Consider the following 144,179-nt stretch of genomic DNA (forward strand, 5'->3'; position numbering starts at 1 on the left):
TCACGCCTCAGACAAAATTGTTGAAATCTAATTGGTCAGATCTTGGTCACATGACGCCGTGAAAAAAACCGTATCATGCGAGTAAACTCCGTATTGGGCGAGTAATTTTATTTATCGTCGGGTTCGACTTGCAGCCGTGTCAAAAGGAAAGACATTTGACTAAGTTGTATGATATAGACCCCCCACATATCCAGTTAGAGGTCTTCGACGTGATAAATTCGTTACACAGTTAGTTAGTGACCTGATACGGAAAAATACATGGTGTGAAAAGAAAACCCGTATCGGGCGAGGCTTCGCCTCGCCCGATACGGGTTTTTTTTTCCACACCATGTATTTTTCCGTATCAGGTCACTAACTAACTGTGTAACTAATAATATCCAGAGAAAAAAACCCCCAAAAGAACAAAAAAGAAACAAAGCATATGAGCTGAAGGTATGTGGGATTTGAGAGAGAAAGAAAAAGAGGAAGAGAGAGAAGCTAAGAAAACAGAAGGTTCCATCGATTCCATTGGGCATCAAACTTTTTCTTTTTACCATTTTTATACGAAAATAAATTTTTGAGTTTCCTAAAAAAAATTCATTTGTGAAATTGCAGCACACACCATGTATTTTTCCGTATCAGGTCACTAACTGTGTAACTAATAGTACCAGAATGAATTATCAGAAATCATTGTCAAACTAACTAGATTGAAAAATGTACTATCAGAAACGTAACTCCCAGATAGACGAGCACATACAGCCATGATACAAGGAAAATTCACTTCTTTGATCTTGACTTTATTTTCAGACACATTTGATGTAGGAATGTGTGAAATAGGGAATCTACCCACACGGATGCGTATACCTGATACAAATTTATCTCTTAACAAAAGCCAGGAAGTAATTCATTGTTCCTTCAAACAGGTACTTGTTTTAAATTGATTTATACCACATGCAAATTTTAAAACTTGTATAAATCTGGTTTGCTGGAAGATTTAAACAATCATATAGCTTGCCTCTTCTCCGCTGCCATCCTTAACAAGGTCGTAATTGATCATCCCTCGTCTGATGCAATCAATCAGGTCAATTATTGTTCTGCCGTCGGAAAGGGTGGAATCATTAAAGCTGGAAAAGCTGCTCTTTTTGCCGCCTTCCTTCAGCTGAAAAACAAATTGACTGTGTCATTCTAATGTCACATAATATAAAAATTTTGAGGCAGACAATTGTCTGAAATATGAAAATACTAAAATGCTATGGCACATGATTTTTGCAGGATTTTAAGAATTCTGTGCAACAAGGCCTAAATTAAAATTTAGTGTCTTTCCAATTTTTTATGGACCCAGAAAATTTCCCTCTCCACCAGAGATTTGGCAGCTACTCCACTTCCTGTATTCCTTGCATGAACATTGCTTTTTTTATTTCCACAGTATAAAGCTTCTTCCTAATTTCTTTTTCTTGTATGAGTTGACTCAAGTCTAGATGTACACTAGATCATATATATGTACTTAAGGAAAAGTGATTTGCTCATTGAGTGTATTAAACATACTTTTTACCCAAAATACAAAAAATATATATTTTTCTTCCTATCTACCTATTGGTAAAATTGGTGTCAGAGTTGCTTGCGATGAGGAGTTTAACAGTATCATGATACACAGTTTAAGTGTAATCACCTCCCCTCTCCCCAAAGTTGAAAGATGGGTTTGTACAGTGAAATTCAAAGGGGCTGCATTGCATATACATGTATTTTAGAGGTCCCATACAGGGCTTTGGCACATTGTAGAGACCAATAGAATATACCACCAAGATGGCATTGTCACCTTTGCATTGGCCCATGCAATGATGGCTGCATCATTAATGAGAGAATCGCCTCCAGCCAGCTGTCGGAGAATGCTCAGCGTATAAGCCCTCATAAGCTGCCAAACAAGACCTGCAATGTTTGAACCATTTCCAAAGTTAGCAATGTTACACTTGCAGATTAGCTTTCAAAACAAATTTTTCATTAATTCAAGAAAGTCGTAGTGTAATATTTTATAAGTATAATAATAAAGTACTGTACATACCCAATGTCAGGGTGGTGTTGCCTTCGTTAATATCTGATCCGCTGATGCCAACCAAGGAAAATTTACATTCTTTTCCAAGTTCTACTACATAGTTACAATTTTCTACAAATGAAAAATAATTTTGTTATTCTGAATTCCTTTAATTCATAAAGAATATCACAACAGTATATGCATTTTAAAAAACACTCACTTTACAATATTTCATTAAAAAAAGCAAAGAAATGCATTTGTACCTATTTTCTCAAAGTTCATCCTTAATTTGTTGAACTTCTGGATAACTCTCTTCCAGTTCACGACCCCTGGCCTGACAATGTCATATAATTTGAAATAGACAAGACCGTCCTGTAGGTCAGAGTAAAGGTAATGTACATAGGGCTGGACTCCTAAACTGTTCATCCAGTTTCTGTATGCTGAAAAAAATCAAAGAACAGTCATATAAAACTTCCAATCAAAAATTCATTAGATGGTCAAATGAATTAATTTTTTTAGTGACATTGTATAGGAAAATGCTGAGTAATAAAATTACAATGAGGTTGGACTTTGATATCTCAAACATAGATTGTGAAGTACATTGATTTTCTAACTACTGTGAAGTGTGTGGGTACTTATTTTCACAGGATTCATATTCATTTTTAGCAGTATAGCAATGCAATAACCTTAATTCATAGTTGCGCAAAAATATATAAATCTCTATTTATCCATGATCGCACATAAAAGAAGTGCTAAATTATGATTGCATAAAATTATGCATAAAATCAGATTGCATCAAATCTAAATTATACATTGAAACAAGCATACACAGAGTATAACTACAGTGGAAATAATATCAATAATATCCGAGACATCATTGCGATAATCTTGTATGCCGAGTATAATCTCCAAAGGTATGAATGTCTTTGAGCAATGCATCCAAACTAAGACTTTCAGGAAGATATCTTACTTTTTTCCTCTCTGGTTTCTTCAACAACATCCATCTCCATATCCTCTGGTGGTTCAAGGGCAGGGTACTGGTTAAACAGGTTAGCCACAAAGGCCATGTTCAACTTGTAGTTACCACTAGTAACATCTTTAGGTGAGACGAAACTGCGACAGCCAATCTTGTCAGCTTCTTGTAACATTAACTCGGCTCTATTTTCCAAATCATGTTCCTAAAAAATACATGGGGCTTCTTTTTACTCTGGTTTAGTTCCTTCCTTCATTACAGTGTGAAATTTCTCTAACTTTATCTTTCAGCAAGTCCAGTTACAGGGTGTATTAAATGTATGATATAGATACATGCTGTAGTAATGAATCGGAAAATTGTGTTGTTTTGACACAGTCTAGCTACATTGCGTAAATGATACTGATACACATAGTTTGTGTGTTTTGATACTTACAGACATAGGGGGACCAGCCATAACGTTATTTTCTCTAGGTGCGATTTGCTCCAGTAAGTAACAGTAAGCTTCTGAATCCTGAAAAGACGGCAGGTTCAAATAAAAAACAATTACAAACTGTACAATGCAGAAGCACAGAGTAGTATCTCAATTTCTGTGATAACTCCTCACATCCTGCTGAAAAACAATTACTGTAATCGTAATACACTTCAAGTCATAGACAATGTTAATAACTCGTTTATTCGTTAGAAAAAAATATTAATTTTCTTTTGTAATTTAAAAGCATCATTTTGGAGTTTTGTTTACAAAGTTTCATATTATAATATCTTTTTTCTTAATGACGTAGAACGCAAATAAAAAATATATGATCATAGCTGTCGGCGCACAAACTTCATCTTCGTCCACTACATGACATTATTTACTTTCAGGATATCGCAGTTTTTATTTTCCTTTTTATGGCCTTCCTATTTTCAGTTCTTATGTCATTCCCTTCACAAATATCTTGTGCCATTTAAACACTAATGCCTCACTAAAATTCTGGTGATCTGATGTGCTTTCCATCTCGTGTTTCTTTGAGTGGGGGGTCAAACAATGGCCTACATAATATTTTCTCGTGCGCCAAGAATGGCGTTGGCATTGACGTCATATCGCGCAAATTTCATTACGGGTACGTTTATAAATTACATCACTTCTTTGCCGGTTATGACGTCCTGCAGTTATAAAACCAGTATATTACGCGAAAAAGTTAACCGATTCCATCGATATAAATTTGAATCCGATATATCTAATATGAAACTATTTGTTTTCATCTAAATCAGTGGTACAAAGAAAATATCTACTTATTTTTGTACGTGCTCCAACAATGCAGATATATAGCAACATCCCATTTATCTCTTTTATTACTTATTTCAAATTTTATATCTTTGTTTAGAATAAGTAAAAGTTTTCTCATGTAAAAAATCTTTTGGATCTGATACGTATTTCGAAAATTATTAACATTGTCTACGACTTTTTGGGACAACCCTCGTATATATAACTGTTTCCTTCAACTACTCTTGAGCATTACCTTAATGTCTTCTTGGAAATTCCTAATTCTGCGGTCAACTCCAGCATTTCTGAGGTGGTAGTTGACCCAGCGAATCAGGATCTGCTCTGGAGACAGTTTCTTCAGGTCCTCAGGGGATTCTCCCTCCTCTAGAAGGTTGATCAGACCAGGGTGGTTAGCCAAGTTGATATCACTCAACAGACCGATCTACAAATACAAGGAAAACTTCAGTTTGACATACACAAGCCCATGCATCTGTACTTCATGACTTTGAAGCGTAATCAAAGATGAAAATCGGTTTTCCGTTCATGTATTTGAGGTAGTAAACATAAACTGTCTAGGACAAGCACAACTAACTCCAAAAGGTTGACAGCTGTCCCTACTCCATTTATGAGGCGTGTCCTGATTTACTACATGTATCAATCACACTGATAATTTTCTTATAGGCCAATCCGAAAACATGAGTTATCTTTCCTTGATCCGGAACGTAGTACGCTTGCGTAACAGTAGGTTAAGACTTCCGGGTAGTATATTCGAGAAGCGTCATTATCAACAGTGCAGAAGGCCGCATATATATTGCTGTATAATTTTACAGCAATCACGCCAACAAATATGTTAACGTTAATAAAAGATCTCAATGCATAGGTTTACTTCATACACGTGAAAATAACCAACTTCGCCTGTAAAGATAATAGAAAATTAATGTTGTAAGTAGAGGAGGACACCCCCCCCCCCTCTCCGATAGGATGTTCTATCGTTAAACTGATGTAATTTCCTACGACGGGCCTGTCCCGAGACGCAGTAAGATTATTCTAACTAAACCCCCCTCCCCATTTTCCAGGATTTCACGTGTTTTATAACTGAAATTAGTATATATCATATATTGCATACATTTCCTCAGGATCTTTAGCCCGTGTTTTAATACAGTCAGATTTATAATAAAATATCAGAAGTTACTTGTTCAATATCAATGTAGTACATGTACATTCAGTGATGAAAGTTCTGCCACGATGTACGTCTAGGTATGTCGGACTGACACATCTGGATTCTGAAAATGTTCATCTCCTTCGATTGGTGAGTAAAATTTAACCCAGCCTGTAGGCCTACTTGTAAATGAAACAGAGGCCACTGACAGATTTCCAGCTGTCTGCCCACAAATTTTATACAGTTTCAAATACAAGTATAACCATAAAGAAATTCGTCGTCACAAACCATCTTTAAACTGACATTTAGACATGCAATGCTTTGAAAATAAAATAACGTATAATTGAACACCCTGAATTTATAGTCGGCAAGAGTATGTACCTGTAAATACAGCCATTTTGAGTTAAATATTTGGAGTTTTACTCAAATTATTTTGTAAATTTGTGGCTAAAGGGGGTGTCTAAATCTGTCATTGCAATTTCTTTTATGACACGATACGTGCCTATACATAATCAAGTAGATTTCAAGGGGGCTAAAACGAATAAAAGAGGGAAGATACAGAGATGTCAAAAGCATTGTATTAGGGGGGGGGGGGGGGGGGGGGGGGTAAACTTACCTATCCCCCAGAGAGTACATTTGAGAATACCCCCCCCCCTTCCGGATCACACAGGTCTTTGAAAAATAATTTATATCAGTCTAGCAATATTCAACAAAATTAATAAAAAATATTATTTAGTTACCTATTTTACTGCATTTTAAACATATCAGTTGATATTAACAATCCTAGCTTCATGCTGCAGTGTACAAAATGATTTGCACGTCCAGGTACTTTGGAGAAAGTTACCCAATGATTGCAATCTGGTTTATTTTTGAAAGAGTCGATTGGTGGTGGTGGAATAAATTTAGCCCTGATAAAACAATGAAAGCGTTGATTTCCTAATTTAATTGATTTTTTTATTTTGAAAAGAGGGGGGGGGGGGGGGGGGGGGGGGGGCATTTTACATGTATGCAAGATCTTCTCACCACAAACACTCGACGTTTTAAATATCTATAATAAAAAAAAAATTGCCTACAAAATAATTATGTCAGTCGTTATTGGAGACATATGTAAACAAATGAATGTCTGGGTGATTTCCAATTTAATTTTTAAAATCCCCCCTCCCCCCGAAAATCACTCCCGACTCGATTCTTCTTTTTTTTTCCATTAACATTTTCTTACTCTCTCGTACAAATGATTTCAACTGTTCTCGATTTTGAACAGCGCCCATACTAATATAACTATATATATAATATATGCGCAGTCTGACTGTGTTACTACCCGGAAGTTGTCGTATTCACACTAAATGTAAGAATACAAAGAGAGATAACTCACGTTTTCGGAAAGGCCTATAGTCCTAAACAACTTTAAAAGTGGATTGGATGCTTACCCTAATAACCTGCCATAGCAGACCAAGGACGAGATGAGGTTTGCACTTCTCTAGATCATCATCACCAATGTTGACGATGTTACAGCCAATAGACTGGGCAGACATCAGGGCCAAGTTGTGGTTTTCTGCTCTGCGATAAATGCTGAGGTTTGTTTTGTTGATGGCACGTTCATCAATGGTGTCTGGTACAGACTTGTTAATAAGTTTACTGTAACACAAAAAAATAAAAATAAAACCCGTATCTGGCTTTTTATATTTTTACATAACTTCACACAATATGACATGCAGTGTGTTTTCCACTATTATCTATCATTTACATTATGTCATTTATAATTCAAGGTGTAAATCTGAAATATGCTCCATAGAGCAATTTATTCATACCAATTTTATATACCAACGTTGTTTTTCATTATCAAAACATGGTGGTAATGCTTTGTTTTCTTTAATTCCCATTCAGTAATATTACCAACAAAAAAAAAACCCATAATGCTATATTCTAAATTTACCAAATGTTGCCGACCCAGATGTAATACAGAGTGACCCCAGCTTTTGTGAATCCTAACCCCGACCAATAGATTCAGACTCAGCTTACAGTTGTCTATGGATGAGTGTCAATAGCCTAATCAATTCCTAAACAGCTGATTGTACAAGTGTTGGGGTAACACATGGGCAGACACAGGGAAATACAATTTCTATTTTATAAGCACACTTGGTTGCCTGACCGTTGTGAAGTGCACTTGACAGTGTTACATAATCCACTGATGTATGATTATCTAGAGCCGAGACAACCGTAATTAGTCGGTATATGCTAATTTTTTGACATGTCTCTACTTAATCAGAAAATTGCAAACCATGCACCCTTTTTTCACTATAGATTGCACAGGTCATTAGCCATATAGATGTGCTTCTATGCTAAATGAAAAGACCATAAAACACAATGATTTTTGCACATCTTATACACTACATACTTGATGAAACCTGGAAAAACTGTACCAAAGAAACAGTGTATTTAATATTTCTTCAAATCAAATTTTAATAAATAGCATGCACTATAATGCACAGTTCAAAAAGAGTACAAATTGTTTTAAAAAATAAAATCCCTGAATTCATACATCTCAATTAGAACAAAAATCAATGCAATTCATTTTTCCTAGAGGGGCATATTCTGGAATTCAGTTGGCAAGGGCATCTAATTAGCAATGATTATTGGACAGCATTATACATCCTTACACAGTATAGATTGGGATAGATTTTTACTCTCATACAATGATTATTGGACAGCATTATACATCCTCACACAGTATAGATTGCGGGATAGATTTTTACTCTCATACAATGATTATTGGACAGCATTATACATCCTCACACAGTGTAGATTGGGATAGATTTTTACTCTCATACAATGATTATTGGACAGCATTATACAGCCTCACACAGTGTAGATTGGGATAGATTTTTGCTCTCATACAATGATTATTGGACAGCATTATACATCCTCACACAGTGTAGATTGGGATAGATTTTTACTCTCATACAATGATTATTGGACACCATTATACATCCTCACACAGTGTAGATTGGGATAGATTTTTACTCTTATACAATGATTATTGGACAGCATTATACATCCTCACACAGTGTAGATTGGGATAGATTTTTACTATCATACAATGATTATTGGACAGCGTTATACATCCTCACACCAGGGCTTGAAGCTAACTTTTTATGTCACCAGTCCAGCCGGACTGATACGGTATAATTTCAACCAGTCCGCAGAAAAATTTACCAGTCCAACAGAGTTTTCCAGAAATAATTAAACATATTTCGTTAATGTTATTAAAATGAAATTTAACTCGATATGCCTCGGACAATATTTCAATGTTCAATTAAATGTGGGATTTATATATTACGTCTTCATATATTTACAGATCGAAGCATGCCAAATGTGTAAATAAAATTTCATAAACTTTATATTTTCCAAAATGATGCTTTAGAAAATTAACCAGTCCCATCGGACTGACTAAAACAAATGTCAGTCAGTCCGCCAGACTTTTAACCAGTCACAGTCTGACAGGCATATGTTAATTTCGAGCCCTGCACACAGTATAGATTGGGATAGATTTTTACTCATACAATATTGCTGATAGGCCTCTATTCACTTCCTTTGTAATGATGTTGATATTAGCCATATTTAGAAGGCATGCTTCAAGTTGTAAAGAATTCTTATGGCCAAGGAAATTCTGGTGAATGTTGTCCATCTAACAATCATTGATACTCACCATGAGAGGATACCATCCTAAGTTGTTGTTTTTTTCTTAATCATTGATACTCACCACAAGAGGATACCGTCCTCACCATGAGAGGACACCATCCTGAGGTTTTTTTTAACAATCATTGATACTCACCATAAGAGGATACCGTCCTGAGTGTTCTTGTACAAGTCCTCACCCATTGATGACAGAGGGAGGTATTTGGCACAGTCTGGGTCATCAGCTAAAGCCCTGTCAACAAATAGAAGCAGGCATGAGAATTTTACATGACATATGTAGAAGGTTCTAGTGACAAAAATATAACTGCTTGCTATTTATTTCCACAGAACTAAAACTTACAAAACAAACTTAACAACAAAAGGAAAGGATGTAAAAATATGAAGCATTTTGATACATTTGAAACATAACAGTATCTATCAAGCAAAATTTTTTATGCTGTAGCAAATTGGAATTTTTTTTTTTTTTTTGGTCTCCGAGTTACTTGCACTCTGTATTGTAAACAAGTCTGACAAGAAATATTATTTGTAAAATTCTCTAATATCTACAATTTCTAGCCATTAGAAATACCAAACCTCATAAGCTTTACAAATCAATGAACATAAATTATAACAGTAATTTCTACATTGTCAGTCAAAATATGAATGCCTCTTTAATGCACTTACTATTTTATGTTCATTACAGGACAGTTAAAAGGCCAAATACTTCCTTAGGAATAAAATCATCAGTTCATTTCCATTAAAATGCATATATATCAACAAATGAATCACAGCTAACAAAATGAAGACATGTCACAGTTTAAGGGGGCATTACAAAAGTGTGTGGCCTGCGGGTGCTTATTCTACTAACTTTAAGGGGGCATTACAAAAGTGTGTGGCCTGAGGGTGTTTATTCTACTAACTTTAAAGGGGCATTACAAAAGTGTGTTGCCTGCGGGTGCGTATTCTACTAACTTTAATGGGGCATTACAAAAGTGTGTGGCCTGAGGGTGCGTATTCTAATAACTTTAATGGGGCATTACAAAAGTGTGTGGCTGAGGGTGCCTATTCTACTAACTTTAAGGGGGCATTACAAAAGTGTGTGGCCTGAGGGTGTTTATTCTACTAACTTTAATGGGGCATTACAAAAGTGTGTTGCCTGAGGGTGCCTATTCTACTAACTTTAAGGGGGCATTACAGAAGTGTGTTGCCTGAGGGTGTTTATTCTACTAACTTTAAGGGGGCATTACAAAAGTGTGTGGCCTGAGGGTGTTTATTCTACTAACTTTAAGGGGGCATTACAAAAGTGTGTGGCCTGAGGGTGTTTATTCTACTAACTTTAATGGGGCATTACAAAAGTGTGTTGCCTGAGGGTGTTTATTCTACTAACTTTAAAGGGGCATTACAGAAGTGTGTTGCCTGAGGGTGTTTATTCTACTAACTTTAAGGGGGCATTACAAAAGTGTGTGGCCTGAGGGCGCCTATTCTACTAACTTTAAGGGGGCATTACAAAAGTGTGTGGCCTGAGGGTGTTTATTCTACTAACTTTAATGGGGCATTACAAAAGTGTGTTGCCTGAGGGTGCCTATTCTACTAACTCTAAGGGGGCATTACAAAAGTGTATTGCCTGAGGATGTTTATTCTACTAACTTTGATTTGGGCATTGTTGTGAATTCAGTACAGTGAATTATCTTACTTATTCGTAAATGGTTTAATGATTTTATCTTTTATGTAAGCATGCTACAAAACACTATGATCATTTCCATCCAGCGAATTTCAAGACTTTAAGCCCTGCTTAGTATATAAGCACACCTCCATATTGGCTTGTAACAGTTGTCATCCCGTCTTCACAGAAACAGAGAACCTTGCTGAATGCTTTGTACAACCTGTAATTTCCAAACCTGATCGACATTTGAGTTTGAATGAAATGCATGAAATTTACTACATATGCTTTTAAGCAAAAGTAAATTGAAGCAGGAATAACACTGGTTCTTTTTTTTTTTTTTTTCATACATTCGTTTTTCAAAATATAACACATGATCGATCTCGATGTACTTTACGTGAGACATTTTACCTCAGTATATATACTTTATCAGTGTTATCCAGCTTTACATCTTCGTGCATTATGTATCTTGACACTGTTAAAGGAATTTGTTACGATTTACAAAAGTTAGACTATCTCTCGAGTTCATCCAACTTTACAGGCAACCCCAAAAACAATGACATTCACTTGTTAGTCCTTCGTAATATCACACAGTGAGAAAAAACAACTCCAAAGGTGCACTTCAACAATGAAAAAATTGACGGGATATTTCCAAGATAGCAAACTGGTTATTTGTCACACATGAACCCATATACATGTTGTAAAGCACAGCACACACTAGCACTCTGGTGTGCTACCTATTAATCCAATCAGCAAATGCTATTTCATCTTCCTTTTTGACACTATGTGTTGTACCCTCTACTGAAGCTTGTGATAGTCCCCCAAGAGATTCAACATTTTTCTTTGATCTGATCACAGTTTTCCAGTGAATACTTTGATCACTGCTCTTCAGGTCTGCATAGATCTGCAAAAAGTGGTTGCCGATTATTACACAATAGTCATGGCACCATACCTGTTGATCCAGTCCGCAAAGGCTTTTTGTTCCTCGTTTCGAACGGTGTGGGTGGTGCCCTCAACAGAAGCCTGTGAACTTCCTCCCATTGTCTCCACATCTTTACGAGTTTGTACTTGCTTTTTAAATGTTATCCCTATATCCATTTCCTCTCTCAAGTCGGCATACATCTGTTGTCATAGCAATACATCAAGAAATGTCATAATGTTACTGATGCAAAGAAGTCAAACAAACACAATGCAAACACGATGTCATGCAACAATGCACAAAACAAAAAAATTGCTGTAAAAAGATGTTTACACCATTTGTTTGGCCCTCTAAAATCAACTTCAATTTTTTTTTAAAACAGACTGATGAATTTTGATGAAGGGTGAATATACAATTTCTTATACATGTCATTTTTAGAAAATAATAAATATTTGGATTTTCCCAGAGTCATATTTTGATGAAAAAGTGCTCACATGTACATAATTATTTACAAAATAAAATTTGTCACAAATAACAATGTTTCACAGTCAAGATCTACACTGAGCACGATTGTCACAATTTCCTGTCATTTTACACAAAACACAAATTCTTATAAATAACGTTTCATTCTCAAAATTATAACAGTCTCATTGACAAGTCCAAACAAATCATAAACTTTATTTATAGTCAGATTACATAAAACGAAAACGGGTACAGATGTAGAATTAAAACTGACCAATTAATCAATTTATTTCCACCGCAAAAAGAAACACTGGTGGAGTATCGCCTATTTAAACACCTAATTCATACGGCCAAGCTGGCCCCTAGCACTCACAGTTACTCAGGTAAGGTCCATGTGGATACGATTATATGCTTGAATGATGGTGTATACGCTACCATAACTTTGAGAGATCAAGAATGCAAAAACAATGAACTATGTTTTACAGCACCCAAATTTTACTTCAAGAGATCGATAGTAAATTTGCTTGGCTATATACCAAAAAAAATGGGGATTGTGATTTCATTTCAAGAGATAAAGAACTTTGCAATATCGGAGTTCGAGCCATATATCAAGAATCTCTAGTCACGAACAATTTTGTGTTTTCTTTCAGCATGATAATCGTTCGTAAGGCTAGTTATGTCAGCAAAATAGTTATATAGTCTGAATTCTTTCTGGTCTGGGATTTTGAATAACACATTTTAGTGTAATTGTCAAAAGTGACTGTGTATGTATGTATCAATTTATTGTTACGATAAAAGGTGCAAGCTGTTATGTCAATAGCAATGTTCCTTTCCAGTTAAATGCGTTTAAAAAAATTCAAAATGTCTCGGAAAAATACATTTAAGTCAATTTAAAACCCTGTACAAAATGCATGTGATGACAGGAGATAACAAACACGTCTAATCTCTCAAGTTATCAAATCACCACAGACTGGCCTAGAGGGGTACATATACAGGACAGACCCACTACACTCTGAATGCAATCGTCATCAAGTAAAACAGAAGGCATTACAAAGTCCACAAGATGCATGTTTGTTTTTTCAGACATACAGATTACCTTTAAGTATATATAACAGACCTGTTTGAATTCCTCAATGTCGATTTTGTTATCCCTGACTTTTGTATCGTATTTGGCAATAAGATCCCGGACCTGATAGTTTGGGATTTTGATCCCACAGAGTTCCAGGGCATGTTGAAGTTCTGATACATCTATACTGCCACTGCCATCTTGGTCAATCTGCAAAATCAACAAAGAAATGTAAACTACAGAATTACAGCTCTGCCAATCTAGACTGTATCCATACATAAATATATATATAATCATTGTACTGTTCTGATAGTCAAACAATACTATAAGACACACGGTCAGACACTAAATTCATTTTCCTATGACTAGGATGTGGGTGTGGGTGTCTATATTGTTTCGGTCTGTGAATCTGTCACTTAATTAAGCTTTCCTCAGCTTTAAAACTTGAGTCATAACCTTTGAACTATACAAGGTAAAGTCTTCAAGCTTGGTGAACTGACTATGAAAGACTAGTGACATTTACCGTATTAATTTCAAATTTGCTACAGTTGGATATGGTCAAGCTCATTCTTGTCAATAATTGGCTACTACAATAAACAACGTGAGGAGAGAAGCGGATTGTAACCTTTATTTAGTGAAGATGGCCAAAAACATTTATCTCTTCATTTTATGTCCATTTGAAAAATTTTCACTCATATAAAGACATCTGCCTGACTGTCACAAGTTGTAGGTGAAGTACCACCACAGATTTTAACCTATGCTTAGTGCCTTGGGCCAGCTAAGCAGTGCAGCAGTGAGAGTTTTCTAACGTACGCCCATCGCGGCACAGGACCTCTGTTTTTAAGGTCATATCAGAAAGACTTGTGATTTTCACTTCTAAATGCTGAGCAATCACCAGCTATGTTAACTACTTGGCTAATTTGCATAACCATGGCAGAAACGGGACTCAAACTCATGACCTTCTGGTCATAAAGCAAACACTCTACCACTCAGCTACCAGGACCAGTGACCAATAACACAAGACTGTACATGTACAATATTTACCACTGCAAAATGTTATCCTTCCATAACATTACATAAATCAAGTTTCTAATGTATATATACTAGTAATACGACAATCACTTTCAAACATTAATTTGAATAATGTAGTTTGTACAGTGTCACAAATTACTATTTGTAAAATAAATTTTCCATGTCCATTCTTTTTCAATATTATAAAAATGATTGTGTCAATATAATGTCAGCTGGTATTATGTGTAAAAAATTTAATTTCTTGATTTTCCATCCTTCTGCTCTTCCAAGAAATAAATTACACTATACTCTTTATATAGGCTTATGTGCCAAAAAGAAATCGGACTCCTATTTTGGAATATTATTTTATGAAAATGGAGCTTTATTGTATTAATACATTCTCCTTGAAAATTGATTAAAATGTCAATATTTCTGATAGTTTTCTGACTAGAAATAATGGGCTTCATGTGTCAACCTAAACTACTTTCAGGTGCTTATTAATGAAAATTAACTTGCTAGAATTAGTTAGTACCTTAGAAGCTGTGCAAACACATATATGTAAACCATGTGTTGAATTTAATTCCTCTTGCTTCCAAGGTCACCTATGAAAGTCAAGGTCTCTGGAATTCCAAAACCTGTTGTGTACAAGCTACTGTAACACAACTAATTTCAATTAACCTTTCAGGAATGGTACTCTACATAAAGATTTTGAGTTCTATTGTTTATCAGGGAAATTCTAAAATTCTTCACGTGCAAGATTTATAAGTTCTTGGACCAATTTCCATCAAATTTTCAGGAATGACACTATCATAATTACAAGTATCTCAGTTTCTGTAGTCCCCCTCCCCAAGATCAATAAATATAAAATGTCAAGATCATTGTAAGGGGTACCGGGTAATTTTTAAATTCACTGTGTATTAATTTTTGTAGTACATTTTCTATTTAATTTCAAATTACACCTTCTGGGATGCTATATGGAACGACTAGGTGCCTTAATTTGTTTTGTATGATGTTTTATGTCCTATTTGAGAATTTTTCACTCCTGTTGAGACGTAACCAGCTTTATGTGTCACAGACTTCGATCTATACATGGTGCTTACAGCCAAGGTAGTGAGGGTTGTATATCATACAAATGCCCAACGTGACATGGGATCTCCATTTTTAAGGTCATATCTGAAAGACCCGAGACCTTCTCCTTGATGGCGGATGGCACAGTAGCTGCTGTGACCCTAGGGTACCTTACTGCTGTCAAGATTACATATAAAAGCTCAAGGTCACTGGACAGAAATTTTTGAAAATTTTTGTTTCACACACTATTTTACAAAAAGCCATAGTGTAAGAGATGTTCCACTATTCAGTTAGAATAAGGGCCAAATTATACTACATGTATTAGTAAAAACTTAATGCTTTAAACTTTTCAGAAAATTCACACAAACTTTACCAGGAAATCTCAAAACTATCTGAGCAAATTGAACATTTTAACAAAATGTTTCACAAATGGGAAATGTAAGCCCCAATACTCACACACAGCACATTTAGATTTACATACATCACGCTTTTTAAATCTTTAGAGCATACAAATACTTGTTGAAATTCATGGATTTACTTTATGATCACAGAGGTAACAATGATACTACAACGCCACTATATTGTGTCATGGATTACAAGGAAGTTTAGAGTTCAAAATATGGAAAATTCATCTTCAAATACAAGTAAACTTTGTTGGTCATTAAAACTCTTTCCTCCCAGGAAGCAAAACATAGTGTAGTGTTCTCAGAACACATGATTACAATATCTTGCATTATTCTGTTCCCAGGGTGTCAAATATTATTTCAAAAGACAAGGCCAAAATAAAATATTCCCCTCTGCATTCCTTTGAAACCAGTGAATCAGTTTATTTCTGTTATCAGCCTCCGAACACCTAGACACAGACGCCTGACTATGATCTGTCAGTGAGAGTGAAAAAAAATTACTTTTGAAAGGTGACTCAACACCCAGCCTCAGGATCACGAGAACTCCACTGATACCATGACTGATAATATACCATGTCATGGAAGTTTGTTCCAAATTATTTCAAAGAAAGGAAGAGGTGGATTTCGTTTGGCAGAATAAATGATCAAGTCATCAGACAACATGAATCAAATCCTCTTGATACAGAATGAGTGTGTTCATATTTCTAAAATCAAAATAACTTCAGAATGTGCTTACAAACCAGGGGGATTAATTAAACTCTCAGTTCAATATCCTCCACACAAGTCCTGTTTACAATGTAACAAGACACTTGTGATCATCTTGTGAATGAGTCAAATATTACGCAGAGAGAATCCTGGCCACATCTTCTCACCAACACACTCCCTGACCACAAAATCAAATTATTAAAGGTGAATAAAGGATCACAAAGATTATATTAGGAATAATCGCCACAGATGTACAATAAATGCCTTAAACAATTCTGTATACCATATGTTAATAGGCATAATACCAATTAGTAGACACCACAACTCATAAAGATAAAGAATCCCCCCTGGGGCATTAGACCTATGTGTTTATATGTTGATGACACCCAAAAAGGTTGATAAACATCTTTATGACTTTATGAGTAATAAAGGGGTGATATCAATGGCTGCTTATGGACGTCTGAGGCAATATCAAACCACTGGTATGCAGCCACAGCCTTGAAGAACATGTGGAAAAAATGAAACCAGTTTCTTGAACAAAGACCAAAAACTTTCCCTTGTGTATAGTAGGGGTTATATTGATTGCAATCATTTTGTTAAAAATAAATGGCCCCCGTCTGCTGCCTTGTCTCAAGCTAGTAATTCTTTGATGTTGGCTTTCTTAAGTTTCACCTGTGAATGTTGAATGATTGGTTACTGGACAACACTGAGGCTATTCTCTCTCTCTGTATTTACACAGCTAATTCTTCCATGAATAGAGAGATTAAGTGCAGAAGTCTTCCCCACTGTTGACAGTTTTGTAATAGATTGGGTTGGTCTGTTCCGCAAGGTAAATAAGTTTTCCCAAAAATAAACAACACCTACCCTGTCACAGCTTATGGTCCTTGTGAAAATATTTTCCTTTATTTGTATGTATTTTTCTCCTTGATTTTAATGTAAATATATCTAGTTGTAAGAAGATCAAATTTCTCATAAGGGCAGATAACTTCAATAAGGCAAGAACCCTAAAGATATGCATACATTGTTCAACGTTTTTACATACAGGTTGGATTCTGTAGACTGTAGCACATACATGTGACCTTGACAGCAACTATCTGTTTGACAGCAGAGACTTTGAAATAGACATTTCCGGAAATACTAGTATATTTTAAAATACTTCATTACCCAATCCATTCATACAACGCCGAGATACAGTCTCATGCTCAGTATATGCTTTGTATACCCAAATTAAAGATCATTCATTTATATACCTTAACATGAATACACAATATTCAACAGATAGCAGACATGACTTTTAAATCTGCAGATTCAGCTGTATTCACTCGTGTACAAGTGCTCTGGCACTTTAATGATTGAAATCAATAAGGATCTAGATCAGTTATCTGGAGTTGATACCTTATTTACAATGTTTATGTTGACACATTATCATATGTCCTCTGTTTTATCCCCAACAAACCTCACTTCACAAATTGGGGTTACACATGCAATCTTACATTGTGTGACCTACTTCTTGGTATAGTAGACAAATCAAAACCAGTTTGACAACTTTGAAATACCTTTAATAGCATCAGACTGTTAATGTGCCACAACACACCTTTACTTTACTAGCAAAAATATTTTAAAAGCTTGGAAGGATCATACAGCAAATGACCCTAATAGTTGTGTCTCTTTTTGACCTCATAAAGACGGGGACTTTTAAGGACTGATGGCAGCACCGAATTGCGTTTAATGTAATGCAAAAGGACTTATTTTACCTGTGGCTGTCGTGTTTATTCTGACATTTTTATAAGCTCTTTTACTTTAAGATCGCCTCCTCTGTGATATTTAAATGATATGCTGATCACACTTAAAATACATGAATGAGCAGGATTACAATCTTATAGTAGTTTAACTTTCGACATCACATATTATCATGGTATTTGGGTGTTTAAGGTGTACCAACACACACAATTGTAATGCATAAAGAATGTAGGTGGGGTTCAGAAGAGCGGATCAATAAATGAAGATAAGGTTTTTGTTTGTTTCTTTTTTTGTTTGTTTGAAAAATCAAATTTATCAAAAGGATTCCAGTAGTTAATATGTTCTGAGATAATCAATCACATTATCATATCCAACAAGTTATTCATCAAAACTTGCACACACCTACGTTAAGTGTCTAGGTACATGGATCAAATGCCATCTTCACCACATTCTTCCCCAAGTTTGTACAAATAAGAACTTTCTTACTCCTCCACACAGAATTAAAGATCTCCTGGACTACCGACTGTTTCAATCAGGGCTCTTTATACAAATAAAAGTCCACATTAAAATTTTGACAGTAGATTTCTGTGGGACTCTGTGGAAAAATTCCAATACAAACATCTAATATACAACGATAAGACTTATCATAACCTCCTAATTCAGAAATCAATAGCAGTGGATTATCATACATTAAAATGTTTATTTTCAATATCATGCACTTAGAAATGAGTAACTTCTTGATTTTGTGATCAAGCCTCTTTTCTTTCTTTGAACATCCAATTGTTTTTCTTCTCAGTAAGTTTTTATTCATTCGTAGCACCTAATATCAATTCTTCACTATAGTCCATGCATAATTCATGGCTGATTGTCAATTCAGTCTACAATGCATACAGTTCACTTGATGACCAAAGCTTACTCTGAACCACTAACAAAATAACAGGAAGTTTCACAACTGATGAGGAAAATCCAACAACATGAGAAGTACAACTAAGACACTTGACAATCTATCAAAGACAACTGACATATATAAGCGAATCTTCCCACTACAGTCTACTTAGTCCGAGCAGCGTCACCGGAAAACCACTGGCCCTACACTTTCCTGTATCCTGTCTTAGGGGTTCCGTTTATCTGCCTTCCTCTCAAACAATCAACTATAGTACCCAAAAACCCAAAACAGCTTGTTCTATTAATACACATCTGATAACATTTCAATACTTGGCATATCTAGACATGCTGATGTTCCTTTGATACACGTTCTACAAATTTACATTTAAAATTGTCGATAGAGTTAGTGCATGTTTATGATGGGTGTGTGTTTCCTTCCGATGAACCCACCTGAATAACCTATCACCTTCTAGCACATTCCTACCTGAATTTTATACTTTCCTAACCTAATCAAGATGTAAATCACATTTAGCGTCCACTCCTATACATAGGAATTTGCCACTTTTAAAATGACAAACTCAATAAACATACTACTCTTTAATGGTCCACAAAGCAAACTGACAAACCATCTGGAATACTGTGCTCTTCTCGCCCCAGTTTTCTGACAAGGTCTAGAGCTACCTGGTCTCCTAATGATGCTCGCTATCTCATGTCAATGTCTTTTACAACTAGGAGAACCTCGATTGCAGTCAGACTGTAATTTTTTCCTGAGTATGCACCAATGTTTACCTCTTAAGTAGCCATCGTCTGAGCAATTTATCAACACTTTATTTGATGAACTTATATTGATTTGTGAGGCTCATGTTTCAGTAAAGTATGAAATCTGTTTTTATTACTTGTTCAATATTCAAATGAGATTTCAGCTTGATTCATTAACATGTACTTGCCACTGATTTTATGACAGGATTGAAGTTTGTAACTTTTTGAGAGAGTTGTAACTATTTTGGGATAAACAATTTTCATCTGGCGTGAATAAAACAACCCTTGACTTGGTAAGAGGAAAATATAGGGAAAATTAAACAGAAATTATGCATGAATATTACGTCCATCCCAGCCAAGTGCACAATAACTAGACAACTGCACTGTTGCTGTTCCTGTTATTGAATAATACATTTTCATTTGTTTCTAAGACTTTTTCTTCCTTGTGAATAACAAAATATTTTCCTGATGTCTACGAAAAAACAGATACCGTACACTTCAAATTTTTCTTTACACAACTTTATTACATTTCACAGATCAGAAGATTAGCAGGTCATTTCCTTGTTGGACAAGTAAACTAAATGACAACAGTAAAAAGGAAAGGGGAAATTAATAAGGGAAATAGTGTTTATCTACTGAATTACAAAAGAAAATATTCAAAATTCATAATATAGTAACTTTAAATATTCAGTTCTAAAGTGTGTTCCCTACGACTTTAAATATGTGTTACATGTATACATGAAAACATGCTGTAAATAGTTATTTAAATATTCAGTTCTAAAGTGTGTTCCCTACGACTTTAAATATGTGTTACATGTATACATGAAAACATGCTGTAAATACAAACATAAGAATAAAATTGAGCACAATAAGTACATTAAATGTACTGCTTTATAGGCAGACCATCTGGAAAAACTAGTCACCATGTTCATTTGTATGGGTCACCTTTACACCTTGTTTCTGTCGTAAAATACATCAATCACTTCTGGCAGGTAAACTCATCTATACATCTGTACATAATCAGGCAATATCAATTACCTATCTTCAATAACGAAATTCTGTTGTTATGATATTTGATTACACATCTTTCATCAATGATTGAGCTAGAAATGTTTTCAAGTATTTTCTCATTGGTCATATCTATAGATAATGACTAGGTTAACTTTAATATTATGCCAAGTTGCATAATATTTCAGGGTTAACATATACACAGATATACCTTTAAAAGATCTTTACAAATTATTTGTTATGGAATATTATGTAACTTACAAAGTAGAGTTAACAGTTATCATGTTACTATAAACCTAAAAAAGTATTTGTATGACATCTCGCTTTATCAACCCCCAAGTTATAATCATTACATACACCATGCATTAGGTTTTGTCCCCCCCCCCCCCCCCCCCCCCCCCCCCCCCCCCCCCCCAATGTTTCTGTGTTTACAGGATTACAAACTGTCATAAATTAAAATAGACAACCTCCCAAAATTGGAACAAATACGATACCTTGTAGGCTGTATTGTGGAAATAAACCTATTGTATTTTTCAGTGGACATGGTGGGGCTTACTCAGAATCTAAACTTCATGTAGGGTAAACATTAGTTTTGCTGATCATTTTCCAAGTTTGTGTGTGACATCATGCACAAATGACAACAAAAAATATGGCTACCCCCTTTTACCGGCCTAGAGCATTGAAGGGGACTCCGAACGGTCACGGTCGCTCTCACTGAGATCGAGTGACAATCGGCCGCAATGAACTACAACTTACCGTACTAAAGGTTTCCATTAACTCACAGAGGTGATCATCTGTAATTGCTAAAGTCTGTCGGATAGACATCTTGAAAGTTTGAGGACTGTCCTGATCTGTGTTTAGGAGTAAGGGTGGGCCTGTACTGTCACGTGACTTCTGTACAAAACGGAAGTAGAAAAGTCAGGGAGGTCCTAAAAGGGGAAGAATAACTCTTCTGTACACTCAAAATATTTTTACCTTATGTGGAAATCCTTAGCTTATATTTTTCAAATTGTTTTCAAAAATCATATGTGGGGAAAAACAGTAATAATCTTAATATTTTATATTATTGACTGTTTTATCCTGATTGAAATACATTACCATATAAGGAAATATTCCCAGACAAAAATACGTTGAATGAATCACCTGACGGTAAAAGATCTGTTGTTAATTACGATTACCATTACAATATAAGCTATCAATTGTAGATACAAGAACTCACTCTATAGGGAGCATGCCTATGTCAACGCAATATTCCCTCAGGATCCGCCCCAACGTGAGATTAGGCTTAAATAAATTTTCCCAATAAAATTTGAAATTCATTGAGGTATTTTAAAAGCATGGTATTGCAGACGGACATGAAATTTAATGAAAGAAATAAAAGGGGGAGAAAGTCGTTGCATTGATAATACAAAATATGCTGCTTGTCTAGCTATAATCATTTAATTTCCGAACAGTATATGAGCAAGGAAACAAAAACCTTTATGCATAATCAACTTACCCTACACAGGGGAATGAGTGTGATGATGTACTCGCTCGTCTTTGTTTCTCATCTGTGGATGCTCAAGAGTTTTAACTTACGATGGCTGGATATGAATGACTCATCTCTCTCTCTCTCTCTCTCTCTCTCTCTCTCTCGTGCTGTTAATTTTTTCAAAACTGAATGGTCTGATGATCAACATTTTAGAAATCAAGTACTGGTGAGGAGTAGTGCGCTGTACAGTGTCACGCCATTTGAGTCGGAAGCTAATCTAGTCTGTCTTGAGGTATATTCGGTCCATTAAAGTTATTCAATTATATAATATTAATCTCTCTCTCTCTCTCTCTCTCTCTCTCTCTCTCTCTCTGAGATATTCATATGCCAAGATCATTTTGTGTCATGTGTCCTATGATAATGGACTGTGTTCACAAAAATTATTTCGAACTAAAATTAAAAAAAAAAAAAAAAAAAAAAAAAAAAAAAGATTGTGTGGGAGTATTTATAGTCAAGTTATACATGTATAATTGGGGCTTTGAAAGTAAAACTGGGAAACACATCTGCTTAGAGGAATTTAAATGCCCTCAAAAATATAGTTTTCACACTACACTACCGTGATTTGATAAGATTGTCAAGTGAATATCGCGGAAAATGTCATTTAATTTGATAATTCGTTTTAATAGAGTTAAGACTGATATCCCAAAGAGAATATATGCTTTTAAAAATAGTACAGGATATACGGAGGACGACGTTACTAAAAGTCATTGAACTCTCCCGACAAAACATCCTGGATCCGCCTGTGCATATGTTAAAATATGCTGATCCGAGGAAAGAGAAACAACTCGTTTTCTCTCCACGACTTGTTTCTCTCTCGCTTGCTGTGCGCCCACCAAATACATGTACCAAGATACTTTGTATTGCAACTGTTGGCTTGAGGAAGACACTGACCAGTGTGCGAAGAAGCTGGAGTACCCGGAGAAAATCCACATGTCCTAGTGGGCGTCTACCATACAAACAAGCACTGCTGAGTACGAGAATCGAACCCAGATCGCAAAGGTGACACAGGTGCTTGTGGACAGGACTTCCGGTACCCCCTTCTTTTATTTTTAAATGTTCAATTCAGAATATCTGCCCACCCTTTAGAAATTGAAACTGGTAGATATTCAAAACCATGTATTCCAAAAGAATGTCGTTTTTGTCAGTTTTGTAAAACTACTGTTGAAGATGAGTTACATTTTTTATATGACTGCTTCATGTATAAAGATATAAGAAAAAATATTACCCTTTGAACATCTACAATTCAGACGATGATATATCAAAGGAAAACCATTGTAAAGTACTATGCAATCCTGTCAATGTAGTTCATGGTAGAAGGTTTTGTGAATTTTTACATGAATGTTTTGAATTGCGCACCAAAAGTAGAGTGCTATAACTACATTTAATTTATGTAATATGCAATACTAAATTGCATACATAGTCTAATATCACAGGTACATATCAAATATATACTTGTATTTACATATATGTAAATGAACTGTTAGTAATTAGTTTATTGCCATTATATATCTCATATTGTGTAACATGATTGTATGCCAACATGCTTGGTGAATCAATAAATAATTGAATTCCTTGGGTATTTCGGACGTATTTTTGATAGAATATGTAACTTCAGAGTTTATCTATTTCAATGGAATACACAAATCTCGCATAGAAACCGTTTTTAAAAATGTCATATCACCGATCATAATATATGAACAAGGTGTGCAACTCAGCCAGCGACATGTTGAAAAAATCTACACCTCGCTGAGAAATCCTATCGAAAGAAGACCAATAATGCATATACCAACTGAAAAGAACGGTCATTCTAAATCTACTGATGATTCGTGGATTAAATTCATCGCTATTTGGTGCACAATAATTACTTCACACCGCTCAATTGAACGAATATGTAATAAATGCAACTCCGGTTTATTATAATTTTTTTTTTACCAAACTCAATGATGAACAAAAATTCATTTACATACTATGTTCTGAAGAGCTATCCATTCTAAATATAACTGGAAAATTTATTTTGAACAATATATGACACTGTATTTGTATATAACTCACAGGCACTCGATGTTTTAAATATCTATAATAAAAAAAATGTTGTTTTCCTGTAAACATAATATTGACAATATTGTCAATATTATGTTTACAGGAAGATTTTTATTATTATAGATATTTAAAACGTCGAGTGCCTGTGATATAACTATGTGTTATGTAATCACTTCTTTCTTTACTTGTATATGTATATGTACATTATTTGTATGTATTTTCATGCTGCCCCTTGAGGGCCCTTGATTGGAAATAAATATAGTTAGTTAGTTATATTATGATCGGTGATATGACATTTTTAAAAACGGTTTCTATGCGAGATTTGTGTATTCCATTGAAATATTATAGATAAACTCTGAAGTTACATATTTTATCAAAAATACGTCCGAAATACCCAAGGAATTGAACATTTAAAAATAAAAGAAGGGGGGTACCGGAAGTCCTGTCCACAAGCACCTGTGAAAGATGATAGACGATTATTCATGTTACTGCTATCTTCGTAAGCCTATAGGATTTACGACCCACTCCGAAATTGGGATCAGCAGATCGAACCCTTGGCTAGTGTAAAAAAAAAAAAAAAAAAAAAAAAAAATCATATTCCATTATCTCGTAATTACGAGAAAAGATCTCGAAATTACGAGAAAAATCTCGTAATTACAAGAAAATGTTCTCGTAATTACGAAAAAATATACGTGTATATATGTATATAAAACCGAGTTAACAACTTGTGGATAGTCTTGGAAGTTTGATTTGGTAAACGGGAAAATGTGTGATGTGAATATATATACATGTATATTATCGAAAGGTTATTTTGCCATTTTGGGACAATCTTTTAATGCTCAATTGATGGAAATAAAAAGATTACTATTTCCCTCTATGTTGCTTGGTCAGCAAATCGAAATGATCTTATAAATTCAAAGTGTGTGTGTGACGGTACATTTTGTAGTCTGGTGTCGCAGAATTGAAATTTTAAAGTTCCCACAGGAACGCTTTATACCTATAATTTTCGTTATGATTTACGTTCCAGCCCCGGTAAGTTTAGTTCTGGTCATAATCAAACTTTTAGAAACATACTAATAGGCATTTAAGTGATTTTTTTTAAAATTTGGGTTATTTATTCTTTCAGCCAAATGGTTTAATTACAATCATGAATTAGAAAATATTTTATTCATGGTACATTATGATACCATATCACACAATATATATGTATTTTATATTACATGGCTAGCAACACTTACATGTGCTTTAGTGTCAATAAAGAATTGAATATAAAAAGATGGCCGAATAACGTGATAACATTATTGCTGTGCCTTGAGACATAAGATGATAATTATAATAATCTTTGTTGAAGAGAGAAATCTATTTTTTCCTGATATTTACAAGCTCAACAAAAATGTTATCTATTTTTACAAATAAGGGCAAATTCACTTGATTGATGATTAATGAAGACAAAGCAGTAATTGTCAAATTGAGTGAATATTTAGTTAAAACTTTCAGAAAAAGAGGTGATGCAAAAATCATTATAGTTTATTATTCATATATTGGTATAGTACTGATATTGTCCATTTACTTACGTATACACCTGATTTGCAATTATATGTTCTGTATGTATACTCGTTTCCCCCATAAGCTACATCCACATGTAGTTTGCAATTGCAGTTCATGTAACCTGTAGTTAATGTAAACTTTTTTGAAATTTCCTTCTTAAAAAGCTGTCTTGCTGTTATGCCCCCTGGGCCTAAAATCGGAATAAACTTATCTTATCTTATCTTATCTATGAAAGGCTGTTGATGAGAAGTAAATCTTGTGGTGTAGTTTTTTGGAGACTTGTTGGAAGCCTTTAATCGTTTGCGGAACATTGGGTTATTTTTCAAACTAAAAACACGTGGTTTTAGAGGTAATGTAGGGTACAATATAGGGTTTTATTTAGAGAATATAGAATACAGGGTTTATATTAGAAATCAATTTCCCATCTTCAAACCTGGACAAGAAAAGGAACTATTCCCATCTTGCAGTCTTTTTCAACGATCTCAGGTTATCTATACACCGAATCCACTAATCGTAAAAAGCATACAAGAAACTGGGAAATACTAAAAAAAAAAAACAAGTTTGAAGTCAGTTGTAATGTATTATCCTTGCAGTAATTCATTCGGTCAATACTGAAAAATCACAAAATTCACCAAATTCTGTTAATTGTGAAATTATTTGTTTCTTGATCTTTGGATTTCGGAAAGGGTTTGAATAGTACAGAAAAGCATTCCTTCATATTTTACCTTTGGTCACTGAAATTGAGATACTAGAGTTATTCGACTTCGTCTTAATCATGTTAATTGTGTTGTATGATGTCTTTGTTGTTGTACAGGATATACTTGGTCGAGGCTATCTGGTACCGCTTACAGGGTGACGACCACGAGTTATCTCATCTTATGTAGGTACGAGTTATCCCTCGTGCCAATTTATAATTCACAATGATTCGTACGAATAATCGTCGTGTGTCAATTCTTTTATACTTATTTCTTGATAGACCAATATTAGGTAAAATAGGTCATGTTGGAGCTCCATTGTGGTTGGCAAACACATGTATATTTATTATCAATTACGTAGGAAACATGAATACTTTCAATCATATTCAAATCAATCGGTTCTAAAAATGAGAAGCACAACACTGTTGATTATTTAAAACTCAGATTTTCGACACAACCCGCGTCTAAATCAAGAGACATATATTACATAAGCAAGTATCAAAAAACCCTGACATATATTAATAATCTACATTGTTAACAAGAATGATACACTGTTGCAGTGAATTGAGAAAAATGGTAATTCTATGCATAAACATATATTTTTTTTTTAATGCATATTAGGTACCGTGTGTTATAATGGATGTATTAGCATCACACCCTCCCCAAAGTATTAGACTGATATTTCTAAATCATTGATGTACAAATTTCGGGCAGAATATTTTAAAATCTTGATACACCATTAGAACGTCGTAGTATTCATAATTTCACGGAATGTTGTGACAGCACATTGATATGAAATACGCTTAATTACAATTAACAATGTGTACACTTTAAATCAACTTGAAATGTTATTTTCCATAGAGGATATCAAGACTTTTACATATTTGTTGTTTGAAAACTGATACCAACTTATAAGGCAACCTCCCTGTAACAGGTACCAGATTATAAAGCACTCTCCCTCTTAACAGGTACCAGATTATAAAGCACTCTCCCTCTAACAGGTACCAGATTATAAAGCAACCTCCCTCTAACAGGTACCAACTAATAAAGCACTCTCCCTCTAACAGGTACCAACGTATAAGACACTCTCCCTCTAACAGGTACCAACTAATAAAGCACTCTCCCTCTAACAGGTACCAACTTATAAGGCAACCTCCCTGTAACAGGTACCAACTTATAAAGCACTCTCCCTCTATCAGGTACCAGATTATAAAGCACTCTCCCTCTAACAGGTACCAACTAATAAAGCACTCTCCCTCTAACAGGTACCAACTTATAAGGTAACCTCCCTCTAACAGGTACCAGATTATAAAGCACTCTCCCTCTAACAGGTACCAAATAATAAAGCACTCTCCCTCTAACAGGTACCAACTAATAAAGCACTCTCCCTCTAACAGGTACCAACTTATAAGGCAACCTCCCTGTAACAGGTACCAACTTATAAAGCACTCTCCCTCTAACAGGTACCGGATTATAAAGCACTCTCCCTCTAACAGGTACCAACTAATAAAGCACTCTCCCTCTAACAGGTACCAGATTATAAAGCACTCTCCCTCTAACAGGTACCAACTAATAAAGCACTCTCCCTCTAACAGTTACCAGATTATAAAGCACTCTCTCTAACAGGTACCAACTTATAAGACACTCTCCCTCTAACAGGTACCAACTAATAAAGCACTCTCCTTCTAACAGGTACCAACTTATAAGGCAACCTCCCTGTAACAGGTACCAACTTATAAAGCACTCTCCCTCTAACAGGTACCAGATTATAAAGCACTCTCCCTCTAACAGGTACCAACTAATAAAGCACTCTCCCTCTAACAGGTACCAACTTATAAGGCAACCTCCCTCTAACAGGTACCAGATTATAAAGCACTCTCCCTCTAACAGGTACCAACTTATAAGGCAACCTCCCTGTAACAGGTACCAACTTATAAAGCACTCTCCCTCTATCAGGTACCAGATTATAAAGCACTCTCCCTCTAACAGGTACCAACTAATAAAGCACTCTCCTTCTAACAGGTACCAACTTATAAGGCAACCTCCCTGTAACAGGTACCAACTTATAAAGCACTCTCCCTCTAACAGGTACCAGATTATAAAGCACTCTCCCTCTAACAGGTACCAACTAATAAAGCACTCTCCCTCTAACAGGTACCAACTTATAAGGCAACCTCCCTCTAACAGGTACCAGATTATAAAGCACTCTCCCTCTAACAGGTACCAACTTATAAGGCAACCTCCCTGTAACAGGTACCAACTAATAAAGCACTCTCCCTCTAACAGGTACCAACTTATAAGGCAACCTCCCTCAACAGGTACCAGATTATAAAGCACTCTCCCTCTAACAGGTACCAAATAATAAAGCACTCTCCCTCTAACAGGTACCAACTAATAAAGCACTCTCCCTCTAACAGGTACCAACTTATAAGGCAACCTCCCTGTAACAGGTACCAACTAATAAAGCACTCTCCCTCTAACAGGTACCGGATTATAAGGCAACCTCCCTCTAACAGGTACCAGATTATAAAGCACTCTCCCTCTAACAGGTGCCAACTAATAAAGCACTCTCCCTCTAACAGGTACCAACTTATAAGGCAACCTCCCTCTAACAGGTACCAGATTATAAAGCACTCTCCCTCTAACAGGTACCAACTAATAAAGCACTCTCCCTCTAACAGGTACCAGATTATAAAGCACTCTCTCTCTAACAGGTACCAACTTATAAAGCACTCTCCCTCTAACAGGTACCGGATTATAAAGCACTCTCCCTCTAACAGGTACCAGATTATAAAGCACTCTCTCTCTAACAGGTACCAACTTATATTACACTCTCCCTCTAACAGGTACCAACTAATAAAGCACTCTCCCTCTAACAGGTACCAACTTATAAGGCAACCTCCCTGTAACAGGTACCAACTTATAAAGCACTCTCCCTCTAACAGGTACCAGATTATAAAGCACTCTCCCTCTAACAGGTACCAACTAATAAAGCACTCTCCCTCTAACAGGTACCAACTTATAAGGCAACCTCCCTGTAACAGGTACCAACTTATAAAGCACTCTCCCTCTAACAGGTACCGGATTATAAAGCACTCTCCCTCTAACAGGTACCAACTAATAAAGCACTCTCCCTCTAACAGGTACCAACTTATAAGGCAACCTCCCTGTAACAGGTACCAACTTATAAAGCACTCTCCCTCTAACAGGTACCGGATTATAAAGCACTCTCCCTCTAACAGGTACCAACTAATAAAGCACTCTCCCTCTAACAGGTACCAACTTATAAGGCAACCTCCCTGTAACAGGTACCAACTTATAAAGCACTCTCCCTCTAACAGGTACATCTTATAAGGCAACCTCTCTCTAACAGGTACCAGATTATAAATGGAGGATATTTTATAATCTGGTACATGTTGGAGGAAGTGTGCTTTGTAAGTTGGTACCTGTTAGAGGGAAGGTACTTTATAGAATCTGGTACCTGTTAGAGGGAGGGTGCTTTATAATCTGGTATCTGTTAGAGGGAAGATGATTTATGATTTGATGATAAAGCATTTTATCTCAAAGAGGTACCAAGTTATACAGCACCCTAACTCTAACAGGAAGCAGTGTATGCTAGGACTAAAATAATTATAGCTTCTCCCAAAGTAGAACTTCTATTGTGCTTATCAAAAACAATCGTTGTCAATAGTACAGTGTACTTGGGATCAGCTGGACTTGTTACACTACAGAAATCATGGAACACACTGTTTCCATGTTGTACCTGTTTGGTTGTGAATCCCAGATGATGTTCAACAACTTGTTCAACACCTTGTTTGAAATGAAAAGACTTGTAAAGTTTACAAATTTATTATAGCACAAGTCAATATTGTTTTAGAGTAGCTGATAACAAGTAATAAGTTTTCCAATAAAAATAAATGAGTACAAGCAGAAAAGGTTACATAGGGTGTTTTTCTGATGCCATTTCTAGAATAAAGTGCACCGCCACGGCACATGATATGCCCGTCACATATTGTTAACAGTATAGATTGTACCCATTAAAACATTTTTTTATATCACCTTAATTAAATGTCACAGTGACCTTAAAGTAGGATGCGACACACCTTCTACCTAAGATGCATTAGTTGACCAATTTTGGTGATTCTAGGTCTAATAGTTTTCAAGTTATGAGTCGGACAAGTTTTTGCCATATATGGCCATATCTTCCTAATGAAAAGTCACAGTGACCTGGTTTTAATGTGCGACACACCTTCTACCCAAGATGTATCTACAGACAAAGTTTGATGATTCTAGGCCTTGTAGTATTTAAGTTACGGGTCGGACACGAAAAAGCTAACAGACGGACGGACAGACGGATATCTTCTTAATGAAAAGTCACAGTGACCTGGTTTTAATGTGTGACACACCTTCTACCCAAGATGTATCTACAGACAAAGTTTGATGATTCTAGGCCTTGTAGTATTTAAGTTACGGGTCGGACACGAAAAAGCTAACAGACGGACGGACATGAACGCCATACCATAATACGTCCCATCTTAAGACGGGCGTATAAAAAGGCTTTAAATAGTATCAGCCATCATCAGGTTGTCACATACTTTCTTTCCATGAATAAAAGCTCCTAAACTTAAAAGTGACAGGAGGCCGGTAGATAGACAACTAGAGCTCTGCGGAAAATATTTCCCCAAAATTGACCATGATCAACAATCTGTAAATATTCTAAAACACCAAAGAAGTTATTTACAATGACCCTAGCTTCAAAACTGTGAGAGGAATTAAAAGGTCAAACCGTCATTTATTTAATACATGTATATTTCCTCAAAAACTGACTCGGTTAAACCTGTAATTTTCAACAACAAAAATTTAAACAAAAATCAAAATCATAGCCACATACACATTTTCCATACCCATACAAATACTCTGCAGAATAAGGTTCTCAGTTGAATATTGGGAGAAATTTGACAAATCATGTACTTTCTATGTAATGTTTCCTCAAAATACTCAGTTCAAGAATCTGTAATTTTCTCGAACAAGGTTTTCCTATTAAGTGAACCTACAACCTTGACCTTAAAAAACAATAAGCATCTTCCTTTTATGATGATCAAATGTACCAAGTTGTAAGATTCTAGAGCTTACGGTTCAGTCTGTATCCCATCTTACAAGGTCCGGACAGACAACACCATACCATAATATGTCCAGTCTCTGACGGGCAAGTACCATAATAAGATAATCTAAAGTTATGACCCTAACAAGCTTTCACAAACTATAAAACATGAGGTGTTTGTAAAACAATTACATATAAGCCCCCATGGTGCAAAATTGAAAAGGGTTATACATATGCATAATTTGATTGATAGTAGTATCATCAATTCGAAATATTGAGCAAACAATATCTTCCTATGTCAGGAGTGGATTGACCAAGTGACCTAAAAATCAATAGGGGTCATCTACTCCTTATGCTGTACCAGGTTTGGTGTCAATCAAGCAAATAATTCTTAAAACATAAGAGACAATATATTACTATGTCCAGTTTACCCCTTGACCTTTGACCATATGACCTTAAATCTACTCCTTGAGATGTACCAGTGTACCAAGTTTGATGTCTGTCAAGCAAAGGGTTCTCAAGATATTGAGCAGGCAGTGTCTTCCTATGTCCAGAGTAGATTGACCCTTGACATTTCGACCTGAAAAACAATTGGGGTCCTCTTCTTTTCATAACCAACCCACATATGAAATATATTACGATCAAGTGAATGGTTCTTAAGATATTAAGCGGACAACATGTGGTCTACCGACCGACCAACAGGTGCAAACCAATATGCCCCTCTTCTTTGAATGGGGGCATAAATATAGTGTTATAACACTAAAAGGCTTCCATACATCTAAAAGTAACATAGGACAAGGCTAACTATAGAAACATTGAGATAGCCTAAACACTTAAACTCTGAAAAAGTAATATCTGATACTACCCTGAACCAAGTAAATTGACTCTGCTAAGGTATTTACATATTATAATGTAAAATCTAAATAGTTCCCTAACTCAATGTTATGTTCATTTCCTACTCTATGTAAAAGATAACAAACCCTGGCATTCAAATAAGGTATGGATTAGCAAACCCAAAATCTGCTCAGTTTGATCAGCAAAATGATTTGTGTCATATGACGTGAGCTAGAAGTTGGCATAAAATTGCAAAAATGCCATTTTCAATGAAAATATCCACAAATTCAGGTGGTTTTCTTATCAGAAAACATACAGTGCATGCGTCGAGCAAATTCATATTCAAGTATGTTTTTCATCTTAAATTAATACACAATATATATCATTTTTATTTTGCTCGACAAATGCGCACATCTTTTCCTGAGCAATAATCTGTATGACATTTGACAGTTTTCAGGCTTTTTTGAAAACAAGATGTGTTTGTGAAACACAAATGCCCCAGATAATGGCCAATTCCAAAGATGGTCAAGGTCACAAGGGCAAATATCTTGGTACCAGTAGAAAGATCTTGTCAAAAGAAATCATCATGTATAATACGAAAGCTCTAATATTTACCATTTAGAAGTTATGACCAATGTAAAAAAAATTAAAAGTAAGTTAAATGTCAAGGTCAAAAGGTTTAATACCAACGGAAAGGTCTTGTCACAAGGAACACTCATGTGAAATATCAAAGCTCTATCACTTACTGTTCAAAAGTTATTAGCAAGGTTAAAGTTTTCAAAAAGTAGGTCATACTCCAAGGTCAAGGTCACATGGTCAAAAATGTTGGTACCCCTGGAAAGGTCTTGTCACATGGAACACTCATGTGAAATATCAAAGCTCTATCACTTAATGTTCAAAAGTTATTAGCAAGGTTAAAGTTTTCAAAAAGTAGGTCAAACTCCAAGGTCAAGGTCACGGGGTCAAAAATGTTGGTACCCACGGAAAGGTCTTGTCACAAGGAATACTGGTGACATAAAAAGTTAGCTTCAAGCCCTGTATATAGGGAGTAAAAGATGCTTCATTTACCTCCCCTACTAGATGCTTTCTGTGATCTGCTGGATCTGGTAAAAACAATGAATCTCCACTTTCTTCTGAATGCTTTCCTTGGCCAACTTCTCACAGAGGAGCTTTGATATTGTTTTCCTTTTCCAGATAGAGTCCGTTTCTTGAATCTGAAGACAAATGTGACACCATTTTAACATGTCTCAGTAGTCCTCATAAATTCCAGTAATTAATTCATCACTAAATGTTTTAACCTCTAATTGAAAATGATTTCATATTTGAGTCTTCGCAGGGGTTTTCCTACCATTTTCAAACTGGGTCCAGAGTCCGTAGAATTGGGAAAATTGACACATAAAATGTTCAAATTGGGAAAGTATGAAAAGTATTAATTACTTTGTGCTTAGATACGTATAAATAAAAGAGAAGAAAAAACTGTTTTCACTCAGCAAAACATGATATATATTCATAGCAAAATCTGTATCAGAGATCTCATTCCTTTCTGTCTAAAAAAAATTCTAATTATGTCTCCCCTCTTCCAGGGGGAGACATAGTTTTTGTACTTCATCTGTCTTTCTGTCTGTCACAAAATCTTGTGAACACTTCTCCTATATGGCTTATCGGATAGTCTTGAAACTTTGTGCAATGCTTCATTCTCATTTGTAGATGTGCATATTGGTGGGACAGGATGATCCAATTATTTTCCTTAAAGTTATAGTGGATCTAACAGGGGTGGAAGAACAGTGTCATTGTTACATAAGGGTCCAGCAAATGAAAAGACCCAGTCCCTATTGAAAATTCCCTCTACTTAGATAACAGCTAAACTATAAGCTGATTTTCATGGTGTACAAAATGCATACCTTAAACTCTGGATATTTCAAGACAGTCCTCAAGGAAACTATTGTGAGGCAGTCCATCTTCTTGGAAGGCTGTAGTGATTGTCTTTTTTTTTTGTGTCTAGCTGAATTCTGCTGAAAGAATTTATTAGTCTCACTATCAACCTTGCCATGCATTAATTTTTTTAAAGACCACACCTGTAATCAAAATCAAAGCATTACTTGTTTCTAAATATATACATCAGTATCATCACCAACAAAGACAGCCTTGTCTTGAAACACAAGCTTAGTATAACATGAAACCAATCATTACAATGACCAATGTTTCAAATTTATTTATATTAACAGTCCTTGACCAGTCGAATTTGATCAATATTTTCATTAGTTTGTCACTATGAAGATACCGTAATTTTCCAACTCAGTCTCAGATAGACATACACGGAGAAAATTTGTGGCTGGATCGGGAATTGAACCTAGGGACCTCTGTGCAAGATTTTACCAGTTGGTGCCGTGACTACTCGTCCTGCCAGGGGTGAAATGAATCTGGGTTGTGTGTCTTCGACGGCAAAAACAAATTAAAGGGAGGAATTTAGTAGTTAGGGCTACACGGACCATGGATATCGACCTGGATAGCTTAGTGGTTAGAGCACCTGACTAGTAATGCAGGGATCCTAGGTTCGACTCCTGGTCCAGCCAAATATTTTCTCCTCCCCTATACTGCATTCCGTGACGTAACTTGCGCAGTGTTAAGTTTATACGTGTATCAAATTAAAAATCTAGGCCCACTGGCCTTCATTGTGGAATGAATAGTAGGATTGTTACATATAATGTCCGAAATTACAAACGTTCACAGAAAATACCAAAGATATGACCGAAATTAAAAATTATTGAAGTCAAAGGAGGGACCAAAATTTTTAATGTGAATATGATAGTAGATGTCATGTATTACTGAGGTCATTTTAGCTCCTCTCTCGGTAATTTTTGTCATTTTTTTGGTAATTTCTGTAAATGGTACCGTAGTAGGCTAGTTTTGGTCATTCCTGCGCTGCGGAATGACTTACCACGTGCCCTGGCCTTGTGCTTGTTTAGCCTATATTGAATATACTTACCGATCTTGCAAAAATCTTTTGATTCCCGGGTAATATGGTACTAATATCTCATGTTTTATAAATTAATATACCTCGCGGACACTACTAAAGACAGAGATATTTCCGGCACCAACGGTCTCTTCGTAGATATGTTTGGTCTATCGTCCCGCTTTCCCATATTTGATATTTTCTATCTTTTTTTGCGCAAGAGTTAGCCTATTTTAAGTACAACTTAACAGATGAAATACAGGGGCAATTAACTCATTGTATAGGGGCAGGTAACTCGTGGTCGCCGCCCTGCAAGCGGTACCAAATAGCGTTAACCTATACTTACATTGTATGTCCGAGGTAATTAAAACAAATGCGATACTTGTAACAAGCCACCTACCTACCCCACCCCTAAAAAATCAAACAAACAAAAATATATAAACAAACAGTACCACCCTCAAGAAAAATTTAAACAAACAACCCCTACTCAACCACCCACCCACCCACACACCCCCACCCCAAAAAAAGAATTAAAACAAACAAAAAACTTCATGATACACTGTAGATATGGATTATCTAACAATTCAAATTTTTAGAATAGACAAACTTCATGTAGTTGTTTAACTGGGAAGGGGGTGTAAAATACACGTTGATTAAAGTTCTGATCGTGAGTTGGACGCGATCCAGAGTACGACAATTTATATATTTCAAATCCATGTAATCTTCCACCATGACACTTTAAAGAGTTGTCTTTCTTTCTTCGATGACGAAGATCATTGTGATCTGATTAATCAAATTTATGAATCTTAGCAACAACAAAAAAAGTGTGAAATAAATAAGTTTCGATGTGTCAAATACAAATATATATGATCAATGCAGAATACACACGTTTGTTCGTTTTTGTTTTTTTTATCGTTTTTTTTTAAATTTTTAATTTTTTTTTAAATTATTAATTTTTTTTAGATAAGAGATTTAGGCCTATTCTCTTTGGAAATATTCAAGTTCAAATGCAATGAATCAAATTGATCATGAGTCGAACAGTAAAATTTCGCAATCTGATACAAAGTGGGACACTGCATGTCTAGTTTTATATCAACATTAAAAATCACAAAGAAAGTTAGTAGTATCTAAGGTACCCATGTAATTAATGTAGCAAACTATAGGTTAACTAAATTAATTGATTGTATGCAGATTGAAGTTTTTTAAAAGTAAAATTTAGGATTTTAATTAGAATTATCCCAACACAAGGCGAAAATGAATATGCTTAATCTAATGTTTACTTAGTACTTTTCACTTTATATGCAAAGTTAGAATCCCCGCAATGTTTCTTTACGGCAGTATGGAATAGTCTGAAAAATTGACTCTGGCCTTGAACAGAAAGATCGACCTTTTCCGCCAGAAAATTTAGGATTTGGAAATATGGGGTGGGAGAATTTAGAATTTTCAGGATTTGGAGATATGGGTGAGAGAATTTAGAATTTTCAGGATTTGGAGATATGGGTGTGGTGTTTTAAATTTTCAGGATTTGGAGATATGGGTGGAGATTTTTGAATTTTCAGGATTTGGAGATATGGGTGTGGGGTTTTGATTTTTCAGGATTTGGTGATATGGGTGGGAGAATTTTCAGAATATGTTGTTAATTAAGTCAACTTCTTCTCCAGAAAGTCCCTTCCCCTTTTAAAAACAATGCACGTGCTTTTGATGGAGGAACTAATCGAAGTACGGAGAATAATTTAGATATGTATTTCTATTTCTTTAATAGTAATATTTAAAACTTGCAGAGACCAAAAAAAAAAAAAAAAAAAATGAATGGTTTAGATCTACTTTGTCTTGTAAATTGTATGTATTTTGTATTGTTGGAGAGGTACACTAGCTAGTGTCTTAATCATTTTACAGACTGTAATTACATGGAACGCAAAATTAACAGGTACACTTAAATAATTGAAGATATTTTATTTGAAACATCATTAATTCAATTATTGCGCGCAACAATTCAGTTGATCAATGTGCGCATCAAATCCATCAATTGAATATGATGTGCACATCAATGTGGTGGAATTATTAAGCACAGAAATTAACCTAAGAGTTCGGTATAAACGATCTGATGATCTCTTTAACTCAATTGAAAATATCTTTAATTATTTACAACGATTTAGTAAATGGAATTAATACGCGAATCAATTCTTTCAAAGAGAGCAACAATTCAATGAAAGATATCATTAATTAATTCAATTCTGGATCGTATGTTGAATTGAACGTATCTCTGATTAAAAAAAAAACAACTCTCTTTCTAAATGAATGATGGTGCATGTCAATACACAATTTCCGAGTTGTCCAATAATTCTTTCCCTTTGTGGAACTCTTTAACACAGTGAGATGCAATAATATCAATAATGATATTATTGATATTATAAAAGAGAGATCTTTAATTAAATTGTTGAGTGTATCTAAGGAGTTGGTGATATTTGAAATGATTAAACTTGAATCTAATTTGGCATTCTATAGCGAGGCGCTGCAAAACTAGGAACATGTTTTTCCGCCACAGAGAGTCGGCAGTCTCTCTCAGTTACGTCTTTAGATCCAGCACAAAATGTTTTGTAGAAAATAATCAGTCTTTCAAATTTGTTTTACGAACTTTATTGACGCAAAAGACTACATGTCACAGACTTGGTTAAATTGGGAAGTATTACTAACGGCTGGGTGTAATTTCTTCTTCAATAAAACGCACCCGTAGATGTGATAGTGCCCCCCCCCCCCCCCCCAAAAAAACCTTCTTCCATTTTTGTTTTATATGAACAAGCAACTATTAAATGACAACTTCAACACAACCTAATGACAACATAACATCACATAATGACAAAAGCGCATTTCATAATGACGGAAGCACATTACACGATGAGATGCACACGACATAACGATAAATGCACATGACATAACGATGAGTACATAATTATGATAAAATGATTTTAAAAATGCACAATACATAATGATTAGTTTTTTGCTTTATTATAATTTTATTCACAAATAGTGAAAGGGATTGGGCAGCAGGCATATATAGCCTATTTTAGTCCTTACAAGTATACAGATCTAAATCAAGGTTGCTAGCATTAATTGTTTCTTTATTTTGACAATGTATCATGTTACACAGGTTCTCCAAATTGAAACAGTCCATTACCTTTTTGTACAAATACGAAGAGACTCGTGAAAGAAGAAATTTCAGAAACATTCTCTATATAGTCTGGCAGGTTCTTCCATAGTTTGACAGCGGGCGGAATGAAGCATTCCATATTTGATGTTGTTCTAATATGAGTAATGCTAAACTGAAAAGTACTACATGTAACTCGGAGATTGTAAAAATGAGTCGGTGGACGATATGGTTCTATGAAATTATACAAATATTGAGGCGAATAGCCATTCATGAATAAAAATAAACCCAGCAGCTTATGAATTTTTCTCCTTGTTTGTAAGAGATCCCATCCTAGTTCATCATACAGCTTTGCACGTGAGGAGTTACATCTTAAACCTGTAATTATTCTGGCTGCTTCTACTTCAATGTCTTCTAATGATTTAGTCTTTTTCTGAGCAATTATCCCAAACAACATCAGAATATTCAAGCACGGGTCTAATTAATGCCAAATGTATCTTAATCAGTGTTTTACTGTTAACCTTATATTTCAGCATTCGAAGAATATTTATTCTTTTTGTAGCTTTTTCATTAACTGAAAGTATATGGGATGTCCACGTAGCATCACTCTGAAATTGGAGACCTAAGTGGGTGTGAGATTTATCTTGAACAATTTCTGGTCCGTGTTCACCAAATTTAACATAAGGATACAAAATGTTTTTTTTTCTAGAAAAATCAATATTAACAGTTTTGTTTGGATTGAATTCAACAAGCCATTTCTCAGACAAATCATCTATATGTTCTACCGGGTACATCATTTGTAAGTGACATTGTAACATTTGTAACATCACTGTTTATAATTGCATCTAAAGAGGTATCATTAGCAAAAAGTTGTATATTATTAACTAAATCTTCAGAAAAATCATTGACATGCAAACGAAATAAAATTGGCCCCAGTGCAGAACCCAAAGGAACTCCAGCATATTGATTAGTAATGATAATAATGATTAGTGCACATGACATAATGAGAGAAACGCATCACAGTGGTAAATGCACAGGACATGAAAAAAGCACATCACATAATCCTTATTAAAATGCACAAGACCTAATTATTAGTGTTAACATGAGAAAAGCACATCACATAATGAGAGAAGTACATCACTCACTAAATAATTACAGAACACCAGAAGGCAGTTAAGGCGCTCCATAACATTTCATGATGCATAAAATCATTGGGTAGCATATTGCAATATCAGGAAATGTGATTACTTATCACCTTTTAAATGTTTTTTTTTTTTAATTAGTCTCTACAACAGAATTTCAACACCACAAACTTCAAAAGTGAGATAAAATCTGTTATGATTATTACACCGACAGTGAAACTCAGAACGCTGATTCCTAGGGTCACTCCGATGATCTGACTGGACATTCGGGGGTCACTGGCACTTATTCTTTTCCTTATACTTGACGACAGATTTGCTTTACTGAGAGTGAGATTTTTCCGGATTTCCCTCAGCACGGTTTCGACTTCATCCCTTGTCCTGACTCTGTCACCGTCAGTATTGCAATCACAGACAGGACATGGCACACTAGGGCTGCTCGTTGTGGCCAAGTCCAAATATTCTATGAATATAATGAAAATATAAGACGTTCATGAATATTAAGGATGTATGCTACACCAGTGAATTTTGATATGGATGAAAAGTGGAAGATATACATGTACATTGATGATATGAAATTGAAAACTTTCAAATTTACTTCATTTAGTCAAAAAATGCAGTTTTAGTAGAAAGCAATCTGAAAAAAAATTAAAACCCCTGCTGGACTCGAACCCGCGATTTACATTTCAGCAGTCGACATGCTAATTTACTGAACTACTCAGCTAGGCGATGATTTATGAAATGAATAGACAAATATTGCTGATATCTATATTTTCCTTCATGTTTTAAAAGGAAGTCAGCCATTATGACGATGTAGAGTACATCCTTAAAGGGCACCTGAGTTCGACAAAATGGTAACTACATATACTATGAACAGTGGCGAATCCAAGATTTCCGAAAAAAAATTAGGTAGGTCACATGTGAAAGTCAAGTGTTAGCCAAAATACTCAGTCGTTTGGGGTGCCAAATCTGGAATTTAATTTGCAGTATTTTTTATAATTTCAGTATGTTCTGTGCAGGGCCAGTTTGAATGTTTTTAACCTTATGATCTATCTATCTATGCAAGTATTTGTGGCGAAAAAAGAGGGAGGAGCGCCCCTCTAAATAATATTACCGGGAAATGATCTGGTACTCACTGATATATATTGTCAACAGAGGTCTTCCGTTTGATAACTGAAAGTCTATGTGCATGATTAAAACTGGTCACCAGTACATCCTCTGAGTTGTCCCCCCTACCTCGGGTGCTCCTATTATTCGAATCCACTAAAGACACGTCACATGTATAACTTCCTTAACACCGTTCCTGTCCCACCCCTGATTCTCACTCTTCAATAATCATTTTCGAGTGCCGCTCTTTTTTAAGGTTTTGGAACACATGCCCGACCCCAATGTAAATGTATTACATGAAACAATAATGATATGGAATACCTTTTAATGATATGACACAAAAACATATGGGATTACCCCCACCCCTCAAAAAATTATCATAGAATTTTATGAAACTGCTGGTCAACGTTAAATAGTGATTTAAACCCATATTTATCACAAAATGTTCCTATGAAACCACCGTTATTTTGCATTATTCACAAATCTTTACTTGAAAATTCAATGGACAAACATTACCCCCAAATCCTTCAAAAACTTTTTATTGGTGCCGATGAACATTTTTGTTTGATACAGAGTACTCTTTAGTAGTAAATTCAAACCGAAGCAATATAATTGCCTGTGCTTTCATCAAATAAAAGAAAATCCCTCAAACACAGCAAAATACCGCATCATTTCATGCATCTAATGTCTTGGGTCTCCCATGACCTTAATGCTTTGCTTACGTGGGATTTTTCTCATTATTAGATCAAACAACAATGTACATCGGTCATTAATACATGAAATGCACCAATGAAAGAACTCTTTGGATTTAAATTGTTTGGTACCAGTAATGTTTCCCCCCTTGAATTTTTAAGTAAAGATTTGTGAATAATGCAAAAAATAAAGGTCTTTTCCATAGGGACATTTTTATGGTAAATATGGGTTTTTAACAATATGAACACATTTACAAACACTTTTTGGGTACTATAGTATCCTATGTCCTTTAACCTTTGCATCTTCACCTGGAAGTCCAAGCTCTGTGGAGGCCATTTTGAACTCGCAACGATTCAATAAATTAGTAGAAAAGACTGTATAATCCTTAGAGTGTTTAGTCTCATTACAAAGATACTACATGCCAGTCTTGGTCAAAAGTTGTGCATACAGTTTGTTATGTTCAGTGAAGTACATGTGCACTAACGATGTCTCACCCGAGTATCGCTCGTGTTATATTTACATGTACTTCATCTAATTTCCAGATGGGTTTTATGATCAGCCCAATGAATCGTCCCATTATAATGCATGACAATGAGGACAAGTAACATACATGTATATTTCTGGTCAGAGAAAGATATATTATTATACATTGTACAAAATCAGAGGATGAAAATAAAAATGGAGGGGGGACGCCTAAAATCATGGAGGTCAGACTAAATCATATTTCAAATAAAATTTCTGAGTTATACTTTTCTATGTTTCACGCATAGTAATACTTAAACAAGAAAGATGAAATGTCAGCTGTGTAGAACGGACTCGCAGGTACTGAGTAACTTTAGTGACGTCCGAACGGATTTTTGCCACCTTAGCAATTCTTGTAAACAAACTTCGAAGACAATAGAATTATTTCTGTAACATAAACTTGAAGCCAAATATTGTAATAAAAATAATTATATGATGAACCGTTCTGGCGTGGCTTTGCAAAAAGTGAACATTTTGAATTTCTACAAATATTCCTTCTTTCATGCAGTTTTTGTTCACGTCTTTACCTATTGAAGCACTCGTCATACTGTTATTTAGTGAATTTAAAAAAAACTGAAGCTAAAATGAAATAAAATAATACAGTAATTGAGAATTATAAGTCTTACGATTAACTGGTTAATTACATGTAATCGGTCAAAAGAATTTTTAAATATGACGACATGTAATCGGTTACCAGATTTTCACCCCAGGGTATTGTCATCCCCACTAACTAAATATTACTACTGTGTTCACAAACAAGATACTTCAGTGTTTGCACCTCTGGTGTGTTTGCTAAACACTTTTCATACCGCGTACAATGTTTAGGGGGGGGGGGGGGGGGGGAGCTAGTGGAGAAGTCTGCCTTAATAAGATTACTAGTGGGAGAATATGTTATGATTTTTTAAAATTATATTTTTACAGTTTATTTTATTTCAGGTTTTTTTTTAAATATATTACATTATTGTACATTTCTGATCTCCGATATTTAGGCCTAATTTAAGACCTCAACTGTACGCAAAATAATCGTGTGCCGCAAATCGAAGGTTATCATAGGGGCATCTTCACAAGTCAAGGGTTATTGATTCGTTACCTCGCACTAACCCTTGACATCAGTTGCTATTTAAAAGTTGGGCTCGAGAAGAAGGATGACGCAATACGCTAAAATTAATCAGCCAATGGGATTTCTTGTTTCAGATGAAAGTTTGGTAAGGGAATGAACAGAAAGTAAAAAATGGCGTCCGTTGACGAAAAGATATGTGAAAAATATTAGTGTGAGGTAACGAATCAATAAACCTTGACTTGTGAAGATGTCATAGGGGGTGGATTTGATTCAGGAAATGCATTCGATTTCCTGGGCCAACCTGAATATCTTTAATGTCTGATGTGTTTATCTGCTAGAACGGTATGAGGTGCCGTTTTAATATTTTTGAGGTATTTTCTGATATCAAAAAAAGAATTATTGATATCAATAATTCCAATTCCTGATATCAAAAAATAATTCTTGATATCAAAAAATGATTTTCTGATATCAAAAAATCGAATTCTTGATATCAGAAAATAAGGTTGATTTTCTGATATCAAAAAATCGAATTCTTGATATCAAAAAATCATTTTCTGATATCAAGAAATCGAATTTTTGATATCAAAAATGTGATTTTTTGATAAAAAAAAAATACATATTCTTTTTTGATATCAAAAATTCAATTTTTGATATCAAAAATTCGATTTCTTGATATCATAAATAACTTGATTTTCTGATATCAAGAATTCGATTTTTTGATATCAGAAAATCATTTTTTGATATCAAATAATATAATTTTTGATATCAGAAAATGACTTTTATTATTTGATATCAAGAATTCGAATTTCTGATATCAAAAAATGATTTTCTGATATCAAAAAATATACTTTTTGATATCAAAAAATGATTTTTTGATATCAGAAAATACTTCAAAAATATTAAAACGGCGCCTCATAGAACGGAACCAATTTAACCTCCGAGTCCCGCACATGTTTTGCAACTTTGAGTTTGTTGCTACTTTTAAGTAACTTACTCGAGGAAATATTTGGATTTGCAATGTTTGGAAATCTGTGATGTACATGTATTCAACGGCAGTGTTAGGAGATAATGGCTAGGCTGTAATGTATCAATAAGCGATTTCAAGGTATCACACCGGTAATTGTCCAATCAAAATGAACTTATTCAATTGTAGTTCCATATATTTAAAGAAATATTTTTTTTCCTTGCGCGATTTTTCTCATTTCCTCTTCTTCTTTTCTCTTAATTTTTGTACCCCTGATTAGGACATTTTGTGTAATTTGAAGAAATACAAAGGAACTATTTGCTGTTGGTAGCTGAGGCTACTTCCTGAGGTGCACTCCGGCTGTTTACACACATGTGAAAAACACGTGGATTTGAGGGTAGTCTTGTTTGCGGGTAATTTTTTTTCGAAAATGCCGCGTAGGGTGTTGTTTTTCTGGTGTCGGCAGACGAGATAGGTAACATAGAACGTGTCTGACTGCATTATTCGGCATCAATTTTGTAAACTGATTTTTAATGATTTTTTCCCCTCTATAGTAATATATAGTGAAAATAATTACCGGTGTGATACCATAAATGTTAGCCTGGTTCCCGAGGCCTTCCGATACTCTTTACCGGAAGTTCATATGTACCGTCCCACACGAACGATAACTCTTACATGCTCTGGTAAACTTCAAAATCTTCGCTCATACATTCACATATCATTAAAAAGTCTAAACTAAAATTCTTTTTCACAAAATATGTACTGCATGAAAAAATCTTCCGTCAAATATAGTAATATATAGAGAAAAATTACACTTTAGTTATTCAAAATTTGAATTCAAATCGCAAGTAATACAATATCTTAAAAAAATCTAACCCCGACAAATAACTCTGTTGAGAGAGTCACAACGATTGGCCTGTAGATGGAGGTGTGCTTTGCCAGAATTCCATATGAGCACCACGCAGGTGCCAATCTTGTTCTTGGAGGAGTTGTTCAAGGGCACTTCGTAGATATTCCCAGTGACTCTGCTTCCAATTGTCTTATTACTAAGTACATAAAGGTCAGTCCAAATCTTAACGCCGTCCTCAAACGTATTCCTGGAATATAAAAATGTCGCAGTTGCCCATCTGTTGCAACGTTTCGGAATTTAATTAAGCTACACTCAACAATTACGATATTCATTACCTTCCAACTTCCGTGTAAACATAGTTACTTTCGTCTATGTTTAACTGATAAAAGTACAATATTTTGTAGGTTACAGTTTCTGTCCCCTCTTTACTGCACACTCTAAGTGCCTCGTCGTAAGAATACATCCAATCTTTGTTATAAACTACAAGAAAGTTTTGGAATAATGATAAAACAAAGATTAAGTCAATACTCATCCCCCTTCCTCTTTGAAGTTTTTCACCTCATTTTTATACTTAGGTGAACAGTTAATGATTAATTTTCATGGAGTTTTGCTTTTCATTGTTATATGGAGTTTTGCTTTCATTGTCTGCAGCCCTTCACCAGTAATGGTGACGTCTCTATATGAGTGAAAAATTCTTGAGTGGGACGTTAAACAATATAAAACCAATCAATCCTTGTTTTATTGATATAGGCATACCCTCTAGCTCCCCCCCCCCCTCACGATAATGTCGTATGATAGATATATCATACGTACCAAACTCTGATTTTTATCTTATGATAATTACATACCAAATTCTGATTTTACATCTTATGATAATTACATACCAAATTCTGATTTCACATCTTATGATAATTACATACCAAATTCTGATTTTATATCTTATGATGATTACATACCAAATTCTGATTTTATACCTTATGATAATTACATACCAAATTCTGATTTTACATCTTATGTATGGCACGCCAAATTCACAAAAATGGGCTAAACATAGTTTCACAGTTGATAAACTAGGTTTATCGACTGTAAATTATAGTTTACGAACTGTAAACTATAGTTAACGATTCGTTAACTATAGTTTTCATCCGTAAAACTATATTTAACGGTTGTAAACTATAGTTTACAAATGCTAATCCAAGTTTATCTGTCTTTAAATAAACGTTAACAATAGATTTTGCTGATAAATACAGATTCACATTTGTAAATCATAATTTACATTCGTTAACTATAGTTCACAATTGTTAATCCTAGTTTCACAAATTGTGATACTATATTTATCAGACTTGTAAACTGTATTTTACAATCGTGAAACCGTATTTATCAGATAAACTATATTTTGCAATCGCTAATGATTGTTTTCATTGTTAATTATAGTTTACGCTTGTGAAACATGGATTATCTGTTAACTATGGTTTACAGATGTGAAATATAGATTAAAGTCGTTAACTATAGTTTACGGACCGTAAACCTAGTTTATCAACTGTGAAACTATGTTTAGCTCATTTTTGTGAATTTGGCGTGCCATACTTATGATAATTACATACCAAATTCTGATTTCACATCTTATGATAATTACATACCAAATTCTGATTTTATACCTTATGATAATTACATACCAAATTCTGATTTTATATCTTATGATGATTGCATACGAAATTCTGATTTTACATCTTATGATAATGATATACCAAATTCTGATTTTATATCTTATGATAATTACATACCAAATTCTGATTTTGTATCTTATGATAATTACATACCAAATTCTGATTTTACATCTTATGATAATTACATACCAAATTCTGATTTTATACCTTATGATAATTACATATCAAATTCTGATTTTACATATTATGATAATTACATACTCTGATTTTACATCTTATGATAATTACATACCAAATTCTGATTTTACATCTTATGATGATTACATACCAAATTCGGACTTTGATTCTGTCGATCTATCGGTAGTTGTCTGTGGTACCTGTAACGCTGATTCTGTCGATCTATCGGTAGTTGTCGGTGGTACATGTGACGTTGATTCTGTCGATCTATCGGTAGTTGTCGGTGGTACATGTGACGTTGATTCTGTCGATCTATCGGTTGTTATCGATGGTACATGTGACGTTGATTCTGTCGATCTATCGGTAGTTGTCGGTGGTACATGTAACGCTGATTCTGTCGATCTATCGGTAGTTGTCGGTGGTACATGTGACGCTGATTCTGTCGATCTATCGGTAGTTGTCGATGATACATGTGACGTTTGTGTTACTTTGAGAAGAAAAAGTAACTTCAGGAAATCCATTTGAACACAATCAAACTAACTAGTATTTAATAGGTTTCTTCTTCATAAGTTCCATCAAGAGAAGTGGTATTGATATGTACAGCGACAGTAACGTTCTTTACCCTTGATCATACGTTTATTCGGTTGAGTTCTCAAACATGTAATTTGCATAATGATTTTCCCGCAAGTTTTATTGACACTCATAATTAGTCCGTTCTTTATGTAGAGCGTGATCTCCTTGTCAATAAATTTGCTTTGTGATGATTGCTAAATGAAACTGAATTTTCAAAATCTAATGTCTTCCCTCGATACGTTTTTACTTGTATTACAAGTCGTAATTAATTACTTCCTTTCTTCCATTGTCTGTTTTCCGGTATATATATCACGTAATACGGCATGTTTTGTAAACTGATTACTGTTTCAATTTTACTAAAAGTGTTCGAGTAATTAGAGATATTGTGCATAAGTCCATACTCAGGATACTCAAGAAAAGTATGCCATTGTGAAACCCTCCTGTATGACGTGTAAAACAATATCATGCAAAACCTGATTCATATTCGATAATCTTGTTATTTGTATGCGAAAATCTTGATTTCTATTCGATAATCTTGCAATTTCTATTCGATAATCTTGCAATTTATATTCGATAAATGTTCATTTATTTCTTAAAAATCTTGTTATTCGTATCCGATAAATCTGGTTCCATATTCAATAATCTTGATATATTTCTATTCGATAAATTAATGATTTATAATCGATAATCTTGTTATTCATATTCCATAAAACTTGATTTTTATTCGATAATCTCAAGATGTTTATGTGCAACAGTTTGATTTATATTTCATAATCTTGATATTTATACGCGAAAAGTTTATGTGCGATAATTTTTGATTTATATTCGATAATCTTGTTATTTATATCCGATAAATTGAACAAGATTATCGAATCTAAATCAGAATTTATCGAATCAACATTTTTGCATATAAATCCAGATTTGTGTAATTATTGCAACGTTTACACGCCAAATGAACTCCTTCCAATGTTAATAAAATTGAAAGCTAACACAGTTTTATCACAATAAGTACATGTAATTGCATGTGTGTGTTTAAATCAAAGTGTTTATTACAGTGTATTAACGTACCAAAGTTTTCACTGAAGCAAATCAAAGTACCAAAGCTTTTACTATGGAAAATCAAATTACTAACGAAAGTTTTTACTCTAGTAAAATAAAAGTACCAAAATACAGTGTGACACTGCCTCATAGTGGGCCAGGCACTTCACAAGGAAGAAAAAGGAGGAGGAGGAGGGGGGAAGGAGGAGGAGGAGGAGGTTTTTAATGTAGTAAATCAAAGTACCAAAGATTTTAGTCTGGTAAATAGATTTACCAAATAGACTATAGTTAACAGCATTAAAAATAGTTTACTACATGTATAATGATAAATTAATAAATAATCTTTTGTTTCAAAGTCAGACAGGCAAATAACTATGAACATTTGCTATAATTATACTAGCTATTTACCGACTTGCACGGATGTTGGCGCGAGAGGGTCATTTTGTGGGAGAAAACTGGAATACTCCGAGGTAACCAAAGTGTCCGAACGAGCAGCCACCATACCCTCTCACATATAACCACTGCCGACCACTGGGATCGAACTCGTGTGGCAGCGGTGAGAAGTGAGTGTGTTAACTACTACGCTACTCGGACACTCGGACACCCATAAGGGGGGGGGGGGATTTTGAAATTTGATTTCTGTGGGAGGGTACTATGACTTCACAATTGTTTAAAATGATTGACAATTAGCAATAAATAAACAATCCCAATTTGTCCAAGCTCCTAAAATAGGGGAGAGAGAGAGAGAGAGAGAGAGAGAGAGAGAGAGAGAGAGAGAGAGAGAGAGAGAGAGAGGAGGGGGAGGCAAAGAATAACACAACATGATAAACCTACAATATTTTCCCCTCAAACATGAATATTATCCGGGGGTGGGGTGAGTGGAGATGTTCGTCCTTCATCGCATGGGTTCAATTCATCAGTTCAAACATATATTCTTACCTGTCAGTGCTACTACGTACAATAAAGGGTGGTGATGGTGGAGGCAGAATGTGTGGAAATCTGAAAAGTCAGTTAGCCTTAAAGGGAAACCTATAGCTAATCCGTAATCTTAATTAAAGAAAGAAGATGAAGAAAAAGAGAAAAATCTTCAAGAAAAGCAACTATAATGATAACAAAACGGGCTTTAGTTACGTTTAGTTCAATTTCAATGATAATTATGTACCTGATATTATTATTGGTCGAAATTTTGGTGAGGAATAAAAACCCAACCCTCTTCAGAAAAGCCCGGGGAAATAAAAAAGCTTAATTCAATCCCCAACTCCGCTCAAAATTCTAGATCGTGGGAGAGGGTGTGTGCTTTTTCAGTGCATGGATTAAATTCCGGCAGTGGTTTTTATATTTTCATTACCTTTTACTAAATACCATAAAAAGGGGGAGTCTGTTTCAAGAATGAAATAATCTTCGGTTTCATGTCTGATAGTTTCCGTGGAACGAGGGGGATAGGAAAGACCGAATTTAAATCATGTTTGATTGTACAATTTCTTTCAGATCAATATTTAATGATGAACGTAGTAGTACATGTATGTAAACCTTTAAGTCTATTTTCCTTTTTAAAATGTAACTTTAAAAATTGAGTCCCAACAAAGTTTTAAAAAAAAAGTGTTTTAGGTAAAATACGAATAGAAATATGTACGAGTTAAGTATTTTAAATATTGGCGCCATGAAATCGTAAACAACGTTGACATGATGAGACTAACACTAACAGGAAAGACTGAAATGCTAATAATTACGTACTCAAACGTAGCGATAAAGTGCCTAATTATAGATCATCTCCATAAGAGGCAGTAACAAATTTATTAGTTAATGTAATCGACGCGAAAACAAGTAAGGTTACAAGTGCATAGTTCAGTTTGATTAAAACCTGTCAAACTTTGACAAGCTATGTAGATCTATACCTTTCTCGTAATTCGAAAATGTTATTTCTGCATATACGTAAATCAGTTGATACAGTATTTTCATTTGCCAGAAAATGCTTGTTTAACCAAGTAACAACTACAAAACAAGAATGCACCTTAATCATAGGGTGTTGACACAATATGAGGAAATTGGTGCACATATATATATTATATTATACTATATAAACCAATTTCCTCATATTGTGTCAAAACCCTGTGATTTATAATCTATTACAATTTATTATTTACTCGTTTTTTTTTTTTTTTATTAATCATGAAATTATAAATATAAGAATTAATATTAATCAAATTATAAGGAAATATTGAACTATTTTTTGTACTAGTCGTCTGTAAATTTGCCCTGAATGTATGATAAAATATATTGGCTCCATTTAGATCTTTTGGTGTGATTTAGTTTTGTTCAGATCGAATATTTTGCCAACGATACGTCTTGCATTTAAACATTCACTCAGGTGTAGTGTACATTATCATTTTAAATTACTTACCAGAGGTGAAATTTGACCAGAACCTACTCAAGTGTAAGTTTGTGAAAAAGCTATAAGCTTTTAAAAGAAGAAAGACAAACAGAAAGAGCTCTAAAAATACACATGAATACTCTATTATCCATGCTTGATTGAAATGTATAAATTTGTAAGTAGGATATATATGTACTGGCAGATATATATTTGCCTGATTAGTCTCTTTACTGATCAGCAGGATAGGCAGACTTTAATTCATAATCAAATAGAGGTATATTGTGCACACGTTTGCTAGTTCTAATTCATTTTCAAATTATTGTTTGAATATTTTGGTAAGCAAAGGTGAAAAAAAAGATGACTCCTCAGATTCAATAATGGTCTGGTCAGTTAGATCCAGGTTCATTAAGATATTCAGTACATGTGGCATGGATTTACCTTCCGTGAGTATTTCGATCAATTGAAAGCATTTGAATTGACATATTGTTTATTTCAGGTCTGAAGAAATGGCACCTGGTATGTAACCTGTATGAGCGGGCAATAACAGAAAACCCAGCTGCTGCATTGAATGCAGGAGACTGGTGAGTCTGCACGTCAGAGACCTAAGTGAGTCACTTACTTGATGGCCCGAGTTTTTGAAGGCATGCATGCATATGTTGTGTATTGATGTAAGGGCAATAATAAGGTCCACCTTGGCATTGTAGTGAGGTTGGTGACATTAATAGTTTCTCAGCTTGGTATAAGGTAACCTTTACAACGTCTGTTGTATAGAATATATGAAAGGTAATCGGAAATCATATTGACAGCAGGTAATAATAGTGTACCTGAATACAAATAAACATCTGAATTTGGTCTGTTTGTGTGGTGGTATTAGTGCTTATTGACGGTCAGACTAATATTGCAAAAGTATGTATTAGATTTGTATTAATGTGCTTTTGAGAATATCTAAATATGTACAAGTGTGTAAATATCAATGCAGATCAAGATTTGTCATTTGTTTTCTTAATGATATTTTTGCAAAAACAATGCAAATCATAACGATGATGTGAGTTAGATACTGATCCATGAAACATTATGTAGTACCCTATATTAGTGCGATTTCTTCAGACTTAGTGATACATGTATATATGTACTACATGTACCCTCTATTGATGCATTGTGATATATATGTAGTGCCCTATATTGATGCGTTGTGATATATATGTAGTACCCTATATTGATGCGTTGTGATATATATGTAGTACCCTATATTGATGCATTGTGATATATATGTAGTGCCCTATATTGATGCATTGTGATATATATGTAGTACCCTCTATTGATGCGTTGTGATATATATGTAGTACCCTCTATTGATGCGTTGTGATATATATGTAGTACCCTCTATTGATGCATTGTGATATATATGTAGTGCCCTATATTGATGCGTTGTGATATATATGTAGTGCCCTCTATTGATGCATTGTGATATATATGTAGTGCCCTATATTGATGCGTTGTGATATATATGTAGTGCCCTATATTGATGCGTTGTGATATATATGTAGTGCCCTCTATTGATGCATTGTGATATATATGTAGTGCCCTATATTGATGCATTGTGATATATATGTAGTACCCTCTATTGATGCGTTGTGATATATATGTAGTACCCTCTATTGGTGCATTTTCTTCAGACTTACTGGTATGCAATTATGTTCATGTGTTATTGATTAAGACAAGCAAAAGTTTATGCCAGTGTACTGAATTTATATTCACAATTTGAGATTTATGCATCAGCAGAAATACAATAAAAACCAGAGAGTGAAGGCTAACACAGCAATAAAAAGGGGATTTTATTAAAAGCAATCATTTTTGGCAAATCAGATTTTAACACACAATTGCTGAAGTTTTGATTGATTTACCTTTAAGGGTTTTTGAAACGGGGAACAGCTGTTACCTCCGAGGAGAAATAATCAATAATAAATTAGAAGCTAGTGAGACAATATATATGTTGCTTAAAAAAATTTGATAATAAGGCAACATATTGTCTGTTTTAGAGTGTGAAAACAGAACAAGATCTGACTGAGGCTGCTGAAGTTTTTAGTGTTTTGTCAGATGAGCATCACAGCTTCAGGTAAGGTGGTATTTGTTGTTACTTGTTAGTCTGTATGATGTCAAACCCTCGCTTAATAAGGTCAGGGTAAGTTCAGCACTGGACATTGTCATTGGTTATGATGTGTACTGAATCTGGTTTGCTAATACATGTTTGTTATGATGATGAAACACAAAAGACAATAGATAGTTCTTCTGCTACATGTACCAGGTTGCAGGTATATTTACTGGGTTTGAATTGCATTACAAATTTACATTTGATTTATACATAGATATTTTAGTTGGGTACCATTTCAAGTTGAAAGTTAAGTAATATGGTAATATGTGTACATTTTATTAGAAGACATGTAAAGGAGATCAGCTTTGCAGGTTTTAATTGTTTCAGATATCTATCTAGAATTGTTATGAGGTACTTCTAAAATTCAGCAGATATGTAATTAAGTTTATAATTTACTTTAAGAACTGTCTATGTGTATAGATAAAAGAGAATGTGTGTCTGTGCGACAAAGATAATACTCTGTATTGTGAAAGGTTTTATGACTTAGGACAGTTTGGGTCACCATAGATAACATTTTTATGTAGACCCTATGTCATTGCAACATTACATAATCTCTCACTCTGTACATTGCATACTTTTGAAGTCACGTGACACTGTTGAAACAGGTAAATTACAGGTAAGTATAAAAAGAGTGATTGTACAAAGGTGAAGACCACGATGATAAAATGTAATTGATGGTGTGTAACATTCGATTCTAGCACATGTAATGGAGTGTGTATAAATTTGTGGTTGTGATATTCATCTATCCTGTTCCTAATAGGTGACTGTTTTTCTTTCCTTCCCAGTTCCTGAAGGATGCAAGCATGTGACAAATCTCTCTGATTTAAATTTCCTTTTGAAATAAGATGCCTGTGTGTTTTGAATTGAAATGCTATATTTGTATTGCAACAGATTAATGCATGAGGAAATTCATGCTTAACTGAATCAAATGTTGAATATGCACCTGCATTTACAGGTTGTTGAATAGTTGACGAGGAGGGTGCATTTCCATATCTGAGGGTAAGACTACTTGTAAGTCGCTGATCAAACATTCACTGAAATCTCGTGAGTTAACATGATAAAGTTGATAACTAACATTTACCTTGTGTCAGTCACTGTCAAAAAAATCTCAGACACGGTGAATAATCTTTTGTGGAATCTTTATACACTAAAAGTGAAGAGTTCCAAGTAAGTGTTTGTTTTCATTACAAGCTAATGAAGAATTGTCTTATACTTAAAAAATTAACATAATAATTAAAAGCTAGATATCTGATATTAAAACTGAAAAATATAGGAGAGTGCCAGGACTGAAATTACTTTCCTAATGGAATATTTTTAATGTACTTTTTAGCTCATCTGAGCCAAAGACTCAAGTGAGCTATTCTGATCAAAACTTTTCATTGTATGTCATTGTCGTTGTTATCAAAAACTTTTCATATTTTCATCTTCTTCAGAGCCACATGGCCAATTTCAACCAAACTAGGCACAAATCATCCTTGGGTGAAGGGGATTCAAGTTTGTTAAAATGAGGGGCAACACCCTTTCCTAAGGGGAGATGATAGAGAAATAGTGAAATTACACTTGGCACAAATCATCCTTGGGTGAAGGGGGTTCAATTTTGTTCAAATGAAGGGCCATGCCTTTTTCAAAGGGGAGATAATCACAAAAATAAGGTGGGGTCATTTAAAAATCTTCTCAAGAACCACTGGGCTGAACAAGTTCAAATTTACATGGCAACTTTCTAACATTGTGAAGATTCAAATTTGTAAAATCAAGGCCCCCATAGGAGTACTGGTAGGGGACATTTGTTGCTTTTGCAATACTCTCAGAATGCTTATCCTTTTTATCTTTACCCCCTCTGCCTCCCCCAAATACACATGACACAACCCCCTTTCCAATACACACACTGGCAGAATCCCTTCCCTCAAATACACACTGACCCCCCCCCCCCCTACCAATTTAGATTGACACAATCCATATACACATGGACATGACCCACTTCACCCAAATGCACAGACTCTACCCTCTCACCTGAATAAAAAATGACAGAACACCCCACCCACAAATATCCACACACCAACCCATTTCCTAAATACAGACAGACACACCCCCCCCCCCCCAAATACACTAACACAATCCCCTCCCCCAAACACATTGATACAACCTCCTCCCCCAATTACACACTGACACAATCCCCTTCCCCAAACACACTGACACAACTCCCTCCCCCAAATACATATTGACACAATCCCCTGCCCCAAATACACATTTACACAATCCCCTCCCATTTGAAGGAGGGGATTGTTTCTGTGTGTAGTTGGGGGAGGGGGATTGTTTCAGTGTGTATTTGGGGGAGGGGATTGTGTCAATGTGTATTTGGAGGAGGGGATTATGTCAGTGTGTATTGGAGGGAGGGGGATTGTTTCTGTGTGTAGTTGGGGGAGGGGGATTGTTTCAGTGTGTATTTGGGGGAGGGGTTTGTGTCAATGTGTATTTGGAGGAGGGGATTATGTCAGTGTGTATTGGGGGGAGGGGGATTGTTTCAGTGTGTATTTTGTGGAGGAGATTGTGTCAATGTGTATTTGGGAGAGGGGATTGTGTCAGTGTGTAGATTGGGGAGGGGATTGTGTCAGTGTGTATTTGGAGGAGAGTATTGTGCCAGAAAAGTTGAAACTTACATGAAAGCTTCCTGACATAGTGCAGATTCAAGTTTGTTCAAATCATGGCCTCTGGGGGTGGGATGGGGCCACAATGGGGGATCAAAGTATATATGATAAATCTTCAAAAATTTCTAAAGAACAACAGGGCCATGTATACTCACAGGTAGTGCAGATTCAAGTTTGTTCAAAATGTGGTCTCTGGGGTAAGGTGAGGCCACAGTAGCGTAGGAAAGTTTTACATGGGAATATACATATAACATACATGTAGGAAAAATCTTCAAAAATATTACAGCAGGGCCATGATATGCCAACATCCCCAATAATGCTAATGAAAGTTTGTTCAAATCATGACACCTAGGGTTAGGATGGGGCCACATTAGGGAATCACTAATCTTTAAAAATCTTCTCAAGAACAACAGGGCCATTATTACTCATTGATATGCAAGCAGGTAGTGCAGATTCAAATTTGTTTAAATTGTGGTCCCTGGGGTAGGGCCACAAATGGGGGATCAAATTTTTACATGGGAATGTATAGAACAAATCTTCTCAATAACGACAGGGCCATGGTTAGTAATATTAATATGCAAGCATTCCCAGGTAGTGTAGATTAAAAGTTTGTTCAAATCATGACCCCAGGGGGTAGGATGGGGCCACAAAATGGGAATATATAGGGAAAAATCTTTAAAAATCCTCTGTAGTAGTAATACATATTTATATTTTTATGTTGGAGAAATATCGCTGTTTATGTTAAAAGTATGATGGACACTTTCTTTAGGATGACAGTAAGAAGTATGTTAATATATTTTAACCCAGGGATAGTTCTCTGTTAAAGGTGCTAACTATTTAGATTTTTTTTACTTTAACTTTAAAATTGACATGGCGCATTGTTTAAGTGCAGTTGCTGACTTGCGGTTGACAGCAAGATATATATGAACGAGTTTGTTATCAGTTTGAAATCATATTTTCAGTATTTTTTGAGGAAGTAAAATTCACAGTTGTTGTAAAGCGATCCCTGGAAAATCAATAAATTTAACATATGCTATAGAGATTTCCAATGGTTCAAACCTACTGATTACATAGCAAGAAAAGGGCACTCCAGTTCTGATAACCCTATTCAGTGTTAACTTGAATCTCATCCACAATAGGAGTGCACCATATTGTTCTCAAGGATAAAATTGTGTCGATTTTCTTTTCGGCTTTGATGGAAAATTTTCTTGATTTATATTGTAAGTTCTAAGTAAAAACAAAACAAGACCTGTAAAGATCAAAACATGATGTATGTAGAGATAAAAGTTTGCTTTGATGTGAAATTATGGGATATAATTATATTAATTAGTTAAATACACATTTTTATATAGTATTGAATGTCTTTAGAGGGGTAATGTTGTTGCATTATTCATTTGTTTTAAAATGGATGTTTTTTGATCTTTCAGAAAATAAGATAAATCATGTTGCTTTAAGAATCAATTTACTTGGTTAATTGTGGAGATAATTGGCTTGCTATGATATAATCTATACATGTGTTAAGATTGTAGTCTGTAGTACTGTGTAGATAAGTCACCCTTAAAGGAGTTATCATGTTTCCAAAGTACACAGAATTACATGTATATGTCATTTGACTTCCGTGTTGATTTCACTTTTACTCATCTTTTAGTACTCTAAACCCACACGGCCAATATTGCTAGCCAAGTATTTCTTCTTCACATTAAAGGAGATGAGGGAATTCTTGTGTTAAAATCATAAAAACAAGTTAAAACTCTGAAGAAATGCTAAATAAGAAATGATGTTTTGAGAAATTGATACATGTAGATCATCCAGAATGCAATGTCATTGTCAGTATTTAGCAATCCAAGTCTAACTCAAGCAAGTTATTGTTATCCCCCTGCAGAAGAAGTTTGGGGAGATATATAGGAATCACATTGTCTGTCTGGATGTCTGTGTAATTGTTTCTGGGCCATCACTTGATAAGAAGGTAACATGCATGAACATACATGGGAAGATGTACTTAACAGTTGATTTTGAAGTGAGGGTGTGTCATGACCCTTAACCAAGATCAATTGGGCAGGGTCAAGGCCACTTAGAGAAAAGTTTTGAATTATGTATTTAAAGGATTGCAAAGGACTAATATATATATATATATATATATATATATATATATATATATATATATATATATATATATATGATGAGGACTTTATTTACTAACCAAAATCAACATGTGTGCTTTTGGTTTAAAGTTAAATCGAATCTTGATGCATTTCTGTTGTTATTCTCAGTTTCATCAAAATGACATAGAACCTAAATTATAGCATCATGAAGATGATATTCTGCTCTCATTTTCAATATTTTAACATGAAATTACTATTTTTTTTTTAAAAAAAATTATTATACAATTTTCCTTCCAAGAATTACAGTTTTCCTTCTAGAAATCATTGATAGCAAAAGAAAAGCATTCACAAAAAGTAGCATTTTAACTGAATTGATAAAAAATTAAAAAAAATATTAGAATTTGCATTTCTAGCTTTGATGTTATATACAGTGTTACCTCGGTATAGCGCCACTCGTGTTATCACCACCCCCGCATACCGCCATCGAAATATGTAGAACAGATTTCCATACACATTAGACATGATGTCTTATGAAATAAGGGAAGGTTTAGTCTTTCGGTAAAGCTTTCAAATTTTCAGTTTTGAAGAGTCCCATGTAGCGTCTTATCATACATAGTCCTTTATTGTCTCTTCCAAGTCATGTCTTTGTAACATATTGTGACACATTGCACACTCATACGTGGCCCAAAGATTCAAAAGGCCAGGGTCAAAGAAAAGTAGTCTGGTTGATAAGTATGTAATACAGGGGTTGTAGGAGCTCTTATGAATGTTGTGTTTAGATCTGCGGTATTTTGAATATGCTGTAGAGTGAATGAGCCTTGTGGAGGGTATTGTTCCCAATAGGACTGATCTAGTTATAAAACTCTGTATTCTGGAACGTGTATGCATGTTTCAGGGCAATCAACTTAAAGGGACTGATTCACGATATCCCCCCAAATTTTGTTTTTCACTTTTAATGATCAAATTTCTACTGTCTAATGTGTTTAAAAGGTCTCGCAAAAAATTCAGGTTATACATTATCACTGAAACTCATTTTAAAGAGTATATTATTTATTTTGTAAACAAAGATTTTGGTATGTTATTGTTTACAAAGTTTTCAAAAGAAATGGATATCGATCCAAGTTCATTATATATCATTTTATATTAATATATTATTTTATATTAATTACTGACTGTGCAAAATTTAGATGCTTTAATTTCACTGGTTTGTTTGTAAACATAAAAAGACTCATAACACAAAGTTAAGCCTAAATTTTGCTTTTATTCTTGCATTCAGAAGGTCCAAATTTTGGCTGTAGATCAACGTTAAATAAGTTACATTTTTAATGTTTAATTCAATTCAATTCAATTCTTTATTGGCACTAAAGCACATTATATAAGAATGTGTTGTTAGCCATACATAGATACACATATATATTGATACATTACAAAATATCAAACTGTTGAAAACTTATTTCTAACATTAAAACAGTCTCTGATGTATAGACAGGTTTGTTTTGTAGATACAAGGTTATGTGGATTTAGTAAACAAAATAAGGTATTAATATCTAGTAGTTTTGAATGCATTTTTCTAATATGTTCATACACAGGACAATCAAGTAAAAAATGTTTTTCATCTTCAACAATAGTTTGACAATGAAAACAAAATCTATTTTCTCTAGGAATGTTTAACATAAAAAACTTGAATTTTTTTTTAGAAAAACGTGTGGACTAGTCCCTTTAGAGGAAAAATTCAGTCAAACCTTGTTATCTCGAATTTGATGGGACCGAGAGAAAAACTTGGAGATATCTGAGGATTCGAGATATTGAGGGTAATATACTTAAAGAATAAGTGATTGGAATTTCCGAATCACTTCAACATATCCATGGTATTCGAGATATCGGTGTTCCAGATACCGAAGTTCAATTGTACATGTCCTTTGGAAATGTCTCGCATTTGTTAATCCATTAAGATTGTTGTACAACTATCGTTCTAAGAAAATCATGTATGCCTTTGTTTTGTAGAAGTCTTGATATCATGCATCAGATTGCTGGAGATGACCCTTCAACCCAGGACATTCAGCTCCTGGCCAAGCAGAAATCTCATGAACTGTTTGCAGTATGTGACACTGAAGAGAAAGGCTTCATTACGAAGCGAGACATGCAGCGGCTGCAGACGAAGCTCGGTCTCGATCCAGAACACCTAGAGGCTGTGTTCGATTCCCTGGATGATGATCAAAATGGCTATCTGACGCTAGAGGAGTTTACATCAGGCTTTGGTAAGCTGTTACATCTGACAGTGTGATAGTGTGTGTGTGGATGAAGATGGGTAGATAACACCCCTTTGAAATGCTAGAAATTTGAAACCATTATGGGAGTAGTTTTATTCTAATGACAAAATCTTGCATCTTACTGTTTAATTATTTTTAGATTAGTTTGTGGCAAAATGAAATGGGATCTATGTGTGATGGAATATCCATTTGTTTTAAAGACCCAATTTTTAGTCACTGCCCCTAACATTTACCTTGTCAAGGTCACTGTTCAGCCGTCTGTCAATCAAGCTTTTAACAATGGCACTCTATTTGATTGACAGTGAGGAGACCATGGTCTATGTGAGTTAGGGGTTTTGACAACAAAAAAAGCAGATAATTATCAACATTCTTAGATCTTGAAGCCCGTCCACTGCTGCTTTTGCTTGCATTTCTGGGATATTTTTTATACGATTCTTTCAATATTGCCATAAGTCTGTAATAATTGCCATAAGTCTGTAATCTCGACACTAAATGGAATTCCCTACCTTAAAATGTTTACACGTTGACAGGTCCTACTAATGTGTGTAGCATTTCTTCTAATTATTTCAATGCAGCACACAGGCAGTCAGTGGACTTTTCAAAATCATTTCATTTGATACATTAAGGAGGAATAATATGCCAGAGAAATCTGATATGAATGGAAAGCGAAGGTTATGTATAAAAATGATTTGAAATTGAAAACATTAAAATTTATCTTATTTAGTAAGAAAAATGAAGTTTTAGTAGAAGGTAATCTGAAACGAGACTCGAACCCATGATATACATCTGTACAGATCGGCAGTCAACATGTTAACCTATTGAGTTGCCCAGCTAAGCAACTAGATTTAAAAGGAATATTCAAATATTACTGATAATTATATTTCCAATCGTGTTTTAAAAGGAAGTCGACCATTATAATGGATGTGTTATTCCTCCCTAACATTACCTGCCAATTTCAAACTGAACATTCAGCACATAGTCTGAAGGAACATTTTGCATCACAAGGGTAATGTCGCAGAATAATTCATTTGACATTTCAGTCCCTATTATCAAACCTAAGATGTAAATATAGGTAGTGATTGCTCGGCATATAAAAAATAGAATCACAAGTCTTTTGGCAGTGATTTTTTAGACCCATTTTGGGTCCGAATTTCGGCCCTTTCCCCTCCTAAAAATTGCCAATTTTTTCCCAATTTAGCTTGCATTTTTCCCAATAATAGAATTATGAAAGGAAAACATATTTGAAAAAAAAATTAAACATTCGATGTGAATTATATGCATAAGACTTAACAAAGAGTTATGGGAATGATGATTTGGATAGAATAGTTGAAAATTTTAGAAGGTTAAAGAAAAATGTGTAAAATAAAGATAATATAATGTTTGATATGATTTTAAAACTTATTTACGATAAAATTGATTTTCCCAATTTGACTGAAATGTCGACAATTTTTCCCAATTCGAAAGCCACAGGACCCTTGTAAAAAATGTAGAAAAATCACTGTTTGGATATGACCTTAAGAACGGAGGTCCCCCATTGTGGCAGGCGTTGACACATTAAAGAAACCTCAGTTCTAAGGCCCTGAGTGCTAATTATAGATCTAATTTCGTGGTACTTCACCTGCAGCTGGTGACGTCTCAATATGAGTGAAACATTCTTGACGGGATGTAAAACAACCAACCAACCAACCCAAATATTTTGTTATTTCATATACTACTTATTTTTGAAAAGTCAATGAAAGTATGATTTTGAATGAAATAAAAATCAAGAGGCATTAATTTCATAGAGTGATTAAGTCAGAGTGCAATTTTAATTTTCATTTTGATTGCCTTAAGCATGTCCTCGGTTAAACCATGCATGCAAAGCTGTCAAGAAGGTTCTCTGATTTTTATGAAACTTTGTGGGCAGGTTACAGTCTATACACAAGTATACACAAGTATTGTAGATATCCATATTTTATTCTGCTGAATTCAGTATGGCCACCATGTGAAGCATTACCTATAGTTAGCCCTTTTTTGGATGGATTCCATGGATAGTCTTGAAGAAATACCACCCTTTTCAGCAGTTTTTTAAAAAACTGATTATTGTATCTATAGGTCAGCCAAATATTTATCAAAAATTCAAATATTAGTCTATCTGTAATATTTATCATCGAAACATCTTAAATGTACATAGAGAGAGAGATAACTCTTCAAACATTTTGTCAGTTTTTTAACTATACAAAAATAAGTAAAGTTTAATCGATCATATTCTGCAAATTAACAATTTAATTTTTAAAAAAGTATATTGATACACGAATGTTTGGACTTTAATTGAAGATTGAAATAAATGCAAAACTTCATAATTTCAGTCACCAAATATTAATATTTGTATTTTTAGAAATGTTTAGTAAGAGCTAGATTTACATATGTCTACCATTTCCATATCCACTCTCTTTTTCTATTTGAATGAAAAACCATTGGCTTGTGGTAAAATCACTTTGAAAACGGAACACAAATGTAAGCTATGTAATAAATAATCAATTACCCAGAACAATTTGCATATACCCTATAAATAAATACCAACTACAGTCAATCATGGGGAGTCACCTGTACATCTTTAAGTAAGCTAGGAGTATAAACCTACTTACAAGTTTAGTTCCTTAATTGATACCTTCTGCAAAGTCACAAAAGTTGATTTCCCACAATTTTCTTTCAACAGCCAAGACAGTTTTCAATGGTTTTTGGCTGCAGAAGGTGTAGGAGCCATGTGTGAATCAGTCAAATTGAGATATATATTAAACTTTATATTTTGATATTGCAGGTGTGTAAAACTAAAAACTGGTTTTGGTTCTTGCACAGTGTCCACTATTTCTAGACATGAAACTGTAAGAAATTGAGAGATGTTAAAAAAATCACCAACTTTGTGATGTCCAAACTAGAAATTATCACTGTTTATGGGGACATGAATTCTGATTCTTTGTTTCTGACTTTCTTAATGATATGGAAATTCCTAATGTATTGAACAGAAATGGATTTTTTGACTCTAGGCCATTGTGAATGAATAGACATGATTGAAAATTGGTTTTTAAAAATATATATGATTTATATTTGCATAGAAACCAACTCAAGTTTAATATCAACTTCCATTATTCAGATTCCTTTTATTCCTGACTTTGGAGCAGAAAGAAGTTCATTGTAATAAGAATGAATAGTTTCCGTGTATTTTTCTGTATGTAATCAAAATCAGAACATGTTTCACTTTTATGTTACTATTTTAAGAAATGTTTTGATGAGCGGACTTCCTAGTGACGGTTGCTGTACTGCTGTTTTTAATATGTTATTCTGTTTATTCTAGTAGAGTGCTAAAATAGGCTGTGTCTGCTGCACAATCCGTTTCACTATTTATAAATAAGATTATTATGAATCATTCTGTTGTGAAGGAGGTACTCTATATTGTCATAATGGCTGACTTCCTTTTAAAACATGAATGAAAATATAAATGTCAGCAACATTTGTCTATTAATTTCAAATATCATATTGCCTAACTGAGTAGCACAGAAGGTTAGCTCATTGACTGCTGAACTGTAGTTAGTGGGTTTGGTCCAGCAGGGGTTTTAAATTTTTCTCAGATTGCTTTCTAATAAAACTGCATTTTTTTTTGACGAAATAAAGTAAATTTGAAAGTTTTTAATTTCAAAATATTGTATCCATATCGTCTACTCCAGCATGCTAGAGGTTCGCAGTGAGATACCTGTATCCATATCGTCTACTCCAGCATGCTAGAGGTTCGCAGTGAGATACCTGTATCCATATCGTCTACTCCAGCATGCTAGAGGTTCGCAGTGAGATACCTGTATCCATATCGTCTACTCCAGCATGCTAGAGGTTCGCAGTGAGATACCTGCGAGATACCTGCGAGATACCTGCGAGATACCTGGGAGATACCTGTGATTTGGTGCTAAGGTAGATAAGGAATATTATAAACCGAGGCTTTAACTTGTTGGAGTAACATATTCTTTTCATCCATATCAAATTTCTCTGGTGTAGGGTTTTATTCATTTAGTGTAATTATCTATAATGTTAATATTGGAGCATTACTCACTTGTAGGATATGGTAGACAAAACTTGTTTGGGTTGTGTAAATCTTAAATACTTCTGTTTTTGCAAAGTCCATGAAAAGGCAACAGTTTGATGCAGATAAGCAAACAAAAGTTATCTCTCTTTGAAAAAACAATGGCTATTCTTTTTGAAACAGGAAGTTATCTGGGTATACCCCCTGTCCATGATGATGACAGCATGAATTTGAGTGGTGATAATTACGAGGAGGATATGGTGGACAAAGCAGAGGAGGAGGAGAAACTGTTCAACAACATGATGGAGAGTATCGGAGCAGACAGGGTCATTGACGAGTAAGTAACTCTCCAGCTGTGTAAGTAAAGAAACAGTTCAACAACAGGACCAGTAGATGATGACTTAATGAGGGGATAATATGCTACAGCAGTAGTAGATAAATATTATGATGTTGTGAACATTAAATGCATTTAATGCTGTGAAATCTAACTTTAACACACTGTTTGTAGAAGTAAGTTTGATTATAACCTCAAGCTTTATGCAAATTGTCATCAAAATGTGTTACTACTGTAACAGCATTATTGTATATGCCTCCAGACATGTTAAACTTTTGAATGTGCCTTTCTGGAAGATTCCCACAATATTTTCTGTAGTTTACTATAAAATCATTCAAGTGAAAACACGGGGAGCTTGTAAAAAATTTTTTAATATCTAACTTCAACCATCCTTTAGAATTGTTCAAGTGGGTGTCACAGAGCTATATAACAAATATCAAAGCGATAAGCCCCTGTGCAGTTGTGTTATTTTTAATGTGAGTAGTTTACCATCAATCCACTTGCAGTCAAACTAATTTTTGACACAATGTATGCAAATGGAAAGCTTTTTATAGAAATTATGAAAGTCTAATTTATTAATATATTTATTGATTTACAGCATCCCTGTCACTTGTAACATGTTGATATTAAAAAGCTGTAATATATTTTCCAGCCTAATGATTTAACATTAGTTGTCAACAGACACTAAATTTCTTCTTGCTTTGAAAAATCTGCAACATTTTCTTAATCTAGCTAATCTGTCATTGGAAATTGATTGGAGCATTAAATTACTACACATAAAAATTAAAGGTGTGGAAAAACTGCTCACTGTGATATTTTAGGGGTTTAGTACTACATATAAAAATTAAAGGTGTGGAAAAACTGGTCACTGTGATATTTTAGGAGTGTGTCTGTAAAGTTGGGAGATAGATTTTTGAAACAGAGACTGGGAGAGTTGACATGTCCGGATTCATCTATTGATGTAGTATACTCAACAGTGCGTTCAATAAACTCCAACTTCCTACACAATAGTTCATGTAACCCTCTAGCAGAACTCTTTATAATGGTTTTCTCTTGCAGTCAGGCTACTGTAAAAACTCTGTGGATGAAAATTCGTCATGATGAACCAGAACTAATGTCAAACTTAGAGGACTTTTTGTACAAAGTGTCAAATGATATTCAGAGAGCCAGAGGAGATTTTGATTCATTGGAGGCTGCCCTGAAAAGGTAAATCTAATCCTGTGATCCATGGTTATTTTATAAAACAAGTGTGTAAGTTCATCGTTACAATGTAGCGAATGAAATTCACTATCTATCTGCAGCGACTACAAGCGAGAGTTCATTCCGAGTGATTGTTTCAGAGTTCATTCCGAGTGAACGTTTAGTTTCAGAGTTCATTCCGAGTGAACGTTAAGTTTCAGAGTTCATTCCGAGTGAACGTTTCAGTTTCAGAGTTCATTCCGAGTGAACATTGAGATTCAGAGTTCATGCTGAGTGAACGTTTCAGTTTCAGAGTTCACTCCGAGTGAATGTTTCAGTTATGCCACAGTAAAAAAATTTATACACTAGAACAGTACATCCTAATACTAGAACAGTACATCCTAATACTAGAACAGTACATCCTAATACAGTACATCCTAATACTAGAACAGTACATCCTAATACTAGAACAGTACATCTATATATATGAGGCTTATTCACTTTTTTAATACGTATCAAAAACATAAAGAGAGATGCATAAAAAAATACATATACCGTATAACGGATATTTTCTGTGGTGGACCATTTTTTGCGGAATTTTCGGATAGGAAAAATCTGCAAAAATCAAAATTGCAAAATATATCTACATGCTCATAGGTACATATAGGTATTATACAACCAGAAGTTGGAAATGCAGAATATAATTTGCTACCTTTTACGGATTAAATTGCAAACATTTCCAATCATAGAAAATACCCATTATATGGTATCTCTTTTGTTGTATTTACATTCCAACTTCATTTTGTTATATAAAACTTAAATCTGATGTGTATTATTTGCTGAATAAAGATTATGTTGACATCATAATAACACTGACATGAACTAATTACTCTGAGGAAATCAGCAGTGGCTATTCCACCGGTGTTACAACTTGTGGACTGACAAGGGTGGAGAGTTCTAGGGAATTAGATATTAATTATGATATTTTCAAAAACTGTTGCGTAAATTCAATGTAAATATAAGCATTAATTTTTTATTTCTAACATTTGTTTTTGCTGATAACATGCAATGATGTGCCAAGAAATGTACATAACACCCTAAAGCATATTACGCAGTCTGTTTGCACACACATTTAATGCTCATTATTTAATTTTTCTGCACACCATTGCATATCAGCACAATAAAATTAAGAAAATAATAATTTTCCAGAATGTAAAGTTTAAATGTGTCATTACAGGAAATATTGAATCGATCAAGAGATACTGAAATAATTTTCATATTAGTTAGCTATGTCATCTTGTGATCTGTGTCAGTAAATCAGTGTGTTTTGTAAAAAAAAAAAATTTGAATTTATCTTTTCATGATTTACACATGTAGTCCATTCTAAGGCAGACCTCGATAAGCGATGAATGTACTATACATGTTTCAGGTGATATTACATGTTTTTAGAAATAGAGCTGTAAAAAAGAAATGACTGAAATAGTATTTTCAATGATTTCAGTGTATTTTTAGGCCACCTGAGTCGCTCGGGTGACCTATTGCAAGTGGTCTGTGTCTGTCATGTGTTGTTTATCATGTGTTAACAATTGAATATTTTAAACTTCTTGATAACCACCATTCTTGTTTTCACAAATAAAGGTTCTGTCCCGTGGGGATCTGGGTAAGAATAACTCCTCAGTACCCCTTGCTTGTCGTAAGAGGCGACTAAATGGGGCGGTCCTTTGAATGAGACCGCAAAAATGCAGCAGGTGTGGCACGATAAAGATCTTTCCCTGCTCAAAGGCTGTAAGCGCCGAGCATAGGCCTAAATTTTGTAGCCCTTCACCGGCAATGGTGAGTTGGTGACGTCTCCATATGAGTGAAATATTCTCAAGAGGGATGTTGAACAATATACATGTACAATCAATCAATCATTAAAGGTTCTTGCTGAAAGATTAAACAATTCAACAAAAATTTAAGTGTATGACCTAAAACTATTTGGATAAGGAAATATTCTTGTCAATTTTTATCAGAAAACTTGTTTTTGATAATCTTTTTTTTTTTTTTACCATTATTAATGCTGTAGGATTTTGTAAATGCCCAGTAATGAAAAGGGAAGTAACTTTGTAAATCAGTGCTAAAACTTGCTCAGAATCTAAAAGAAGTTTAAAGTATTGTACAAACACTAAAAATATTCTAACACAATGATTTGATTAAGACAATTGTGTAAGCAATGTGTTCATTATAACGAATTTTAACTGATCTTGTTAAAATTTGGAAACTAGAACTCTCTTACTTAATTCATTTGTATTTTAAAATGCTTATAAAGCAAGGGTCAAGAATATATTAGTAATGCAAAAATAATCACAGAATATTGATAGGACATTAGTTTGCATACTGGTGTTAGATTTTGAATAGGTTGTACAATTAGGTGTCTAATACATTTAAGTAGCAAAACAATGCTCTAGTGCAGCTGTGATAAGCTAGCTTCCAGTGCCTTCCCAAAGGTTCTATTCAAATACAAGAAAATCAAAAAGAAATTCATCACTGTTGAAACACCCAAAATAATGCTTTCCTCTCACTTGATTTTGGTGAACTCATTACCACATATTTGTTGTTCACCCTAAAACCTAGTAATAACAAAATGCGTTCTGTTGCAGTTAGTTTTTAGAAGAAACTGTATATTGTCTGGACTACTTGGACTTCTGTACTCTTTAAAAATTACATATTGACCCTTAAAACAAGGCAATATCAGTGTAGACCACGTGGGACCTGACAGCTCAGTATACCTGTCTGTTTTAGGGTGTTTCTGTCTACAGAACCTTCAATGCTGATAAGAGGATATATTGTAAAAGGAAACTCCCATTTTATTATTGATTTTTGAAAGCATATTTCTAACCTGAATATGAACGGTGTGCTATTTAAAATCCTCAATGCATTTAGATGATTTAGTGCTTGGATGACTTTAAATCATTTTAGGAAAAGGTTAAGTATATTTTTTTCTGTTTCATTTTAGAGACTAATAAGTTTTAAAGTATTTATTTTTTGGAGGGGCATGGTACTTAGGAACAGGTTAGGATTGAATTTGAATATGTTGAGTGGTTTTTAATGTGAAGTCATATATGACACATATTAGATAGTTATGTGAGAGAGAGAGAGAGAGAGAGAGAGAGAGAGAGAGAGAGAGAGTTCAAATACAATGCAATATGTAAATACAAATATCAGGTTTATTTAAGGATATCTATAAATATCCAGAACATGCTATATTTAAAGATATGTGACTTGTATATGCTAGTGGTTTTCTTTTTAAAATTACTGAATGTATCAATGTCTTGGGGATTTAGTTGTTGATAAGTAATGAATAACTGTAAATTTTCTGATGTTATATACAAGACCAGTGTTTACAGTATAAATCACTTGTAAAACAGTTTTACTTAATTAACATGGACCTACTGTAGAACTAGATGCTCCCCGTAATGCAAAATATAGTGCACGTACATCTGTAGGCTGTGACATAATCATGTAATGAGCAGTTTAAATATCAAAACACTTTCTGCTGTTTATATCCAGGGTTATATAGAACATTTCACAGTCTGTCTGCTTGGGTTATGTAGGGATATAATTGCCTCATTGTGTTTGATGTTGTCTGATAGGCAGTGACCCAGAGTGACACAGCTAGGGGCTTTCTCTATAAGAAGGTAGTTTCTCAAATGTAATAATCACGCCAACTTAGATTTCATTAAGCCATCCAGAAATATTTTAAATAACTTTTAAACAGTAGCACTTGACCTGGTGGGTCCGTGTAAGCCATTTGAAATGAAAGATTGTGAGGGTTATAAAACCTTGTATTGTGAGACAGTCCTCTGCAAATGTCAGCCGAACTTGTAAAATTGTCTTTTGTTTTCATTAAATCATGACTGTCAATTAGGGAGATATTGACAGTCTGCTGTGCTTATATTTTTCTGTAGTAAGAACACAGCACACGACCAGGAAATACAGAAACTCTACGAAGAGATGGAGTACCAGATCAAACAGGAGAAGGAGAAAATTCTGACAGAGGTAGGGAGATTATCTAACAGAGGTAGGGAGATTATCTAACAGAGGTAGGGAGATTAAGTGATTAGGTTGGTAGAGAGGATTCTAACAGAGGTAGGGAGATTAAGTGATTAGGTTGGTAGAGAGGATTCTAACAGAGGTAGGAGATGAAGTGATTAGGTTGGTAGAGAGGATTCTGACAGAGGTAGGAGATTAAGTGATTAGGTTGGTAGAGAGGATTCTGACAGAGGTAGGAGATTAAGTGATTAGGTTGGTAGAGAGGATTCTGACAGAGGTAGGGAGATTAAGTGATTAGGTTGGTAGAGAGGATTCTGACAGAGGTAGGAGATTAAGTGATTAGGTTGGTAGAGAGGATTCTAACAGAGGTAGGAGATTAAGTGATTAGGTTGGTAGAGAGGATTCTGACAGAGGTAGGAGATTAAGTGATTAGGTTGGTAGAGAGGATTCTAACAGAGGTAGAAGATTAAGTGATTAGGTTGGTAGAGAGGATTCTGACAGAGGTAGGAGATTAAGTGATTAGGTTGGTAGAGAGGATTCTGACAGAGGTAGGAGATTAAGTGATTAGGTTGGTAGAGAGGATTCTGACAGAGGTAGGGAGATTAAGTGATTAGGTTGGTAGAGAGGATTCTGACAGAGGTAGGAGATTAAGTGATTAGGTTGGTAGAGAGGATTCTAACAGAGGTAGGAGATTAAGTGATTAGGTTGGTAGAGAGGATTCTGACAGAGGTAGGAGATTAAGTGATTAGGTTGGTAGAGAGGATTCTGACAGAGGTAGGAGATTAAGTGATTAGGTGATTAGGTTGATAGAGAGGATTCTGACAGAGGTAGGGAGATTAAGTGATTAGGTTGGTAGATAGGATTCTGACAGAGGTGGGAGATTAAGTGATTAGGTTGGTAGAGAGGATTCTGACAGAGGTAGGAGATTAAGTGATTAGGTTGGTAGAGAGGATTCTGACAGAGGTAGGAGATTAAGTGATTAGGTTGGTAGAGAGGATTCTGACAGAGGTAGGAGATTAAGTGATTAGGTTGATAGAGAGGATTCTGACAGAGGTAGGGAGATTAAGTGATTAGGTTGGTAGAGAGGATTCTGACAGAGGTAGGAGATTAAGTGATTAGGTTGGTAGAGAGGATTCTGACAGAGGTAGGAGATTAAGTGATTAGGTTGGTAGAGAGGATTCTGACAGAGGTAGGAGATTAAGTGATTAGGTTGGTAGAGAGGATTCTGACAGAGGTAGGAGATTAAGTGATTAGGTTGGTAGAGAGGATTCTGACAGAGGTAGAAGATTAAGTGATTAGGTTAGTAGACAGGATTCTGACAGAGGTAGGAGATTAAGTGATTAGGTTGGTAGAGAGGATTCTGACAGAGGTAGGAGATTAAGTGATTAGGTTGGTAGAGAGGATTCTGACAGACGTAGGGAGATTAAGTGATGAGGATTGACAAATGATTCCGAGTGCATAATTTGTTGGAGCATGGTATAGTATATACACTAATTGTAATGAAAAATACATTATATCTTGAAACTAAGCATTTATGACATTTCAAGACAGTCTATGCTGGAATTAGGGAATACAGTAATTTTTAGATTGAGGAAGACATATAAAGTCACTGAAGTTAAAAAATCAACTGAACATGTTGACAGTTTTAGATTTTGTAACTAGAACATGACAATATGCACAAGATGATAACCACATATTTATTTACTCTTCCTAAAGGTGTTTTATTGTTGTTGTGTTCACATTTCATGATTGAGGAGACATAAAAAAAATTTCCAAACTTTGATTTTCAATAAAATCTGTGTAAGATAAATGACTTTAGTTTTAAAGGAAACAGAAATCTTCAGAAGACCTTAATAGGATTAAGAATGATTTATCCAGGGCTATGCTCTCTACATCTTCAGGTTTTATAACCACACACTGTTATAAAGCTGTATATAATTTTGTGATGAGTTGGAGTTTGGTATTAAGAGTTTTATAGCTTAGCAATGATGAATGGATGACAAGGTGTTTTTCATCTCTGTTTAGAGTTAAGGTATCAGTTGAAGTTGAGGCATGTAGTAATGTACAGTCATCCAGGTTATACCGTCATATTCACAATTTATTTGTATACTCGTACATTATCCAGTGCTACCTGTCCACTTATTCTACAGGTGTATACTTGCTTGGGATATCAATTACACTTGTGCTGCATTTAATATTTGTGCTCATCTCTTGTTCTTGTGTAAATTTGTCTTGTCTTTCCACTTTGGCTGTGGGATTTAGCAATCATGGAATCTGATAATGCCGTGTTACCTGGGCAGTTGTGTTTTAATGAGCTCAAGGTATACCTTAAGAGATATAAAAAATCATGTTAGTGTTGTAAGATGCTATTCAAATGTATGATAGCTGAAATTTGTAAAATTTGTTTTTAAATCTGATTTGATTTTCTGTTTCCAACATTTAGGAGCAGTTGAAAGAGAGACAGCTGAGGGAAAGCATGGAAGAAGAATTAAAAGAAAAAGATAGGCAACTACAGGAACTCCTTGCCAAACACCATGAGGTATATCTGATAGAACAGAATCAATTGAGTTATGAAAAGTTCTCTTACTTGTGGAATGTTCATCACTGTTCTCATAAAACTTACCCATTTAAAAAGTGCATATTTTATACCCCAGCTAGCAAACATTTAAGGATATATATACTTCTCCTTCTGTGGGAAACACCATGCTTGTCTATGTGGCAATTTCTGTCTTGTTTTGGGGTTTTTATTTGTCTGGATTATAACCTTTTAGTGAATATGCAATAGAAGCTCATGTTTGACATGTAGGTTGCATATGACCAGATGTTGTGTCAAGACTCAAAACTTAAGTCATTTGCACAAAGTATAATAACTGAGATTGCAAGGATGAGTACACTCATGCTTAATATATAACCAGCGGTCACAAGGACGAGTACATTCATGTTTAATATATGACTAGAGGTCATAAAGATGAGTACACTTGTGTTTAATATATAACTAGAGGTCATAAAGATGAGTACACTCGTGTTTAATATATAACTAGAGGTCATAAAGATGAGTACACTCATGTTTAATATATAACCAGCGGTCACAAAGACGAGTACACTCATGTTTAATATATAACTAGAGGTCATAAAGACGAGTACACTCATGTTTAATATATAACTAGAGGTCATAAAGATGAGTACACTAATGTTTAATATATGACTAGAGGTCATAAAGATGAGTACACTCATGTTTAATATATAACTAGAGGTCATAAAGATGAGTACTCATGTTTAATATATAACTAGAGGTCATAAAGATGAGTACACTAATGTTTAATATATGACTAGAGGTCACAAGAATGAGTACACTCATGTTTGATATATAACTAGAGGTCACAAGAATGAGTACACTCATGCTTGATATATAACCAGATGTCACAAGAATGAGTAACCAGAGGTCACAAGAATGAGTACACTCATACTAGATATATAACCAGAGGTCACAAGAATAAGTACACATGCTAAATTTATAACCAGAGGTCACAACAAGGATTGCAATGTAAAATTCCTGTCCAGGCCACAATTTGTACATGTATTATGATAATGGTAGATGCATTTTTAGTGTAAACAAGTTTTGGCAGTAGGATAACTTCATAATTCAATCATCATATATGGCAATTACAATGTTATTTTGCATGACTAAAGCAAATATCATTCAGAAAGGGTCGAAATAATATTGTTGACAAGTCAAACAACCGTGCTGTATTTTTAAATACTTGCATGGTGTATATCCTATTTTGAGTGATCACCTTTAGCAGTATTAGGTCTGCTAGTTGGATGTGATTGAAAGCATGAAATCCTAACAGTTGCTACTTTTCATAATTATATTTATGTTAATTGTCTTTCATAAAATTATCAGATATATTGGAGACTTGACTTTACTGACGTATGTGGTAAACAAAGTAGAACAATAGAACTAACAATGGTACAGCACATTACTGTGAATGGGTGTTCAGTTTTGGAAATTACTAAAAGAGGAATAACACATTCTTAAAATGGCTGGCTTCCTTATGGAACACAAATGATGATTGTATATTGTGTAACGTCCTGCCCAAGAATTTTTCACTCATATGGAAACGTCACCATTCCTGGTGAAGGGCTGCAAAATTTAGGCCTATGCTCGGCTCTTATGGCCTTTGAACAGGGAGGGATTTTTATCGTCCCACACCTGCTGTAACACGGGGCCTCATCTGAAGGACTGCCCCATTTAGCAAGGGGTATGATACATATCAATACTTATATATGTAGGACTCCAAAGTGTGATTGGACTCCAAAGTGCGATGGTTACGCCAAACCCCGATGGTCTGCACCAAACCCCGATGGTGTGACACGCCAGAGTGCGATGGCCCACACTCATGCGCAAAGTGCGACGGTCTGGTCAACACGCCAAAAGTGCGATGGTGTGACACGCCGAAATCCATTAGTTTATAAACGACACAGTGTTTTGGCACAGACTGAACCAACCGTGTGTTGTTTCACTAAAATATCAATGCAAAATCCATGCACAAAAAAAAGAACTTAATTCATTACCATTTAGTTGTCGTGTTATTAAACACAAAATTAACCAACACGAAATCTTATAGAATGTTTTGTATTATAGCATACCCCCAGGAATTTAATACGTGTACGTCAAAGTAATAAATGATCATGAATTAAAGAATGTTTGGGCGAAGTAGATAGTTCGACAACAAATGTACTTTGCCATTCTCATTATCCTCAACAGTGTAAACCTTGCCGTTGCTGTCGTCCATGTTGCACTTCTTCGGTTTTATTTTGAAAGACGTTAAGAATGACGTCACAATGACGTGACGTCACAAATGTTGCTAAACCCTGCACCATCGGACTTTGGCGTGACCATAACACTTTGGTGTTCGTAATGTTAACAAACCATCGCATTTTGGTGCAGACCATCGCACTTTGGCGTGACCGTCACACTTTGGAGCGACCATCGCCCTCTAGAGTCTTACATATATATTTGTTTTAAATCTAATTGCCTTGCTGGATAGCTCAGTAGGAGTAGATTAACGTGTGGACTGTTCATCTGTAGATTGTGGGTTCGAGTCTTGTTGGGTTTTTGAAAATTTTTCTCTCAGATTACTTTATACTAAAATGCATTTAAAAGAAACACTAGGTAAGGTAAATTTGAAAGTTTTAAATTTCAAAATATTACTGTTCATATCCTCACTTTCCATTCATAACTGTTTTCTCTGGTGTGTTGTTCCTCCTTAGAAATCGTTAATGGTAAAATACATGTGTATTGTGATGATATACGCAAAATGTAGACATTTACAGTACCAGCACAAAATCACCAAAAAGATATTTTAACAAGCATTAGTTACGTACGCTAATTGTTTATGATATTCGTGCAAATGTTTTGCATTCAGTTTCTAAATTAAAAAGAAGATACGTATAAAAATTATTTCTTATGAAAAGTGTAATGATATTGATAGAACAGTAAATGAATTCTCTTAAAACTCCTTTGAAATTTGTGGTACCGTATTAATAGCAGAATTTTTAGCGAGGATTTAAATTTGGCATTATTAGTAAGAGTGATGAGATTGCTAAAATTGAATGTCGCTAACATATTTATTCCTTATTGGAGGTGATAGTTATCTTTCCTGGAATTATAAAGTTGCTAGAATTAGCTCTCACTAAATATTTATACCCATTTTTATGGAAAAATCGCTAAATTTGTGTCTCGCTAAAAAATCCACTTGTACGGTAGTTCTAATTTACTAGATTATTAAACCAAAAATTCACATTCACCACTTTCTTTCCTATTAAAGCAGCACAAATTCACATCACACATGTCAATTCTTTCTTCCAACTTTTTACTCTTCATAAGAATTTGACCATTATTGAAATGAAATTACTGCTGATAGAATATAGAAAGAAAATTGTGATGGTGTTTTTCAGCATCTTAAATGGACAAGAACTTGAGAAAGAAATTTTTAATTACATGTATTTTTGTTTCTACCTTTCAGATGGAAAAGAGAATGAGTGAGTTAAACCAAACAGAGGTGGAAACAAAACTGGAAAATGACAAATTAATGAAGGTTTGTAAAATTTGTGAGGGAGGGGGGGGGGGGGATTGTGTCAAACAAAATATAAGAAAACTTTCAATTTGCAAATCAAAGAAAAAGTGTGTGACAAATTAAAAAAGGATTGAAATTTGACACTTATCAGGAGAAAGAGGCTTTGGAAGAAATGTTGGAGAGCTCTCAGGAAAATCTGGAGGAATCCAAGTCTTACATTGGACAGCTGCGATCTCAACAAAAAGATGAAAAACGAGAGAGAGCCAGGTTTGTGCTGACAGAAGAAGAGTCAATTACAACCCTTTGCTTCTCACTACACATTGATCATACTAAGTGTATATTATATGGAATTTATGATATATATTGAATAACTGCAGTTCCCACATTTTGTTCATTTCATTTCTTCCAGGGCAGCATTACGTTTAACAGAAAATATCGCTATGGAGAGAGAAAGCTTGGTAAAACAACTTGATTTGTTGAGGTAAATAGTATACATTTCTGTACTGTATTGGGTTTGGTCATGTATCTTGTACAGTGGTGTTGAATCGCTGATTGCTTTTTTTTTTCTTTGACAGAGATGTGAACAAGAAACTGCGAGATGACAAGGATGAGGCAGAAACAAGGCGGGTACATATAGATTTTGTTTTTTTTTCTTTGGACTTTTTTATAGTCTCCTGTCATTCATTATACAAAGATGAAGGCGAGTTTTTTTTACGGTCTTTCTTGCAACTTTCTGGACTCGAGTCTTCGTGCTTACCAGCATCATTCTCACTACGATGAAACCAATCTGTTCTGGACCTGCTTGGTACTAGACAAAATATTTGGATTGCACTACGTCTGAAATACAGACTACTTTTTACAACAGATTTCAAAGTTTGATGCCCAAGTATGTGTACAGTTTACAACAATATCAAACTGCACAACATCCGGATTGGACAAGGTTTACTATATTTGATGATTTAATATTGAAGTGCATATAAGATGTATAGTCAACATCATTCATGAAAACACATACATGTACTTACCCATGACCTTCCAATTTCCAAAAGATATATTATGTAGGTTTGTCAATAAAGTTCTTTTAAGTATTTTTCCAGGCTTTACATACATATTCACTTGAATGACAGTTCATAGAAATGGTTAAGAAGTATGACAGTGAATTTATTGTTTTGTTAATGAAATTATATAGAAACACGGTAGTGAATTTGTCAATTTGTTGGTAAAATGAATAAAAATACGACAATGCATTTTGTCAGTGAAATTGTGTAGACATATGACAATGAATTTGTCATTTTGTCAGTGAAATAATTAGAAATATGACAACAAATTTTGTCAGTGAAATAATTAGAAATATGACAGTGAATTTGTCATTTTGTCAGTGAAATAATTAGAAATGTGACAGTGAATTTGTCATTTTGTCAGTGTGCTGTCAGTGACATGGAAGCAGTAGATGATTTACACCAGGTAACCGTGACCCAATTGGTTGAAATTTAAGTTTTTGTTACTAGTAGATGTTCATTTTATAAGTTCCTTGTTTCATTGATTTGCTTGATTTGAAATGAACATTTCGGTGCATGGCAGTTACGTATTTCAAAGAATGAATTCCATGCATGGTGCTGTCAACATTGCTACTGGTCTAGGATAATGATAAAATAGCACATTTTATGTTGACTTCAGTGTTTTTATCCTGCATGTTAGTAACCAGTCATAGTTGTCTTTAGCACAAGTTGTTCATCTGAAGAAACACAAAACAACCAAAACAAAACATGACACATTTGTTCCGTCACTGTCTTATGTGGTAGATTTTACCTTTTTGTTTCCAATACCAAAATGCAATTTTAGAAAGATTTTGGACATAATAATTCATTATACTTGTTACTGATTGATATACAGCAAATCCTGATGCAGCTTTCTAAGCTTCTCTATAACACAAGTATTTCAGATGATCATAGGATATTTCTGATGTGTTATAGATTTTGGAATCAGAAGCAAATGCAAAGAGGGAGAGCTTCAGGAGCCAAGATCCAGTCAAACGGGGGTCAATTCTCGGCAACTACTTCCCACAAAGCAGGTAGCACATACATATACATCATACTTATACTTAGAAGAACTCTGCCCCACATACACATCATACTTATACTTAGAAGAACTCTGCTCCACATACACATATATATCATACTTATACGTAGAATAACTCTACTCGACATACACATATATATATCATACTTATACTTAGAAGAACTCTACTCCACATACACATATATATCATACTTATACCTAGAAGAACTCTACTCCACATACACATATATATCATACTTATACCTAGAAGAACTCTGCTCCACATTCACATATATATCATACTTATACTTAGAGGAACTCTGCTCCACATTCACATATATATCATACTTATACTTAGAAGAACTCTACTCCACATACACATATATATCATACTTATACTTAGAAGAACTCTACTCCACATTCACATATATATCATACTTATACTTAGAAGAACTCTGCTCCACATTCACATATATATCATACTTATACTTAGAAGAACTCTACTCCACATTCACATATATATCATACTTATATTTAGAAGAACTCTGCTCCACATTCACATATATATCATACTTATACTTAGAAGAACTCTACTCCACATTCACATATATATCATACTTATACCTAGAAGAACTCTACTCCACATACACATATATATCATACTTATACTTAGAAGAACTCTGCTCCACATACACATATATATCATACTTATACTTAGAAGAACTCTACTCCACATACACATATATATCATACTTATACCTAGAAGAACTCTGCTCCACATACACATATATATCATACTTATACCTAGAAGAACTCTGCTCCACATACACATATATATCATACTTATAAGAACTCTGCTCCACATACACATATATATCATACTTATACTTAGAAGAACTCTGCTCCACATACACATATATATCATACTTATACTTAGAACTCTGCTCCACATACACATATATATCATACTTATACCTAGAAGAACTCTGCTCCACATACACATATATATCATACTTATAAGAACTCTGCTCCACATACACATATATATCATACTTATACTTAGAAGAACTCTGCTCCACATACACATATATATCATACTTATACTTAGGGCTATTCCAGAAATAAATACATGGGGGGATCGGGAGGCACCTTTTGTATATACCAAGCACCCATAAAAAAAAATAAAAAATTACCCCGATGACCCATCAAATTAATAAACTCATTTTACAATGACCCATCTAATAAAAAAAAAAAAACTAACCAGACCCACCACAAAAATATTTTTAAAAATGAAAACGGTACAAATCTTGCGAGGTTTTCGGGACAAACATTCTAGTCAATGACGAGGTAATGCCTGTGTGACATTGTATCACAGTAGTTCTGAAGAAACGATGTCACATCAACAATCAAAGGCATCTATGGCGGGAATGTTGGAAAGATTGGGAGTCCAAACGATGCTATTATCATGAAATGGGTATGGATATGTTTTTCCACGAATCGTTCGTCTTCTAATGGAGCCCGCGCCCAGAGGCCTCTATATCACCATCACACCGACTGATAAATATAACGCATCGGTACCCTCGTATAAATCAACTAAGGTTTGCCTATTTTTATTAGAAAACGGATACCTATTGGTTTCAAAATATTCCCAAAATCGATGCACTGTAAACTGTAATAATCTACAGAACAGAGTTCGCCGCCATCACGTCCAAAGGGACCCTACTAAACGCGCCTCTAATTTGAAGAGTGCCGTTATGGAAAGTTATGCGCTGCAAAGAGCGACAACTCTAATAGTTCTATGTTACTTCCGATTTCGGATTTCGAAAGCAGCATTTCGAAAGCACGTTTTCAATTTTCCCTCCGACGTTTTGTAACCAACACGACAAGAGTGACAATAAAAATATTCTGAAAACTCAACACCCACATGGCACAAAATAAAACAATAGAAACTACCCACTACCCATAATAAATATTTTTTTAACAATCCAACCACGGACCAATTAAAATATGAAAAAATACGACCACCCATACAAAAAAATATCGTTTGCCGCCCGACCCCCCCATTTGATCATTTCTGGAACAGCCCATAGAAGAACTCTGCTCCACATACACATATATATCAAACTTATACTTAGAAGAACTCTGCTCCACATACACATATATATCATACTTATACTTAGAAGAACTCTGCTCCACATACACATATATATCATACTTATACTTAAAAGAACTCTACTCCACATTCACATATATATCATACTTATACTTAGAAGAACTCTGCTCCACATACACATATATATCATACTTATACTTAGAAGAACTCTACTCCACATACACATATATATCAAACTTATACTTAGAAGAACTCTGCTCCACATACACATATATATCATACTTATACTTAGAAGAACTCTGCTCCACATACACATATATATCATACTTATACTTAGAAGAACTCTGCTCCACATTCACATATATATCATACTTATACTTAGAAGAACTCTGCTCCACATACACATATATATCATACTTATACTTAGAAGAACTCTACTCCACATACACATATATATCAAACTTATACTTAGAAGAACTCTGCTCCACATACACATATATATCATACTTATACTTAGAAGAACTCTGCTCCACATACACATACATATCATACTTATACTTAGAAGAACTCTGCTCCACATTCACATATATATCATACTTATACCTAGAAGAACTCTGCTCCACATACACATATATATATCATACTTATACTTAGAAGAACTCTGCTCCACATACACATATATATCATACTTATACTTAGAAGAACTCTGCTCCACATTCACATATATATCATACTTATACCTAGAAGAACTCTGCTCCACATACACATAATTATATATAGCATACTTATACTTAGAGGAACTCTACTCCACATACACATATATATCATACTTATACTTAGAAGAACTCTGCTCCACATACACATATATATCATACTTAGAAGAACTCTACTCCACATACACATATATATCATACTTATACGTAGAAGAACTCTGCTCCACTGACTTGGATAAGTTTGAGTTTTGATAGTAATAGGAAGACTCCATTACATCAATTGGCAAATGTAATAAAATTACATGCAGTTGAAATTTTTTTTAAAATTTACTTGAGCACTGTTGAAGAAAGACCATGAACGATCTGAAGTCACATAGCATGAAGTGTTAGGGTTACTTGAGAATACACATTTGATTTGAAATAAGACATGAAGTTAATGTTATTTTATAGAGGCAGAATGGGCTCCACCCAAGACTCCATCTCGGAGCTTTCGAACGACGAGGATTTAGAGGAATCTCATCCACATCATCACTCACTTCATAACATTTCAAACATCATTGATGACATAGAATGTGATGATGATGTCATTACACAACTTCACACAAAGTCATATGATCATGTAGATAGTCATTATGGGATAGGAATGCAGGGTTCAGAGGTCATTGAGAGCCACAACTTGGATCAGATTACAAGCAGTGATGGAGAAATAAATGTTCGAAGTGCAAGGTGGGACTGCAGATATTTGTATTTATCTCTTCAGCAATGTCATTTTGAGTCATGTTAACTCTTGGCCATGTCAGTATTTTATATTGTGATAATTGCTCTGTAGACAGAGGCACAAATTATACAAAAGACAGAGGAAGAAAGACCAGAAAGCAGCAGTAGATGAAAACAGGTATGGAATTCAAACTGAAACTAACCATTAGTTAGTAAAAGATATTAACGGTTTTCACTGATTGATTCATGAGCACTGGTGTGTGAGTTTATTAACACTAAAGTTTGTTTGCAGTCAGTAAACTGACCTGGAGACTTGAAATAACAATACAATATGTATTAACTTTGCATTATTGATTAAATGTAGAGTTGTATGAATGAGAAATTTTCGACTTTAAAAAGCATTATGCTTGATAAGCGTTATAGCAAGTTTTTTCCCCATTAGGTGATAATTTCGGTTTATTTCAGTGCTTTAGTATGCTGCCAAATTTTTGATAGCTAAATTGCACCTACATAAGTCTGCAATCATAATAGTTTTGCAAAAAAGATAACTCTGCATACAGCTAGGGAGGTAAACAAGCTACTGGGTTTATTTTTTATGTCAGGTGTTTCTAACAACAGTAAAAACTTTTACAGATAAGTAATTGACAGTGACTACACTGTTATGATTTTTTTATGCTTTGGAACTCCATGTCTGGCAAACGATATTTCGCAAAATCTAGTTGTATACTTATGATCTAGTAAATTGCCAAAATGTACACCCGCGGAAAAAACCTGATTTCACTGCATGATTGTTTTTAATAAAGAATTGTAACATAAAAACAAGTAAAATACAGAAGACCTTGGTATAAATTGTAAACACCGACACAGGTGATGCAGCGTACAATGTTTGAATATTTTGCTGTAAAAATTATTGTGGATATGTATGTACATGTGAGTGATGTAAATAACATTTGTTTTTAATATTCTGTTCATTCCCTGTAGAAATAGGTCACTAATCTCACCTGGTTTTTGCTTAGTGTGCACAATACTATCTCCACTGGTGATGGAAACTGTTTCAGCAATGATATTGAGGAGGATGGGGACAACATTGACCAACAGGTGGCGGCAGCGTATGAAAATCTGTATGACAGCAACCAGAGAAGGGAATCCATCTTTATGGAAACAATGGAGGACTACATGAAGCGATTAAATGAACACTCACAAGGAAACCAAGAATCAGAATGCCATCCACCATTGAATAATACTGAATTCGCAGCTGAAAAAGATGAGAAAATTCTTGAAAAGGGGCATAACTTACTTCTTCTAGGGAATAGTGATGCAGTGCCTGTGTACGCTTTAATAGATTATTGAGAATGTGGGAACTTGCAACCCTTTCGGTCTTGAGGGAATACCTTTCTCCAACTTCTGGTGGCTCTGATATTGGGTCAATTATATGGGGTTATTATTTAACTGGTGGTGGAGGGTGTAGGTTTTACAACCACTCCAATAACTGCAGGTGATTTAAAACATTTTTTATGCATGGACTTTTTCTGTTTTAAAACTTCAAACCTTAATTCATCATCCACTACAATATATCACAATCTGATAGTGAAATACAGTCAATCTTAGTTTATCCAAATGCCAACAATTCAGACACTGGTTTCAGAATGCATATATACTTCTGCATTAATATGAATGATTTTTCCTGGAATCAAAGTGTCAGGATTAACAAGGCTCAACTATATATCCCTCCATAACTAAACTGACTTATAGATACTAACTTTCACTTGCAGGGATGATACTGATACTAACATTTACGAAGACACTAACGAAACATCTTTTAGGTATCTGGTTTATTAGTTTCTTTGATATCTAGTGCAAGCACTTGAATATCCATTCAATTTTTGATACTATTCTTTAATGAAATCCACTATTTATGACTAAAAATTTTGTTTCTAACTGTACAGAAATGGTATAGTTCCCGAGAGTCCCCGAGGACAGCCTGTTGGAGAAGACAAGGTACACAACTCTTACATCTCTTAAGAAATTAATTACGTGTAAATTGTGCATGTGGGTAAATTGTAGAATATACAAGTGCATTATTTGTGGTAACATTTTGTGATTTTGAGACAAAGTGCTATGTTACTGGAACCTTGATTTCATGGATGAAGAGCTATCATTCTCTATGATAATTTGCTTTCTACTGTTTTTTGGACAATCTGAATTAATGGTTATGTTTGTAACCCCACCTCCTAAAAATATGAAAGAAAAACCCAGTCATTTTAATAGGAATATGCTATATATATATACAGTGAAACTTCTCTAAACTGGCCGGCTCTCGGACCGATAAAAATGGTCGGTTTATAGGGATGGCCGGTTTACCGAGAATTTAGCATTTAGAGACATTTTATCTCAATATTGTCAAAGTAGGTACTGTTCACTTTGTTCTGGTGATCTATGATAAATTATCGGTAGAGATCAAATTAGTCCGTTTGTACCTGCAGGTAATTATAAATTCTTGCTGCAATCATCTAATTTTAAACTGAATATCTATAACAGGATACTTAAAGAAAACACAGGAGCCTATTTTTGGAATTCCTCATATCTATAAATACCCTGTTTACATTCATCACTTATATCATTAACAAATTTGTTTTGACGATTTTAAAAAGTACAGTAGTAAATATGAAATTGTAATTTGAATATTTCTTAGGAATTTTAAGTCTATGGAAACCAAGAAAATAAATTTAATAATTATCATTAACAGTCATGGGTTTGTTCTTTATCAACTACCGCTTATATCCATGTGATAGTATGGTGCAACAATATGGTGTTTGATACTCATTTATTCAATATGTTCCTAGTAACTATTTTTTACTCTTTGTACAGAATTTGGAAGGGTCGCTTGGATTAGCCAAGTGTCAGGTAATACCCATGATAGCACAGGTAAACAATAGAAATTAGGGAGGCCACTTGTGTTTTTCATGTAGATAATTTCCCACCTGGCCTGTAGGTCAGTCAATTTTCACACCTGGCCGATTTTGATCACCTGGCCAAAATTTTCTAGTCTTCAAAAAGTGGCCGGTATTATAAAGGTAAATTACACGTTTGTTTACAAATGTACTTTAAAAAGTGGCCGATGTCCGGTTTTCAGGGGTGGCTGGTTTTGTAAGACTTTCTTTGTAAGGAAATGTTAAGATTTCTGCCAGGACTTTGAAAATCGGCCGATATTCAGGGAGAAGCGGTTTTCTGAGGGGCGGGTTTGGAGAAGTTTCACTGTACTTATACACTGTGATTATCTACTATTTATAAAAATCGGAGGATTTTTGTTCGTTTTTTGTGTGGGTTATTTTGATGAGTTGATTATTGCTCGTCCTTGTTTATACATACTATTTTTCTGTGGTGTATTTGTAGACTGATGAAGAAGTGACCCCTCCCCCCAGACAGAGGCTGTTTAAGGTGGTGTTTGTAGGTGACTCGGGGGTTGGCAAAAGCTGCTTTATCCACAGATTCTGTAACGACCAATTTAACCCCACATTCAGTGCAACCATAGGTATATATATCTACATATCTCAGTGTTTCTGCCTTTGATATCTTTCCATGATGGTCATTTTCTCATGCGCTGCAGTATGAATAATGCACATATGAATGTTGATAAATATAGCATGTCTATTTCTACAACTGGCAATTCCCGCAGAAGTTAAAATAAAATATAAATACGAATGTATAAGAAATAAATTTCATTTTTTGAAAACACATGAAAGTATGAACTGCATCGCTTCATGCTGACGTACTTTTCATGAACCACCAATGCACTTCATGAATTATACTTGCATGAAGAGTCACAGTGCATACACTCATGTATTTTCAAACATGAAATTTATTTCTTAAATGAAGATGCATGTATTCAAATAAAGAACTGAAATTTGTATTTACTTTACACTGGTGTAATAAAACTTCAAAGCGATTAAAATGTATCAGAGCTCCAGATAATTTTTTTTACCACAAAGAGTATATACCCCCTGATTTTCAAATCAAGGAGTATTTTGCTTTTCAGAAAAATTCAAAAGAGTATTTTGTTAATTTACTGATTATCTTTGCTCTTTTGCACAGAAGATGTCACCAGATAAACGATACTTCTTCCGTTAAACTTTAACTTAAAGTTTATATTAAAAGGCCGCTCCAGCTATTACGGGGAAAATCCTTTGTAGTTCTTTTTGTTAAAACTTTTCATTGTCATTGGGAATTTGATATTTATCATTGATGCATTAAATTTGAATATGTCAGACACTCAGTCATATGATTATGATCCAATTCTGTATATCATTCGTCCACAATTGATAATACAAGTTGTTTTTTTCTGTGCTTTCGACCGCACACTAACTCTTTAAGAAAGAAAGTATAACAAGTAGGTCTATATAATAGTGTTTTAAGTTAACTCTTCCAATTTTTCAAAATTGTGATTGTCATTAAAACGTATTTCATAGCGCTAAATATCATGTATGATCAAGCCCTGGAATTCAATTCATATGAATAGATAATTCATATTTATATCATACTACATGTATCGCAAATACGCATTACTTTGGGAGTGTATAACGTATTTACATTCGCTAATGCGTAATTGTACGCATGATTTTCAACTTAAATGCGTATTTGGTAAAATTTAATGAGTATTTACGCTGATACGCACCTTATCTGGAGCTCTGATGTATTTCAGCATTTCTTGACCTAAGAAGTATAAATTGAATGAATAAAGATATTTCACGTTATAATATATATGTAACATCTCATATTGAAGAAATATAAGAGAAATGCATGAGAGATGTATACTGTGTGTACATTGAAGGTTTTATTAGACAAAGGGAAACTACTCTTTCAAGGATGAAGTAAAGTCGTCCAGAGTGGATTTTTTTTCGTGAAATTCTATTTTATGTGTTATAAAACAGTATCTTTTGGTTCCAACTTTTCTTGTATCATGTCATCAATACATGCCCCCATGTTTCAGTATGTATAAAATAGATTTTATTTCAAAATTCTAGATCTACATGTATATCCCAGTCAGAAATCTTGTTTTGCATTGATTTTAGAGATTTGCTAGGGTAGTTCATCATACTTTCTCCGTTCATTTCTAGGTGTAGATTTCCAGGTGAAGAGTATAGTGTTGGAGAGCCAGGTAATTGTGCTGCAACTCTGGGATACTGCTGGCCAGGAAAGGTGAGCTGGATGTAGAAATTCATTCAATTGATAAAATTTATTATCATTAATTTAATGATAAAGATTTTTTTATAAGGTGTACTAAGCATTTCAAGGTCCAATGTACTCAAATATATAAATCATAAAAATACCTGCATGGATTTGAAGGTTATTTTCTTTTAATGAATCAATTCAAATTAATTTACTTAGACAAATTTTAATCAATTGCAAATTTCATTTTGCTTAGTACTTATGGGTGAGCTTAGTACATATGAGTGAATGATTGTGGTTTTTTTTTTTTAGGTACAGAAGTATCACGAAACAGTATTTCAGAAAAGCAGATGGTGTGATAATGATGTATGATGTGACCACTGAAGCTACATTCACCAATGTCAGAAACTGGGTCACCAGTGTAAAAGATGGGGTGGAAGAAGGAACAGCGATGGTTGTTGTTGGCAACAAGACAGATCTGATTGAGGAACAGGACAGACGGGCAGTAAAAACAAAGGATGGCAACAAACTCGCTGCTGTATGTACACACGCCCTTATTTCTTGTTGTTGGTGTATTGCATATAATAATAGACACTATTTTTTGTGCAGATTTTTCTCAGAAAATTAGGTGTTCAGGCAACGAAATTACAGGGAAATACTTGCTAAATGCGAGTTAAAAATTGAAATTGCGAGTAAAAAATCACAAGTGATGGCAACTTTTTGTGAGTGAAAAAAACAATCTTTTTTCCGGATTTCCTCGGTTTATTGGCTGTACTTTGGCGTTTACAATAATTTTGTCTTGTGCATAGAAATGCTTTACAAAATGAATATACAAGTATTGGAAAAAGTAAACGTGGATCGAATAAATAACTAAGGCCAAGGTCATCTCAGTCAGTGATGTCGAAGATGGCCTACTTCAAGCACACTTCGGGCGTCTCAGTGACGTCTGATTTAAATAGCAAGCATGTTGATCTCATCCGTGTCTACATGAAACAACACATGACAGTGTTAGTGTCACCGTTTCACTAGAATTTTTTTGATGAAATTTCCAAAAGTTTTGAACATATACTTTGAATTGGCGCAAACAGTCTTCAAGATTTCAATCCACATGATGTTGTAAATAGGTGGTAGATCTCTGGACAGCGAGTACACCGCACAAGTGTACTCTATGACCCTCACCCTGCACCATGTATGTTGGCTGATAATTCATTAGATTTTAAATGAAAGAATTTTCAATCTTATTTTTATTAATGCACTTTAAAGAAGATTTTAAAAGATTTTCCCCATATTTTGATAAAGAGACATGCTTGTTTTCTTAAATTCCTGTAAACAGCAATCGATTGAAAATGCTAGTAAAAGCTCAATTTCGCTAGTTGGAAAATAATCCACTAGCTAAAATTTGCTAGTAGTGAAAAAAGTTAATTTCGATCCCTGGGTGTTTTAATATTTGATTGATTTTCATGTATTCATATGAATAAAAATTGGACATTTCATTTTTTGGTGAATTTTTGTCATCCTCCAAATAAGCTTAACATATGCAACATGCCAAAATGATTCGATATGCAATGCTTACATATACATATTGGTCGAATAATTTGAATTGCATTTGAAAGTGTTAAGATTTTGGAAATGATCCAAAAATCTAGAATCCTTTTTGCAGTGAAACACATTTCAGAACACCGGTTTGTGATAAAAAAAAAAAAAACCCTCTTTGTTTTTAATATACATGTTATTCATCTTTAAGATTTTTATTTCTAAGAAATATTTTTTCTTTCAGGAGTATGATGCCACATTTTTTGAGGTCAGCGCCAAGTCTGGAGTAAACATAAAAGAATGTATGGAGGCATTAGCAAGGTGGCTATAATTAATAAAAAAAATTCCGCGTTTCGAAGTATAGGGGAAAAATATTGTATAAACAGGTTTTTAGTCATGTGATGTATGTTATTCGTGGTCTGATAATTTTCAGCCAGTGAAAATGCTTGTGATGCATAGTGTTCGATTGTGTGTCTAAGGTGGTCATTCTCTAGCCGCCTTTCGAGCTGTGCACTCAAGTTTTTCTTATTTTCAATATAATGAAAATGTGCTGAAATAGGATTTGCAGTAATATAGGATGCCAAGTTTTCAGAGTTTTTTTGTCCCAAAATTCAAGGGGTTTCATCTCTGTTTTCCCCCTGGGCTTCGTATATTACATAACCCTTTTTTTCATAGAATATTCGAGAATAATTATGTGAAGATGAATCTTGCACGATGTATAGACACTGTTATGTTTGATGAATATGAATTATAAGTGGATGTCAAATATTAATAAATAGTCAGCGTCTAATAACTATGGTGGGCTGTCGGCAAAATATTATAATTTTGTTTTTGTCATCAGATATGGAAATATAGTGGATACCTGTAGTTATATACATAATCAGTGTGATACAAATTTGCAGTGTCCATAGAGACTGAATTGTTAGATGCTGAAAATATTGGTAATATTGATGCCCAATGTTATTATAAAGTGTTGTTTTTTTACCCCCAGAATTTTAAAAGAAAAAGAAGATGATGAAATAGAGAAAGCTCTTCATTTGGAGGATTCTGTGGAAAAGAAAGGTGGATGTTGCAGCTGATAATCACTGGATATCGACAGTCTACTGAAATTCATAAACCTCTGACTTATTCACAATGGTTTTACATTAAGACAGTCCCAATGGATGTTTTATTGGTAAAAGAATGTCCCAAGTTGTGACTTGTCCAGTTTTGATCTCCTTATTGTTACAAAAACTTTATTGCTATCTTTTTTTTTAGAAAGATAAATGTATTAAACCATGTCTTGTCTATCCATATATCCATAATGACTGATCTCCATGGTTACAGAAATCCATTACTTTTAGTGCAATATTTTAGTTTTTTCTTTCACACTTTAGATATCCATATTTGTAAACTTGATTCTGCATTGATGAACTTTTTTTGAACATGTCTTAGGGATTATAGTCTTGGTAATCATTTCTATAAAATGATTTCATTTTTCATAGTATTTATTGTTTTACATATTTTGTGTGATGTCATGCTCTTGCAATTTGCAAAGAGATGTTGCTAACATTCCATATCAGAATAGTCTAGGATGGAAAACCTTCCAAACTGAGTGCATGTATTGGTATAATACATGAAATTGTTCTGGATAATTTCTAACTCAGTGCTTGTTTTGGTATAATACATGAAATTGTTCTGGCCTGGAGGTTATAAAACTTTTATCGTACTCATTCTCAAACTCAGCCATGTTTGTTTTGAGTACAACTCTGTGCAAGCTCCAAAGTATACTAAAAAAAATTGTGAGAATGTATTCCATTTGAGTATGAGAATGATTTTATAAAAGTTTTATATCCTTCACTTTTGAGTATGAGTACGATTTAGAGCACCAAGTGGGAGTTTGAGTATGAAATTTTTATAACCTTCAGGCTTGGTTAATTTGTTTTGTCATCAGCTTTGATGACAACATCTTTATGCAGTTTGTTTATATCAGTTGTTTGTGATGCATGTATACGTGTTTCATATGAATTACAAAATTGTTAGGTATCTAAATATACACACTCCTCTTTCAAATGCTAACAGCCAGCAAATAAATCAATTTTATTTCTATTTGTCAGACAGTGAAATGTTTTAGTTTGGATACTTTTTCATTTTAGACCAGCAAAGAAATATTGTTCATTTCATGTTTTTACAGACATTTTTATTGAATTTGGATTTGTTTCATATAAAGCATTAAGTTTACATTTGTAAATCCTTTTCTGCTTTCATCAGATGAGCTGCTCTGTCAGGCAGTATACATTATGTAGTATCAGTCAATAATTGATGCTGTATTCCTGCTTCTTCAGATGGGTAATAGTTGCCCGAGGGCTAATGAGGTCATTCAGAATATCATTACAATGTAACTTATGCTATTTAAGTTTTAATATTTATGCAACCACATGGCCATAAAATGATGACTCCTTATGTTTTCAGATTTTATTTATATTTTTACACCAACTTTTATGATAAACAAAGTGTGTTTAATAAATCTGACATTAATATTATTTTTTAGTTCAGTAGTATAGTTATTATAAATATCATTTTTAAATAGGATTTTAAAATGTTATGCTTTTGATAAAAGCAGAAAGTTTGAATCGTGATGCATGTGTGTGTGTATATATATATATATGCCGATATATATGTATATGTGTGTATATATATATATATATATATATATATATATATATATATATACTTGAAAAATCTTAATATTTATCTCATAAAATTTTTGATATTCCAAATTATGGTATATTATAATAAACTGTTTTCAAAAACCAGTTTGTTATGTAGTTCTTCGTGGTGAGGAAAACGGATACATTTTATTGAATTTTTAGAATATTGTAGACTGCATTGAATGAGAGGCGATCAATAAGCACCATGGCAAAAATGTTGTGCAAGCTGCATACTTACATTTTATCAATACACAGAAATATTGAAAATCAATTTATTCACAAAATGCATACCCTTTGCAAGGCGACTTCAATATGCAGCATTTTATTTTGGCTATAAATATTTTGAAACATAAAACAAAAAGTTATTTTTCAAATTTCACATAAATTTTATATATATGAATTCCCTCTAGTGCCCTATGGGTTTTGAAAGTCATTGTGTCTATTCTAAGGGAGTATAAATAACTTGTTTAATTGATGAGGAGGGTTCATAAAATTTTCATGTATAAATGTCAAGAAAAGGGGGGAAGGGTCTCCCGTTATGACGTTTTGAAATACAGGAGAAATTCGAAATATGTCCAGAATTAAAGTTCAAATGAAAATCTCATTCCACAGATTGTCTATGTAACTGACTTTTGACCACGCACTTGTTTCTGTAAATAAGTTATTCTGTATACAAATGATAGTTATGGGTATACATACGTCGTCGTATAACTTTTTTTACAGAAACAAGTGCTTATGTTTTTGACTAAACAAGTTGGTAATTTATTTCCAATTCTGGGGCTAAAGGACATACAAAGTTCAAATACATAAATCATAAAAGAGTGATTATCCACAAGAAATAAAACTTACAATTCATGATAAATCAACTTTTCTTAATGAACAGCTATATATGTAATTGGCAAATCTCCTATTTCTGTGAAAAGACATCCAACAGAAACTTTGTTGGTACACTATACCGATTTTAAAACTGAAAATCACTTCCCTTTCACTTTTTTTGTGAAGTTGGTATTGTATGTATAGGCCTATACATGTATATCTAAGAAGATTGTTTGCACACACACGCACACACCTCAATATTATATGTGCCAAATTAAGATTATTAATGATCAAATAAATTTATTTTTAAAATCATGGACTTATATTGGTGTAACAATTTGCTATCTATGATTAGACTATTAATTTAACAGTAAACGTTCTCATGAAATTTTAAACCAGAAAGTATCAATGCCGATGTTTCATATTGGAGTAATCCCCTTTTCTTCTAATAGCTTTCCGGGCCGCATGTGCACAAGACAGATGAATTCTGAATGGAAGAGCCTTAGATAAGCTACATTTAGCCCAGATTACTTAGGTGGTGTGTCACTCAACACCAAAATAATAAAAAGTTATACGAAATGAAAGAGGAAAATTTGTTACCATTGCAACAGAAATCAGAAGATTTACTTTGACAGACCTAGACGCCATGCTTATGATATTTTGAAAGAAAAAAAATTGAGGCAAAGGAATATTTGCTTTATGAAGCCTTCATTATTCTCGTGCGGAAGGCTAATCCGAGTACTGTCAAGTCGTCATAATAGATACCTTTGATGACGTTGCAGGTGCTTGGCTGTAGGTTGTGTTGTAGTTACCGGTCATTCACTAAGCCACAACTCAAATAGAAAAGACGTGTTTTCGGGCTAGGGAATATATCACGAGATATCCACGATCTAAAGCACCAGTAAAGTGAAGGCGATGAATAAAAGCGCTCATAAGAGGGTCAGTTCTCAGTTTGAAAGATGTAGTACATGTACTACTGAATTAATTGTCCATATTGTGTGCCCTTATTGTTTCAATTTCAGTCAATGATTTAGTGCAAGTAGATCTAATTTCCAATTTGTATAACTGGCATGATTTTTTTTTTCTCAACAGAAACGGTATATATCAATAAAAGATTTGGAATTTTGAGACATATCATAGAATCTGAGGGGTATTTTTCCTTTTTTTTTTTTTCCTTTCCAGTCATCGCTGGCAGAACAGTATTTGGTAGATACTCGTCACTCTGATGGTAACGTGACAGAGCGTGAGATGACGTACAGACGTTACGACGGAGGTAGCCATCCATCCAACGGTTCACAGACACACGACTCAAAGTGTCGACAGAACCAAGTTGAGTGGTGTCCGACCTCCAGCAAACAGACTTTCGACCAGGTAATGACCATGTACAAATGTTTCAACAAATAATTTCTCGAAAATTGAGTGATGGGAAATGATATAATGGGTATCATTTGATTTCTAGATGTTGGTTGAACACAAAGCTGGACAGAATAGGTGTCAGCAAACTTCCAACAACAACGCCCACGCTGCACAAATTGACAGCACCAGAGTGAAGAAACTGATTAGTGCTGTCAGTAAGGTAGGGTTATATATAATCCAGTAGGCCATAAAACAAAATTTGAACTAGTTGTCTTTTGATCCCTGCCTCACTTTTATAGAAGGGGCATAAAAAGAATGTTCGTTATTGGCCGAAATTAAAATTTTGTTTGTTTCACCTTTTCAATTGACTGTTAAGAAATACTTACAGTGCTACTTTATTAGATAAAATGTTTGCAATCTATTTAAAACACTTGCCCATTGATTGATATTTCTCTTCCAAGATAAAATATTTCTAACCTACATACCATTATGAGTCGCACCCCTTCCCCATTTTTTTTTTTTTAACTAGACTATCTACTTTTACATCATATTGTATTGACCACACTCTCTATTTTATCTTAATTTCACTATCAGCCACATCTGTTTATGTGAAAACCTAATATAAAACATGTAAATTTAACTGGAGTTAACATTATTATCGACAGAACATTATTATATATTTTTTAAAAAGTTTTCCATATTATGGTGGTTATGGTTTATGAATAGTCACAATGCGTAAATGACTCAAACTAGCTATCCTAAGTCCTACTACTGATTCCACTTTCGTTTACAGTGCATTCCAGATAGACTGGGACTACAAAATCCAGTAATTAATATTGCATCAATGGTTGCCAATTTAAAAAAAAAGCGTTCTTTGTAATCGGGAGGTCATGAGTTCGAGTCCCGCTCGTGCCATGGCCGCCTCAAACTTAAACATAAATTAAGTAGTTATTGCTCCTTCGCCAAACGCTCGGTATATAGAAGTGAGAATCACGGGTCTTTCGGATATGACTTTAAAAACGGAGGTCCCGTGTGGCGACAGGCATTGACACACTAAAGAACCCTCACTGCCGCGGCCCTGAGCGCTAAGCATAGGCGTGTTATCACCTACAGCTAGTGACGTAGTTAGAATAATCTAACTGTGTCTCGAGACAGGCCCTCACCACAGTTAGAATACCTCCCATATACCCGTAATGTAGCAGAAAATTGCGGAATCGCTCCAAAACGATTTTAAACTTATCAAAGAATAAACGCGTACATTTAAAGTTAAATTTATATACAACTAACCTCATTGGTAATTTGTAAGTCCTTAACACTGTAAAAAATCGTATAATAATATTGTAAACTCAACACTTTGAAATGTCACTTTTCTCGATTCGAACTGACTGCCATTTTACCGGAAACTGCCATCGGAACACCCTGCTGCATGCTGTTTTCCAAAAACGAACGCTTACCTAATTTGCAAATAAGAACGGCCCAAGTGGGTCGTTAAGATAACTTTCCACATGCATATGAGTGATGTGTTACATAATTTTACCGAAACATGCACTGTGTGCAAATTTCATTTTGCTACATTGCAGGTATATAGGACGCATTCTATCGTTAAATCGGGTCCGTAGGACATTATCATTTTAACGATAGAACATTCTATCTACTAGTGACGTACCAATATGAATGAAAAATTCTCGATTTGACGTAAAACAAACATTCAACCAACCAAATAAAAGAGTTTAAACATAATTCAAAGACCATGCACATACATGTACTACATTATGAATGTGTTCACCGTTTTTAATTCATTAGAATTATTATTATTTATTTCTTATTTTGCAGGTGTCAAATGATGGCGCATCCACCGTTAAGACAGACAACTTGTTTTGTGGCGTGTCGCTTTACAGCTGCTGGGTTCAGTCCACAACGAATGACCACTGATTTTCGTAATATCTGGTCATTGTTGCTGCATTGCAGACATTAAGACCGGCGAACATTAAGTGGCAAGAAATGAAATTTATTATACCTCAGTATGAGAATTAAAAGTTAAATCGCCTGGTTTGGGTTGATACATATATATTATTACTACAGTAACTTGATCCGAAGAGTCGGATCACGTCGAGTTGACAGGCGCGGAGCGTCGAGTTTGATCTGATGATCCGCGCCTGTCAACGACACCTGATCCAACTCTTCGGATCAAGTTACTGTAGTAATGATAAATTTATTATATACCCCCTTCTGCATTTTAAATCCACATTTATAAGTTCATAAATGTAATCCAAATTATCAAAAACACAGACATACCATGAAATTATGTTTTGTGTACGCAGTTTTGTTTTGTGACGCGGTCAACATTTTCCACAAATAACGTTGCGTTTATGCATTGTGACGGCATCAGTTTCAGAGGATACTGATACGGAATCAGAAAACCACAGTGTGGTGATCCGGAAAACCGGATCACACGCTATGAAATCCACAATATCAAAGAACGATACATTGATGGGTATATAATAAATCTTCTTATTACATACCCATCAATGTATCATTCATTGATATTGTGGATTTCATAGCGTGTGATCCGGTTTTCCGGATCACCACACTGTGGTTTTCTGATTCCGTATCAGTATCCTCTGAAACTGATGCCGTCACAATGCATAAACGCAACGTTATTTGTGGAAAATGTTGACCGCGTCACAAAACAAAACTGCGTACACAAAACATAATTTCATGGTATGTCTGTGTTTTTGATAATTTGGATTACATTTATGATCTTATAAATGTGGATTTAAAATGCAGAAGGGGGTATATAATAAATTTATCATTACTACAGTAACTTGATCCGAAGAGTTGGATCAGGTGTCGTTGACAGGCGCGGATCATCAGATCAAACTCGACGCTCCGCGCCTGTCAACTCGACGTGATCCGACTCTTCGGATCAAGTTACTGTAGTAATAATATATATATATCTCCCTCACTATCATGCAATAAATGTATAATATATAGCATCCGCGATGTTCATCTTTTAGCACAGTCAAAACATTTGACGTCACAATGCAATGGGAGGATGCTAACTCAGCGCGGATTGAAAATATCTGAGCTTATCGCCGAGGACCGGTGGGAACATTTTTCGGCGCGGACTCCCTTGAAAACATTGGATGGAAATTCCAATTTCTATTTTGATTTTCAATTCACTTAGTTTGACTCTTATTGTATTAATGAATTATAATGTTAAGCATTTGGTAAAATATATTCAAAAAGAAATATGAGATCTATAAAAGTTTAAAACCAAGGGGAACATAATTATTAGTTCAATATTGATAATCTATCTAGCTTATCACAGAACAATGGTAACCTTTAGCTTCGACTTCCGGCGCAAAATATTTATGCAAGAACAATTTTTTAAAAATTCACTTGAACCACGCATGTGACCCGTATATACTCATTAAGACATATTTGTACGGTTAACGTTTCAAGGAAACGGTGTATGTGTATATGGAACTCGATTTACAAAGAAAGCTGTTCTCATTACTCGTACACTATTATTGCGATCGCAAAAGAAGTTAATTACATACATGTATAATTACTAGCAGAGCTTACATCGGTATGAACAAGACTGCGTTAAATCATATGTGTATATGGTATATAATGTGCATTCAATTAAAAGGAGGGAAAATCGCAAAATTAATTTTCAACGCAAGCGCTTTCATTTAAAAATCCTCAGGCGTTACATTTTGAAATAAAAGAAAAATGTTCCCACCCGTGCGCTGGGATAAGCTTAGGTCTTTTCAATCCGCGCTGTATTACATTGTAGCATCCGCCCACTACACTGTGACTTCAAATGGAACATCACGAGTTCCTTGTCGGTCTTATGTTTCGTATATTTCACTCTTTTGTGGAGAATTTCTGGAAACTTTAGACGTTTTTTTAGTACTGCCATGTCTTTCAATGCATTGTCTGTGACAAATGAATTTTACCATATTTATAGTCACGGTGGCGAATCACGTGACTTTTGCGTGACTTATTACCCGGAAAAGTGACGACCAAAGTCAACACCAGGTAAAATTCTTTTTCAGTTTTTTTGTTTTCAGTCAAAAATTCTCCGCTCCAAAAAACTATGTCAATGTTCTCTGCTTCTATCGTACGTAGAACTACCGTTTTTAGTATAGATTTGTTCTTAAGGAAATCCTTCAAATATTGATTAAGTTATGTGAAAATTCGTTATTGATGAGGGTGTTACTTATTCGTTTGAATTTTCACTTGTGTTGACTTTCAGATCATGACAAAGTCACGTGATTCGCCACCGTGATGGTAATTGTATGTATATAGTTGTTGTCTGTGACAATGTTTTATAGTTGTTGTCTGTGACAACCATTGTTAGTTCATATTGTCTGTGACATTATGATTTGTTATATAGGTACAGTGTGCCAAGTGAATGAGACACGATTGAGCTAAAATGTTTTTCCACACAGTCACAAATACAATCGACAGTAACCTACCTACTAAATCCAAATGTTTAAATTGCCTTCTATAACAGCCAAATACTATTTTTTAGTTCTTTTTATTTTGCGTACAGGTAGAAATGTTAATGGGGAATATATAGATGTAATTTTCTTACTATTGTATGAATAAAACAGAATTTTTGAGTTACTGTTGAAGTATTTTACTTCTGATTTGTGTCTGTTTTGATTCACTGTAACTATGGTGACTGTTAAACATGCACTCGTGTCGCAATGCACAAAATGTAAATAGTTGTTCTCAAAATAAAATTGCGAAATATTGTTTCTTTATTCTTTTTTTTGGGGGGAGGGGGTAATTTTGTTACTAAAAAGGTGTCTTTTGACAAATAGACATTTGGTATATGGGTATACCATGATAAGACGGTGTGTTGCCAATCGTAGCTACTCGGCTATTTCCGTAACCACAAATGAACTTCTTACCGGTTACGGAAAAGGACGATCGCGTGATCCGATTGGGTGTGTTGTGTGCTAGTTTTGAGGACCTTTGACGTTGACTTTTAATGTAAAGATCAAATAATATAATTTCGGGGCATTTTGTTTTACCATAACTTTTTTGTCTTTTGATATGGGCCTTTGATATTTAGCATGTTGGTAAGTTCAATTTACTATCATGTTCACAAGACTGTTCCTTGGTCGAAGCACATATACATGCGTAGGTCACTGCTATGTTCCGTAACTCTTAATTTTCCACGTTAAAGTTGATTCCTAATTTTTTTTTTTCAAACTATGAAAAATGGATGGGGAGACATAAGTTTTAATGTGCTAAAACAGTTATTCCTATTTTATTAGTAGTCTCATACGCAGACAGACGGTACTAAAACCGGGTCTAACTAAATTGACACAAAATGTGTCTTCATTGTTGCAAATGACAAGCAAGTTAAGCAAAAATAACGGTGAATGTATATTTATCACAATGAAGTACTTGTACAGATAGAGACTGTACGTGACCTAAGTTTATCAACAGTTTTTACAATAAGGAAAATGAATCCCTTGCATTGTAATTTCTAACGCATCAGAATGCTTTACTGTAAATGGACTGACGTTACCCGTTTTGCATTCGTTCACTGTATGAAGGTCGAAATTTTAGTTCTATACACTTCCCGAGTTAATCCCCAAATATCATAAAAATGAACTGTCAATTGACAGATCAGAGAAGACCAATACATCAGAAGCAATTAAAACGAATTAACAAATGGAACGCGACAAATTTCATATCGAACAGACAACTTCATCTTTCATTCGGGCTCGAACCGGGAGGTCGTGAGTTCGCGCTCCGCTTTTGCCGTGGCCGCGCCAAACCCAAGACGTTAAAATAGGTAGTGATTGCTCCTTCGCCAAACGCTCGGCCTATAGAAATGAGAAGCACGGGTCTTTCGAATATGACATTAAAACAGATCGAGGTCCCGTGAGCAGTAGGTTCAACACGTTAAAGGGACATGGACACGATTGAGCTGAATTTTTAAAAAAGAAATTTTGGTATTGTTTACAATGCTTAACTAAAGTATTTCTAATGGCCAACCAAAATTTTAATATCAGTTGTTGAGTTACAAGCGAGATACAGCACTCATAATTATCTGTTAACAAGGCGCTTGCCATCAGGCCATGCCCCTTTAAAGAACCTTCACTGCTACGACTCTGAGCGCTAAGCATACATGTAGGTCTAAATGTGTGGTACTTCTCCAACACAGCTAGTGACGTCTCAGTATGAGTGAATTTTTTTTTGCCGTGACATATAATTAGTCAATCAATCCTTCCTGTAAATCTGTGCTGATGAAAAAACCCACTTTTGTAAACACAACAATTTATTTCAAACAAAACCATATTGTTAAAAACCATTACATGACATGATCTATATGTACAAGCAGTATACAAATCTCTTTGCAACGATGGCATGTTTTTAAAATGTCATTCATACATTCACAGAGGCCGACTTCAAACGCTCGTACGGAAAGCGTTTATTCTTTTGTAGCAGAATAAGAATATCATTAAGGAATATGGACATAAATATTGCACTGAAAGACTTGAGCATTGTTTTAAAGTAAAATCAAGAGATGCATTAAAAACACTTCCTATGTACAATTCCCGGCCCGCATTCGTCGTATTCCTGTTTTGTGATCCACATTTGCTGGAAAGTGGAGAGAGAACCCAGTATAGATCCACCTATCCACACCGCGTACTTCCGCTCGGGCGCAGCGGTGATTTTCACCTTCATGGAGCTCGGGCACACGGCTGTTACCTCCTTGGCCAGTCTGTCTTTAATGCCCGGAAACATAGTGGAACCTCCAGACAGAACAATGTTGGAGTACATATCTCTGCGGATGTCGATATCACATCCCATGATGGAGTTATGGATCTGCTCGTGTATTCCACTGGACTCTAAACCTGTATAAAATATATTTAACATGCTTATATTCCTTTATTTAAACAATCACTGTCATATATAGAACAACTTCTAGTATAGTAGTTTTCTCTTAACTTTGTACTGTGAACTCCAAACTCACCTGAAAAGGATGGCTGAAATAACACTTCCGGACAACGGAAGCGTTCGTTGCCGATGGTGATCACTTGTCCATCCGGAAGTTCGTAGGACTTTTCCAAAGCAGATGACTGTGCTGAGGCACAAAGCTCTTGTTCAAAATCCATAGCGACGTAACAGAGATTCTCTTTGATGTCACGAACGATTTCTTGCTCAGCTGAAATTGAAATTTAAGTAAAAGTTCAGTACATGTACAATGTTTATAGAATCAAAGTTCATTTAAGCTTTGGTATTTTTATAATTGAAAAATGCCCTGAAGTTGAAATCTTACCAGAGTTCACAAAATTGTATCCACGTTCATGAAGTATTCTTTGTAAGTATTTGGTCAGATCTCTACCTGCCAAATCAACTCGTTTGATGGCGTGTGGAAGAGCATAACCTGTAATGTCATATTTGTGAAAGAAAGATCACCTAAATGATAATAATATGAAAATATCATTAATCTGATGTGGGTTTATGTTTGGTTTCATAATTTAAAAAAAAAGAAGTGACCTTACCTTCATAAATAGGAACGATGTGAGAAACCCCATCTCCTGAATCAAACACGATTCCAGTCGTTTTTCCAGCCCCATATAAAGAAAGCACAGCTTGGATACTAACATAGAATCCTGGTACATTGAAGGTCTCGAACATGATCTAAATTTGGAGTATCAAAAGTTTTATAAAGAGATTTATAGAATAGATGATGCACGCAAGTACATGCACGAATAGATTATAATTTAAGAGTGAAAACATTATTGGCTGTTTTAAAGTAAAACTTTTGTAATGACTCCTCAAGGAATATAATCATACATTTAATCTCTGTAAAATATATAGGAGTAGGATACCTGGGTCATCATTTCTCTATTGACTTTGGGGTTGAGTGGTGCCTCAGTGGTCAATACTGGGTGTTCCTCGGGAGCCACTCTCAGTTCGTTGTAGAATGTGTGGTGCCAGATCTTCTCCATGTCGTCCCAGTTTGTGACAATACCGTGTTCCAGTGGGTAATTCAGAGACAAGATGCCTCTGTGGTTCTGGGCCTCGTCTCCAATATAGCAGTCCTTGGAACCCATACCCGCCATTACATTCTTCGAAAAACAAAATTGGTAAACACATAATTATATTTTTTCTTTTCTTGATAATTTCACTTGAAGCTCAATAACTGGCATTCAAATAAAAAATAGATTAGCAAACCCAAAATCCGCTCAGTTTTATCAGCAAAATGATTTGTGTCATATGACGAGAGCTTGAAGGCATAACATTGCAAAAATGCCATTTTCAATTAAAATATCCACAAATTCAGGTGGTTTTTCTTTCAGAAAACATACAGCGCATGCGTCGAGCAAATTCATATTCAAGTATGTTTTTCATCTTAAAATAATACACAATATATATCATTTTCGTTTTGCTCGACAAATACGCACATCTTTTCCTGAGCAATAATCTGGATGACATTTGACAGTTTTCAGGCTTATATTGAAAAAAAGGCGGGGAATGTCTTATTCATGATGTCATAATGCTATCCATTTAGGAATATCATTCTGATTTTGTTGACATAGTATACCTGGCATATATTTTACTTTCTTAAAACACAGATTAAGGTTAATTCCAGACACATTTTATAGAGAGGAAATTTTTGGGCCTTTTTATGTATACAATCGTACCTTGTTCTTTATATAAAAAGATCACTTTAGTCATGGAAACTATCAGTAAAACTGTCAAGATTTAAAGAAACACATTTTCGAATATTTTCTGTTCGGGACTTACATCATATTTTGGTCTTCCTGTTATGGCGGGAAACACGGCCCTGGGGGCGTCGTCTCCAGCAAAGCCCGCTTTACACATTCCAGATCCGTTGTCAATAACAACGGCTGCTATATCGTCTTCAATCATGTTGATAGGCATGTTTATTGAGTATTTGGAATTGAAGTCTATAAAAAGATGTAATATATTACAATTTCGAAAATTAGAAATAAAAATGATGAAGCTAAACACCATTAAACCATTCTCACCCCCAACCAAACAATGCGGCACTTTATTCTAGAAGGGACATTATCATGTATTATTCTGGACAGGACGATATCGTGTATTTTTGGTACCGTTTATAATGGTAGCATTGAAATTAAAGAAAATACATGGAAGTTAAGTGCAGTGTGATATTTGAAAATATTTGTCTCTAGATAGGCATGCGTCGCTCTTACTGGAAGAATTAGGATCAAGGTTCAAAGAGAATCAATTTGGAGTTGCATGTAATAGTTTCAAAATCCTATCATTATCATATGGGTAGGAAAATATGACAGATAGGTAAACATTCGACCGCATAATCAGCCCATGAGAAGTATTCATTACAAAATCGTCCGTTTGTGGTATGATATTCGTAATTCAAACAAATTATAGGTAAAACTAATTATTCTATACAAGCAAATTTGTTATTTGTTTTTATCCTTTTAGGATTTTTTCTTTCAAAGGATGGTATTTTGGTAGGGTCATTAATGCTAATATTTTTGTCTTTGGAGATAAATATTTATAATTCTACGATAATATGCTAGTTTAGTCTTAATCCATGAGATACAGATAAAAAAAATTCTCGATGTCTCCATCTGTCGTGTCCCGTGTTCAATATCGCTACATGTATGTTGCCGAAAAGGCAGAGAGAGAAAAATTTACATGAGCGATAAACTAAAAACTGTTTTTATCATGAAGTGGATTTTGAATTATTTGATTGAAAATAAAAATTAACAAGACATATATTATAATTAATCTTACCTTTTACTTTCCTCGGTTCAGTGTCAGATACTCGGTTTAACTCGGAATGATTACTGTGCTTTTTTCCACAATTATATACTACTGGGAACTGTGTCATGTGTGAGAACATTTCCAGAATTGGAGAAAATTAATCATGATGGTTGTAAAAGTCCAAACAAGGAGATCGACTCCGCCTAAATGCCTTATAAGTAACACGACGTTTAAATCTAAAAATAGCAATTAGTGGTTTATTTACAAATACATATCGGGTCATTTAAAAAATAGGCATCATGTATACATAGGTGAGTCAGTAGACATTGCAGGGCCGTAACTAAGCTTTCAGTGAAGCAAGGGGTGCTCAGTTGAAAAGTAATAAATTTAACTTGCTTCAACTTACGTTGTGAAGTTTACAGTGATTCTTTAAAATAACAAGTATTTTCAAAATCATAAACGTATCTAAAGCACTTAAGGTAGAATCAAACAGATACGTAAAATGTTTCATTCAATTCAATATTTTGATAAACTTTATTCTCAGGAACAAAACCTCTTACTGTGCATGGTAAAAAAGAAATCTGTCCTATCAATTTTTCTTCACATAGTTTCAAAGATTCAGACCCCAATTAGAAGAATGTGAAATTAAAATGTGCCTATGTAAAAACTTTTTATAGAGACTTTACAAAAATTGATAATACTTTTCATAAAGCTGACCTATTTGTTACTAAAGCTCGATAAAATATATTGTAATTGATATATAGTGTAAACATTATTTTACTACAATGTAAACAGGTACATGCAGTACATTGAACGATGGAGATTTACAACAGAGGTCTAATGAATTGCAGTAGGATTCAGGAAGTTACCTTTATGTAGATTTACAGTTGTGATAATGATCTGTCTAAATTGGCGGTATAAGATATTGTTATACCAGTAGTTATACACATGTATATTTGTGATTAAGATGAGTAATAATGGTACAAGAATCCAATACAAAAGGAGAAAATAATAATTATAATGGTGATAATCCTACTTAACTGCTAATGATGGTAATACTAATGGTAGAGATAGTAATAAGAATGATGGTATCATATATAATAAATAAAAGTAAATGTCATAGCAGTGTTGTGTGAAATATTTGTGAAAAGGGAGAATGTGCGAGGGCTGTTGGATTTTGAACCTTTTGGATGCGTCAATGAATTTGTGAATAGTTTGAAAATTGGTTTCATTATCCATATTGGATAATGTTTAATCACCTTGAAGTAAAGTTTCAGGATTTACGTTTAAGGGTAGTTGCTCAAAGATCAATCTACGCAGAATTACGTAGTTAGGGTAATCTAAAAGGAAGTGTTGAGCTGTTTCAGGGCTTCTGCGAGTACAGTTTGGCCTGTCATTGATATTGCGGGAGTAAAGATGGGCGTTGAGTGAACTGCATTCTAGTCTCGGTTAAGTGTAGGTGATTTGACCTTTACGGGAACCGATGTTACATAGTGAGACTTCCCCCATAGTGAGACTTTTCCCCGGAAGACTGGCTATATAGTGAGACTTCCCTCATAGTGAGACTTTTCCCCGGAAGACTGGCTATATAGTGAGACTTCCCTCACAGTGAGACTTTTCCCCGGAAGACTGGCTATATAGTGAGATTTCCCCCAAACTATCAATAGTGATTCTTCCTCCCTACGTGCTTGGTGTGGATTTTATTCTTAAATTTCCACTGGGAGACTGGTTATGGTATTTATTGAGTAATCTGTTGAAAGTCAATTTAACATAAACTCAGACAATTGAAAAAATCTTTACTTATTTGAAGATATCATCAATTCATTCTTGAATTGTAGCCCACTTTAAGTGAAGTGATGATATCTTCAAATGAATATAGATACGTATCTTCAGTTATTTGAGTCATGTTAATTTGGCGCTTCATAGTCATCCCTTTAAAGGGGTGGCTATATCCCCTAAGTTAAATGTACAAGGACACAATGTATGGACAGACAAATACGTATTTTATATTATATAATATTTTAACGAATATTCCTATATACATGTATCAGTACCCCTATGGTTGTCCCACTCTACCTCCAGGGACCATGACTTGAACAAACTTGAATGTTCTCTATGTAAGGATGCTTTCATGTAAAATTCCACTTTTCTAGTTATCATACTCTTTAGTATATACGTGTAAATTTGAAGTGTAACCTAACACCCCGGGGGAAAAATAGGAGGCGTATTTTCTTGCTTTTACACTAAACACATAAAATCTAAATTTAAAGGGATTTCTATACGGTTGTCACAGTTGCAATTTATTTAAAATATATTTATGCGCTATGATTATATCAGTATTCATATTGACGCGGATAGCCAATTGAATACAAACTGGTTTTTCAAGTATGCGAGAGTCAGTGTGAACGTTTTGTATTGTACAGGTGGTAATTATTTCTATTTTTAGTTCAACTTTACGTTTGACTGACCAGTGGTCTGAGTTCATAATACTGCGGACCAATGGATTTTACCGAATACTAATTAATTATGCATGTGTTACTAACCCGTGCACTATATAAAGTTAGAAACCCCGCCAAAATCCCCACTCTAAGCCTTGTACCAATACGGTTATATTGGACAGTCTTGCTAAAATATCGATTCACTCGATGTAACTTAAATATTTTTCATTTATAATACTGGATGCCTGGTAAGATTTACATTTATCTTGTAATTCATTTACTTGTTAAATATATGTAATTATACTGGCAGTCGTATTAATATTATCGTTTATCATAAATGTTAAAATGTCTTTTAGTTTACGTCTTCTGTTTTATGTATGTCTATTGTCTTGTGTGCATGTTTGTGAGTATGTTTTCATATTTTTTCTAGGTTTTTTTCCCTTCTATTGAAATAAAATAATTGTCTGAGACCGACCCAGTTTTGTGTTGTTTGCAACAAAACAGCGACCCTGCGACACGGTGATAGACAATTAATCAAATGAGGGGTAAAGGATAACTTTTGAATATTCAGCAAAGGTGGTAAGAACCCCTCTGGATCCTCCAATATTCTAAATTATCATAAAGTGATACTAAATGGCCAGGCATAAAGATTTTCCGGAGAGGGTCTACTCTATAACACCAGGGGCTTCATTCCATGCCTCCACCAGGATTTAGCCATGGATATATACACTGGAGACATTAAGGTGGACTCTTCATACCCACTGTGTCTGAGGATTGGTCCACCCCCCTCCTTTAAGCTGAAACTTTGCATCCCGCATTGTGAGCCATGATAGAGCATCGGATTCCTTTAATGAACTTATGATATATATAGATTGGCTATATTGTGACACTTTAAATTGATGTCATTTGGATATTAAAAGAGTCCTTAACAAGTTTAAATATAAAAATATTCATTGTTGATATAACCTCGTGCACTGACCGAGAATCCATGATATCGACTGATATAAAATCGGTCTTTTTAAAGGTACTTAATTTTAGGATATAATTCAAGAGGGGGGAGTCTCACTATACAGCCAGTCTCCCTGAGGAAAATTCCACAATATAGCCAGTCTTCCGGGGGAAGTCTCACTACGGGGAAGTCTCACTACGGGGGAAGTCTCATTATGGGGGAAGTCTCACTATATAACACCAGAGTAAAAGTAAGAGGGTACAGTGTGGGAATCTGATCGAAGGAAGCGCTTAAGGTCAGATAAAGAAGGGTTTTGTGGTATATTAATTGGCAACTTATTCTAGATTTTCACCGTAGATGGTAGAAACGATTCTTTATAATGAGTTGTGTGGCATTTTATTACTGTGTAGCAGAGACAATGACGGGCAGGATATACGTGAATTCCGTTGTGTTTAGGTGGAAGAAGAGTGTTAAGATTTTCCGGAGTAAGACCATGCACCATCTTGTGGAAGTGGATAATTTTATGATTGTTTTGCCTGGTGTTTAGGGTGCCCCATCCGACTTCTTTCAGAAGCGATTCATTGGATGCTAGTTTTGTTGCACCAGAGACAATTCTAGCCGCTTCTGTATTCAGATTTTCAAGTTTAATGGCTAGATCGAACGATATATTATCCTATATGATGTCTGTGTATTCAAGAATTGGTCGAACATAAGAGAAATATAGCATTTCTAATGATCTGCAATTTAGAACAAATTCCTTTTTTACTGACTATATTTAGTCTTGAAGATGCTTTTGCTAGGATCATTTCTACATGCATCGTCGGAAACCCACGAACGGTCGGTCTCCGTTTACCTCCCGTGGGACACAACGCCGGTATTTTCGCTGGAAGGTGTGTCTCGGCTTCTATATGCGATTGGTCGCTTTACCATTCCTTATTGCGATATTCAAGCAATGAAAAAGCCCTTTATTTCCAGTCCTCAGAGCATAGAAAACATGCTTTCGAAGCAAGGATTTTGACTACGTTTAAGTTGAACAAGTTACGACGCTTTCAGTGAGATGGTCTATCTGCAATATTGAAGCGGAGGATGACACTGTATTTGTGTCTATAAAGACAAAGGAGGAAAAAGCCTGTGTTACCAAGCGTTTACTACTGCGTACGAGTCTTTGTACAGGTCTACATGTTCAGCACTCGTAGTCTCACCACCGATACCAGCTTTGCCTAACTTGTAGATTGGTAATCATACACGACCTTTAACCTTAATATATGACCTTGACCTTCATTATACTTTAAGACAAAAGACTGCTTATACAGATGCTCAAATATCAGTTATATCTACTAGATGTAACAAAACTTACCCGTTACTATGTAATAGACAGTTATATCTTACAAAGATAAAATAAATGCATTCAAGATTTAGACTCCCAGACCTCCGATATATTGGATGTCTCCTATATTTTTGAGAATGTGCCCAGTATATACCTTTATATCAGTTTACCCAGAACATCATTGAATATTAGTATTTTAGAGATTTCATTGATTCAGTTAACTAATTCAATAATACAATCAAAGTCCAAAACTGGAGACCAACACCTTGGGGTTAAAATTACGGAAGATTCTTACAAGTGGATACCATGCGGCATTCAACAGGGTCTGCATCCAAAAGTATAAACTTGAAAAAGTAAAATTGGCAAAATGACCAAACACTTGCCATCGGACCATCTGTCGGTCTTTTTTTTTTTTTTATCAGGACAGCACCAGGTGAGACGGTCAATTTATGGAATTGGAAGTAATGTTAAAAGTAGTGTACACCAACTGTATTTCGCGAACGAGAAATTTTCGCTAAAATAACGAAAACATAATTTCTTCTAGCGAATAAGTCCATTCTGTCTCTTGTATTTGTTTCAGATAATCTAAGTCGCAAATATTAATCGTTCTGAAGTTGTTAATCATTGGTAAAGCGCGAAATAAAGCAATCGCAAATAAAATTGACTAATAATCAAAGTTCAAAGTAGCTGTAGTACTTTTTGATTTTATAAAATCTAAAAATATTTAATTGTTACAGCCCTGCTATCATGCAGTATACACATACTGAAATATATAATATAGGCACCGCATTTCCATATGGATGCAATGTTAATGTATATGATGTGGGAAATTTGACTAGTCCACAAGGAAATAACGTGAATGTGATGGGACTCTTTCCCAATACTCAAAGACGGAAACGCAGTCATGGGCATCGTTCATATAAAAGACCAAGTATAAATGATGTCAGGTTTCATTCACTTTTGCCTCAACAGACAATTAGGTCCACATCATATTCGTACAAAACTTTACTCTATTCCATTGAGAGTTTTACACACGTTATTTGAAGGCTAGTCTATACTTGGATTTTTCAACACCTGAATATAGACTGAACTCTATGATTATGGATGTTGCCTACCACAGGCTCTATAAACCAGCACGGACCATGGATGATATTCCTTCCAAATCATGCCGCCAGTTCCTTAAGCTCAAATTTACAAACAAAGGAATAGATGCCGTCAACATAAGCAACATTCTTCGTCATAAAAGGGTTCAGTCGTGTATTCCAACTTATTTCAAGTTCAAGTCTACACCCTGTATTTCCTACAGCTATACTTCTACTATTGCATCCAAACTTTTTAATTATAAACAAACTTTGCAGTGCTTAGATATAGACCATCTTATACGTAATCCACCAACATGTTCTTGTTCTTTATCTTCTTTCAACTATAGTCCAGCTGGACATGTCATTACTGGTGATGTTGATATAGTTGAAAATGAGTACCTGAAATCACTTATTCTTAAAGGTCCTAAATACAGAGAAACTCGGTTATTTAATTGGCGACAGAACTTCATCTTTATTATGAGTTCTGTCGAAGATTATGCCAGACGATGGGCTAAATATGAAAAAGAAGAACTTGATACATTGTCAGAATGGGTTAAAAACATAAGAGGGATATTAAAATCCCGCATTAGACACATGAAAACAAAAGCACGTACCATCTATCCTTCTGTGTTTAGTAAACCAGAAGTGATAAAAGAATTAGATAGGTTACATGAGGAATATGTTTTGGTTCCAGCTGACAAAGCTAGTAACAACATTGTCTTTGTTTGTAAGGCTCATTATTACAACTGTATTTTAAACCAACTTGGCATTAATTCCACTTTTGGCAATCATATTTATACTCCAACTGCCCTTTCAAAAGATGAAATTCTTCAAAACCATGCTTCAGTTTTAGACACATTTAATATTCCAGTCAATGGGTCGAATGAATATGAGTTACCGTACCTAAACTACATAAAAACCCTTACAAACAAAGATACATTGCTGGATCCAGTAAGTGCTCTACCAAGCCCCTATCTTTGCTCCTCACGAAAATGTTAACAGCTGTGAAGGAGAAACTTCAAACTTACTGTGCGACTACATATGCCAGAAGTGGTGTTAATAAAATGTGGATTCTAAAAAATTCTAAAGAACTTTTAGTAAACTTGAAATCGCAGAATTTTTCCCAAATCAATAACTTTAAAACCTATGACTTTTCAACACTATGAACGACCATTCCTCACGATAAATTAAAGACTAAACTTTTTGACATCATAGACAGCTGCTTCTTCAACAAAAACGGAAAACGGAAATATTCATATCTAGTGATCAATCATTCAAAAACTTACTTTGTTAAACACCACTCTGATTCCACGCACAAGTACTCTGAAGTTGAAATAAAAAATATGCTAGAGTTCCTCATTGACAATATCTTCGTGGTCTTTGGTGATCAGGTCTTCCAACAGTCTGTTGGAATTCCCATGGGCACGAATTGTGCTCCTTTGTTAGCTGACCTGTTTTATATTCATATGAAGCAGAATTTATTCAGAAACTTCTACGTGAGAGGAAAACATCTCTCGCTGTGGCCTTCAATTCAATGTTTAGATATATCGATGACGTTTTGTCTATTAACAATGATAGCTTTGAGTCATATGTCGATTTGATATATCCCTGTGAGCTCGAAATAAAGGACACCACAGAGTCGTCCACTTCTGCTTCATACTTAGATATTTTATTGAAAGTAGACATTAACGGCAAACGGACAACTCAACTGTATGACAAACGGGATGATTTCAGCTTCTCCATCGTCAACTTCCCATATTTATGTAGCAATATTCCATTATCACCTGCATATGGTGTTTATATATCTCAACTGATTCGATATGCAAGAGCTTGTTCTGGGTATAGTCAGTTTTTAAATCGAGGTAAGCTACTGAAAAACAAGTTGATGGTACAGGGATTTCAACAGTCTCGATTGAAGTCAGCATTTTGCAAATTCTATGGTCGTTATAACGATCTACTTCGTCAGTACAACCTCGCATTGGGTCAAATGCTGTCTGACGTGTTTCATACCGATTGTTAAGCCGTTCTTGGCACACTGATTTTGACTGCGGATAACTCCGTTTACCTGATCAGGATATAGGGCGGGTGTGACCGGTCAACAGGGGATGCTTACTCCTCCTAGGCACCTGATCCCACCTCTGGTGTGTCCAGGGGTCCGTGTTTGCCCAACTATCTATTTTGTATTGCTTGTAGGAGTTATGAGATTGATCACTGTTCGTTATCTTCACCTTGCATAAGCATCTTAAATATATTTTATACAGGTTTAGAGTCCAGTGGCATACACGAGCAGATCCATAACTCCATCATGGGATGTGATATCGAAATCACGACCTCTCAGTTACGAAGTGAACGTTCTACCACTGAGCTACCACGACCAGTCTCTCTGGACTTGGATATCGCCATACATTTGAATACTTTATCTTACCTACATGTACTTTCAAGCGTGTATTTCTTTAGAAAATCATCGAAGTCTCTCTTTTTTCTTGAACAACATTAGCCTGGCATTATGATGCCGAAAAACCGAGTGTGTTAACACTGGCCATCCCATAACTGTTAACGCTTAGACAGGACGAAAACTGAATGAAATCTCAGGTTAGATTGACATCTTTCAAATTTTACACGCAAATATAACGTACCGTACATATCACACAATTATTGATATTTTCTCGGTCAATATGATGCGTTGGCTCCCCCAAGCAATTTCTACCGATTCCGAAGAACGAGCTGAGTATTCCAATTCCAGGTAGCTAAACATATTATTGCCCGAGACAATTTCTATAATTGTTTTAACATATGATGGAATAATTTGAAACATCGAAAATACCTACTGGAGTCAACGAAGTGGTCCCTAGTCCAGCATCTTTGTCTACAGCTAAAGTGCAAGTCCTAGCCGAAAGTGATTAAAAACGGGAGAATTTGTTTATCATGTGATTGAAGAATTTAGAATGTTGAAACTCGCTACTAGAACTTGCCAAAGGATACCTGATTGGTCATCTGTAGATTGTGTTGACACAATAAAGAACTCAACTGTAGCTGCCTTGGATACCCGTAAGACGATATCTGAACCGGAAGTACTTGTAGAGGTAAAGCACATATTTGCTATCTAATTCTTTTCGTTTTATCCCCACTTGGCTAGCGAAGATGATAAAGGAATGATGTGCATGTGTAAAAGTATAGTCAATTGTGTGGTCTTATATCGATTGATAGTTTTAACACTAAGAAAGAAACCAAGAAAAACGAACATTTTCCAATGTGCTTTAACTGCATTAGAGTCTTTCAGTGTTAAAGAAGGTTATCTATTTTGCTTTGAGGTTTCACAGTATGAAGATTTGTTTTTAGTATCAAAACTCTCTGAGTTAATCGACATATATTTAAATTGATTTAGAACACAGATGACCATTAATAACATATATTATACATGTGTTACCGAATAAACGGTTGAAATGAATTTATCAATGAAACGCGACAAAACTTTTATTAGATACACACAATTTCACACTCCATTCGTGAAGAGCCGTGTTGATAAAATCACAAAATTCAACTTTGCAGACATAATAATTTATTTCAAACAAACAATATCATCTTAAAAATACATTGAATGATATGATGTGTATGTACAAAAAATAGCGCGCAACACAATTCTTAGCTAATAAGCATACGAATTCTTATTCAACAATGACGTTTCTTGAACTTTCGGTCATACATTCAAAGAGACAACCTTCAAACATACAGAGGGGAAAGCATTCATTCCTTTGTCACTAATGCAAAAGTTCATTTGTTCAGCGGAAAAGTATGGACATGAATATTGCACTGAAAGACTCGGTAATTATTTTAGGGTTTCCGATAAATTCAAATCAAAAGATGTATTAAAAACACTTCCTATGTACAATTCCCGGCCCGCATTCGTCGTATTCCTGTTTTGTGATCCACATTTGCTGGAAAGTGGAGAGAGAACCCAGTATAGATCCACCTATCCACACCGCGTACTTCCGCTCGGGCGCAGCGGTGATTTTCACCTTCATGGAGCTCGGGCACACGGCTGTTACCTCCTTGGCCAGTCTGTCTTTAATGCCCGGAAACATAGTGGAACCTCCAGACAGAACAATGTTGGAGTACATATCTCTGCGGATATCGATATCACATCCCATGATGGAGTTATGGATCTGCTCGTGTATGCCACTGGACTCTAAACCTGTATAAAATAGATTTAAAATGCTTAAAGTAGGGGTCTAGTAGCGTGACGTCATGTCCGGATCGAACTCCGGTAATGGTTCACGTACTATTATTATCAAACGTATTTTTACATTTACCTGGATGTTTTTTCATTTAGTAAAATGAATACAATAACACTCAATCACTTATATTTGAGTAGACTATGGCTCCAATCTTCTTTCCATTTTTTGTCATCTAATTCACACATAAAACCAGAGGTACATATTTGTTTAATTGATATACAGGGGTATTACATGTTAAAATTATTTGTAAATTAAATTATTGTTTTTATATTTTATATATTTGTTATCTTGTTATATATTTGTTATCTTCTATTATGTGAAAATCATCTTCAAAATGGCTATTTTGGCCAAAAAATGTAAATATAAATTGAGATGCTGTGAAAATATTATGCTGAGAAAGGGCAAATTTTTAAATGTATTTTAACAAGCATTCATATATGAACATAATATGTGAATTTGAATGAAAAATCACAAGTCAAATTTTTAAAATATCCATATTAGTGGTGTTGCAGTGCCGTATTTCGGTTCAATTTTGTACCACCATTATTAAAAAAAACATGAAACTGTAAAATTTCACTTTTAATTATTTAGTTAGACATATCTATTTAATATTGGAGGAAAAAAATTGCAGAATCATACCTCAAACAAAATTTTATGGACATATTCTAGGACTTCTTCAATGAATTCTGATATTGCCGTTTGACAAATGGGGGTACACGTAATAAAAATACCATAATTTACTCATTATACTGAAACCCCCCCATTTTTTTGTTTGTTATCATACCCTAAAATGAACAATCTAAGTATTTAAACTCAAATTTTTGAGAAATCACAAGTAGGTCCAGGACTAGGGACCTACCTTAAATTCCTTTCTGTAACATATCATTGTCATATGTTTATCAACTTCTAGTATGACAGTTTTCTCTTGATTTTGTACTGTGAACTCCAAACTCACCTGAAAAGGATGGCTGAAATAAGACTTCCGGACAACGGAAGCGTTCGTTGCCGATGGTGATTACTTGTCCATCCGGAAGTTCGTAGGACTTTTCCAAAGCAGACGACTGTGCTGAGGCACAAAGCTCTTGTTCAAAATCCATAGCAACGTAACAGAGATTCTCTTTGATGTCACGAACGATTTCTTGCTCGGCTGAAATAGAGAGTAACGTAATAGTTTAATATATTGTATATAGAATCAAAGTTCACGTTTAAGCTTTGATACTTTCATAATTGAGGGATACCTTAAAGTTAAAATCTTACCAGAGTTCACAAAATTGTATCCACGTTCATGAAGTATTCTTTGTAAGTATTTGGTCAGATCTCTACCTGCCAAATCAACTCGTTTGATGGCGTGTGGAAGAGCATAACCTGTAATGTCGTGAAAGAAAGATCACCTAAATGATAATAATATGAAAATATCATTAATCTGATGTGCATTTACATATGGTTTCATATTTTAAAAAAGGAAGTAACCTTACCTTCGTAAATAGGAACGATGTGAGAAACCCCATCTCCTGAATCAAATACGATTCCAGTCGTTCTTCCAGCCCCATATAAAGAAAGCACAGCTTGGATACTAACATAGAATCCTGGTACATTGAAGGTCTCGAACATGATCTAAATTTAGAGTATAAAAAGTTTCAAAGAGTTTTAAAGAAAAGATGATACACGCGATTATGTGACCGAATAGGAGATTAAAATTTTAGGGGTGAAACCATTATTTGCTGTAAACTTTTGTTATGGCTCCTGAAGTACTTTACTTGTAGATTTTAATCTCTGTAAAATATAGAGGAGAAGGGTACCTGAGTCATCATTTCTCTATTGACTTTGGGGTTGAGTGGTGCCTCAGTGGTCAATACTGGGTGTTCCTCGGGAGCCACTCTCAGTTCGTTGTAGAATGTGTGGTGCCAGATCTTCTCCATGTCGTCCCAGTTTGTGACAATGCCGTGTTCCAATGGGTAATTTAGAGACAAGATGCCTCTGTGGTTTTGGGCCTCGTCTCCAATATAACAGTCCTTAGCACCCATACCCGCCATTACAATCTTCGAAAAACACAATTTGTACACAAATTTTTTTTAAAAACTTTTCTTGCATGTTTCGTTGTATATTGAGATTCAAATTGATATAAATAGATTACATTAGTCATGGAAAGTATCAGTCAAACTGTCAAGATTTAAAAACAACACATTTTCGAATATTTGCTGTTGGGAACTTACATCATATCTTGGTCTTCCTGTGATGGCGGGAAACACGGCCCTAGGGGCGTCGTCTCCAGCAAAGCCAGCTTTACACATTCCTGATCCGTTGTCAATAACAACGGCTGCTATATCGTCATCAGTCATGTTAATAGGCATGCTTATTGTGTACTTGGAAACAAAGTCTGTAAGATGATAAATGAGACCATTGTAATATATTGCAATTTCTAAATTAAAAAGAAATCATGGAGCTAAACCCTTTCAAACTATGCTCTCCCACTACAATATAATGGGACATTTCATTCCGGACAGGACAAAGTCTTGTATTTTTGCCACTGCTTAAATTGGAAACATTGAAATGAAGGATTATAAATAGAGAGTTAATAATTAACATCTTTGTCTGAAAGTTTGAGATATATTTCACACATGGCCATAGAATGATGATTATCAAAGCCCAAGACAAAATTCCTATTAAATTGGAGAATGGTTATATTTCTAGTACTACCTAAATCCTATCATAATGAAAGAGGAAGAAATGATGAAAAACAGGTAAACTGATCAGATGAAATATAACATTCGACCAAGGAATCAGCCCATGAGAAGTATTCATTACAAATTCTTCCGTCTACAGAATGATATTCGTAATTCGAACAATTCATACATAAATTTACAATTCTGTTTAACTCAATTTTCGATTTTTTAAAATCTATGTCATTGTTTTTCTACCATAGGATAGTGGTGAAATTTTGTGAAGACCAGATTTTAAGATAAATATTTATAATTCTACAATAATATGCAAGTTCCATCTTGATCCATGAGATAGAGAAAAAATTTCTCGATGTTCCGTGATCATTACATACAAGGTAGAGAAAAAATACACATGAAAACATTAGCGATAAATCGAAAAGTGCATTTATCACGACGTGGATTTTAAATAATTTTATTGAAAATAAAATTAACAAGACATATCTTATGATTAATCTTACCTTATACTTTTTTCGGTTCAGTATCAGATACTCGGTTTAACTCGGAATGATTACTGTGCTGTTTTCCACACTTATATACTACTGGGGACTGTGTCATGTGTGAGAACATTTCCAGAATTGGAGAAGATGAAATCATGAAGGCTAGCTGTTAAAATCCAAACAAGGTGATCGTCTACGCCTTCAATACCTTATAAGTTAATGTTAAACAGCGTTTAAATCTAAAAATAGCAATTAGTGGTTTACTTTCAAATACACATATAGATTATCAGCGGTGTAGTTCGCGTCATTTAAAAATAGGCATCATATATAGACAGGTATAAGTTTGGTGAGTCAGTAGACATCGGCATCATTAACACAACTTCTATCGATATGGTAAAGTAGCTATGCTGTCGATCATGATTTGGTGGTTTTCATGTGTAATGTTATGTAGCGTTTTGCGTGGACACCAGCTGATTTCGTTTTCTGATTATCATACAATTAGGTCATAATATCCACCAAATTATGCTATTAGTGCCGCAGAGATGAAGATATATTATCCAACATCATACTTTCACTAACATAGTTAACTATGGAGATTAAAAGATACACATGTTTGAAAAGAGTGAATAAGATGCATATCATTTAACGTTCGTCCACAAACGTGACAAATTACTGAATAAGATATTGAATGATTATTCTTATGTAACCGGTAGATATTTTGATTCACTGCCAGGTGTAAGATAACAAGTACAAGTATTAGGATTGTCAAAATGTTCATAGCATGGGCAACTTAATTTATGTAAGATTCATTTATATGTTCCTCAAACGTAGTGAAGAAATACAGGGTTTTGAAATGTTGACATATTTTGAAAACCACATACGCTTTATAACGTCAATTGTGCATGCGGTCGAAAGGAAACTTCATTCTACTTGAAGAGTTTGTAATAGACACGAAATTTATCAATTGGGTCCGATTTTGATATGACTCTCATGCATGCAGTTTGAACTTTTTCACTATTACCATTATACCAAAACTTTTATTCGTTTTTTTTTTTTTTTTATTAATCATTAAAATAAAATGTAATTTGTAATGTAGATACATCTTTTAAATTCCCTTTATTCCAATATTTTTTTTACCATGTTTGTTTTAAACTGGCCCATTACGATTTAGAAGAAGTCGAAATTCTGACAAGACTACAGGCAAACGACGGACAAATCTTGATTCTAACACGAAAGCTCACTCGAAAATATACCCCAGGAGATCCAAATATCGCATGTCATCCGAGCCTTAATTAGACAGCTGATTTTAAAAAGAAAATATAATATACAAACATCAAAACATTCGAAGAATATGGATATATTACATAATATTACATAACAAAGATTGTACACAGCATGAAAATACAATATATTTATTCAACAAGAGCATATGCAATCTATACATGTAATCTATACATGTATTCGGTGAACATAATATGTATATATTACAAATTATAAATAATGTCACTCAAAGGATAAATAAGCTTCAGTAAGACCACAAGATGTGAAATTTTTCTTTGGATTTGGATTGATTGTTTGTACGTCTCGCCGAGAATTTTTCACTCCCATTGAGACGTAGCCAGCTGTGCTGAAGTATCACAAATTTAGACCTATTCTTAGCGCCCAGGGCCGTAACAGTGAGAGTTCTTGATCGTGCCAACGCCTGTCACGACACGGGACCTCCGTTTTTAAGGTCATATCCGAAAGACTCATGATTCTGACTTCTGAATGCCGAGTATTTGGCGAAGGAGCAATTACAACCTATTTTAATGTCTTAGGTTTGAGCCACGCTCGTACTATGGCCACCATGGTACGAGCGTGGCTCGAAATCACGACCTCTCGGTTACGAAGTGAACGTTCTACCACTGAGCTACCACGACCAGTTTCTCTGGACTTGGATATCGCCATACATTCGAATACTTTATCTTACCTACATGTACTTTCAAGCGTGTATTTCTTTAGAAAATTATCGAAGTCTCTCTTTTTTCTTGAACAACATTAGCCTGGCATTATGATGCCGAAAAACCGAGTGTGTTAACACTGGCCATCCTATAACTGTTAACGCTTAGACAGGAGGAAAACTGAATGAAATCTCAGGTTAGATTGACATCTTTCAAATTTTACATGCAAATATAACGTACCGTACATATCACACAATTATTGATATTTTCTCGGTCAATATGATGCGTTGGCTCCCCACAAGCAATTTCTACCGAGTCCGAAGAACGAGCTGAGTATTCCAATTCCAGGTAGCTAACCATATTATTGCCCGAGACAATTTCTATAATTGTTTTAACATATGATGGAATAATTTGAAACATCGAAAATATCTACTGGAGTCAACGAAGTGGTCCCTAGTCCAGCATCTTTGTCTACAGCCGAAAGTGATTAAAAACGGGAGAATTTGCTACTAGAACTTGCCAAAGGATACCTGATTGGTCATCTGTAGATTGTGTTGGCACAATAAAGAACTCAACTGTAGCTGCCTTGGATACCCGTAAGACGATATCTGAACCGGAAGTATTTGTAGAGGTAAAGCACATATTTGCTATCTAATTCTTTTCGTTTTACCCCCACTTGGCTAGCGAAGATGATAACGGAATGATGTGCATGTGTAAAAGTATAGTCAATTGTGTGGTCTTATATCGATTGATAGTTTTAACACTAAGAAAGAAACCAAGAAACACGAACATTTTCAATGTGCTTTAACTGCATTAGAGTCTTTCAGTGTTAAAGGTTATCTATTTTGCTTTGAGGTTTCACAGTATGAAGATTTGTTTTAGTATCAAAACTCTCTGAGTTAATCGACATATATTTAATTTGATTTAGAACACAGATGACCATTAATAACATATATTATACATATGTTACCGAATAAACGGTTGAAATGAATTTATCAATGAAACGCGACAAAACTTTTATTAGATACACACAATTTCACACTCCATTCGTGTAGAGCCGTGTTAATAAAATCACAAAATTCAACTTTGCAGACATAATAATTTATTTCAAACAAACAATATCATCTTAAAAATACATTGAATGATATGATATGTATGTACAAAAAATAGCGCGCAACACAATTCTTAGCTAATAAGCATACGAATTCTTATTCAACAATGACGTTTCTTGAACATTCGGTCATACATTCAAAGAGACAACCTTCAAACATACAGAGGGGAAAGCATTCATTCCTTTGTCACTAATGCAAAAGTTCATTTGTTCAGCAGAAAAGTATGGACATGAATATTGCACTGAAAGACTTGGTAATTATTTTAGGGTTTCCGATAAATTCAAATCAACAGATGTATTAAAAACACTTCCTATGTACAATTCCCGGCCCGCATTCGTCGTATTCCTGTTTTGTGATCCACATTTGCTGGAAAGTGGAGAGAGAACCCAGTATAGATCCACCTATCCACACCGCGTACTTCCGCTCGGGCGCAGCGGTGATTTTCACCTTCATGGAGCTCGGGCACACGGCTGTTACCTCCTTGGCCAGTCTGTCTTTAATGCCCGGAAACATAGTGGAACCTCCAGACAGAACAATGTTGGAGTACATATCTCTGCGGATATCGATATCACATCCCATGATGGAGTTATGGATCTGCTCGTGTATGCCACTGGACTCTAAACCTGTATAAAATATATTTAAAATGCTTAAATTCCTTTCTGTAACATATCATTGTCATATGTTTATCAACTTCTAGTATGACAGTTTTCTCTTGATTTTGTACTGTGAACTCCAAACTCACCTGAAAAGGATGGCTGAAATAAGACTTCCGGACAACGGAAGCGTTCGTTGCCGATGGTGATTACTTGTCCATCCGGAAGTTCGTAGGACTTTTCCAAAGCAGACGACTGTGCTGAGGCACAAAGCTCTTGTTCAAAATCCATAGCAACGTAACAGAGATTCTCTTTGATATCTCGAACGATTTCTTGCTCAGCTAAAATAGAGAGTAACGAAATAGTTTAATATATTGTATATAGAATCAAAATTCACGTTTAAGCTTTGATATTTTCATAATTGAAGGATACCTTGAAGTTAAAATCTTACCAGAGTTCACAAAATTGTATCCACGTTCATGAAGTATTCTTTGTAAGTATTTGGTCAGATCTCTACCTGCCAAATCAACTCGTTTGATGGCGTGTGGAAGAGCATAACCTGTAATGTCATATTTGTGAAAGAAAGATCACCTAAATGATAATAATATGAAAATATCATTAATCTGATGTACATTTACATTTGGGTTCATTTTTCAAAAAAGGAAGTTAACTCACCTTCGTAAATAGGAACGATGTGAGAAACCCCATCTCCTGAATCAAACACGATTCCTGTCGTTTTTCCAGCCCCATATAAAGAAAGCACAGCTTGGATACTAACATAGAATCCTGGTACATTGAAGGTCTCGAACATGATCTAAATTTAGAGTATGAAAAGTTTTAAAGAGTTTTAAAGAATAGATGATACACGCGAGTATGTAACCGAATAGGTGATTAAGATTTTAGGAGTGAAACCATTATTTGCTGTTAACTTTTCTAATGATTCCTTCAGTACTTTAATTGTACATTTTAATCTCTGTAAAATATAGAGGGGAAGGGTACCTGAGTCATCATTTCTCTATTGACTTTGGGGTTGAGTGGTGCCTCAGTGGTCAATACTGGGTGTTCCTCGGGAGCCACTCTCAGTTCGTTGTAGAATGTGTGGTGCCAGATCTTCTCCATGTCGTCCCAGTTTGTGACAATGCCGTGTTCCAATGGGTAATTTAGAGACAAGATGCCTCTGTGGTTTTGGGCCTCGTCTCCAATATAACAGTCCTTAGCACCCATACCCGCCATTACAATCTTCGAAAAACATAATTTGTAAACATACATGTATATATTGTACTTTTCTTGCATGTTTCGTTGTATGGCGAGATTCAAATTGATATAAATAGATTACATTAGTCATGGAAAGTATCAGTCAAACTTTCAAGATTTAAAAACAACACATTATCGAATATTTACTGTTCGGTACTTACATCATATCTTGGTCTTCCTGTGATGGCGGGAAACACGGCCCTGGGGGCGTCGTCTCCAGCAAAGCCCGCCTTACACATTCCAGATCCGTTGTCAATAACAACGGCTGCTATATCGTCATCAGTCATGTTAATAGGCATGCTTAGTGTGTACTTGGAAACAAAGTCTGTAAGATGATAAATGAAACCAGTGTAATATATTGCAATTTCTAAATTAGAAAGAAATCATGGAGCTAAACCCTTTCAAACTATGCAAACTATACAAAATAATGCGACATTTCATTCCGGACAGGACAAAGTCTTGTATTTTTGCCACTGCTTAAAATGGAAACATTGAAATGAAGGATTATAAATAGAAAGTGAATAATTAACATCTTTGTCTGAAAGTTTGAGATATATTTCACATATGTCCATAGAATTATGATTATCAAAGCCCAAGACAAAATTGCTATTAAATTGGAGAATGGTTATATTTCTAGTACACTACCTAAATCCTATCATTATGAAAGAGGAAGAAATGATGAAAAACAGGTAAACTGAGATGAAATATAACATTTGACCGAGAATTCAGCCCATGAGAAGTATTCATTTCAATTTCTTCCGTCTACGGTATGATATTCGTAATTCGAACAATTCATACATAAATTTACAATTCTGTGAAAGCAAATTTGCGAATTTTTTTTTTTTAAATCTATGTAATATTGTTTTTCTACCATAGGATAGTGATGAAACTTTGTGAAGACCAGATTTTAAGATAAATATTTATAATTCTACAGTTCCGTCTTGATACATGAGATACAGATAAAAATTTCTCGATGTTTCGTGTTCATTACAAAAATGGTAGAGAAAAAATACACATGAAAACATTAGCGATAAATCGAAAAGTGCATTTATCACGAAGTAGATTTTAAATAATTTTATACTTATGATTAATCTTACCTTATACTTTCTTCGGTTCAGTATCAGATACTCGGTTTAACTCGGAATGATTACTGTGCTGTTTTTCACACTTATATACTATTGGGGACTGTGTCATGTGTGAGAACATTTCCAGAATTGGAGAAAATGAAATCATGAAGGCTAGCTGTTAAAATCCAAACAAGGAGATCGTCTACGCCTTCAATACCTTATAAGTTAAATGTTAAACAGCGTTTAAATCTAAAAATAGCAATTAGTGGTTTACTTACAAATACACATGTAGATGTAAATTATGAACGGTGTATTTCGCGTCATTTAAAAATAGGCATCATATATAGACAGGTATAAGTTTGGTGAGTCAGTAGACATCGGCATCATTAACACAACTTCTATCGATATGGTAAAGTAGCTATGCTGTCGATCATGATTTGGTGGAGGTTTACATGTGTAATGTTATGTAGCGTTTTGCGTGAACACCAGCTGATTTCGTTTTCTGATTATCATACAATTAGGTCATGATCTCCACCAAATTATGTTATTAGTGTCAACCATATGAAGACATATCATCCAACATCATAGATACACTAACATACATGTAGTTATCCATAGAGATGAAAAAAATACGCAGGTGTGAAGAGAGTGAATAAGATATATACAATGTTTAATTTAATATTTGTCCATAAGCGTGACACATTACTGAATAGAATATTGAATGATTATTTTTATGTAACCGGTAGATATTTTTTGATTCGTTGCCAGGTGTAAGATAAGAAGTACAAGTATTAAGATTGTCAAAATGTTCATAGCATGTGCAACTTAATTTATGGAAGATTCATTTATTTGTTCCTCAAACGTAGTGAAGAAATACAGGGTTTTGAAATGTTGACATATTTTGAAAACCACATACGCTTTATAACGTCAATTGCGCATGCGGTCGAAAGGAAACTTCATTCTACTTGAAGAGTTTGTAATAGACACGAAATTTATCATTTGGGTCCGATTTTAATATGACTGTCATGTATGCAGTTTGAACTTTCTCACTATTACCATTATACCAAAAGTTTTATTCGTTTTCTTATTAATCATTAAAATAAAATGTAATTTGTAATGTAGATACATCTTTTAAATTCCCTTTATTCCAATATTTTTTTTAACATGTTTGTTTTAAACTGGCCCATTACGATTTAGAAGAAGTCGAAATTCTGACAAGCTTACAGGCGAACGACGGACAAATCTTGATTCGAACACGAAAGCTCACTCGAAAATTTACCCCAGGAGACCCAAATATCGCATGTCATCCGAGCCCTAATTAGACAACTGATTTTAAGGGCAGATGATGCAAACAAATTTTTTTCTTTCGAAGAGACTTTATATGATGTCATTCTTTTATAAAAGTGGATAATTCCTTGAATTCTTTTCCCCTTTGACTTGGAGAGTGAAATATTTTCCATATTTCAAAAAAAAGTAGAAAACAATAGTTATCATGGTAAATTAGTTTATTCTTCATCTGTTTACCTTTTTTATACCTCAAAAAATGGTTGTCAGGGAGAACAGAGTGTACTGATATTAGATTTACAACATAACATGTAAAATATTAATGCATTACAAATTTTACACTTGGAAAATATCAATTGCTGCTTCAATAAAATTACATATATGGACATTGCACCCTCAGTAAAGGTTTACAAATCAAAATAAACTTCATAATATGTTGACTTAATGTTTAAAGTGTAATATAAACTTAAAAATCATATACCATACGGGGTGAATTTTCTGAGTAGAAGCAAAATTGTAAATATCACATTGGCTGATTTTCTCAAGACAAAGAAGAGTTATCTCCCATAATGTAAGAGTAAAATTTTACAACTTCTGAAAATAATTTACAATGGCATTTATGATTTTACTGTTTGTTTTTTTTTTTTTTTTTTGGTCACTCTTGGTTTTCCTTTGCTATTCATCTCTGAAAAAAAATAAAGAAATGCCTAATACAGGATCTCTTTGATGTGCCATTTTACATTAATTTCTGCATTATGTCACGTTTCCCAGTAGAAACAGGAGAAAGATAACTGCATGCTTCCTGCTGACATCTTATATATAGCAATGATCCAAGTCCATACCGTTTTTCGTCCTCACAATGTCTTATGCGTTGTTAAATCTAGTGGTCTACCACACGCAGCACAACCTTTTTCCAAATTGTCCACTAGAATTCCAAGTTCCACAACTCGTCTCCAACAAATCATCTTCTCATGCTCTTCTTCCGATTCCTCACTCTCTGATGCATCAGATGGATTCGTTTCTTCATTTCCTAGGCATTCTTGTGAATTATCACCAGACGAACAATTTTTTCTTGATTCATCCAACTTCTCCTCGATCACCACGTTGTTATTGGCATCAACATTCACTATCTTACGTCCAAGGGATAATGCATAACCTTTCTTAGCATTCTGTAACCTTTGATGACGTTTTTAACTAATAATTTTTCCTGATTTTTTCCTGAATGATTCTGGCATCACAATTGTTTACATTGTTTACTGACCCCCTTTCCTGCTCTTAAAACACAGAAGAGTTCCAAACAACTATAAATGAGAAAACCAAAACCAACCAAAGTATTTTTTTTACCATGGGAACTCTTCAGTGCTAAAGGTACAAAAATTTGTTTATATCATCTGGCCTTAAAAAGGAAATATAATATACAAACATCAAAGCATTCAAAAAACATGGATATATTACATAATATTACATAACAAAGATCGTGCACAGCATGAAAATACAACATATTCATTCAACAAGAGCATATGCAATCTATACATGTAGTCGGTGAACATAATGTGTATATATTACAAGTTAGAAATAATGTCACTCAAAGGATAAATATGCTTCAGTAAGACCACAAGATGTGAAATTTTTCTTTGGACTTGGATTGATTGATTGTTTTTACGTCTCGTTGAGAATTTTTCACTCCCATTGAGACGTAGCCAGCTGTGCTGAAGTATCACAAATTTAGACCTATTCTTAGCGCCCAGGGCCGTAACAGTGAGAGTTCTTGATCGTGCCAACGCCTGTCACGACACGGGACCTCCGTTTTTAAGGTCATATCCGAAAGACCCATGATTCTGACTTCTGAATGCCGAGTATTTGGCGAAGGAGCAATTACAACCTATTTTAATGTCTTAGGTTTGAGCCACGCTCGTACTATGGCCACCATGGTACGAGCGTGGCTCGAAATCACGACCTCTCGGTTACGAAGCGAACGTTCTACCACTGAGCTACCACGACCAGTTTCTCTGGACTTGGATATCGCCATACATTTGAATACTTTATCTTACCTACATGTACTTTCAAGCGTGTATATCCTTAGAAAATCATCGAAGTCTCTCTTTTTTCTTGAACAACATTAGCCTGGCATTATGATGCCGAAAAACCAAGTGTGTTAACACTAGCCATCCCATAACTGTTAACGCTTAGACAGGACGAAAACTGAATGAAATCTCAGGTTAGATTGACATCTTTCAAATTTTACACGCAAATATAACGTACCGTACATATCACACAATTATTGATATTTTCTCGGTCAATATGATGCGTTGACTCCCCCCAAGCAATTTCTACCGAGTCCGAAGAACGAGCTGAGTATTCCAATTCCAGGTAGCTAAACATATTATTGCCCGAGACAATTTCTATAATTGTTTTAACATATGATGGAATAATTTGAAACATCGAAAATACCTACTGGAGTCAACGAAGTGGTCCCTAGTCCAGCATCTTTGTCTACAGCTGAAAGTGATTAAAAACGGAGAATTTGCTTATCATATGATTGAAGAATTTAGAATGCTAGAACTTGCCAAAGGATACCTGATTGGTCATCTGTAGATTGTGTTGGCACAATAAAGAACTCAACTGTAGCTGCCTTGGATAACCGTAAGACGATATCTGAACCGGAAGTACTTGTAGAGGTAAAGCACATATTTGCTATCTAATTCTTTTCCTTTTATTTACATTTATGTAGCAATATTCCATTATCACCTGCATATGGTGTTTATATATCTCAACTGATTCGATATGCAAGAGCTTGTTCTGGGTATAGTCAGTTTTTAAATCGAGGTAAGCTACTGACAAAGAAGTTGATGGTACAGGGATTTCAACAGTCTCGATTGAAGTCAGCATTTCGCAAATTCTATGGTCGTTATAACGATCTAGTTCGTCAATACAACCTCGCATTGGGTCAAATGCTGTCTGACGTGTTTCATACCGATTGTTAAGCCGTTCTTGGCACACTGATTTTGACTGCGGATAACTCCGTTTACCTGATCAGGATATAGGGCTCACGGCGGGTGTGACTGGTCAACAGGGGATGCTTACTCCTCCTAGGCACCTGATCCCACCTCTGGTGTGTCCAGGGGTCCGTGTTTGCCCAACTATCTATTTTGTATTGCTTGTAGGAGTTATGAGATTGATCACTGTTCGTTATCTTCACCTTGCATCCCCACTTGGCTAGCGAAGATGATAAAGGAATGATGTGCATGTGTAAAAAGTATAGTCAATTGTGTGGTCTTATATCGATTGATAGTTTTAACACTAAGAAAGAAACCAAGAAAAACGAACATTTTCCAATGTGCTTTAACTGCATTAGAGTCTTTCAGTGTTAAAGAAGGTTATCTATTTTGCTTTGAAGTTTCACAGTATGAAGATTTGTTTTTAGTATCAAAACTCTCTGAGTTAATGGACATATATTTAATTTGATTTAGAACACAGATGACCATTAATAACATATACTGTATTATACATATGTTACCGAATAAACGGTTGAAGTGAATTTATCAATGAAACGCGACAAAACTTTTATTAGATACACACAATTTCACACTCCATTCGTGTAGAGCCGTGTTGATAAAATCACAAAATTCAACTTTGCAGACATAATAATTTATTTCAAACAAACAATATCATCTTAAAAATACATTGAATGATATGATATGTATGTACAAAAAATAGCGCAAACACAATTCTTAGCTATTAAGCATACGAATTCTTATTCAACAATGACGTTTCTTGAACTTTCGGTCATACATTCAAAGAGACAACCTTCAAACATACAGAGGGGAAAGTATTCATTCTTTTGTCACTAATGGAAAAGTTCATTTGTTCAGCGGAAAAGTATGGACATGAATATTGCACTGAAAGACTTGGTAATTATTTTAAGGTTTCTGATCAATTCAAATCAAAAGATGTATTAAAAACACTTCCTATGTACAATTCCCGGTCCGCATTCGTCGTATTCCTGTTTTGTGATCCACATTTGCTGGAAAGTGGAGAGAGAACCCAGTATAGATCCACCTATCCACACCGCGTACTTCCGCTCGGGCGCAGCGGTGATTTTCACCTTCATGGAGCTCGGGCACACGGCTGTTACCTCCTTGGCCAGTCTGTCTTTAATGCCCGGAAACATAGTGGAACCTCCAGACAGAACAATGTTGGAGTACATATCTCTGCGGATATCGATATCACATCCCATGATGGAGTTATGGATCTGCTCGTGTATTCCACTGGACTCTAAACCTGTATAAAATATATTTAAGATGCTTAAATTCCTTTCTGTAACATATCATTGTCATATGTTTATCAACTTCTAGTATGACAGTTTTCTCTTGATTTTGTACTGTGAACTCCAAACTCACCTGAAAAGGATGGCTGAAATAAGACTTCCGGACAACGGAAGCGTTCGTTGCCGATGGTGATTACTTGTCCATCCGGAAGTTCGTAGGACTTTTCCAAAGCAGACGACTGTGCTGAGGCACAAAGCTCTTGTTCAAAATCCATAGCGACGTAACAGAGATTCTCTTTGATGTCACGAACGATTTCTTTCTCAGCTGAAATTGAAAGTAAAGTAAAAGTTCAGTACATGTACAATGTTTATAGAATCAAAGTTCATTTAAGCGTTGTATATATATTTTCATAATTGAAGGATACCTTGAAGTTAAAATCTTACCAGAGTTCACAAAATTATATCCACGTTCATGAAGTATTCTTTGTAAATATTTAGTCAGATCTCTACCTGCCAAATCAACCCGTTTGATGGCGTGTGGAAGGGCATAACCTGTAATGTCATATTTGTGAAAGAAAGATCACCTAAATGATAATAATATGAAAATATCATTAATCTGGTGTGCATTTATGTTTGGTTTCATAATTTTAAAAAAAGGAAGCGACCTTACCTTCATAGATAGGAACGATGTGAGAAACCCCATCTCCTGAATCAAACACGATTCCTGTCGTTCTTCCAGCCCCATATAAAGAAAGCACAGCTTGGATACTAACATAGAATCCTGGTACATTGAAGGTCTCGAACATGATCTAAATTAGATTGAAAGATGTTTGAAGAATATATGCTGAACACGAGAAAATGTGCGGTGAAGAGATGATCATTTAATGGTGAAATCATTATAAGAATGTGAACTAATCTAACTTTCCATATTAATCTCTGTAAGATATAGAGGAGCAGGGTACCTGGGTCATCATTTCTCTATTGACTTTGGGGTTGAGTGGTGCCTCAGTGGTTAATACTGGGTGTTCCTCGGGAGCTACTCTGAGTTCGTTGTAGAATGTGTGGTGCCAGATCTTCTCCATGTCGTCCCAGTTTGTGACAATACCGTGTTCCAGTGGGTAATTCAGAGACAAGATGCCTCTGTGGTTCTGGGCCTCGTCTCCAATATAGCAGTCCTTGGAACCCATACCCGCCATTACATTCTTCGAAAAGAAAATTGGTACACATGTATATATATTAATGTCTTTCTTACTCTACTTGCTTGGTTAAGATTCAAATTACATGTACATGTATGATGTAATGCAAAAAAGGACCTTGGTCGTTGGAAATGTATCAGTATCAGATATTTACTGTTCGGGACTTACATCATATCTTGGCCTTCCTGTTATGGCGGGAAACACGGCCCTGGGGGCGTCGTCTCCAGCAAAGCCCGCTTTACACATTCCAGATCCGTTGTCAATAACAACAGCTGCTATATCGTCTTCAATCATGTTGATAGGCATGTTTATTGCGTACTTGGAAACAAAGTCTGTAAAAAGACAATGAGGCGAATGGAAGATATTGCAATTTCTTAATAATAATAAAAGGAACAACCAACAAACAGTAAACACTTTCAAATCTTGCCTCCCCCCTCCCACGAAATAGTGCAGCATTTTACTCTGGACTGAGTAGAGTCCGGTGTTGTTGATGTCGTTTATAATAGTATATTGCAGTGATAAAAATATTTACAGTGTGAGTTTTAACTCGCATTTATTCGTAGTGGCCCAAAGAAGGAATTGTGGGATTTTAATATTATTAACTCATAATCATTCTATGGGCGAAAAATAGGATGGGATTGTAAAATTAGATTCATCTCTGAAAAGTCTTCTGAGATTTTTAATCTGAACACGTTTTATAGATTGTCGTTAATACTATTGAAATAATGTGTTATTTATTCTTTTAGGATGTTTTCTTTCATAGGATAATGATGTAATTTTGAGAGGACCAGCAGCCGTAGCAACAACAACAACAACAACAACACCCCCCCCCCCAATTTTTTTCTTCGGAGATAATTAAGATTATTCACAACTAGACGCTGTCATAAGACCGTAATACCTGGACACAAGTGTTTGTATTTAATTATACTCTTCTTCGTATTTGTGTAGAAGTCACAAGAATCATTTCACAATTTACTTGAATATACATGATCAAATTCAGTCCGCAGTAAAATGGTTGCGATATTGCGAAAATGGCGTAAAATCGTAATCAATCAATCATTCAATCAATCAAATTCAGCACAAAATTCTCATTTACGAATAAGGAAATTCCAACGACTTATTGCACATCTAAAGGACACCAACAATCTCCCAAGAGATGATTTAGCTACTGCGTAAAATCTGGGATTCAGGGTTTTATAGAAAAACGTCGTTTTTGAGCCCACGTGGTCCCCTGGGTGAAAATAACAATTCCGAAACCTTATTGCACACCTACAAGACAAAAATTGTCAAGAATTCTAGAGAAGGTGTTGAGTATTTTCCAAGGGTGATTACAATTTTATTTCGACTTGATAAAGCGAGTTTTGTAATCGATATTTGTAGTACGACTTATTATTGGACCTTGTTATACATGTGTATAGCATTTCAAAACAGAAACCCTATACGTAATGTCATGTCACATTGTGAAACAGTAGCGAAAATTATAATAAATCAAGTCATACACAGAATTCCACACTGAAAAATTCGCAATGCAACAAAATGTCGGATCGATGATTTTTCTCAGATCAATGGGGGATAAGGTGGCTTTTAGAATAGATATAAAAACACTGTAAATGATTTGATTGAAAATAAAATTAACAAGATATATATTATAATTAATCTTACCTTTTACTTTCCTCGGTTCAGTATCAGATACTCGGTTTAACTCGGAATGATTACTGTGCTGTTTTCCACACTTATATACTACTGGGGACTCTGTCATGTGTGAGAACATTTCCAGAATTGGAGAAAATTAAATCATGAAAGCTAGCTGTTAAAGTCCAAACAAGGAGATTCACTCCTCCTTCAATACCTTATAAGTCGCACAGCATTTAAAGCTTAAAATAGCAATTATATAGTGGTTTGCTTACCAATACACAGCAAGAAAAAGTATCATGCATGCATGTACAGGTATATAAGGATCGCGAGTCTTAGTATTTCTATGAAGATTTTGAAATTTAATGTTGTACATTAACGTGAACAGGTGTTGTTTTTTCTCTCTTATTTTTTGTTATAAGATATAGTTCATAATTTACAGGAAATGATATTATTAATGTTAGTCTGGAACAGATAGAGATAACAGATGAATATATGATGGGCATCACGATATGATTTAATTGACTAAAATATAACTTAAACTATTGGGTATCAAAATTTTTCTTCTCATCATAATTACATGAAATATATCCCTGTGTTTCATAAAAGATTCTTATAAATTTGTGATATTGCAGCTGGCAAGTTTAGAGGTTTCTCGTCAGTGCATCTTGCAGTATAAACATAATACTTTTGAAAGCCAAAAATTAAGTGATACTATTTTGTATATTTTCAATACTAGCTAAAATGAAAGATTTCTTTGTAATTGTTATCTGTCGCCCAGTCTTATTTTCAAATGTTGTTCGAATTCATAATAAATTATTTAGTAGACATTATTTATATCGATCTAATAATTATTCAGTGGCGTAGCTTCCATTGAGGTAACCGAGGCAGCTGCCTCGGTAGAAAAAAAACCAACACCTTTTACGTTGTTAAAATGTCGATAGCTTCTGGGGGGCTGTGCCCCCCAGACCCCCTGCCTCGGTAATATTCGAACCCAAGCTACGCCTATGATTATTTCCATCTCGTAGTGAAAACAGTTACAATTATCTAAAGTCTAGCACTGCTATAGCCTAGATAAGTCCTACCTGTATCTTAAAAATAGAAATTTATTAAAAAAAATATATGCACAAATTGTTTTCAAAGGAATATATTTACATTTCCAATGTTTTTGCCTTCGATATCTTTACAGATCGTAATGGTAGACATTTCCTCGTGAATGAGCTGCAGTTGTCAACAATGAATCTTGATAAATACATTATGACGTCTATTTTAAATAACGACTGGAAATTCCGACAAAAACATAATTAAAGTAGAATGTAAATTTATCAGAAATAAAAACATATCAGAATTTGAACTGAGTACTACGTTTCATCCCTGATTACTTTCATGATGCATTTCTTGGAGTGTGCTGTAGGGTGAAGCGTCGGGAATTCACACTCTCGTGCATTCTTAAAAGTGAAATTTATTTCTGAACTATCGATATAGGCGGGCAATTGGGGCAAGTGGAGACCTGGGGTAAATGGATACTTTCAGTTAATAATATTGTTAAAGTTAGCTCCTGAGCTTTGGAGCACAACTGCGCAGGGTGGTACATGTACAACTAATTATTTACTGGTTCAATACTAATCCCATTGGTGCAAAAATATTACACATCTATTACTGAACCCTATCCAGTTGAAAAACTTTGTGTCAATTCAAATTTTGAAAGGGTTTGACAGGGGTTATATTTTATGGCGGAAGGATTGATTAATCAAAAAGTTCTAAATCTGCATGATATTACATATTCTGTTTCATCCAATATATCTCTTCTATTTTTATACTCCTATACTCGTATTTCAGTTTTATAATTTATGGTATAAGTAGTTGAGATTTGAAACTAGTTAAAACGTTGTAATTACTAATTTGGTTGTAATATTTTTCCAAACAGAACACCGATTCTTAAAACGGTAAAAACAATGCATTTACTCGAAATTTGTGTAAAAATTCAGTATTTTCGCCAATAATTTAAAAATTTGGGTTCTAACCCCCACTTTTTTAAAGTTCCATTTCAAATTTTAAGACAAGACCTTTGAAAATTATGCGAAATTCTAGAAATTGTTATTACTCCTAATATGTCCTTAAACCAGGGACCTATATACTAACTAAACTCAAATTTTATATTATGAATTTTTTTCGAATATCAAGTGCAAAAAGATCGTTATTTTAAACGTTTTTATCTGTATTGTTAGAAGACATGATTATATGTATCTATTTTATGTAATTATTGATTTATGTTGCTTATGTTGTGTTAATCCCTCCAGACAAATCAATTGTTTAATTGAATAAATCTTGAGTAAATTTTAAGTGCAAAAAGGTCATGTTTAGAACACTGTAGTTCCAGTTTTTGTCTTTAATTTCCTAATTCTCCTTCAAAGTAGAAATCAAAAATACACTTTCCAAATAATTGACATTACTCCAAATCTCAGGTGTGAACCTCTTTAACACTAAAGTAAACAAGAGTTACCAACCCTATTCACCTCTTATGGTAAAGGAGGGAACAAATGTGTAAACATCCTAGCCAGGGAAAATTCAAGGTCAGCTATGACATCTAGAAACAGGCGAGGATATTACTTCATCCGTCAGTAATCTGCACGGAACTATTTCTTAGTAATCTATAATATAGGATGCTACAATGCTTGGTAAGCTTTTCAGTAAAATATGTTAACCTTTGAACAACCAGAATTGTTTTATCTATTTTATGACGTATTGTCTCCGACTCTGTTATCTCCCAGACAAAATGGCTACTGACGCTGTCAAATAACGAATATGCCTACTGTAAACAAACAAAGCATTACTTTTGATACACCAAATGCTCGAATTTAATCAATAAAGGGAAAAGTAAGTGAGTATGTAAGTAAATTTTATTTAAAGTCGGCACTGTGTACATGAACTCTACGTACTAGGCCTATATTGTTTTTAAATAGGCTTATTTAAATAGGCTTAGTTAACTTCTTCAGTGAATTTCTACAGCAGAATTTGGTGTCGTTTGGTTATGTTTGTTTATCTTTATGCACACTACTGCAAAAGAATTTCGGTATGTAATCACACACTCAGATTTAATTTCAGTTTAAAAAATCCGTTTTTTGTAGATTTATTTTGTATTCGGACCATCAAAATGATTTATTAAACATGAGAGGCACTGGTACTTAGAGACTATTCTGTATTTACAAGCACATGGTCTGTCTGAATTTTTTGCCTCTGCTGTTTTGAAAGTCACGTGATATAAAGAAAATAAATATTGCACTGTCTGCGTGATGATGGAGATGCAGGACATGCGAAAATCTATAGTCTAGAATTAATATTTATGTATCAAATGTCAACATCATTTTGAAAAGTAATAATTTGAAAACAGCAAGACCTATTTGGTCAAATAATTTGCCTAAATTGATTAAAACTGTAACAAATGTACCAAACAACTCTTTTTAAGTTTCCTCTTCTGAAATTCAACTTCTTGTGTTTTGTTAATAAAAAAATAAATGCAAATTCCAAATCATATAATTACAATTGCATATATATTTAAAAACGGTCTAATAAAAGGTATCAATGAAATATACTTTGATTCTTGTTTTGGGATTTTTAGGAGGTATTTAAAAATATCTTTCATATTTGCATTAACAGAAAACGCTGTAGAATGGCCAGAAAGAAAAAGGATTGGACACCAACACAAGGACAATGGAACAGTTAAATCATTGAGTGAAGCTCTTCGACATGTTAAAAAGCGGGGGAAATGACTAAGTTCAAAGCTGGATTGGATAAAATGAATCTGGAAAATATGGTCGTCAACTAGCCCAGTATCATTAATGATTTAATTTTTTGGATTTGAATAATCATAGGCTTATATTTGGCTCTTTTAATGTTACATAGTAGTTTAAACGTGTTTTGAATTATGAGTATAATATGTTTGATTTATATATACAAAGTACAGAAAAATGTCTATAGTAAATGAACAATCTGATTAAAATAAGATGCTAAGATACGCTCACAATCGCTACAATAGAGGTCTCAGGATACGGCGCGGATCTAAGAGTCTGATTTTAGTTAGATTGAGTAAATGAGTTAATGAAAACAATGTTTGTAGTATTTTTGTCTCAAATTATAATATTGAAGTTTGAAGCAAAAATAAAATGTGAAAATAAATTCTTAAAATGCATAAAAGAAAAAAAAAAATATTTAAAAAAACAAAAAAAAAATACGTGAAACTAGAGTGTTAGGTGGGAATTTTTGTAGTGTGACGTAGGATCACGTGGTATTTTATGTTAATGATTTTTTTTGCAAATGGCCGACGGAACAAAGAGAAAATCCTGACCCAGAAAATTCTTCATTTATCTGAAAAAAAGAAGGTAAAATATGCATTGTATGCGATATAACGATATATGGCATTATATCGAAAAAGGGAGTATGTTCTGCAATCGGTGAAATTAGTAAGTGCAAGCAAACGAATGAAATATTGTGAGAAGGAAGTAGACGCGGTTTGCGTCGACCATGCCCATGTTCTTGTCGGCGAAAATCCTTTGACGTATTTGTGATATTATTACTGCCATTGTCTGAAAGTATAGTTATTACTAATAATTTTACTGGTAACGTGATTTAGAATATGAGATGAAGATTTGTGAATTCACGAAAATTAAAATTAAAGGCCAGCAATAATGAAATTTTTATTAAAGGGAGATAATTGTCTTTTTGTGACGATAGCATAATTATATGCAGTGCAATATAACTGTAGATGCATTTTCATTGTTTGGTGGGTGCATTCCGATAAATTTATTTTTGCACAGGGCAAAGAATGAGAAGAAAATTAACATTGTTATATACAGAACACTGTTTCAATCTCTCTTTTATATATATATATATATAAATTCAGAATCGTATAAATGCTTTAAATGACAGAAATCACATGATCACAAATAGAGACATATGTCATGCGATCCGTTCACTTATCCTTGATTAAATTGAATTAAAAGTATGAGGTTAAGCATTTTTTAGCTCATCTGAAAGCTCAAGTGAGCTTTTCACCTTTGTTAGACTTCTAAGATAATAGAAATAGGGCCATGCCTAGTGATGGGGGGGGGGGGGGGGGGGGGGGGGGAATTAATTGATGATCGGATTAATCGGATGCACTTTTTTGATTGATTAATCGAAAAATAATCAAATTTTATTCATTTCAAATTTATGGCAGAAATATATGAAATTTACTTTATTTTTTACCCTAAATATTCAGTGAATTAGAATAAAATCATAAGATTGATCGATTGTATCTTGTTTAAAGTCTCTCTCTCTCTCTCGAGAATTTTTCATTATGGAGACGTCGAAAATCATTTAAAATATGAAGTTAATAATCCCATACTTTCGATTTTGTTTTCCCGGAATAGGGATAGATCTCTCGACTGTTGTTGTTCCTATGGGTTAGAATAGAGCCTCATTACCCCTTGCTTGTTGTAAGAGGCAAATCCGAGGCCCCAGGCCGTGTCACAGCAGGTGTGGCACGATATAGATCCCCCTGCTCAAAGGCTGTAAGTGCCAAGCATAGGCCTAAATTTTGCAGCCCTTCACCGACAATGGTGATGTCTCCGTATGAGTGAAAGATTCTCAAGAGGGATGTTAAAACAATATTCAATCTTATCGGATGATTCAGCTTCGTCAGCCATTTTGAATTTTAGTGAAGTCGCGGCAGGAATATTCGTATTATAAACAATATACCGACATCTGCGATTTTCGATTTTGAAAATGACAGTCGATTATTCACATCGTTTCAGTTATAGTGACCGACAATCGAAAGTCAGCGACAATCGGTACATCACTAGCCATGCCTTCTTCAAAGGCGAGATGGTTCCTAAAAGGCAAAATTAGGGTGGGATCATTTAAAAATATTCTCAAGAACCTATGGGCCTGAAAAGTTCAAATTTACATGAAAGCTTCTTACAAAGTGCAGATTCAAGTTTGTTAAAATCATGGTCCCAGGGGGTAGAGTGCAATAGGGTATCAAATTTTTACATAATATACTAATATATATAGGCAGTCTCCGAAATAACTTGGTAGTCCAGGGCCTGGTAAATTCAGGAGAGAGCATGTAAAACTTGCAGAAGCCTGCATGGCATGTCTAATTTTGTGCAAGAAAAATCATTAGACATGTTTATTATCATGCAGTCGATCATTCTTGTTTTTGAGCAGGGAGGGATCTTTATCGTGCCACACCTGTTGTGACATGGGTCACAGGACCTCTGTTTTTGTGGTCTCATCTGAAGGACCGTCCCCATTTAGTTGCCTCTTACGACAAACAAGGGGGTACTGAGAACCTATTGATCTGTAACCCATTGATGAAAGTTAATGCAAAAATTTTCAAATCGATAGGGATAGCCAAAAAAAAAAGTCCAGAAAACTTAATCAGTCTTCACGAAAACTCAGTGGTCCGAAGACCGAGGCCAGTGAATTTTACGATCGGGTCAGTAAAAATTAAAGATCAGGAAGTCCGATGGGCTTGTAGACTTTTTGTAAGTCACATTAAATATAATGTTGGATTTAGATATTCTAAACGTCTTATTTGCTTAAATTTACTATCAAAATAAAAATAAATTAAAAAATAGCACATAAAGTAAGTGTTTGGACATCGTGGTTTAATGTTTATTTCGTAAAGAACGATAACTATACTTGTCATTGTCAAGATAACTTGTACGTTGATCAAGTGAATATTAAATGAACAACTTGTTGAAACAACAAAAATGGCCACATTCTGTATCGCACAGTACACTGGTAATTGCTGCTTTATTGCATTGTCCAATTAAAATGAACTTCATCAAGTGCAGTTATCTCTGATTTTATGAAATTTCTATAGTTTATAGAATTAATCATTTACATTTGATGTTAGTAGAGTAGGCTACTTTGATGTTGGTAGAGAAGGCTACTTCCTAAGGTGCACTCGGGCTGTTTTCATGTTTGTGAAAAATATATGAAGTTGTAGTCTTGTTGTTTGCAGGTGAAGAGAGAGAAAATATCATGTACGGTGTTGTTTTTCTGGAATCGACAGAAAGGATGTCTTAGGGTGGATATAAATATGAGTAATAACCATAGTTTCAGTAAACTAATTGTACAATTTTACAATGCATTCCATAATGTATGTGATAAACATATGAAAATTTAGGGGGCCAGTGAATTTCACTGTGGGACAGTAAATTCAGACAGTTCACTGGTCCGACTGGCCAGCAAGTTTTAAATGTTTTCGTGAAGACTGTTAAATCCTTGAAATTTGCTAAGTTTAAGGTCTATAATTCCCCAAAATAGGTCGAGAAAGCCCAAACTCAAACTTGATTTGTAACCCATTGATATAAGTTCCATGTATTTTCAAACCAATAGCTGCAGGAATAGCTAAAGTAAGACGGGACAAATGCCAAATCCCCTTGCAAAAATAAGCTTCTTTTTCTTTTCTTTTTTTACCCAAAATCAATTCTTTCCAATTATTTGAAATCAAGAAAATTATATATGTACGGTAGACAAGTTAGCATGAATAGAATAGTCTTCGCACTTAATGATTTTTACCACAAGCCCATCGGGCAAGTAAGAGTGCAAAATTTGGTAGCCCAAATAAAGTTTTACTAGCCCAAATGCTATGCAAGAATGATTCAACATGATTCGATATTTCAAGTTTGAAAATCTTTATTAGCGAGCTTGTTTGCGACGCGGCGAGCTCGCTCCAATTATTACACATGAGTCACGTGATTTGCTCTTCATCAGCTGAAAAAAGATGAGTATTACCCATTCTGCTTCTGGAAAAATGTCACCGTCATTGACAATCCCGTAATTAAAATAATTAGATTGTTTAGAAAGTACCATAAACGCTTTTAAATTCCAGACAAGCTTTCTCATAGCTTGAAACGTATTGTTTTTGCTTGGTTTGAAAGAAGAAAATAAATTGCAGCTAATATGACGTCACATTGTAACTTTACATTGTAACTTTATAATAATCGATTATAATCAGAATTGTCTTTTAAGTCGGTTTTTTCTCAAAATAGATAACAGAATCATTAGATAATAGAAACAAGATTTGAATTCTTCTTTGTTCTTTTTGTTCACAGGTAAATAAATCAGAAGTTCAACGTATCAAGTAATGTAATTTATCTATAATCACAATGTCTAAAAGTTATAAGAGTTAGACTCCTTTACCTGAATGTTGAATGGCGTTGTTATTACAGTTAATTCTCTCACCATTTTGTTTGCTTGTTGTTTGATAGGGTTTGACATACAAAAAAGAAAATCTGAACATTTTCTTTTGGTCAACGATGTCGGCGTCTTTTATTTTGCAATCGATTAGTAGCATCATAGACCTCTAAAAGACTGGCAATCGATCATCGGCAACAATCGTTTCATCACTACTAAATGGGGCAATCCTTTGGATGTGACCACAAAAACTTGGGCCCCGTGTCACAGCAGGTGTGGCACAATAAAGATATATCCCTGTTCAAAGGCTGTAAGTGCCAAACATAAGCCTAAATTTTGCAGACCTTCACCGGCAGTGGTGATGTCTTTATATGAGTAAAACATTATAGAGCGGGACATTAATCAAAATGCAATCAATCAATCTGAACAGTCTGAAGACTGACAATGTGCAAAATATTAACACACCTAGTATGTGTATATAGGTACAATTTCTTCCACACAGCAACTTAAACAAGTAGGGGTAAAACCGTTGACCAGTTATGATTGCATCAACATAGCATCTTCACCAAGCATTATTTTGACAAGGGCTACAGGGCTTGAAGCTAACTTTTTATGTCACCAGTCCAGTCGGACTGATGGGGTATAATTTCAACCAGTCCGCAGAAAAATTTACCAGTCCAACAGTTTTCCAGAAATTATTAAACATATTTCGTTTATGTTATTAAAATGAAATTTAACTCAATATGCCTCAGACAATATTGTAACAGTTAAATGTCGGATTTATATTTACGAACCAGATTCGTCTAATATTTACAGATCGAAGCATGCCAAATGTGTATATAAAATTTCATAAGTATATTTTCCAAAATGATGCTTTAGGAAATTAACTAGTTCCATCGGACTGACTAAAACAAATGTCAGTCAGTCCGCCAGACTTTTAACCAGTCACGGACTGACAGGCATATGTTAATTTCAAGACCTGGGCTACACCAAGTATGATTTTATCAACACAGCAAGTAGCTATGACATTCAGTACCATTTCAGCAATACATGAAACACCTTTGTCAAAGTTTGACCAAGGAAAATGTCTTGACTGTACTATTCACACTAAGAATGGTTTTTTTTGGCAACATTGTGAGATTTTTGGCAATTTATCCTCAGTTTCTCCATTCATTAGCAAAGGAGATAATCTTTGGATGCATCCCACCAGAACAATGCCACAGATTTGTTGTAGAGGGGTATAGTCTTTGTAAGACAAATATAAATGTCTACAGTTGAAAATATGTAACATGAGTTGGGGGAAAAAGAAGGAAAATGAGAAAGTTGTAAAAAATCATTGGACACCCGAGTAACTAGGGTGACCTATTGTAATTGGTCAGTGTCTGTTGCTGTGTGCCCTGTGTTAACAATTGAACATTTTTAACTTCCTTTAAAATAACCACCTATTCAATTCTTTTCAAATTTGGTATGAAGCGTCTTTGGCACAAGGGGGGAAATAAATTGTAAATTTCAGGACTCCTGCACCCCTGGAGCCTTAGGAGCAGGACAAAAATTGACCAATTTTCAAAAATCTTTTTCTCTACATTACAACCAAATGCCCATAAGAAAAATTAAATGCATAGTGATGTAGAGCAGGAAGAGTTCTACGAACATTACATGGTAAATTTCTCAACATGATCCTTGGGGTAGAGGTCAAAACCAGGGTGGGGCAAAATTTGTATAATATAGTACACATGTGTAAAACATTTGGATATATTCTTTAATGCTATTGAAACTAAATAGATATTTAGGCCAAAATAAAATTGTAATTTGTCTGGAATTGCCATCCGTCTCATTAAAATTATCCTCACTGGAAAATTTTTATTGACAAAATCATTTTATATAAATTATTGTTTTCTTTGTTCTATTGGTAAAAAAAGTTTATTAGTGTTAAATCTAAAGCAAACTAGCATGGTGCCGCGCCATGCACTTTTTGGCTGGCGCCATGCACTTTTTAATTGCACCATGCCCTTTTTTCTCTATAATTTTTTTTAAATATTTGTTAATATAAACAATTATTGTTCTTTATTTCACAAGGATGATTGAAAAGTTTAAAATCAAGACAGCAGGTATTAACTTTTAAAGAGGCTAAATGATCATTCTATTAATATCATATTATGATACAATGAAAGTGCCCCGAAATTGTCTTGCCGCGACGAAAAGTGCCTTTTTGAACATGATATGTGCGCCCTCTCTAGATCCTAGATTTAACACTAGTTTATAATTTTGTTCGATCGACGAATTACTCATCTTCTAAACATAAAGTTTGACCTCATTAATTTAATCAGTCAGATCAGTGAAATGTTTTTTTGTCTTGCTATTTGTAATAAAGCATTTAGAAGACAAGCAGTAGCCGCAAAAATGTCAGTGCGAAGTGTAAAGCGTCCCCCTAATGAGCCCAACATCTCTATATCTGTTTCTATACACACACACACACATATATACAGTGGAACCCCGTTATTACGTTCCCCCTTTAATACGTTAGTCCGCATATTACGTTGGAATTTCAAAGCACAAAACCATTTCTTAACAAACCTATATAAAATAGACCTCGTTATTACGTTGTCCTAAGATGCCGGGACTCGGTATTACGTTGTAAAAATTCCGACGAAAACGTAATAAACCCCTAATTATTCAATAGTGATTCTCAAAATAATAAGCCATTCTCACCTTGACTGCCTGAGGCAGTCACCACGCAAATTTCCTGGTCTGTTTGGGGATTAGAGACGCTTGACTGATCACGCTTCGATAGATCTAGCGACATCAATACAGGTGAATACCCCGTATCGAAGCCAGTGATAAACAATTAAATAATGTTTATTTAGAAATTGTACTCTATGAAATAAACTTCATTTTTCATATTTTGATAATCAGAGAAATAATTTCTCAACTACCTGCGTGTTCAGCATAGTGTGATTACCTTCGCTATTAAAACTCTATTTTCGGACAGCTTTGGTACCAAACATGAAAGACAAGATTTATGGTAGCAATGTTAAAACCGCTTGGGTAACTTCTTCGACATAGGTGACTAAAGGTGTTCAATTAAAAAATTGTCCGTTGTTTGGACATGCAGCTTGGGTGTTCGTAAATCTCGTCCATACATACACAAACCAAACTGTCCTGTGTTATCGGCCGATTCGTGCACGGCATTTACCTCTGTGAATATTCTAAAATCCCTTGATGTGCACGTGATTTTAGTGCCATCATTTAGCGTTGTAAATGAAATCTTCGTGCATCATTATATTTTTTTATGTGGATTGCGCTTAAATTGTTCTCCGTGTTTATCGTTGGTGAGAAAAGTGTGTAAGTGTTGGGTATCGTGTGCGTTTTGTGTCTATAGTTTTGTTTTTTGGATGGGGATTTTTTTTTATTGCGTTGTGTATTGTGTAATCAGTGAACTTAATAAAAACGATGTTTTGTTATTTTTTTAATACGAATGTTGAATACGAACCGGAACGAGTTATTGAGAGAAATTTACATGAACGCATTGTTTTAAAGTTGAACAAAATGGCGGTCCAAACAAATGCAGAAAAGCAACGTTTATCAAAACATCCTTATGAATCCTACACCAGAAATAAAGAAAAGGGATAAGAACATGAAGAATTACGGACATTAAAGATAAGATGTAAATAAAACAAAGTATCATAGTCTTTTAAACAAAGAAACAGTAAAGATATATTCACACACCCCTTCACGGAGTACCAATGGACGATATACAATTTCCAAACGATATTTTTAACGGATTTCACTGGGAACGTTTATTACGTTGCCCCCGGTATTACGTTATTTTATCGTGACAAAATGGAAAACGTAATAACGGGGTTCCACTGTATATATATATATATATATATCAACCACGAAAATTCCTTCAGCCATTAGGACTGGGGTTCTTCCTTTACTTTTGCATTTTTCTTTAGACACAGCTACGTCATCTTTAAATGCAGAATTTTCTCCGTGTGATTCTTGAATTTCTTCGTTTCATGTACTAGGTCAAAGCTTCTACTTTTTACTACTGATAAATCCAAAGTTCTTTAACCCTTGTTTTACCGCCATCTTGATTGCTTTCAAATGCTGTTTTGACTGAGACTGAAAAATAATTGTTAGACTTCCGATCCCGATTACAAAATTTACTGGATGCCCAGGTTTTCTCCACTTGCATAAATGCAACTTGAATATAATCTCTAGTCGCAAAATCGATTTTCGGGTCCCAAATGCGACCGTTTTACTCGCAACTTGGAGCACTGAAAGAGTTGAAATAGAGAATGATAAGAGAATGAGAGGGAGGATGAATCAGATAGTGATTTATCGGAGGAGGAAGGGGTGTATGAATGTTAATAATGAAATAAAAAATTGAAATTGTCAGAAACTTGTTACAATTTATGTCATTTAAATTACGGGCCCATGATTTTCAATCTGGGCTCCTAGAATTTTAATGTTAAGAGCCCGTTTGGCTCCTTAGACATTTACATAAATTTCCACCCCTGTACAGTATGCATATTGAGGAAAAGCAGAAAAGGGTGTACCCAAATTGTAAATTTCACAACCTTAGGGTTTTGACTCAAGGATAGGTCAAAATCAGTCATACTGTGTAAATGTTACTTACATTATGTAAAGCCTTTCATCACTATAGACACTTCTGAGGGCATTGAAGTTTTAAGAACACAGTTTGCTGAATCTTGGAATTCAGAACAGGAAATGTTTTCTAGATTTCATAGCCCTTGACTTGAGACTAGTGATACTTTTAACTAATACTAAGGTGACTGATAAGGCCTCTGGGCCTCTTGTTTAATATTTCTACATATATACAAATAATGATAACAGCAATTTTCCCCCCAGCCTTTATGGGAATGGTACCAATGCACATTCAATTGGGAAAAATATTTTGACAAAATTGAACAAATTGGGCAGTTTCTTAATGTCATTGGAAAGTTTCTCAATGTCAACAAATGGCATTTCTTTTAAAATGAACACTATATAAGCCATATTTCAAAGAAGAAACAAGTACATGTGTATTATTTGTTTACTATTTTACAAATGTGTGCCATTTTATTAACTTCTATTTTTAAAAGAGTAAGTAATGAATTTGTTCATTTTTAGCAAACAATCCTTGATTTATGAAGACTTAGCAATTTATTACTGGGCATTTTTGAGTCTCATTTGTTGAAAAGAAATATATTGATGTACAGTGAAACTTCTCCAAACTTGCCCCTCAGAAAACTGGATCTCCCTGAATATTGGCCAATTTTCAAAGTCCTGGCAGAAATCTTAACATTTCCTTACAAAGAAATTCTTACAGAAACGGTCACCCCTGGAAACCAGACACTGGCCACTTTTTAAAGAACATTTGTTAACAAGTTTACATTTGTAATTTACCCTTACAATACTGGCCACTTTTTGAAAACTGTACATTTTTGAGTCTCCAAATTGGGTATTGTTAGGTTTTTCATTCTTAAATAAAGTAATGAACCTGAGATCATTCTTTTTATTAGCTGAGTTGCAACGAAGTTGAACTCGGCTGTTGGTTTGGTGATGCGGGCGGTTGGGCGTCAACAATTGGTTTCCGGATGATAACTCGAAAAGTTTACAATCTAATCAAATGAAACTTTGATATATTGTTGGGTGCCAGGTAAGGAAGACCCCTATTGATTTTGGAGAAAAATGATCAAAGGTCAAGGTCACAGTGACCGAAAATAGAATGAAAATTTCAGGAAAATTTGGTTTCCGGATGATAACTCCGAAAGTTTAAATCCAAATCAAATGAAACTTTGATATATTGTTGGGTACCAGGTAAGGAAGACCCCTATTGATTTTGGAGAACAAAGGTCAAGGTCACAGTGACCGAATATAAAATGAAAATTTCAGAAATATTTGGTTTCCGGATGATAACTCAGAAAGTTTAAA

General features: G+C 34.7%; 8 protein-coding genes and 1 long non-coding RNA gene across 61 annotated transcripts in view; 2 read left to right on the forward strand and 7 right to left on the reverse strand.

Moving 5' to 3' along the window:
- The window catches only part of LOC125683618 (plastin-3-like), a 24,334-nt gene extending 1,986 nt beyond the window's left edge, over window positions 1-22,348 (reverse strand). Inside the window, exons 1-14 of one of the 7 annotated variants that reach the window (XM_056140124.1) lie at window positions 22,244-22,292; window positions 21,844-21,888; window positions 21,502-21,639; window positions 13,217-13,375; window positions 11,671-11,840; window positions 9,216-9,311; window positions 6,811-7,018; window positions 4,481-4,666; window positions 3,415-3,492; window positions 2,979-3,186; window positions 2,272-2,448; window positions 2,039-2,140; window positions 1,796-1,905; window positions 995-1,138 (exon numbers count right to left, since the gene is read on the reverse strand). In XM_056140124.1, coding sequence (XP_055996099.1) covers window positions 995-1,138; window positions 1,796-1,905; window positions 2,039-2,140; window positions 2,272-2,448; window positions 2,979-3,186; window positions 3,415-3,492; window positions 4,481-4,666; window positions 6,811-7,018; window positions 9,216-9,311; window positions 11,671-11,840; window positions 13,217-13,375; window positions 21,502-21,639; window positions 21,844-21,846 — 1,779 coding nt within the window. In that variant the 5' untranslated portion in view covers window positions 21,847-21,888; window positions 22,244-22,292. Of the gene's footprint in view, window positions 1-994; window positions 1,139-1,795; window positions 1,906-2,038; window positions 2,141-2,271; window positions 2,449-2,978; window positions 3,187-3,414; window positions 3,493-4,480; window positions 4,667-6,810; window positions 7,019-9,215; window positions 9,312-11,455; window positions 11,623-11,670; window positions 11,841-13,216; window positions 13,376-21,501; window positions 21,675-21,843; window positions 21,889-21,964; window positions 22,030-22,243 lie in introns of those variants that run through there. The other 6 variants (XM_056140126.1, XM_056140125.1, XM_048924963.2 and 3 more) reach the window with 6 other exon arrangements.
- An 8,044-nt stretch (window positions 22,349-30,392) lies between these two features.
- On the reverse strand, window positions 30,393-35,983 carry LOC130046859 (uncharacterized). Of its 2 annotated transcripts, XR_008795894.1 has the most exons (4): window positions 35,481-35,983; window positions 34,396-34,506; window positions 33,563-33,708; window positions 30,393-31,609 (listed from the first exon to the last, which is right to left on the reverse strand). It is a non-coding gene; the product is annotated as an uncharacterized LOC130046859 (long non-coding RNA). The 2 variants fall into 2 exon arrangements; XR_008795893.1 differs by lacking the exon at window positions 35,481-35,983 and having other exon boundaries at window positions 34,396-35,258.
- Window positions 35,984-38,258: 2,275 nt separating this feature from the next.
- On the reverse strand, window positions 38,259-47,406 carry LOC125648258 (uncharacterized). Its single transcript, XM_048875234.2, has 4 exons — window positions 46,923-47,406; window positions 45,263-45,407; window positions 44,954-45,174; window positions 38,259-40,194 (listed from the first exon to the last, which is right to left on the reverse strand). Exons 1-4 carry the CDS (start codon window positions 47,290-47,292, stop codon window positions 39,872-39,874), a joined length of 1,059 nt encoding a protein of 352 aa, XP_048731191.2. The 5' UTR covers window positions 47,293-47,406; the 3' UTR covers window positions 38,259-39,871.
- A 2,623-nt stretch (window positions 47,407-50,029) lies between these two features.
- LOC125645590 (EF-hand calcium-binding domain-containing protein 4B-like) lies at window positions 50,030-90,690 on the forward strand. 11 transcript variants are annotated; one of them, XM_056140131.1, is made up of 26 exons: window positions 50,030-50,206; window positions 51,250-51,359; window positions 52,793-52,869; window positions 53,861-53,904; window positions 59,350-59,463; window positions 59,657-59,910; window positions 64,157-64,310; window positions 65,367-65,513; window positions 69,434-69,524; window positions 71,962-72,057; window positions 75,548-75,619; window positions 75,750-75,865; window positions 76,008-76,079; window positions 76,174-76,225; window positions 77,021-77,062; window positions 77,572-77,669; window positions 80,933-81,208; window positions 81,312-81,377; window positions 82,216-82,527; window positions 82,972-83,022; window positions 83,146-83,197; window positions 84,593-84,731; window positions 86,314-86,395; window positions 86,678-86,903; window positions 88,143-88,219; window positions 88,890-90,690. In XM_056140131.1, the coding sequence occupies exons 6-26, from the start codon at window positions 59,670-59,672 to the stop codon at window positions 88,975-88,977; spliced, it is 2,550 nt and encodes an 849-aa protein (XP_055996106.1). In that variant the 5' UTR covers window positions 50,030-50,206; window positions 51,250-51,359; window positions 52,793-52,869; window positions 53,861-53,904; window positions 59,350-59,463; window positions 59,657-59,669; the 3' UTR covers window positions 88,978-90,690. The 11 variants fall into 11 exon arrangements, with proteins under 11 accessions (XP_055996106.1, XP_055996107.1, XP_048727141.2 ...); XM_056140132.1 differs by having other exon boundaries at window positions 51,250-51,334; XM_048871184.2 differs by lacking the exon at window positions 59,350-59,463 and having other exon boundaries at window positions 50,058-50,206.
- An 8,362-nt stretch (window positions 90,691-99,052) lies between these two features.
- Window positions 99,053-102,754, reverse strand: LOC125683094 (actin-1-like). The gene is made up of 7 exons (XM_056140137.1): window positions 102,550-102,754; window positions 101,551-101,714; window positions 100,632-100,871; window positions 100,302-100,440; window positions 100,076-100,183; window positions 99,770-99,961; window positions 99,053-99,650 (listed from the first exon to the last, which is right to left on the reverse strand). The coding sequence occupies exons 1-7, from the start codon at window positions 102,656-102,658 to the stop codon at window positions 99,325-99,327; spliced, it is 1,278 nt and encodes a 425-aa protein (XP_055996112.1). The 5' UTR covers window positions 102,659-102,754; the 3' UTR covers window positions 99,053-99,324.
- Window positions 102,755-111,857: 9,103 nt separating this feature from the next.
- Window positions 111,858-115,902, reverse strand: LOC130046860 (actin-5-like). The gene is made up of 7 exons (XM_056140138.1): window positions 115,729-115,902; window positions 114,764-114,927; window positions 114,350-114,589; window positions 114,026-114,164; window positions 113,808-113,915; window positions 113,506-113,697; window positions 111,858-112,507 (listed from the first exon to the last, which is right to left on the reverse strand). The coding sequence occupies exons 2-7, from the start codon at window positions 114,899-114,901 to the stop codon at window positions 112,182-112,184; spliced, it is 1,143 nt and encodes a 380-aa protein (XP_055996113.1). The 5' UTR covers window positions 114,902-114,927; window positions 115,729-115,902; the 3' UTR covers window positions 111,858-112,181.
- A 2,830-nt stretch (window positions 115,903-118,732) lies between these two features.
- LOC125683093 (actin-5-like) lies at window positions 118,733-121,843 on the reverse strand. The gene is made up of 7 exons (XM_048923872.2): window positions 121,704-121,843; window positions 120,768-120,931; window positions 120,352-120,591; window positions 120,028-120,166; window positions 119,804-119,911; window positions 119,502-119,693; window positions 118,733-119,382 (listed from the first exon to the last, which is right to left on the reverse strand). The coding sequence occupies exons 2-7, from the start codon at window positions 120,903-120,905 to the stop codon at window positions 119,057-119,059; spliced, it is 1,143 nt and encodes a 380-aa protein (XP_048779829.2). The 5' UTR covers window positions 120,906-120,931; window positions 121,704-121,843; the 3' UTR covers window positions 118,733-119,056.
- A 4,746-nt stretch (window positions 121,844-126,589) lies between these two features.
- Window positions 126,590-130,220, reverse strand: LOC130046570 (actin-1-like). 2 transcript variants are annotated; one of them, XM_056140140.1, is made up of 7 exons: window positions 130,083-130,220; window positions 128,589-128,752; window positions 128,187-128,426; window positions 127,895-128,033; window positions 127,669-127,776; window positions 127,358-127,549; window positions 126,590-127,238 (listed from the first exon to the last, which is right to left on the reverse strand). In XM_056140140.1, the coding sequence occupies exons 1-7, from the start codon at window positions 130,189-130,191 to the stop codon at window positions 126,913-126,915; spliced, it is 1,278 nt and encodes a 425-aa protein (XP_055996115.1). In that variant the 5' UTR covers window positions 130,192-130,220; the 3' UTR covers window positions 126,590-126,912. The 2 variants fall into 2 exon arrangements, with proteins under 2 accessions (XP_055996115.1, XP_055996114.1); XM_056140139.1 differs by lacking the exon at window positions 130,083-130,220 and having other exon boundaries at window positions 128,589-128,973.
- Window positions 130,221-132,599: 2,379 nt separating this feature from the next.
- Window positions 132,600-144,179, forward strand: part of LOC125645899 (zinc finger and BTB domain-containing protein 17-like) — a 60,308-nt gene continuing 48,728 nt past the window's right edge. For all 35 annotated transcript variants that reach the window (XR_007359484.2, XM_048871864.2, XM_048871854.2 and 32 more), the window contains exons 1-2: window positions 132,600-132,730; window positions 133,710-134,431. The gene's annotated coding sequence lies outside the window, so the exon portion shown is untranslated. The remainder of the gene's footprint in view (window positions 132,731-133,709; window positions 134,432-144,179) is intronic.

This window comes from Ostrea edulis, chromosome 6 (assembly GCF_947568905.1).
Source record: "Ostrea edulis chromosome 6, xbOstEdul1.1, whole genome shotgun sequence".
Taxonomy (NCBI): Eukaryota; Metazoa; Mollusca; class Bivalvia; order Ostreida; family Ostreidae; genus Ostrea; species Ostrea edulis.

Excerpts from the sequence above, each read along its gene's own strand:
- LOC125648258 (XM_048875234.2), bottom strand. The coding sequence starts at position 47,292 with ATGGATTTCCTGAAGTTACTTTTTCTTCTCAAAGTAACACAAACGTCA. Across the intron at positions 45,408-46,922 it reads AGAATCAAAGTCCGAATTTG|TTTATAACAAAGATTGGATG; the intron begins GTATGTAATCAT and ends ACTTTCTTGTAG. Across the intron at positions 45,175-45,262 it reads GTTTACACGGAAGTTGGAAG|GAATACGTTTGAGGACGGCG; the intron begins GTAATGAATATC and ends TTTATATTCCAG.
- LOC125683093 (XM_048923872.2), bottom strand. The coding sequence starts at position 120,905 with ATGCCTATTAACATGACTGATGACGATATAGCAGCCGTTGTTATTGAC. Across the intron at positions 120,167-120,351 it reads ATAGAGAAATGATGACTCAG|ATCATGTTCGAGACCTTCAA; the intron begins GTACCCTTCCCC and ends CTCTAAATTTAG. Across the intron at positions 119,912-120,027 it reads CATCGTTCCTATTTACGAAG|GTTATGCTCTTCCACACGCC; the intron begins GTGAGTTAACTT and ends ATGACATTACAG.
- LOC130046860 (XM_056140138.1), bottom strand. The coding sequence starts at position 114,901 with ATGCCTATTAACATGACTGATGACGATATAGCAGCCGTTGTTATTGAC. Across the intron at positions 114,165-114,349 it reads ATAGAGAAATGATGACTCAG|ATCATGTTCGAGACCTTCAA; the intron begins GTACCCTTCTCC and ends CTCTAAATTTAG. Across the intron at positions 113,916-114,025 it reads CATCGTTCCTATTTACGAAG|GTTATGCTCTTCCACACGCC; the intron begins GTAAGGTTACTT and ends ACGACATTACAG.
- LOC130046570 (XM_056140139.1), bottom strand. The coding sequence starts at position 128,876 with ATGCTGCACTATTTCGTGGGAGGGGGGAGGCAAGATTTGAAAGTGTTT. Across the intron at positions 127,550-127,668 it reads ATATAATTTTGTGAACTCTG|CTGAGAAAGAAATCGTTCGT; the intron begins GTAAGATTTTAA and ends TTTCAATTTCAG. Across the intron at positions 127,239-127,357 it reads ATTTCAGCCATCCTTTTCAG|GTTTAGAGTCCAGTGGAATA; the intron begins GTGAGTTTGGAG and ends TATTTTATACAG.
- LOC125645590 (XM_056140129.1), top strand. The coding sequence starts at position 53,960 with ATGATAAAGTTGATAACTAACATTTACCTTGTGTCAGTCACTGTCAAA. Across the intron at positions 69,525-71,961 it reads AGGAGAAAATTCTGACAGAG|GAGCAGTTGAAAGAGAGACA; the intron begins GTAGGGAGATTA and ends TCCAACATTTAG. Across the intron at positions 81,209-81,311 it reads ATAAATGTTCGAAGTGCAAG|ACAGAGGCACAAATTATACA; the intron begins GTGGGACTGCAG and ends ATTGCTCTGTAG.
- LOC125683094 (XM_056140137.1), bottom strand. The coding sequence starts at position 102,658 with ATGTTCTCACACATGACACAGTTCCCAGTAGTATATAATTGTGGAAAA. Across the intron at positions 100,184-100,301 it reads CATCGTTCCTATTTATGAAG|GTTATGCTCTTCCACACGCC; the intron begins GTAAGGTCACTT and ends ATGACATTACAG. Across the intron at positions 99,651-99,769 it reads ATTTCAGCCATCCTTTTCAG|GTTTAGAGTCCAGTGGAATA; the intron begins GTGAGTTTGGAG and ends TATTTTATACAG.